Genomic DNA, 107,178 nt, shown 5'->3' with positions numbered 1-107,178 from the left:
TATCCAGTGTCAGTGGACACAACAGAGTGTGTCTTCGGGGGGTGGATGCAGGTTTTGGCCCCTGAGTCCCTGTATGGTTCCCCAGTGCCCCACAGCTCTTCTGACTCAGACCCCCTCCAAGGCCTACAGCACCATGTCCACCACTATGAAATTAGCATTCTCCTACACACCAGGCATGAAGCATAATGTCACACAGAGACTTATATGCTTCACAAATAATTAATAAGCATATATTTTTTAGAGAGGGTGGGAAAAGGGTTGTAAGGACCAGTTATAACACACAATATGGAAACACTACCTGGAGTGGTCTATTACCTTGTCCAGATAACAGCCAGACTTGAAGATGTCTGCGGAGCAGTGTGTAATATCACTTGACCGTTTATCCTTGATAGGCACTGAAAACTTCATAGCACAATGTGTGTGGGTGTTCTCCCTTCTTTTCATAAGCTATTTCACATACAGTACACCAGTCTGTATCTGTAAAGATGTATAAAGTCTGCCATATCAGGACAGCTGAAAAGGTTACCTAATTGTGGATGGGCATCCGAGTTGGATACCCGTCCACAATTGTTCCCTTCAGGGCCCCCCAAGCTCTGGCCCATGGGGACCCCTGAAGGAACATGGAGCCTGCTGGTAAGCAGGTCGTTCAGGTTGGCCAAGAGGGAGACACAGCGTGGCTTATTTGACTGTGCCTCTACACCACCAGTTGACTTCTCTGCTGCCAGTGTTGGGGGCTCATTAAGATGAAGGTGATATCGGTCAAATGTTGATGGGGGGTCACTACTAAGACCGAGAGGTGTCTCAATAGTAGGGGGCGACACAGACAGCCCTGTATCCCCATGCCATGATAAGGACTTCTTCTTGTGGGAGATAACGGGGCTACTTCTAGTAAGGGGATATTGGTCATCACCTGGGAACAGCAGAGAGGGGTCCTGCTGCCTGTTTGAGTCGCTCCCTGGTACTTCATTACTCTTATAGTGTCCTTCATCATCATCATCATGAGAGGACTGCCATATCTGCCTTTATTCCCGCTGCTTTCTGTCTCAGTGCAGTGTCTGTGTGGTGGGCTTAGATAAGGTGATGTCGGGACAGTGTCCCTCCGTAGAGGGGAGGCAGTGCCACCACGACTGACCACATGCACACACATAGAGAGATTTTCTATGAACACAGTTACAGTATATCTCAACTTCCTTCAAAACAACTTCTCTTGTACTTGCTGAATGAAAACTGAAAACTATCAGCAGAAAATATACAAATGTATATTGAACAAAAAAATGTACGCAACATGCAACAATTTCATATAAAGTTAATATAGAGAAATCAGTCAATTGAAATAAATGAATTAGGCCCTAATCTATGGATTTTACTGGGAATACATATATGCATCTGTGGGTCACTGATACCTTAAAAAAAGCAAGGGTGTGGATCAGAAAATCAGTCGGTGTCTGGTGTGATCACCATTTGCCTCATGCAGCGCAGCACATCTCCTTCGCATAGAGTTGATCAGGCTGTTGATTGTGGCATGTGGAATGTAGTCCCGCTCCTCTTCAATGGCTGTGCGAAGTTGCTGGATATTGACGGGAACTGGAACACGGTGTCGTACTTGTCGATTCAGAGCATCCCAAACATGCTCAGTAGGTGACATACTGTATCTGGTGAGTATGCAGAACTGGGACATTTTCAACTTCCAGGAATTGTGTACAGATCCTTGCGACATGGGGCCATGGGTTATCATGCTGAAACATGAGGTGATGGCGGTTGGATGAATGGCACGACAATGGGCCTCAGGATCTCTGTGCTTTGAAATTGCCACTGATAAAATGCCATTGTGCTCATTGCCTGCCCATACCATAACCCCACCGCCACCATGGGGCACTCTGTTCACATCAGCAAACCGCTCGCCCACACAATGCCGTACATGCTGTCTGCCATCTGCCCGGTACAGTTGAAACCGGGATTCATCCATGAAGCTCACATTTCTCCATGGCTCACATTTCTTCGATGGCCAGTGGCCATCGAAGGTGAGCATTTGCCCAATTAAGTCGATTATGACGCCGAACTGCAGTCAGGTCAAGACCCTGGTGAGGACGATGAGCACGCAGATGAGCTTTCCTGAGACGATTTCTGACAGTTTGTGCAGAAATTCTTCCGTTGTGCAAACCCAAGTTTTCATCAGCTGTCCGGGTGGCTGGTCTCAGATGTTCCCGCAGGGGAAGAAGTCGGATGGGGAGGTCCTGGGCTTGCGTGGTTACACGTGGACTGCTGTTGTGGACGTAATGCCAAATTCTCTAAAATGACGTTGGAGGCGGCTTATGGTAGAGAAATTATTTTTTTATTCTCTGGCATCAGCTCTGGTGGACATTCCTGCAGTCAGCATGCCAATTGCACACTCCCTCAAATCTTGAGACATCTGTGGTATTGTGTTGTGTGAAAAAACGGCACATTTTAGAGTGGTCACGGATACCTTTAAAAAAAAGGGGCGTGGATCAGAAAATCAGTCAGTGTCTGGTGTGACACCTCATGCAGCGCGATACATCTCCTTCGCATAAAGTTGATCAGGCTGTTGATTGTGGCATGTGGACTGTTGTCCCACTCCTCCTCTTCAATGGCTGTGCGAAATCACTGGATATTGGCGGGAACTGGAACACGGTGTCATACTTGTTGATCCAGAGCATCCCAAATGCTCAATAGGTGACGTGTCTGGTGAGTATGCAGAACTGGGACATTTTCAACTTCCAGGAAAAGTTGAAACTGCACATTTTAGAGTGGCCCTTTATTTTCCCCAGCACAAGGTGTAACTGTAAAATGATCATGCTGTTTAATCAGCTTTTTGATATGCCACACCTGTCAGGTGGAGGGATGATCTTGGCAAAGGATAAATGCTCAGGGTGTAAACTAATTTGTGCACAAAATTTGAGATGAATAAGCTTTTTGTGTGCATGAAATGTACAGTACACTGTGAAATTTGCATGATGGCATTGTTTGCATTGGTATGTACAGAAGATATATCCTCATCTCCAACATTACAAGGTAATTCGACAGATGAGCAAGCGTCCCTAGCAGTTTCAGTCAGGCATCACCTGGCATCACCTGTAAGCTACTTCTTATGACACCTTCCCATAAAGGTAGATACAATAGAAAGTTATAGAATATATTCATATTACAACCATAGGTATCTCTATTGTGAAGGGGATATTTTCACATGAACACCAACCTTTTTGATATCATGTGAGGCCATATTAGAGTTGGACAGTCAAGTGCTGTTTGAAGGAGGACATTGACTTTGTAGAGCTCCTCAAACAAATACAGAATTTGTCTAATAATAATCTTCTGGATCCATAAACAAACAATATTATCATATTAGAATAATGCAAATAAACAATATATCAATGGGCAGGTCAAGCCTATACAGTATCTACAGTGTCTTCAGAAAGTACTCAGACCCCTTGACTTTTTCCACATTTTGTTACATTAAAGCCTTATTCTAAAATGGATTGAATTGTTTATTTTCCTCATCAATCTATACACAATACCCCATAATGAGAAAGCTAAAACAGGTTTTTAGATATCATTGCTAATATATCATTAAAAAAAACGTAAATATCTGTTACGGTGCCTCCTAATGGAGGAAGGTGCAGGACTCAACAATATCACATTTACATAAGTATTCAGACCCTTTACTCAGTACTTTGTTGAAGCACCTTTGGCAGCGATTACAGCATTGAGTCTTCTTGGGTATGACGCTACAAGCTTGGCACACCTGTATTTGGAGAGTTTCTCCCATTCTTCTCTGCTGATCCTCTCAAGCTCTGTCAGGTTGGACGGGGAGCGTCGCTGCACAGCTATTTTCAGGTCTCTCCAGAGATGGGTTCAAGGCGCTGGCTGGGCCACTCAACGACATTCAGAGACTTGTCCCGAGGCCACTAATGCGTTGTCTTGGCTGTGTGCTTAGGGTAGTTTTCCTGTTGGAAGGTGAACCTTCGCCCCAGTCTGAGGTCCTGAGCACTCTGGAGCAGGTTTTCATCAAGGATCTCTCTGTATTTTGCTCCATTCATCTTTGCCTCGATTCTGGCTAGTCTCCCAGTCCCTGCTACTGAAAAACATCCCCACAGCATGATGCTGCCACCACCATGCTTCACCGTAGGGATGGTGCCAGGTTTCCACCAGACGTGCACTTGGCATTCAGGCCAAAGATTTAAATCTTGGTTTCATCAGACCAGATAATCTTGTTTCTCATGGTCTGAGAGTTTAGGTGCCTTTTGGCAAACTCCAAGCGTGTTGTCATGTGCCTTTTACTGAGGAGTGGCTTCCGTCTGGTCACTCTACTATGAAGGCCTGATTGGTGGAGTGCTACAGAGATGGTTGTCCTTCTGGAAGGTTCTCCCATCTCCACAGAGAAACTCCAGAGCTCTGTCAGAGTGACCATCGGGTTCTTGGTCACCTCCCTGACCAAGGCCCTTCTCCCCCGATTGCTCAGTTTGGCTGAGCGGCCAGCTCTAGGAAGAGTCTTAGTGGTACCAAACTTCTTTAATTTAAGGATGATGGAGGCCACTGTGTTCTTGGGGACCTTCAATGCTGCAGACATTTTTTGGTACCCTTCCCCAGATCTGTGCCTCGACGCAATCCTGTCTCGGAGGTCTACGGACAATTCTTTCAATCTCCTGGCTTGGGTTTTGCTCTGACATGCACTGTCAACTGTGGGACCTTATATAGACAGGTGTGTGCCTTTCCAAATCCTGCCCAATCAATTGAATTTACCACAGGTGGACTCCAATGAAGTTGTAGAAACATCTCAAGGAAAAACAATGGAAACAGGATGCACCTGAGCTCAATTTCAAGTCTCATAGCAAAGGGTCTGAATACTTATGTAAATAAGGTATTTCTGTTTTTGTTTTTTTATACATTTGCAAAAAAAAAAAAAAAAAATGGTTTTCACTTTATTATTATGTGTGTGTAGATTGCTGAGGTTAAAAAAAATATATAATTTAGAATAAGGCTGTAACGAAACAAATTGTGGAAAAAGTCAAGGGGTCTGAATACTTTCCGAAGGCACTGTATACTGAAGTTAAGATACATGTACACCTGCAGCAAGTAGTATTGAAACCATAGGAACAATCACAAATGTGATTATTTCCAGAATCTCTGAAACAATTTAATATTCTATCCAACTGTAAAGTAATCACCATTTTGTATAATCCCAAAACAGAGGACATGGTCGAACGTGAGTCTTTTTGTCATGTGACGTCTAAAATCATACAGCTGTAAAATTGTCAACTTGTTGAGCAAGAAGTGGGTCGGATATCTTTACATCCAACATTTAATGTTGGGGGTCTCATTCTGTTGTTATAAGTGCCCTTATAACCACACGTCAGTGAATGACAAGTTTAGGTAGCTGAGCTCTTTAATATCTTGTTAACAAATTTGCACTGGTCTACTGCTCCAGTTCAGCAGTCCAAGTTAAATTAGGGAGTGAGCTCCTATGTCTTTGTGTAATTAAAGTTTTATCAAAGGTCAAAGGTGTCAGAGTTTACTAGGAGTGGTGGGTTGGAGTCAGGCGCAGAGAGCAGAGGGTTCGGTAAATCGTAATTTATTCTCCGGCACAAAACGGTCACGCCAAAATACAGGGCGCATAAAACAGACCAGCCCAAACACAGGACCAAACAGTCCGGAGAAAACAAACACGAAAACACATCCACATCCACATCCACATCCACATCCACAACCACATCCACAACCACAACCACAACCACATCCACATCCACATCCACATCCACATCCACAACCACATCCACATCCACATCCACAACCACATCCACAACCACATCCACAACCACATCCACATCCACAACCACATCCACATCCACAACCACATCCACATCCACATCCACATCCACAACCACATCTACAACCACATCCACATCCACATCCACATCCACAACCACATCCACAACCACATCCACAACCACAACCACATCCACATCCACATCCACATCCAACAGAGTAACAATCCCGCACAACCCTAGGCGGACCTAACAGGCTTAAATAGACATAAATCAAGAAACGAAACAGGGAACAAGTGCAACCAATAAGACAAAAAGAAAAGGAAAAAGGGATCGGTGGCGGCTAGTAGACCGGCGACGACGACCGCCGAGCGCCGCCCGAACAGGCAGGGGAGCCACCTTCGTTGGGAGTCGTGACAAAAGGCTCAAACTCCAAGTAGTGTCTTAGAACTCCAAGTGGTGTCTTATAATTACTACATATTATGTTTGACCTGAAAAGTGTTATAATACTCATCCCAACATCTCACAAATCTCTGGTGATGTCACGAATCCCGCTTCCTGAGTCTGTTTTTGCCTGTGTTCTGGCCTGGAGTGTTTTTCCCGGTGTCCTGGAACGCACCCTGTCTGGTTGCCGGGCGACGTAGCTAGTTGGAAGATCTCTGAGTACCCGCACCCGTATCCCATCAGCTATCTGCACACCTGGTCCTGATCATCACCCCTCCACTTCATAAGCGCTGACCTGACATCCATTCCCTGCCGGATCGTTAGCCATGAACAGTATGTTGTGCCAGCGTATCAGCCTCCAGTTTGATAGAGTTTGTTTTGTTGTTTTGTACGTCTTGCTTGCCTTGAACTTACCTCCGTTTGTTCTGTCTACAGTAATTCACCCGGAACACTCACCCCATTCCTGCCTGGTCGTCGGTGGCTTCTGTTACTCCCTTGGATCTGCCTATTCACTCCCATCAACTCACCTCCGCTGCCCGCTCCGCCACCTGGATCTTTCTACCTCTACATTTAAACTTGTAAATAAATACTCACCTTCGTCCTACTCTCCTTGTCCTGGTCTGCTTCTGGGTTCTACTTTAGAAAAAGCGTGACAGGTGAGGATTGAGTTATCATTCACAAATGGATTTAACCTAATCCTTATGTAGTAGTCTTGCTTATTAATGCTGAGATCAACAATATTTTTTTTTCAGCTTTTTATTCCTGTTAGGTTCCCCTCGGTTCCCCTTGTCCAGCATGAAGGAGATGTTGTAGAAACCAGCCTTAAGCATATTGAACCAACCTAACAATTGTGTGTCACACCACAATGCAGCTTGAACAGATCGGGGAAGTACGATACTAAAAAAGTAGCATTTTATTTTTCTTGTACTCATGTTCTGCTAATAGTAAAATATGAAGTGAGGGGATGAAACTGACAAAAAAGTGACATGAAGATATGGACTGACTTTTCAGGCGCTGAAAAGAAATAGTAATACTGTCATGAATATTGGGAATAGCAGAATTATAGGCTATTTGTTGAGCTGGGTTCATCTGAAATAGAATCTAACAGGCTTTTACCTGCTCCAGATGGCACCAGAGACGATACATGTATCATAGTCTGACACTCCACCTCACTCACTCTTTTCTTTCTGTTACTGTATGTATCTGAAGGCATCTCTCATTCTCTACCTCTCGTCTCTCTGTCTCTCTTTCACTCTCTCTCTCTATGTGTGTGTACAGCCTCCATAGTGTGATGAGTGATCAGCAAACAGCATCTCTGCTGATGCAAGGTTATTCAAGCGGTCGACTCAGCATTCTCATTGGCAGTGAGCCCCCCCTCTCTCAATTCAATTCAAAGGGCTTTATTGGCATGGGAAACATATGTTTACATTGCCAAAGCCAAGTGAAATAGGTAATAAACAAAAGTTAACAAACCATTCATAATGAACAGTAAACATTACACTCTCTCTCTCTCTCTCTCTATCAACAGGCTAGACTACTAATTTGTAGACTCATTGAACTCTAGGAATTATCATTCAAGATATGATATGAAATGTATGATAAATGTTTTTCTGTAATTGAGTTAGAAGTTGTTATGCAGGCTTATTAATCATTCAAAATCCATAGTCACAATGTTTACTGCATTCCCAATATCTGTTTTGTGTCACTCAGTTTATATGAACTACATATATCACAGATGTAGCCTACGGTACAGACATTCGTGTCATACAAGTAGCTCTAGGTTTTGAAGGGAAACTGTCAGTTTTCTGTAGGCCTATAGTCAGCAGGGGTCGCAAAATCCTAATCTACCAGTATGCAGTTGGCCTGGCTACAGTTCATTGTAGTACAGTGAATTGCGCAGCCGCATGGGAGCGGAGGCAGTCGAAGAGGAAATTCGCGCACCGCTGAAGTCTCTCCCGTAGTTTGTGCCTGGATACAATCGTCGTAGAGCATTTAATTTACAATAAAGGTGAGGCGAATATGGCGACGTTGGGACCAGACCCTCGTCCACATTCCCAGCTCGCATCTGCCTCTATACAAAGTAACATTAGCGGCAATACCGTGCCAACTAACCGCGGCTTGGAAAGAGCGTTGGAAGAAGGAGCGAACTCCGGGTTTTTTAACCTCAGCGCCAGGAAACTCAAAGAATTCCCTAGGACAGCATCTAATTTTGACTTATCAGATACAGTGGAAGCAGGTAAGAATAGAAAACACTGTATAATTTTTCTGAATCTCTTCCGCTCCTGCGCCCAGGGTTCCCGACAAAGTGCATGGATTTGGGGAATTAGGTATTGAGAGGAATGGTGTTGTATTCTGTATAAGCGAAGATAACTTGCTGTGTGGAGTTTGTTTGAATGAACAATATGTTTCCATTCCATTACACAAAAATGAACATGATTGAGAATTTTATAGACGGACAATGGACATGCTGTGCCTGGCGCACGACTGAGTTTTCCCCTCTAGATGCGTAGAATAAGCTTTGGGCCAGATGTTCAGTATTGTGCGTAGAGGCAACGACATAATGGGGCATTATAGATAGCTTGGGCATACCGTTCCAACTATAGGCTACCTCTGGCTGTATGTTAACTACAAACAATAACTGAACATCACGCTGTGTAATTGTGTCCAAAATATGTCGTGGAAATCCCCAAATTATTTCCCAGAACCATACAATCCTGTTTTCGGTTTCACACTGACTGCAGCCTATGCAGGACCTAGGGCGAAATGATGGTGTAGATATTGGGGAGGATGAACAGTAGATGGAGGTCCGGGGAGCTTTATTTTTTTGTCAACTTTTTTATATGGAGGGGTATTTAGAAAACACAGTATAAGGTATAAGTGCAATGTCACCAAAAATATATATGTTAGGAATTTTATTTCTTACTTTTTGGCAAATAACTAACTTCCTGCTTTTTAACACGTTTTTTAACACACACACTTTTTAACACATAGAACATTTGCAGTTTTATAATGCTATTCTTAATATTTTGTCATGAGTCTTAAAGAACATTTAGCAGTTTTAAAGCTAATTTCCTGCAACTCTACACAGTTTGTCATGGGGCAGATAAAAATGTGCTGTTTTATAGCTCATCTCATACTATATTTAATATTTTTCAATGAGGATGCGAGAACGTTTAGCTGTTTTAAGGCAAATTTCCTGCTACTTTACACATTTTGCCATGAGGTTGAGAGAACATTTTGTTGTATTAAAGTAACTTTCCAGGGAAAATCTCACGTTTAAAAGTTCTGTTAACTCATACCCAAATAATGTTGTTGAATCATCCTATACTTGTATTTGTGGCCAAAGCATAAATTGGAGAAAGCACTTTAAAAACCCCACCTCAAACTTGTATCATAAACAGACTGTTTAAAAAATGCTTGCTATTTCCTCAAAGAGGGAGCTGGCCAATCAGTGGTCTACTCGCAATAATATTTTTAATGACCTGTATACACCCACACCATTCTGATGTTGGGGTATGCCCACAACATTCCAACAAAGAAAAGCTGCCTTTAAATATACTTAATTGCCCTTTTTTGGAAATAAAACTATTTCACTCATATTATAATGAATTATAGTTCATATTTCATAGAAATCTGGAAAAACTGGTTAGTCACTTTAAAGGTTGACTTCGGGTAAAAACACAAAAATAACTGATCAATGCACCATCATACCTGGTCATTTAATGTATTTAATAATAAATAAAAAAAATGTACAACCAAATCAATTTTTTTTATGTAAATGGAATGTTATATGCCTAGTTAAATAAAGGTTAAAAAAAATACATAAAAACAAGTTATAGAAGGGTCGAGACAACTTTATTATGATTTCACGTTTCAGAGAAACTTACACCAAACAGCAAATCACTTCGTCATCCTCGTTGTGTACAGTAGTATGGGGGCCCGGAAAAAAACATGAACAAAGGCTCCAAAAACACCCAAATGCATCCTTTTAGAAACAGCAAAGCTCTCAGTATAGTGATGTAGGTCTTTTAGATATTGTACACATGAAATTGTGTAATTCCGAACTTCTGCAGCGTTATATTCAATTTTGTTGCGACTCGAGCGATACCTCTCTGTCTATTTTACAGATAACTACCAAAAATAAAGGAAACACTTGAGTAAATGAGGGATACAAAGTAGAGGTTGACACGGGAACAGTGCTCCCACTGCCTTCATTCCCCAAATCTCGTAATGTGGTTATCAGCTGTGTACAGGTAACTGTCTCCTAAGCGCTGAGCAGCAGGCACAGAGCAGTTGCTATGGCTACTCACACGCGAGTGGCTGTATCGCGTTAGTGGAAACCAGGACTGATCTCAACGTCAATCTTTGACTAGCAGAAGTTACTTTTTGTAGCAGGTTAGGATAATTGACATGGAAGGTTAGGATAATTAGGTTAAGGTTAGGAATAGAGTTAGCTAAAATTGTCCCTAATGCGGCTTGAACATATCTAGCTACAACAAGGCTTGCCCTGAGAACAGTCTTCGTTTCCACGAATGTGATGCTGTTGCAGAGCGGGGACAGACAGACATGCAGCTAGGAGGGAGTTATTTCAGAGATTTGGGCATATAAATGAGCATGGGACGGGACAGAGTTATTTTTATTGGGATGGGACAGGAAAGTTCCGGTGTTACAGAACGGTTGCGGGCTCAGGACAGTACAGGTAAAATAATTGACAGGACAAGACACGACAGGAATGAATAGTCACTCCTGTGTCAATCTTTAATACAAAGTATATTGAAAGCATGGGGTGCTTCCACACCTCTAGAATCTAAGCCAACACGCATTGAAGCTGTTCTGACGCCTCGTGGTGGTTCAACTCCCTATTAAGACATTATACAGTGTGTTGGTGTTTCCTTTATTTTGGCAGTTACCTGTAGCAGCAGGCTGCACGGCAAATGGAACCGCTCGAGAATGCTCGAGTCGCGTAAAAGGGAATATAACATTACGGATAAAGAATGAAAACTGTTTTTGGAGATTCTGTTCATGTTTTTTCAGTTTCTCTAAAACATGTGAAATCACAAAAAAGTTGTTTGGACCCTTCTACAACATGCCATTTACATCAAAATAGAGATTTGGTTGTAACATTTCTCCTTTAAAGCTAATTTCCTGCAATTCTACACATTCTGCCATTGCTTATGACATGTTCATATGCTATCTGGGGGGCCGACCTCCAGTGGGCCCCCAACTCCCCCCAGAAATTATTGGGCGGACGTGTCCCCCCATCCCCCGTGGCAATTTCGCCAATGTCCTGGACAATAAAGTTTGCATTGTGTCAACCAACAGTCACACTATGAACTTCATTATTTTGTACTCTAGATTGGTTGGGCCATGCATGACTGAGCACTGCAGCAATTCACCATTGACCTGTGAGCCATTTCAGTAGCCTATAGCCTAGTATGAGTTTGACAGTAATTCCCTGTCTTTGTGTGACTACCCTGTCTGCATGTTTTTAGGACTGCACACATAATTAGACAGTAACTACTTTATGTGATGCACATCACTATAGAATAGAGAAATTTGATTGTAAAATAAATCATTGCATTAGGCTTAAAGAGTGCCTGGGTTTGGAAGCAGTAGGCGGGGACTTCCAGTCCATCGTACACATTCTGAATTTATGATACTAAATTACAGTTGGCAACATTCCATCATCCTTGTCCCCACAAACACACACCAGAGGCAACAAACAGGCCTTTAGCTACTCTTCTGTCGTCAGTCAATCAGTCAGAAGGAGTGTTTCTTTATATGCACAGCACCACTATAACCAAGTCTGAGGAAGGGATAAGGCTACCTATAGGTGACAGGCTACACTGATGACTGGTCGAGGAAGTATCAAATCCAAAGTGTGCTTTGTTATTTTGCATGGGAATTCCCTTGATTGCGGTTGCACCTTTAACTGTGATGACATCATGAATCGGCTGTAATATTGTACCTAGAGAACGAGTCACTACAGGATAGCACTGTCAGGTATCAAAAGTATACACACTCACACAGTTGTTCTTACTATACTTAGGAAAAGTCCCAAGCGCAGTTTCATATCTGCCTAAAACCAAAAGATTACGTCGACACGGTTCCTACATGTTAGGACCTGTGTACAGACGGATGCTGGTATGCAATACCACATTATGTGGCCTGAATCTGATGTAGGTGCCCTTTTAACCCGCTGCACCCATTTCTCTGGCATTGAGTTCCACTCTGATTGAGATTGATCCGTGGCCCTGGTCGACTGCCACAGCAGGGGGGCCAGAGGACTGCTAGCTATAATTAGAGGTGACAATTGCTCTACTACTGTCTGACTGGGTTCACACACTGATAACATTACTCACAATTAACACACACACACCAGGGCTGTGAATTGCTGGGGACCTCACAATACGATATTATCATGATACTTTGGTGCCGACACAATATGCACTGCGATTCTTACGATTCTATGTGTATTGCGATTCAATGTTCCAAACATATTGCTCACCATGTTTACTCATGGCTTTGATCAGTCATGTAAATAAAAGTGCTGAAAACAAATTGGCTCCCTATTTAAAAAGAAGATGGAGAACAAGCTACACGTATGAAGGAAAAATACTGGAGTTTTGTTGCAGGTATAGCCAACTAGTGCAAAAATAATACTGCTATATTGTCAAAACGATACTATATATTGTCATAAATAATATCCCGATATGTAACTGTGAAGATTTTTCTCTTACACACACAGCTATTGACCCTACTGCTCTGTCCACTCACTGCAAACGTCACTCACAGTTAACACACAGACAAGCACTGGGACACACAAAGTGCTTACAGTTGAATTGAGTGAACATTGTAACAGTAGGCTAGTATCTTCACCCAAACTGGTCTGTTAGGTTTGGTCACTCACTCTGTTGTTTATAGATATCAACGGGTAACGTCAACATTGTTGGGTATATCAACATTGTGAAGTTGCACTGGGATGAAGGAGAAGACTATATTTGGATAAAAAATATAGTTTCTCTAAAATTAGCTTAAGGTAGTTGCCTTCGAAATGTGTTTAACTGTATGAGTGTGTGTACACAGATGGAGATCTTCCTTACTCTTTGATGTTATGAGGGTCCTAAAGGTGTTTAGCCTTAATAGGTCCTATGGGTCGAATCAGATAGACGAAAGTAGAGGAGGACACTTCAACAACATTACCATTCTGTCTTCAGGACCTCAGAGCTCAACTCACCCAGACCAGAGGAGACCTTTTTAGGCTGTCTCTAGAAATAGCCTGATTGATTTCATAATGATTTCCAGGGGAGGTTTTTGAGGAAATGGGAACCATACAGAAATGTAAGAAAGTCATCCGCTTCAGCTAGTGACGAATGTTGCCTGAATGTTTTGGTGATGTTATGTATCTGATGGTAGCATTTTTCTCCTTGGTTATTTATGTTTCAGATTGTAATAGTCAGTTCTAGTGGTTTTATTGGCCTGTTCTGTAGAATGGGCAAGAAATGAAACTGCACTGCAGCCTCCCATTCTATTCTAAACAGCAGAGAAGGGCATTTCTGGCATCGTTTCAAGGCATCCATACATACACATTCTGTAATTACATCATATAGCCAGACTCTCCCTCAGTGTGTGTGTATGATAAGTGGAGGCTCCTCAGAGGAGGAAGGGCAGGACCATAGTGAATTTCTTTTTTTTTTTAAATAGTGAAACATATAAATAAAAATGTTGATTTTAAATCTATACAAAATATATTCACGTCACCAAATTATTGATTAAAACACCACGTTTTGCAATGAAGGTCTACAGTGGCCTCAGCAGCACTCTGTAGGATAGCAATAGTACTGAAAGCATAAGCTACAGCTAGCTAGCACTGCAGTGACTAAAATGTGGTGTGTAGTTGACTCAAAGAAAGAGAAAGACAATATTTGAACAGTTTTTAACAAATACATTTCTTCAAATATGAAGGAGAAGCATGAGAGAGAGGGAGAGTTAGCGATGTTTGGCCTACTCAAACACCCAGCTCAAACAGAGAGGGAAGCTATGTTAGCTAGCTGGCTATGGCTATCCAAATTTGGAGCTCTTCCAAGTCAAGGTAAGCTTTTGGTTTTATTAATTTATTACCACCGGGGTCGTCGGTGTAACTGCTAAAGTGCTTGCTCTGCTGACTACTCTACTGCATGCTTGTAGCAGGTTTACTAATGCGTTAGTTCTATTAGCTATGTTTACTATGACTTTAGATAATATGGTGACAATGATGCAGGCTGTGTGTAGCGGTTAGCGGTTATAATATGAAGGTTTGGCTTGGAAAGGTTTTTTACCTTGTCACAGACAGCGGATGTGTTGTTAACTGAAGTCCACAAGCGAAGGGAAACGGTGAGAGAGGAGGAGAGCGCTTAGATGCGAGAAGGAATTACAAGGGGCAAAGTGATCATGTGGCTGCTATGAAAGTGAACTGTGTTTGCGTGTGATCAGGTGTGTATAAATTCAGCCAATTCTGTTGAAAACCGTTTCTTAAACCGTAGCAAACGGAACGAAACAGGTATAAACATACCTGCATTTGTCCAATAGAAACTCTTGTTTGCACTGTTGGACTAATGAGTACACCCTAGAGCAGCTATAGTTGCAGGCAAGAGTGTGCAAGGCAGTATTGAATGTGTTACTGTCACCTTGATTACAAAAAATTCTCTCAACCTATGCACTTACGTTGTAAACTGTCATTCATAGGCTAGGTGATGGGTATAGGGAAATTCAAGTATCATGTAGTAGCCTATGTTACATTGAGCTGGGTGAATAGAATATGAATGACAGTCATCCAATATACTGTAACAGAAATAAGGCCATACTCATAAAATACATTTGCGTACTCCCTCATCTTAAATGATACCGACCGCCACTGGTGATGTGCTGTGATGTCAGAGATCCGGTTCCCTTGTTCCTAAAGAGCCACCTCCCTCCCAGTGTGTGTGATCCTATGTTTACGACCCTCAGTCCCAGACCAGCCCCACCACTGTTCTTTCCCTGCCAGGATCTGACTGCCAGGATCCACTCTTGTACCTACTTCAATTTCTCTCTCTGTCCCCTCCCTGGGATGTCCTGTCAGACACACGCACGCACGCACACACACACACACACACACACACACACACACACACACACACACACACACACACACACACACACACACACACACACACACACACACACACACACACACACACACACACACACACTCCCAGGAATGCAGCCAGGGATGGGGTGTTGGAGGGAGAGTCTGTCCTGTATGTGTACGGACCACACCTGAGAACTGTCAAATACCACAGCAGAGAACTGTCAAAAACCACAGCAGAGAACTGTCATAAACCACAGCAGAGAACTGTCATAAACCACAGCAGAGAACTGTCAAAACCCCAGCAGAGAACTGTCATAAACCACAGCAGAGAACTGTCATAAACCACAGCAGAGAACTGTCATAAACCACAGCAGAGAACTGTCATAAACCACAGCAGAGAACTGTCAAAAACCACAGCAGAGACCTGTCAAAAACCACAGCAGAGAACTGTCAAAAACCACAGCAGAGAACTGTCATAAACCACAGCAGAGAACTGTCATAAACCACAGCAGAGAACTGTCAAAAACCACAGCAGAGAACTGTCAAAAACCACAGCAGAGACCTGTCATAAACCACAGCAGAGAACTGTCAAAAACCACAGCAGAGAACTGTCAAAAACCACAGCAGAGAACTGTCAAAAACCACAGCAGAGAACTGTCAAAAACCACAGCTGACACACTCACAAATCTTCTCTCCCCCTCTCTCTGTTCCTCTTTCTCTGCGTCTATTTCTCTCACTCTCACTCACACACACACGTTTGTTTTACTATACTATTTGTGGCGACCAAACAATTGATTCCCCTTCCTATTTAGCCTAAACCGAACCCTAACCTTTACCCCAAATCAAATCAAATGTTATTTGTCACATGCTTCGTAAACAACAGGTGTAGACTAACAGTGAAATGCTTACTTACAGGCCCTACCCAACAATGCAGAGAGAAAGATAATAACACAAGGAATAAATACACAATAAGAAACCATACCATGGCTATATACACGGAGTACCAGTACTGAGTTGATGTGCAGGGGTACGATGTAATTGAGGTAGATATGTACATACAGGTAGGGATAAAGTGACTAGGCAACAGGATAGATAATAAGCAGTAGCAGCAGCGTATGTGATGAGTCAAAAGTGTTAGTGCAAAGAGGGGTCAACGCAGATAGTCCAGGTAGGTGTTTGGTTAACTATTTAGCAGTCTTATGGCTTGGGGGTAGAAGCTATTCAGGGTCCTGTTGTTTCCAGACTTGGTGCATCGGTACAACTTACCATGAGGCGGCCCGTCAGGAAGTCCAGGATCCAGTTGTAGAGGTGGGAGGTGTTCAGTCCCCGTGTCCTGAGCTTAGTGATGAGCTTGGAGGGCAATATGGTGTTGAACACTAAGCTGTAGTCAATGCACAACGTTCTCACAGGTGTTCCTCTTATCCAGGTGGGAGAGGGCAGTGTGGAGTGCAATGGAGATTGCATTTTCTGGGATCTGTTGGGGCGGAATGCAAATTCGAGTGGGTCCAGGGTGTCTGGGATGATGGTGTTGATGTGAGCCATGACCAGCCTTTCAAAGTATTTCATGTTTACAGATGTGAGTGCTACGTGGCGAGTGCTACGTAGTCATTTAGACGGGTTACCTTGGCGTTCTTGGGCACAGGGTCTGCTTGAAACCTGTAGGTAATACAGACAGGGTCAGAGAGAGGTTAAAAATGTCAGTGAAGACACTTGCCAGCTGATCAGCGCATGAGTACACATCTTGGTAATCCATCTGGCGCCGGGGCATTGTGAATGTTAACCTGTTTAAAGGTCTTGCTCACATCGGCCAAGGAGAGCGAGATCACACAGTTGTCCGGAATAGCTGGTGCTCTCATGCATGGTTCAGTGTTTCTTGCCTCAAACCGAGCATAAAAGGCATTTAGCTCGTCTGGTAGGCTCGTGTCACTGGGCAGCTCGCGGCTGTGTTTACCTTTTTGTAATCCGTGATAGTTTGCAAGCCCTGCCACATCTGACGTACATCAGAGCCGGCGTAGTAGGATTTGATCTTAGTCCTGTATTGCCTGTTTGATGGCTCATTGAAGGTCTTAGCGGGATTTCTTATAAGCGTCCGGATTAGGTTCCCGCTCCTTGAAAGCATCAGCTCTAGTCTTTAGCTGAGTGCGGATGTTGCCTGTAATCCATGGCTTCTGGTTGGGATATGCACTGTACGTATGGTCACTGGGGACGATGTTGTTGATGCACTTATTAATGAACCCAGTGACTGATGTGGGAAACTCCTCAATATTATCAGATGAATCCCAGAACATATTTAAATCTGTCCTAGCTCAAGAGTCCAGTAGCTAAACCCTTACCTTAACCCCTAAACCTAACCATCATTCTAACCCCTAAGCCTAAAATAGCCTTTTCCTGTGGAGACAGGCGAAATGTCCCGCTAATTTTCATTTTACTACCCTTGTGAGTAAGGACAAAGATAGGAAAACCAAAAACACACACACTCACTGCCTCTATCACTAGTCTCCATCTTTCCATTTCTTGCTCCAATTCTGACTCTGTCTCCCTCACACACAGATAATCCATGTTAAATCCTATCCTGGTGAGGATAATATGAATCTTAGGCAGACATCATCGCCTCCACATAGGTAAACTAGCTTCAAAGGTTCACTGTGTATCTTGTGTGTAGCCTTAGCATGTCTTTCTCTCTCTCTCTTTCTCTCTCTCAAACACCCCCCCCCCCCCCCTCTCCCTCATTCTAGAATCTAATCATAACAGCTCCCTATGTCTCTAGCTCCCGTCTAGATCTCAGACAAGACACCGTGGGCTAGCTCCCGCGACGGTAACCACGGTGATGGGATAAACACCCGACGGCGGGTGCTATGGTGGAGGATAGTATAGGCAGTGGGGATTGGAGATAATGAGCTAATGGATTGTTAATGGAGCTTTTCATGGCCCTCTTCAGAGGAGGTGTCGCCCTGATAGACCAGGCCAGAGACAGGCCAGATCAGAAAGAGATTGGGTTACACTACATCATGACTCGTTAAATTAGGGTTTACTGTGGAGAGATGCAGGGTATAAACTCTATAGGGCCTACAGAATGTGGACAGATTCAGCAGTGATGTGCTGGATGGCAATGAAAGACTACTTTACTTGGCAATTTATTATTGACTTATTACTTCTAACGACCTATTAGGTCAGTAAAGTTATTTGAATTGAAAGGAATGCAATTTAATTAAATGTAATCATCTTCAACCTAACCACTAAAGCATGAAACCCACAAAAATCTCACTATCGATAGACTGCCGATAGGTACTTGGTCACATATATTTAGCAGATGTTATTGCGGGTGTAGTGAAATGCTTGTGTTCCTAGCTCCAGCAGTGCAGTAGTATCTAACAAGTCACAACAATACACACAAATCTAAAAGTAAAAGAATGGAATTAAGAAATATATAAATATTAGGATGAGCAATGTCGGAGTGGCTTTGACTAAAATACAGTAGAATAGAATACGGTATATACATATGAAATGAGTAAAGCAGTATGTAAGCAATATTAAAGTGACCAGTGATTCCATGTCTATGTATATAGGGCAGCAGCCTCTAAGGTACAGGATTGAGTAACCGGATGGTAGCTGGCTAGTGATGGCTATTTAACAGTCTGATGGCCTTGAGATAGAAGCTGTTTTTCAGTCTCTCGGTCCCAGCTTTGATGTACCTGTACTGACCTCGCCTTCTGGATGGTAGCGGGGTCAGCAGGCCGTGGCTCGGGTGGTTGCTGTCCTTGATGATCTTTTTGGCCCTCCTGTGACATTGGGTGTTGTAGGTGTCCTGGAGGGATTGGAGATAATGCATTGTTAATGGAGCTTTTCATGGCCCTGTTCAGAGAAGGTGTCGTCCCTTATCACAGCGGGAGGCCGTACCTCTTCCTAGAACAAAAGCGGTACCTGCTGCATGCCAACCCGGTAGCGACAAACATACCGATTCTACTGGAAGAATCACATTACTCGTCCGTGGCCAACAACTTGACTTTTAGCCAATCAGAGAGCACAAGCCCCCATGTGGAGGAGCCAATGAAAAAAAGAAACGAGAGCATTTTCTTTGTACATCCCTTGATGAGCCAGTCACACTTCATATACAATGAAGGCTATGGGATGGTAGCTAGCTAGCTAAGTGCATAGATGCAATGCACACGACACAAAATACTTCCACCAAGCTAGCTAACCACTGTAGCTAGTATTGACATTATAATTAAATCACAATGGATTAGCTAGTTTCCATGAAACAGCTGCCTGTGTTAGCTGCCGAGTTAGTGCAGTCAAATCAAATCACATGTATTTATAAAGCTGTTCTTACATCAACTGATGTCACAGTGCTGTACAGAAACCCAGCCTAAAACCCCAAACAGCAAGCAATGCAGGTGTAGAAGGACGGTGGCTAGGAAAAACTCCCTAGAAAGGCCAGAACCTAGGAAGAAACCTAGAGAGGAACAAGGCTATGAGGGGTGGCCAGTCCTCTTCTGGCTGTGCCGGGTGGAGATTATAACAGAACATGGCCAAGATGTTCAAATGTTCATAGATGACCAGCAGGGTCAAATAATGATAATCACAGTGGTTGTAGAGGGTGCAACAGGTCAGCACCTCAGGAGTAAATGTCAGTTGGCTTTTCATAGCCGATCATTCATCTTATCTCTACCGCTCCTGCTGTCTCTAGAGAGTTCAAAACAGCAGGTCTGGGACAGGTAGCACGTCCGGTGAACAGGTCAGGGTTCCATAGCCGCAGGCAGAACAGTTGAAACTGGAGCAGCAGCACGACCAGGTAGACTGGGGACAGCAAGGAGTCATCAGGCCAGGTAGTCCTGAGGCATGGTCCTAGGGTTCAGGTCCACCGAGAGAGAAGAAGGAGAGAAAGAAAGAGAGAAAAAGAAAGAGAATTAGAGAGCGCATACTTAAATTCACACAGGACACCGGATAAGACAGGAGAAATACTCCAGATATAACAGACTGACCCTAGCCCCCCGACACATAAAGCATAAATACTGGAGGCTGAGACAGGAGGGGTCGGGAGACACTGTGGCCCCGTCCAACGATACCCCCGGACAGGGCCAAGCAGGCAGGATATAACCCCACCTACTTTGCCAAAGCACAGCCCCCACACCACTAGAGTGATATCTTCAACCACCAATTTACCATCCTGAGACATGGCCGAGTATAGCCCACGAAGATCTTCGCCACGGCACAACCCAGTGTCCTTAGCTAGCTATATTGTGCTAAATAGCAAATATGCTAAGGATAGCTAGCTAGCTAAACATTTCCATTTGTCATTTAGAAGACGCTCTTATCCAGAGCAATTTACAGTAGTGAGTGGAAACATTTTCGTATTGGTCTCCCATGGGAATCAAACAACCCTGGCGTTGCATGCGCCATGCTCTACCAACTGAGCCACACGGGACCATTTGGCTGTACATTTGGTTATGGACTGGCACTGGCAGTATGGGATTATGGAGAGTGAATTAAATTGTTTCTTCGTCATCTTTCTAGGTAGTTATCTAGCTGTGGCCATCTCGCTAGTATCAACAAGGGCTTTCTACAAAATAGCAACATTAGCGCAGATAGCTTGGAATCTCCACCATAGGCATTACGCACAGATATGCATTGCCAAACAACGCTACTTCCACTTTCTGGTTTGGAGTATTTTAACAAGGTTGAATGACTGATGATTTCCAAGGTCTTTGCTGTGTGAACACAAAAGAGATTGACTGCTGACACTGTTCAGAAGTGCAAAATACTGTCAGCAGGCAAACGTTTGACAATCCTACCGGTGCGTCTGAACTTTAAAATAGCCTGGGGATTACATTTGGTGCCTCTACCCTTTGTCTTCCTTTTGTTGGCATTGATTTATAGATCCTCAATCTAGTGTTATCGTGTTTTGTAGTATAAGCCTCAGTGTATGAGTGTGGGTGGGTGGTTGTTTTTGTAAACACGTCTGATTTTAAATTTGGGGGCTGGTGTAGGAGTCTGGAGCATATGGAACAAGTAACATAGACTATGGAACAAGTAACACACACACACACACACACACACACACACACACACACACACACACACACACACACACACACACACACACACACACACACACACAAACACACACTGCTCTAGAGATGTTTTGCTGTGACCCAGTGAGCGGCAGACAATCGGGGATTAGGACTGGAGATTATGTGGGGGTGGTGGTAATCCCTCCCTCCGCCTCTGGCCTGTCAGTCCCTGGTAGCTACTGCTGTACTGGTACCATCAGACAGACACCTATAGATCTACACAGACACACTGTGACATTGTCTGACTGACTGGGTTTAATTGTATGTGTGTGATGCTTGGTGTGTTTGTGGGGGCTGGGGTGATAATGTTCTATTCCAGACTGCTCAAATGAGGATGATATAATTTTTGTAGTAGGTACATCTGTGTTTTCCATGTTTATCTTTGTATGTGAGCAATCCAGGGAAATTTGCAAATTATAGTAATAAAGAGGGAGAGAGCGAGAGAAAGTGAGCTAGGAAGGTAGAGAGGAATAGGTGGTATTAACTCAATTAGAGGGTTAATTACCTCTGGCTGTGATGTCCCACCGTTTTGCGGGCACCCCCCGTCATGGTTCAACTGTGGCACAAGCACACACACACACAATACCTTCTCACACATACAAAATACTCACACACACCCTCCTACAACCACTGATCCGTGTCTTATCCCGCTCCCCTGCCTCTGTATTAGTGCCCTGCTCTGCTCTCTCTCTGCCACTGGCTGGGATATGCTGTAGGGGGATGCTGACACACTAACTTCACCCCCGCGTCCTCATCACCGCACCCCTCGCTTATACACGGGGGGTTACTGCGGAGGTTCTAGTATGTGGGGGTGGATGAGAAGGGCTGAAAAGTTGGGTTCTTTTCAGGAGCTTTACATTATACACCCACCCACAGCCTTGAGCAAGTGCCAAATACTATCTAAGGTACTTTTAACACTATGAATGTTGAAATAGTCTTTGGGGCTGTTTGAGGCTCAATAACATGTTTGTTGCTATATAGAACTCTGTTTTGGGGAGGGTTCCTAAATGTGCGTGTGGCATGTGAATGGCTTCAGTAAATGTACAATATGCACATCATGGATTCTATGAAATCAAAGGACTGAAAGAAAATCACAAGTTATTTGAGTTATCCTGGGTAATGGTTCAAGCCAGAGCATGACCCAAAACCATGCTGCAACCCCGTCGTAACAACACTCAGGTAACGTTGATTTTTCCAATGCAGCGTTTCCCAAACTTGGTCCTGGGGACTCTAAGGGGTGCATGTTTTTCCCCCCTCGTATTGCACAGCAGATTCAAATAATCAAAATAATGATGAGTTGATTATTTGAATCAGCTGTGTAGTGCTAGGGCAAAAAACAAAACTTGAAGGAGATGTCAGAGGGAAATGGAAGGAGAGTGACAGATGGAGATCAGTAGAAAGATGGATGGTGAGAGGTGGAGGTTCTCGTCTGGCGGCTATGAGTGTCTGTTTTTGTGTTTCACGCTCCACAGGCTGGGTTCAAACCTCTGTTCTATGGAGGCATGAGGGAAGATGAGTACAGCAGATAGCACCTTCATAAAATAGCTATTTTAGCCTGGTACACACAAACAGTATCACCTCTTGGTCAGTACTGTAGTGGCTCTGGAGTAGTGCCCTCCGATAAAGATCCATGAACTGGGGGAGTTACGCACACAGACACAGACAGAACATAACACAGTCCTCTCCTTCAGCAACTGGTGTAAGGTGTCACCTGAAACCCACTTTGAAGGGTCAGTTACTGTATCTCCTATTGTTCTTCGAGTCACATGTCCTCTTAAGTCGATGCAGGGAGGGAGGGATGACAAATTGCAGTAAGGGAAGGGAGGATTAGGGTGCTGTAGGGTTGGGTGTATGGGGGTTGGGTTGTAGGGGGGATGCAGGGGGAAGTGTCACTGTGTTTCCCAGTCAGGAAATGGCTTTAGCTGCTGATCTTCCACACAATGAGCCAGGCGGGGAGGGGCTGGGATGGCTTCTGGCCTCTGTAAGGTACAGACCTGCCTGTGTGCCACATCCCTCAGACACAATACGTCACACAGACAGTAACACCATGTTCCAGACCAGCACTGACCAGTGCAGAGCAGTAGGAGAGGAGCTGTGTGCGTGTGAGAGCCAGGCTAAGATGTGTGGCCGGTGTTTTCCCCCCGCTGCTCTGAGGCTGTCACGGCTCTACAGGTAGCAGCAGACTCTGCTGGGCCTCACATGTGGTGACCTCATCATCACTCGACAGCATCAGTATGGAATAGGTAGGCAGAGAGGAGGGCATTACGCCTCAACATCTATTTATGTCAGTTTAATTATTTGGATAGGAAGGGCCCGTAAGTAAGCATTTCACTGTTAGTCTACACATGTTGTTTGTGAAGCATGTGTCAAATATATGTGTATGTGTGTATATATATGTATTTAAGTGTGGTTTGAGCTACTGTGGTCGCCATCTTAGATAGTCTATATTTTTTGCAGATTTGTCACTAGTGTTAGTGTTCCTGCTGGTTTTAATAGAATAGTCTGAAGATTTGTCACTGTTGGTAAGTAACATCAGTAACCAGTAACATCACTGGTGGTGTTATAGAAACATTTGTTTTGTTTAAACTATTACTAATAAAAAATGAAGTAAAAAATAACTTGAGTGGGACACTAACCCGGATGGCTATAAAAAATCCTGCAACGCCCTCCAACGAGCCAACCAATAGGCAAAGCGTCAATACAGAACTAAGATCAAATTATACTACACCGGCTCCGACGCTCATTGGATATGGCAGGACTTGCAAATTATCACGAATTACAAAGGGAAACCCAGCTGTGAGTTGCCCAGTTACGCGAGCCTACCAGATGAGCTAAATGCCGTCTATTCTCACTTCGAGGCAGCAACACTGTTCTCCTAGAGTCAGCTCGATGAGTTGAAACAGGAGAATAGCAGGATGACAGCAATCTGTAAGGCATTGAGAGAGGACTTCAGTTCTGTATGTGAATCCATGATAACAATGAAATCAGATTATCTTGAGGGACAATCAAGTCGAAACAACATTGTTGTGGAAGGAATTGCAGAATCTCCACATGAGATCTGGACGGAGTCTGAGGACATAGTGAGGGAAATGATCACTGAGAAACTGAAGATGGACCACAGGAAAATTGAGGTGGGGCACGCACACAGGACTGGAAAACCCACAACCGGCCCAGGTGACAGGCCCAAGCCGATAGTGGTCAAGTTCCTGAGGTTCAAGGACAAGGTAGCTGTTCTGTAAAGAGCCAAGAACTTGAACGGATCTTACATCTTCCTCAATGAGGACTATCCTGAAGCTGTGCGCCAGAAGAGGAAAGAACTTATCCCAGCCATGAAAGCTGCCAGAGCACGTGAGGACATTGTTTACATCCGCTATGCCAGGATCATTGTCCACCCTCCCTCCCAAAGCCTGGAAGGGATGAGAGAGCCGAGCCTGTGGGTTCGTAGCTTCAACCCCTCAGCACACACATACTTACACACACTAACTGAGTGATGCTGAGTAATGTTTTTTCTTGCTTTGATTGTTCTTTTCCATATTATGTCTATCTCTGATAAACTACCCAGGAAAGGGCTAAAAATAGCCCATATTAATATATGTAGCCTTAAAAAGAAGGTTCATGAAATCAATAACATAACATTCATATATAAGCCATTTCTGAGACTCACTTAGATAATTCCTTTGATGATACAGCAGTAGCAATACAAGGATATAGCATCTACAGAAGAGACAGGAATGCCGATGGGGATGTTGTTGTCATATATATTCAGAGCCATATCCCTGTAATGCTTACAGAAGATCTCATGTCAAGTGTTATTGAAGTGTTGTGGTTGCAGGTTCACCTGCCTCATCTAAAGTCTAATCTTTTAGGGTGTTGCTATAGGCCACAAAATGCTAACAGTCAGTATCTAGATAATCTGTGTGAAATGCTTGATAGTGTTTGTGATGTAAACAGATGCACAAATATCATACCCCCCCCCCCCCCAAAAAATGCTAGCCTCCCCTGTTATTGTAATGGTGAGAGGTTAGCATGTCTTGGGGGTATGATATTTGTGTGTCTAACTTTCTCACTCATCATTATTCACAATTCATTCAGGATTATACGTATTCATGGTAGCATCCACATTAATGTAGAAGTGTTTAGAAACATATTCTATTCTTATTTACAATAAAAGTGACTCCAAAATGACATTACATTATTTACCATTAATTTCTATTGGGCACAAAATAATCTGAAACAACCAAAACAAACAGCAAATGCATCTAACACATTTGTAAAGTCACAAGCTTGATGTAGTCATTGTGTGCTATGAATATGGGACCAAATACTTAACTTTTTACTACTTTAATACCCTAAAACGGGGTAATTTTGTGCTGTAATGTGCTGTAATTTCTAAACGGTTGACCCGCTATGGATGAACATACCCTCAAATTAAATGAACATACCCTTTAACCTAGTATAATTTCAAATCCAAAGTGCTGGAGTACAGAGCCAAAACAACAAAAATGTGTCACTGTCCCAATACTTTTAGAGCTCACTGTATCTAATAGAACACAGAGGGTTTTCTTTAATGGACGCTTCTTTAATGTTAATCATGTGTGGTGTATCACAGGGCAGCTCTCTTGGCCCTCTACTTTATTCCATTATTTTACCAATGACCTGCCACTGGCATTAAACAAAGCCTGTGTGTCCATGTATGCTGATGACTCAACCCTATACACGACAGCAACCACAGCTAGAGAAATCACTGCAACCCTAAACAAAGAGTTGCAGTCAGTTTTAGAATGGGTGGCCAGTAATAAACTGGTCCTGAAAATATCTAAAACTAAGAGCATTGTATTTGGTACAAATCATTCTCTAAGTTCTAGACCTCAGCTGAATCTGGTAATGAATGGTGTGGCTGTTGAGTCCTGCAGGCTCTAGTTTAATCTTATCTTGATGATTGTCCAGTCATATGGTCAAGTGCTGCAAATAAAGAGCTAGTTAAGCTGCAGCTGACCCAGAACAGAGTGACATGTTTTGCTCTTCATTATAATCAGAGGGCTAATATCAATAATATGCATGCCAGTCTGTCTTGGCTGAGAGTTGAGGAAAGACTGCATCACTTTTTGTTTTTATAATAAACATTAATGTGTTGGATATTCCAAATTGTTTGCATACTCAACTTACACAAAGTACTGACACACATACTTGCCCCACCAGACATGCTACCTGGGGTCCAGAACAAATTCATGAAAATATACAGAGCCATGAGTGCATGGAATTCCCTTCCATCTTATAAAGCACAAGTGAACAGCAAACCTGGTTTAAAAAACAAATAAAGCAACACCTCACAGCACAAAGCCTCTCTCCCATGTGACCTACTTGTTGTATGTACTGACATGTATTTGTAACTGATAGATAGAAACACAAACTACATATTAATGTTTTTTAAATGTTTGTAAATTGTGAAGTATTTTGTTTGTAATGTATTTTTCAGAGCAGCTGGCAAATGTCTTCACTGACATTTTTAACCTCTCCCAGACCTAGTCAGTAATACCTACATGTTTCAAGTAGACCACCGTAGTCCCTTTGCCCAAGAACGCCTAGATATCCTGTCAAAATGACAATGTCCCGTAGCACTCCCATCTATAGCCATGAAGTGCTTTGAAAGGCTGGTCATGGCTCACATCAACACCATCATCCCAGACACCCTGGACCCACTCTAATTCACATACCACCCCCAACAGATCCACTGATGATGCAATCACTATTGCACTCCACACTGCCCTTTCCCACTTGATCAAAAGAAACAACTATGTCAAACGTTCATTGACTAGAGCTCAGTGTTCAACACCATAGTGCCCTCCAAACTCATCAGTAAACCAAGGACCCTGGAACTGAACACCGTCCTCTGCAACTGGATCCTGTACTTCCCGAATGGACACCCCCCAGGTGGTGAGGGTAGGCAACAACACATCCACCACTCTGACACTCAACACGTGGGCCCATCAAGGGTGAGTACTGTTATCCCTGTTCACCCACGACTGCATGGCCGCACACGCCTCCAACACCACCATTAAGTTTGGCGGTGACACGACGGTGGAAGGCCTGATCACTGACGACAATGAGACAATCTATAGGGAGAGGGTCAGAAACCTGGCAGTATGGTGTCAGGACAACAACCTCTCCCTCAACGTCAGCAAGACAAAGGAACTGATCGTGGACAACTTGGCGGGGCTGTAGTGGAGCGGGTCAAGCTCTTCAAGTTCCTTGGTGTCCACATCACTGGGGATCAAATCAAATCAAAAATTGTCTAAACACATCAATACAGTCGTGAAGAGAGACGACAATGCCTCACGTTCTGCAATGTGTGACTCCTCCACCAGCCTAGATTCTTACTGCTGGCTGTCCTGTGTATCAGAGACTGACCCAGATACGGTAGCCCAGATAAACACCCTCCTGGTCTGTAGTAAATCAGCTGTGAGGCTGGGTGTACCTTTAGGGACCTGGCCTACGTGATTCTCTTTGAAGAGGCTAGAGTCAGATATTATTTCTGGGTTCTGCCCTAGTTTACTACACTGGGATAGGAAACCAGGACACCTTCAGTGGATGACTTATTAGAGCACCCACATGTTCTGTGTGTTTAGAAAGGCCAGTGCCACCATAGTCCAAACTGAGCTGTGTTGTTTACTATTGAATCAAAATCTTCGCACAAATCTCTCACTGACATCAATGTAGGACGTGAAAGTTAGTTCCACACGCAAATTGGATTCAGCCCTGTCTATATGAGTTTTGAGGTGAACAGAAGACTGATGAGGTTATTTCACATACTGTAATACAGGTAGAAATGAGAAGAGAATGTCTTGAAAAGTTAATGTGATCTGTGTTGTGATGTAGAATAAAGTGGCCAACAATACAGTGGGGTGCGAAATTATTGACACCCTTGATAAAGATGAGCAAAAATTACTGTATAAAATAAATAATCCAAATACTGAGCTATATTGTACGCTCCAAAGAATTGGGAAATTATGTTATTTTGTACTGATGCAATTGCTCAGAGAAAGAGATTTTATTGAAAGCATGTGGTTTGAATTGAAGAGGGCAGTCCATAAGTGCAGACGAAGGATATTAAGGATCTGGAAGGATTCTGTATGGAGGAATGCTCTAAGAGCCCTCCCAGTGTGTTCTCCAACTAAAAAAAAACATTTTAGAAAAAGGCTCAGTGCCATTTATCCTCTCAAGGTTAGGTAATGAAATGTATTGAAAACAGGGGTGTCAATACTTTGACCCCTACCTTGTTTTAAGAAAAAAAAGTGTTACTTGTTAAACAAAATACACTACATGATCAGAAGTATGTGGACACCTGCTCATCGAACATCTCATTCCAAAATCATGGGCTTTAATATGGAGTTGGTGCTCCCTTTGCTGCTATAATAGCCTCCACTCCTCTGGGAAGTCTTCACACAAAAGCATTAGTGAGGTTGGGCACTGATGTTGGGCGATTAGGCCTGGCTCGCAGTCGGCGTTCCAATTCATCCCAAAGGTGTTCGATGGGGTTGAGGTCAGGGCTCTACAGGCCAGTCAAGTTCTTCCACACCGATCTCAACAAACCATTTCTGTATGGACCTCGCTTTGTGCACAGGGGCATTGTCATGCTGAAACAGGAAAGGGCCTTCCCAAACTGTTGCCACAAAGTTGGAAGCACAGAATTGTCTAGAATGTCATTATATGCTGTAGCGTTAAAGTTTCCCTTCACTGGAACTAAGGGGCCTAGCCCGAACCATGAAAAACAGCCACAGATCATTATTCCTCCTCCACCAAACTTTACAGTTAGCACTATGCATTGGGGCAGGTAGTGTTCTCCTGGCATCCGCCAAACCTATTTGTCCTTTGGACTGCCAGATGGTGAAACGTGATTCATCACTCCAGAGTATATGTTTCCACTGCGCCAGAGTCCAATGGTGGTGAGCTTTACACCACTCCAGCCGATGCTTGTTATTGCTCATGGTGATCTTAGGCTTGTGCGCGGCTGCATTGCCATGGAAACCCATTTCATGAAGCTCCCGACAAATAGTTATTGTGCTGATGTTGCTGATGTCCAGGAGCAGTTTGGAACTCAGTAGTAAATATTGCAACCGAGGACAGGCGATTTTGACGCACTACATGCTTCAGCACTCGGCGGCCCCGTCCTGTGAGCTTGTGTGGCTTACCACTTCGCGGCTGAGCCGTTGTTGCTCCTAAATTTCCCAATTTTTTGGGAGTGTACATATAGCTCAGTATTTTTATTATTTATTTGATAGTCATTTTTGCTCATCTTTTTCAACGGTGTCAATAATTTCGGACCCCACTGTATATGTATAGTTTACGAGAGAGTGTGTGGGAGCCTGCATGTGTGGGTGTTCTAACATTGCTCTGTTACATAACATGGTCACCTCCTAGCATGCTGCTATCATAGTGGTATGAGAGAGTGATTGTGTGAGAGAGAGAATGAGAGCGAGAAAGAGGGTGTGTTTTGAGTTACAGTATGGGGTGTTTTTAGAAGAGATGCAGCAGATGGACCGTGGCTGGCAATCAGGTCATTTAGAATTCTTGTGGGAGTACGACTCATTCTTCTGGGCATCCGCTATGGGTTACAGCTACAGGGAGTACGCACACGCACGCATACACGTACGGTTGAATGCATGGATGCATATTTGTTGATGATAACAGGAGCACGTCCACCCACACAGTTCTACCACTGTACACAGTGTTTCAATCAATCCTTTTCTCACTCTGTAGCTCTTTCTCTCTCTCCTTTCCCATAAGCTGTGTCACACCATCTATATATTTTACCCATATAGGGCCTCATGCACAAATACAGTACACCTACATATCATAAGGGTCGTTCCATGAAAATAGTACATGTTGGGTGGTGTAACTTGGTCAAAAAAACTATTAATTTCACCTAATTTTAATATTCTGTCATAAAGAGCACGTGGTCAACTTCATAAAAAGCATGTTTTCTCATCTCAAGGGGTAAAAAAGATTGTACTAAGTACCATTTAAAGTAACAGGGTTGACATAACAGGGTTGACATAACAGGGTTGAGGTTTTCATCTTAAATCAGCCATCCTCTTGTCACAGGGGGAATGGAAGCTTGTGTGCAACAGAGAGGGGCTATTGAATGCAAGCTTCACCAAACTTGTTTAATTAAAAAAATTCTAGACTATTTATCTATGAGTAACAGTAGAACCAGCTCACCTGGCTTTACACTATGGAAGGTGCACAGTACTAAATAGAGCCATGACTACATGGAACTCTATTCACATCAAGTAATTTGGTTTAAAAAACAGATTTTAAAAAACACCTTATGGAACAGCGGGTGTCACGCCTGCTCCCGCTCTCTCCCCCCAGGCTGCCACCATCATTACGCATACCTGCTTCCCTCGTCACGCGCATCAGCGCTGCTGCATTAATTGTTGTATGACCTTATGTTACCCGGTGCTGACGCTGTTCCTGTCCTGTTCTATGTCCGTTCCTAATTAAATGTTGACTCCCTGTACCTGCTTCTCATCTCCAGCGTTGGTTCTTACACGGAGACTGTGAAGCAACACGAACATGTTAAGCAACACGAACATAGGCACAGACACATGCATACACACACACACACACACGATAGCATACGCACTATACACACACGATAGCAAACGCACTATACACACACGTACACATGGATTTTGTACTGTATATATGTGGTAGTGGTGGAGTAGGGACCTGACGGCACACGGTCTGTGAATGTATTGTAATGTTTTTAAAATTGTATTAACTGCCTTAATTTTGCTGGACCCCAGGGAGAGTAATGGGGGATCCATAATAAATACAAATACACTGTGGTTTTACTATTATGTTCAAAGTTTCTTTTGAGAAAATTATTTAAAAAAGAACAGTTTTACCATATTAAAATGAGAGTTCAGTTCAGGTAACAGGGTTGACCTTAAAATGAGGGACCAAAGTAAGTTAATCACAGGAAATAAATCACAATCTTCAGAAATGACTTAACTAGGGCTTTACAATGATGGTGAAAGCATAAATACATTTTGGGGTTAAGTGGGTTAAAATCTTCCTAGAAGCCTTTAAAAAATTACGACGTACATTAGGAAGCATTTTAGAAAATAATTGAATTTTCCATGTGGTCTATATCGAATGAAACTTATATAACAGGTTTTTAAAATATTGGTGCACAATTTCTACTTAAAATATCTTAAGGTACGCTAAATGTACCATGAATGCCTATACACAGGATTGCACACAAGGAGTCATGTAATGTACACTCACCAGACAGGTTATCCGGCACACCCATCTAGTACCGGGTCGGACCACCCTTTGCCTCCAGAACGGCTAAGATTATTCAGGGCATGGATTCTACAAGGTATCGGAAACGTTTGTTGCTCAATTGGTATCAAGGGACCTAACATTTGCCAGGAAAACCTTCCCCACACCAGTAAACCACCACCACCAGCCTGTACTGTTGACACCAGTCAGGATGGGTCTATGGACTCATGCTGCTTACGCCAAATCCTGACTCTGCCAACATGACACAATAGCATTTGTCAGGCCAGTTGTCCAGTGTTGGTGATCACGTGCCCACTGGAGACGCTTCTTCTTGTTTTTAGCTGATAGGAGTAGAATCCGGTGTGGTCATCTGCTGCAATAGCCATCCGTGACAAGGACCGACGAGTTGTGTGTTCCGAAATTCCGTTCTGCACACCACTCTTGTACTGCGCCGTTATTTGTCTGTTTGTGGCCCGCCTGTTAGCTTGCACGATTCTTGCCATTCTCCTTCGACCTCTCATCAACAAGCTGTTTTCCCCCACAGGACTGCCGCTGACTGGATGTTTTTTGTTTGTTGCACCGTTCTCAGTAAACCCTAGACACTGTCGTGCGTGAAAGCCCGACAATCATTCTGACATTCAATCAAACAGTAACTGAATGCCTCGATGCCTTTCTGCCTGCTTTATATACAAGCCATGGCCATCTGACTCACTGTCTGTAGGAGCGATCCATTTTCGTGAATGGGATGGTGTACCTAATAAATTGATTGGTGAGTGTATATTCTGATTTAATCACATCTATTCATACTTAACAGACAAGAGACCACCACTGCACAATAGGCATCCTATGTTGTAACTGACGTCACACTAATCATATCATCTTACCAGTTTCTAGCAGCTCTATCCTCACACCTCTTTGATGTTTGTACTACAAAGTGAGCTAGTGATGAGGTAATGGTCTAGCCTTCCCCCTGTGCAGTACAGTTCACTGAACCCTATCCCATATCCTGCTGCTGGCTCATTCCAGACTCATACTGGCCTGTTTTTGTCCCAGGCAGGCAGTCTTTCAGCTGCTTTCAGTAAAAACCACTTGGTGTGAAATGAAACATAGCGCGGTCGCTCTGTCGGTCGTCTGGGTGCTTTCAGCCACGGTGCCTGTGGGGCGTTCATTTAGGGTCACAGTCACATACAGGAGCAAGCCTTTTAATCCTTCTTCACTCATTAACATACAGTATATTCTCTCCCTCTCTTTCTTCCCATCTTGGCCTGGTAGTGTAGTTTCCATAGGTCGGTCACACTGATGATAAACCAAACCAGTAAGTCAGCCCTAGACCCTGGGTTCCCTAGAGAAAAGTGTTGTGTTGTTGTTTGACGAGGAGATGTTGGTGTGGCCACTGGTTTTGATGGGACCGCTAAGGCTGTGGAGATTGGCTAAGGCTTCTTGAACTAAGCTGTCTTACAGTTCAGTGAGTTAGAACTCTACTTCTCCGGTAATTTCATAATGAGATGGTTCCCTCAGACTGTACTGCTGCATGCAGTGTACTGTGTGGCTACACTGGTTCTCAGGATAGGCTTTTTATATCACTGTGGTGTGTGTATTTGTGAACATTGTTTGTGAACCTAAAGTATGTGTGTTAGTGCCTCCATGCATGTGTGTCTGTGCGTGCGTGTGTGTGTGGCACAGACCCTGTCATTAGAGCTAGAGGGAGAGGCCTCTTCCTGCAGGGCCTGAGGATGCAGCTGGAACAGAACAGTTAAACAGAACAACAGTACAGGGAGTGTTAGAGCTGGGTCTTACTGGATGGCCCTGATGGGAGTAGTCCTACACATTGGTACATACCCATTGGCACAGATGTCAATTCAATGTATATTCCATGTTGGTTCAATGTAATTTCATTGAAATTACGTGGAAACAACGTTGATTTAACAAGTGTGTGCCCAGTGGATACTGTTAACGATAGCTGTATTATTCTATATTACAGAAACGGTGTGTTTTTGTAGACACATTATGTGACTGTGTGTTTACGAATGTTATCAGGTTAGTGGGAATAGCTATGTTCATGAATGCAGTGTTTGTGTATACTGTGTCTATCTGAGTGTGTGTCTGAGCTGCTGATTCTCCAGATTCCTCAGTCCAGTATGAGGGCCACAGTGTGCCCACGGTGGAGATAATGTTAACCTTTGTGGCGACCTCAATGACCAGCCTGTGCCTCTACCATACTAGAGTGGGACTCACATGAACATGCCCTGATGTGTGTGTGTGTGTGTGTATGTATGTGTGTATGTGTGTGTGTGTGTGTGTGTGTATGTGTGTGTGTGTGTGTGTGTGTGTGTGTGTGTGTGTGTGTGTGTGTGTGTGTGTGTGTGTGTGTGTGTGTGTGTGTGTGTGTGTGTGTGTGTGTGTGTGTGTGTGTGTGTGTGTGTGTGAAAGAGAGAGACAGGAGAAACAGAAAACAGTGTGTGTAAGTGGGTAGGCCCTCAAGCAGAGGAATGTGATATCAAATTGTATTTGTCGCATGGGATGAATACAACAGGTGTAGTAGACCTTACAGTGAAATGCTTACTTATAAGCCCTTAACCAATAATGCAGTTTAAAGAATAAAAAAATATAAGAATAAGAAATGACAGTAACAAATAATTAAAGAGCAGCTGTAAAATAACGAGGCTAAATACAGGGGTTACCGGTACAGAGTCCATGTGCGGGGGCAACGTTTATCAGCAGGGATTTAGAGTGCTGTGAAATCTGTGGATATAGATGCTAACACTCTTAAGATGAAGCATTTGATTAAGCATTTGATTGACAATGATAATTATACAAATCAACAACAATCAGCAGAATAACCACTAGAAATCATTAGATTACAGTCCTGGCAGAAGACAGGCATTTTTTGGGGCTGTTTCTTTGGAGCAGAGGTCAGTGTTGACACTGATGGATGGACACGTCCCATGTGTCTTCCTGTTTCAGTCAAACACTGTCAGGTGATTGGTCTGAGGTCACACTCATGTCATGTGGTAGAGAGTTGATGTGGATACTTTATATGACACAGGAAGTTGCAGGGTAACGGGTATTTTTGTGTGTGTTTTGTGAGTGCGTGGGGTCTACTAGTGAACAGATTAACAGTTTTTCTCTCATTCCCCAGTCCTCTTAAATTTCCCTGTGGTTTGATGAAAGTATCATGTTTCAGGAAGTGTTCATTTGGCGGGATCAGTTCCCAGAGGTGACAGCAGGAACGCTGTAGAGTTTCCTTGGAAGCTGGCCTCAGGATGGGAAAACCCTGGGAGGTCTGTCCAACAGGACACACTGTAGGAGGAGACCCATGGGTCTGGATACAGGCAGAGAGACAGAGGGGATAGGCAGAGGCACGTCCTGATTTCTTCAAGTGGTACACGTTCCACAAGAGGATGTAGGATTGACTCACTCATATGACAGTCCAAGGCCAACACAGACATAACAGAGAGGGAGGAAGGTTGAGGGAGAGAGAGTGTGTGGGAGAGGAAGTAGGAGGAAACAGAGATAGACTGTGTGAGGGAGAGGAAGATCTAGCCAAGGTCACATCATGTCTCGTTTATGTCTTTGTGTGTTCCTATCTGTACCTGTCTGGGTGGCTAACCTGCCTTTGAGAGATGTCCTGAGTGCGTACCGGAACTGATAATGAACTCATACCTCTCTATGAAGACAGAGCCAAGTCAGAGAGGAGGAGGAGGAAGATCCTGTCTTATCCATAACTTCTCAGAACTCCTCTGTAACTTTCCGTAACCAACATCAGTCCTTGACAAACATTCTCAGGAATAACCCTTATCAGGAACCAGGAATCATAAACGTCGTAGGCCTCAGCCCTTTCTGCTGCCATGACAACCAGCTCAATGCTAATGTACCTTTGTTTACCAGCGAGCTGTTAGCTAACCTGTGCCCCTGTGCCGCCACTAGTCCAGACAAGTGGACTGGCACCACATGTAACGTAAACTCACTTTCTCTGCCTGTTAAGACACTGGGAGCCAGCTGACAGGCCTATTTAAGGCATCTAGGCTCTAGACGTTGTTTGATGTCTATGGCGGTCATTTTGTCTCCGTAACAGAAAGTGGTGGAACTGATGTGAGGGGAAGCGTATGCTATTAACGGTTTACATTTTCAGTAGAGTAGGGGGACCGTTACTCGGTCCTAAGCCTTCTAAGAGAGTGTAAACAGATTTTGAGACCTGGGGAAATATAAAGGTTGGAGGTGAGAGATGTGTGTAAGTGGTTGAGGCTTGTCACACTGTGTTGGGGTGGTAGGCCCTCAGGGTGCCGTCGTAATGTTAGTAGGTTGTAGTAGTGTTGAGGAGTTTGGAGAATATTTTAGGTACTGTAGGTGGAATGCTATGTTTATGATTGAGGTTGGTTGACACAAGCAGAGTAGTCAGTGACATCATGAATTCTGCCCTTGTCATGCTGTTCATTCCACAGGTCATGTAAACTCAGCAAAAAATGAAATGTCCCTTTTTCAGGACCCTGTCTTTCAAAGATAATTCGTAAAAATGCAAATAACTTCACAGATCTTCATTGTAAAGGGTTTAAACACTGTTTCCCATGCTTGTTCAATGAACCATAAACAATTAATGAACATGCACCTGTGGAATGGTCGTTAAGACACTAACAGCTTACAGACGGTAGGCAATTAAGGTCACAGTTATGAAAACTTAGGACACTAAAGAGGCCTTTCTACTGACTCTGAAAAACACCAAACGAAAGATGCTCAGGGTCCCTGCTCATCTGTGTGAACGTGCCTTAGGCATGCTGCAAGGAGGCATGAGGAATGAGCGTTACACCGAGGCCTGTACTCTGGAGTGGGATCGATTTGGAGGTGGAGGGTCCGTCATGGTCTGGGGCGGTGTGTCACAGCGTCATCGGACTGAGCTTGTTGTCATTGCAGACAATCTCAACGCAGTGCGTTACAGGGAAGACATCCTCCTCCCTCATGTGGTACCCTTCCTGAAGGCTCATCCTGACATGACCCTCCAGCATGACAATGCCACCAGCCATACTGCTCGTTCTGTGTGTGATTTCCTGCAAGACAGGAATGTCAGTGTTCTGCCATGGCCAGCGAAGAGCCCGGATCTCAATCCCATTAAGCACGTCTGGGACCTGTTGGATTGGAGGGTGAAGGCTAGGGCCATTCCCCCCAGAAATGTCCGGGAACTTGCAGGTGCCTTGGTGGAAGAGTGGGGTAACATCTCACAGCAAGAACTGGCAAATCTGGTGCAGTCCATGAGGAGGAGATGCACTGCAGTACTTAATGCAGCTGGTGGTCACACCAGATACTGATGGTTACTTTTGATTTTGCCCCCCCCCCCCCCGCCCCTTTGTTCAGGGACACATTATTCCATTTATGTCTCAGTTGTTTAATCTTATGTTCATACAAATATTTACACATGTTAAGTTTGCTGAAAATAAACGCAGTTGACAGTGAGAAGACATTTCTTTTTTTGCTGAGTTTATATGAGACAAACTATTTCATGTATTATGTGAAGTCACACCAAATATGTATGTAAATATATGTGCTCACTACTGTAAGTCGCTCTGAATAATAGCATCTGCTAAATGACTAAAATGTAAATACATGGTTGTGCCTGAATGACGAGTTGGCCCGTCATTGTATGTCTGGGGCCGGGGTTGTAAACACGGTCCATATTAAAGGGTCTCACACCATACATCAAGAGAGTTCCCCTGTGTCTAACCCTTTATCAGAAATAGACACACACATGCATGCACACAGTCACACAAACACAAAGATAAAGACGCACGCACGCACACACATACAGCACCGTGCCGCAGCAACAGCAGTTGCGGCTCCGTCAATATAATGTGTGCCAGGGATTACAATGATAAGCCATGCCATCTGGGCTACCTTCATATCCATTTTCTGTGAATGCGTGCGTGCGTGCGTGCATGCGTGCGTGCGCTCGCGAAACTGTATCTATCCAACAATAAAGAGCCATACTCTATTCAGCAATGCTGGGGTCTGTGTCTGTTGGCTGTCAGTTGAACAATTCAGCTGGTGGTGTTTGGATAAAAGGAAGCGGGAAAGAGGGATAACAAATAAATATTGACGTCAAGAGCTCATAGAAAGAGAGAATCAAATCAAATGTTCTTTGTCACCTTCGCCGAAAAAAACTGGTGTCGACTTTACCGTGAAATGCTCCTTATGAGCCCTTCCCAACAATGCAGAGTTTAAAAATAAAATACTGCCAATGTACTGCCATTCTACTGCCAATGTTTGTCCATGGAGATTGCATGGTTGTGTGCTCGATTTAATACAACTGTCAGCAATGGGTTTGGCTGAAATAGCTGAATCCACTAATTTGAAGGGTGTCCACATACTTTTGTATTTATAATGTAAATTTGACTATGGATATGGTGAAATGTGATGCGCTGCCTTCCTGCCTTCCTGTTTGAGATGCTGTAGCAGCAGTGTGTAATGATAAATAAGATAGGCCTACATAATGAATATACTGTACAAACGCGCCAATTTAATTCCACTAAATTATGCAAATTAACCTATAGACCAATAAGCATGACCAGTCAAACGTTTTTACATCGACTGGTATTTCCATCAATTCCATCAGCATTATTTCACAATGGGAGTTTTTCTTCTTCTCCCAGACAATTGGCAAGCGGAAATTTTATTCATCAGCTTTTCAATTTTTTGATCGGCCAAATGCTGGCTAACACCGGCTAACGGGAATCCTGTTGTGTGTGTGGGGGAGGAGGGTATATTTAGGTCACGGGTGTCAGACTAGGAGACCACCTTGAGGCACAGTGATTCACCTCTCTCTCTCTCTCTCTCTCTCTCTCTCTCTCTCTCTCTCTCTCTCTCTCTCTCTCTCTAGATGGAGCCTGTGGTTCTTTAGACACAGATACTGTAGCATACAGCAGTCAGCCCGCTGTCGTCTTTCTTTTCTCTCTTCCCCTCTTACCGTCTTCTCTCCTCTCCTCTCCCACACAAAGATGTGTATCACTAGCCACTTTAAACAATGCCACTTTATATAATGTTTACATACCCTACATTACTCATTTGATATGTATATACTGTACTCTATACCATCTACTGCATCTTGCCTATGCAGTTCGGACATCACTCATTCATATATTTTCATTTTTTCATTTTCATTCATTTATTCATTCCTTTACACTTGTAAGGTAGTACAGAACTATAAGGTAGTTGTTGTGGAATTGTTAGGTCAGATTACTTGTTAGATATTACTGCATGGTCGGAACTAGAAGCACAAGCATTTCTCTACACTCGCATTAACATCTGCTAACCATGTGTATGTGACAAATACAATTTGATTTGATTTGATTTTGTTCCATGCCTATGAGTGTGCTGGATAACACAGAATCACACACACAAGTACAGACTCTCTCTCTTCTCTCTCATTCAATTCACATTATATTTAAGAGGCTTTATTGGCATGGGAAACATATGTTTACATTGCCAAAGCAAGTGAAATAGATAATAAACAAAAGTGAAATAATGAACAGTTAACATTACACTCACAAAAGTTCCAAAATATTAATATGTACAGTGTTGTAATGATGTGCAAATAGTTAAAGTACAAAAGGGAAAATAAATAAACATAAATATAGGTTGTATTTACAATGGTGTTGGTCTTCACTAGTTGCCCTTTTCTTGTGGCAACAGGTCACAAATCTTGCTGCTGTGATTGCACACTGTGGTATTTCACCCAATAGATATGGGAGTTAATCGAAAATGGATTTGTTTTCAAATTTTTTGTTGGTCTGTGTAATCTGAGGGAAATATGTTTCTCTATGGTCATACATTGGGCAGGAGGTTAAGAAGTGCAGCTCAGTTTCCACCTCATTTTGTGGGCAGTGTGCACATAGCCTGTCTTCTCTTGAGAACCAGGTCTGCCTTCGGCAGACTTTCTCAATAGCAAGGATATGCTCACTGAGTTTGTACATAGTCAAAGATTTCCTTAATTTTGGGTCAGTCACAGTGGTCAGGTATTCTGGCACTGTGTACTCTCTGTTTAGGGCTAAATAGCATTCTAGTTTGCTCTGTTTTTTTGTAAATGCTTTCCAATGTGACAAGGAATTATCTTTTTGTTTTCTCATGATCTGGTTGGGTCTAATTGTGTTGCTGTCCTGGGGCTCTGTGGGGTTTGTTTGTGTTTGTGAACAGAGCCCCAGGACCAGCTTGCTTAGGGGGCTCTTCTCCAGGTAAATTTCTCTGTCGGTAATGACTTTGTTATGGAAGGTTTGGGAATCACTTCCTTTTAGGTGGTTATAGAATTTAACTTCTCTTTTCTGGATTTGATAATTAGCGGGTATCGGCCTAATTCTTCTCTGCATGCATTATTTTGTGTTTTACGTTGTACACGGATTATATTTTTGCAGCATTCTGCATGCAGAGTCTCAATTTGGTTTTTGTCCCATTTTGTGATTTCTTGGATGGTGAGCAGACCCCAGACCTCACAACCATGAAGGGCAAAGGGTTCTATAACTGATTCACATATTTTTTTGCCAGATCCTAATTGGGATGTCCAATTTTATGTTCCTTTTGATGGCATAGAAGGCCCTTCTTGCCTTGTCTCTCAAATCGTTCACAGCTTTGTGAAGGTACCTGTGGCGCTGATGTTTAGGCCGAGGTATGTATAGTTTTTGTGTGTGCCCTAGGGCAATGGTGTCTTGGCAACTGGACCTTTTTTGGAACACCATTATTTTAGTCTTACTGAGATTTACTGTCAGGACCCAGGTCTGACAATCTGTGCAGAAGATCTAGGTGCTGCTGTAGGCCCTCCTTGGTTGGGGACAGAAGCGCCAGATCATTGGCAAACAGTAGACATTTGACTTCAGATTCTAATAGGGTGAGCCCGGGTGCTGCAGACTGTTCTAGTGCCCTCGCCAATTCGTTGATCTACAGCTCTGGAAAAAATTGAGAGACCGCTGAAAAATGTTTGACTATTTATAGGTATGTGTTTGGGTAAAATTAACATTTGTGTTTTATTCTATAAACTACTGACAACATTTCTCCCAAATTCCCCCCCCAAATATTGTCATTTAGAGCATTTATTTGCAGAAAATGACAACTGATCAAAATAACTAAAAAGATGCAGTGTTGTCAGACCTCAAATAATGCAAAGAAAATAAGTTCATATTCATTTTTAAACAACACAATACTAATGTTTTAACTTAGGAAGAGTTCACAAATCAATATTGGGTGGAATAACCCTGATTTTTAATCACAGCTTTCATGCGTCTTGGCATGCTCTCCACCAGTCTTTCACATTGATGTTGGGTGACTTTATGCCACTTCTGTCGCAAATATTCAAGCAGCTCGGGCTTTGTTTGATGGCTTGTGACCGTCCGTCATCCTCTTGATCACATTCCATAGGTTTTCAATGGGGTTCAGGTCTGGAGGTTGGGCTGGCCATGACAGGGTCTTGATCTTGTGGTCCTCCAGCCACACCTTGATTGACCTGGCTGTGTGGCATGGAGCATTGTCCTGCTGGAAAAAACTATCCTCAGATTTGGAGAACATTGTCAGAGCAGAAGGAAGCAAGTTTTCTTCCAGGACAACCTTGTACACGTGACTTGATTCATGTGTCATTCACAAAGACAAATCTGCCCGATTCCAGCCTTGTGGAAGCACCCCAGATCATCACCGATCCTCCACCAAATTTCATAGTGGGTGCGAGACACTGTGGCTTGTAGGCCTCTCCAGGTCTCGCAGACACTGTGAAATTTTGGTGGAGGATAGCAGACCCTCGTGCCAAATTGAGTTGAAAGCTTTTTTGAAATCAACAAAGCATGAGAAGACTGCCTTTGTGAATACGTGGTCTGTTGTACGGTAGTTTGGTAAGAAGCCAATTTAGGACTTGCTCAGTACATTGTTTTTGCTGAAGAAATGTACTAGTCTGCTGTTAATGATAATGCGAATGATTGTCCCAAGGTTGCTGTTGACGCATATCCCCTGGTAGTTATTGGGGTCAAATTTGTCTCCACTTTTGTGGATTGAGGTGATCAGTCCTTGGTTCCAAATATTGTGGAAGATGCCAGAGCTGAGGATGATGTTAAAGAGTTTAAGTATAGCCAATTGGAATTTGTTTCATTCAGGATACCATCAGGCATTTTTGGGTTGGAGGGTTTGTATTTTATTTTGTAGTTCATTCAATGTAATTAGAGAATCCAGTGGGTTCTGGTAGTCTTTAATAGTTGATTCTAAGATTTACATTTGATCATGTATATGTTTTGGCTGTTTGTTCTTTGTTATAGAGCCAAAAAGATTGGAGAAGTGGTTTATCCATACATCTCCGTTTTGGATAGATAGCGCTTTGTGTTGTTGTTTGTTTAGAGTTTTCCAATTTTCCCAGAAGTGATTAAATTCTATGGATTTTTCAGTTACATTGAGCTGATTTCTGACGTGCTGCTCCTTCTTTTTCCGTAATGTATTTCTGTATTGTTTTTAGTGATTCACCACCATAATGAAGGCGTAGGCTCAGGTTTTCTAGGTCTCTATGTTTTTGGTTGGATAGGTTTCTCAATTTCTTTCTTAGGTTTTTGCATTATACATCAAACAATTTATCATTGTTGTTCATTTTCTTAGGTTGTCTGCTTGAAAGCTTTCCACTGCCAAGTTTACACCTTCACTATTACAGTGAAACCTTTGTCCAGGGAATTGTCTAGAAGGGATTGAATTTGTTGTTGCCTAATGGTTTTTTGGTGGTTTTCCACACTATTTTCCTTCCATCTATAGCATTTCTTAATATTATTCAGTTCCTTTGGCTTTTATGTCTCGTGATTTGAGCATAGCTCTGTTCAATTAGAGTGTGATTTTGCTGTGGTCTGATAGGGGTGTCAGTGGACTGACTGACTGAACGCTCTAAGAGACTCTGGGTTGAGGTCAGTGATAAAGTAGTCTACAGTGCTACTGCCAAGAGATGAGCTATAGGTGTACCTACCATAGGAGCCCCCTCGAAGCCTACCATTGACTATGTACATACCCAGCGTCCGACAGAGCTGCAGGAGTTGTGACACGTTTTTGTTGGTTATGTTGTCGTAGTTGTGTCTAGGGGGGCATATGGGTGAAGGAATGCTGTCACCTCCAGGTAGGTGTTTATCCCGCTGCGGGTGTTGGGTTCTTGTCCAGTTCTGGCATTTAGGTCACCACAGTCTAGTACATGTCCCTGAGCCTGAAAATTGTTGATCTCCCCCTAGGATGGAGAAGCTGTCATCATTTAGATTCTATTGGGGGATATATTTAGCACACATGAGGACATATTTCTCTGTTGAGATCATTTCCTTATTCATTTCTGTAAAATGTTCCTCTTTTGACTAATTTAATAGTGTGTGTTAGGTCTGCTCTATACCAAATTAGCATACCAGTCTCTTCCCTGTTTCACACCTGGTAGTTTGGTGGATGGGACTACCAGCTCTCTGTAACCTAGAGGGCAACCAGTGGGTCTGTCTCCATTATACCATGTTTCTTGTAGGATGACAATGTCTATATTTCCAATTTCTATGATGAAGTCAGAGTTCCGGCTCTTTAGGCCAAAGGCAGATGACCTCAGACCTTGTATATTCCAGGATGAGATAGTAAAAGCTTACTGTTCCATAATGTCTAGTGTTGTTTTTGTGTGGTTTAGGGCCGGACCATCACAGTAGGTGTGAGCAGAGCATGTTGAGCATCTGATACATACCTCTTAGGTCGCAGGATGTGTTTTGGGCGGGTGTAATAGTTGGGGTTGGGTAGGGCTGGGCGATTAAATCAATAACAATAATTATCAAGGTAATTACTTCCCTCAATAACGATATAAAAACGTTTAGATTAATTTTCAATAATGTCGATAGAGAATAATTAGGTACAGCAGTCCATTTCACCTCTGTGACGCAGCAGCAAATCAAATCAAATCAAATTGTATTTGTCACATACACATGGTTAGCAGATGTTAATGCGAGTGTAGCGAAATGCTTGTGCTTCTAGTTCCGACAATGCAGTAATAACCAACGAGTAATCTAACCTAACAATTCCACAACTACTACCTTATACACACAAGTGTAAAGGGATAAAGAATATGTACATAAAGATATATGAATGAGTGATGGTACAGAACGGCATAGGCAAGATGCAGTAGATGGTATAGAGTACAGTATATACATATGAGATGAGTAATGTAGGGTATGTAAACATTATATTAAGTGGCATTGTTTAAAGTGGCTAGTGATACATTTTTACATAAATTTCCATCAATTCCCATTATTAAAATGGCTGGAGTTGAGTCAGTATGTTGGCAGCAGCCACTAAATGTTAGTGGTGGCTGTTTAACAGTCTGATGGCCTTGAGATAGAAGCTGTTTTTCAGTCTCTCTGTCCCTGCTTTGATGCACCTGTACTGACCTCGCCTTCTGGATGATAGCGGGGTGAACAGGCAGTGGCTCGGGTGGTTGTTGTCCTTGATGATCTTTATGGCCTTCCTGTGACATCGGGTGGTGTAGGTGTCCTGGAGGGCAGGTAGTTTGCCCCCGGTGATGCGTTGTGCAGACCTCACTACCCTCTGGAGAGCCTTACGGTTGTAGGCGGAGCAGTTGCCGTACCAGGCGGTGATACAGCCCGACAGGATGCTCTCGATTGTGCATCTGTAGAAGTTTGTGAGTGCTTTTGGTGACAAGCCGAATTTCTTCAGCCTCCTGAGGTTGAAGAGGCGCTGCTGCGCCTTCTTCACAACGCTGTCTGTGTGGGTGGACCAATTCAGTTTGTCCGTGATGTGTACGCCGAGGAACTTAAAACTTACTTCCCTCTCCACTACTGTCCCGTCGATGTGGATAGGGGGGTGCTCCCTCTGCTGTTTCCTGAAGTCCACAATCATCTCCTTTGTTTTGTTGACGTTGAGTGTGAGGTTATTTTCCTGACACCACACTCCGAGGGCCCTCACCTCCTCCCTGTAGGCCGTCTCGTCGTTGTTGGTAATCAAGCCTACCACTGTAGTGCCGTCCGCAAACTTGATGATTGAGTTGCAGGCGTGCATGGCCACGCAGTCGTGGGTGAACAGGGAGTACAGGAGAGGGCTCAGAACGCACCCTTGTGGGGCCCCAGTGTTGAGGATCAGCGGGGTGGAGATGTTGTTATCTACCCTCACCACCTGGGGGCGGCCCGTCAGGAAGTCCAGTACCCAGTTGCACAGGGCGGGGTCGAGACCAAGGGTCTCGAGCTTGATGACGAGTTTGGAGGGTACTATGGTGTTAAATGCTGAGCTGTAGTCGATGAACAGCATTCTCACATAGGTATTCCTCTTGTCCAGATGGGTTAGGGCAATGTGCAGTGTGGTTGCGATTGCGTCGTCAGTGGACCTATTGGGTCGGTAAGCAAATTGGAGTGGGTCTAGGGTGTCAGGTAGGGTGGAGGTGATATGGTCCTTGACTAGTCTCTCAAAGCACTTCATGATGACGGAAGTGAGTGCTACGGGGCGGTAGTCGTTTAGCTCAGTTACCTTAGCTTTCTTGGGAACAGGAACAATGGTGGCCCTCTTGAAGCATGTGGGAACAGCAGACTGGGATAAGGATTAATTGAGTATGTCCGTAAACACACCAGCCAGCTGGTCTGCGCATGCTCTGAGGACGCGGCTGGGAATGCCGTCTGGGCCTGCAGCCTTGCGAGGGATAACCTGTTTGGGCTGCAGGGGGCGTATTGAGTAGCCAGATAAAATGTGCCCATTTCAAACGGCCTCGTACTCAATTCTTGCTCGTACAATATGCATATTATTATTACTATTGGATAGAAAACACTCTCTAGTTTCTAAAACCGTTTGAATTATATCTGTGAGTCAAACAGAACTCATTTGGCACAAACTTCCTGACCAGGAAGTGAAAAGTCTGAAATCGAGGCTCTGCTTTTCTTCCTGCCTATACATGGGCATGAAACGTAAGAGTCTTCGTGCACTTCATAGACCTTCCCCTGGGTGTCAAGAGGCTGTGAGAGAAGAAATTTCGTGTTTATCTTGGTCTGACGTTGAATACAGGCTCTTTGTATGACGTGTCCCTCATTTCCGGTACTCTGAGGAGCGCGCGCTAGACAGTGGGATTGCCTTCTGTTTAGCTGCCGTTATGGACGACCAATATCTCCGGCTTTGATTTTATTTGATACATGTGACCATATCATCGTAAAGTATGTTTTTTCAATATAGTTTAATCAGATTATTGAAATTTTTTCGGGAGTTTTGCCGTGTTCCGTTCTCTGACTTTGTTGACGATGGAGTGATTCGTGCCACCCGGCTAGCGCGCGTGCTAATTCAAGAGGGAAAGAGTCCGTTCTAATTCCAAACAACGACTGTTCTGGACAAAGGACACCTTGTCCAACATTCTGATGAAAGATCAGCAAAAGTAAGAAACATTTTATGATGCTATTTCATATATCTGTCGTGCATGTGAACTAGTCGTGGGCGGCCAACGTTTGGGTACTCTAGCTATACCGAAGCTGCATATCATAATGAAGTTATTTTTTAGAATTCTAACACTGCGATTTCATTAAGAACTAATGGATCTATCATTTCCTATACAACATGTATTTTTTAGTTATGTTTATGAATAGCTATTTGGTCAGAATATGTGTGTCAGAAAAAGTGTCAGGAAAAATCCGGACGTAGTGGGGAAAAGTAGCTAAGTTAGCACACGGTGTAACCATTGATTTCAGCTCTAAATATGCACATTTTCGAACAAAACATAAGTGTATGTATAACCTGATGTTATAGGACTGTCATCTGAGGAAGAAAATCAAGGTTAGTCAAAAATTATATATATTTTGCTTGTTTGTTACGATCGCTTACTTTTGCTACTGGGAAATGGCTTGTCTTTCTGGCTATTGTGCTAAGCTAATATAACGCTATATTGTGTTTTCGCTGTAAAACACTTGATAAATCGGAAATATTGTCTGGAAACACAAGATGCCTGTCTTTCAATTGCTGTACACTATGTATTTTTCAGAAATGTTTTATGATGAGTAATTAGGTATTTGACGTTGGTGTCTGTAATTATTCTGTCTGCTTTCGGTGCAACTTCTGATTGTAGCTGCAATGTAAACTATGATTTATACCTGAAATATGCACATTTTTCGAACAAAACATAGATTTATTGAATAACATGTTATAAGACTGTCATCTGATGAAGTTGTTTCTTGGTTAGTTTGGTTGGTTCTTGGTTAGTTAGATTGGCTTTGTGCATGCTACCTGTGCTGTGAAAAATGTCTGTCCTCTTTTGTATTTGGTGGTGAGCTAACATAAATATACGTGGTGTTTTCGCTGTAAAACATTTTAAAAATCGGACATGTTGGCTGGATTCACAAGATGTGTACCTTTCATATGCTGTATTGGACTTGTTAATGTGTGAAAGTTAAATATTTAAAAAATATATATTTTGAATTTCGCGCCCTCCACTTGAGCTGGCTGTTGTCATAAGTGTACCGACGTCGGGCTGCAGCCATAAGAAGTTAACACGTTTAAATGTTTTACTCACCTCGGCTGCAGTGAAGGAAAGCCCGCAGGTTTTGGTAGCGGGCCGTGTCAGTGGCACTGTATTGTCCTCAAAGCGAGCAAAAAAGTTATTTAGTCTGTCTGGGAGCAAGACATCCTGGTCCGCGACGGGGCTGGTTTTCTTTTTGTATTCCGTGATTGACTGTAGACCCTGCCACTTACCTCTTGTGTCTGAGCTGTTGAATTGCGACTCTACTTTGTCTCTATACTGGCACTTAGCTTGTTTGATTGCCTTGCGGAGGGAATAGCTACACTGTTTGTATTCGGTCATGTTTCCGGTCACCTTGCCCTGGTTAAAAGCAGTGGTTCGCGCTTTCAGTTTCGCGCGAATGCTGCCATCAATCCACGGTTTCTGGTTTGGGAATGTTTTAATCGTTGCTGTGGGTATTACGTTGCTGATGCACTTTCTAATGAACTCGCTCACCGAATCAGCGTATTCGTCAATGTTGTTGTTGGACGCAATGCGGAACATATCCCAATCCACGTGATCGAAGCAGTCTTGAAGCGTGGAATCAGATTGGTCGGACCAGCGTTGAACAGACCTGAGCGCGGGAACGTCTTGTTTTAGTTTCTGTTTGTAGGCTGGAAGCAACAAAATGGAGTCGTGGTCAGCTTTTCCGAAAGGAGGGCGGGGGAGGGCCTTATATGCGTCGCGGAAGTTAGAATAACAATGATCTAGGGTTTTACCAGCCCTGGTAGCACAATCGATATGCTGATAGAATTTAGGGAGTTTTGTTTTCAGATTAGCCTTGTTAAAATCCCCAGCTACGATGAATGCAGCCTCAGGGTGTGTGGTTTCCAGTTTACATAGAGTCAACATGCAGAGAAATGACAATATGTATGTGGAGAGGTATACGCCCACTAAAAACCACTTACCACCTCGAGTGATGGAGTAGCCACTATTATCCACGAAAAATTTGGGATTTTAGGCGAAAACAGTGGCAGTGATAGTGTCGTGTCTTTGGCTATGCCAGATTAATTGCTATGACATGCTATTCTATAAAATAGTTTCTCCGTAATTAATGATTGAACAAATCATGTAAATATAATTAACTAGAGAGGGACACCACGAAATAATATTTATACATTTACATTTACATTTAAGTCATTTAGCAGACGCTCTTATCCAGAGCGACTTACAAATTGGTGCATTCACCTTATGATATCCAGTGGAACAACCACTTTACAATAGTGCATCTAACTCTTTAAGGGGGGGGGGGGGGGGGGGGGGGTTAGAAGGATTGCTTTATCCTATCCTAGGTATTCCTTGAAGAGGTGGGGTTTCAGGTGTCTCCGGAAGGTGGTGATTGACTCCGCTGACCTGGCGTCGTGAGGGAGTTTGTTCCACCATTGGGGTGCCAGAGCAGCGAACAGTTTTGACTGGGCTGAGCGGGAACTGTACTTCCTCAGAGGTAGGGAGGCGAGCAGGCCAGAGGTGGATGAACGCAGTGCCCTTGTTTGGGTGTAGGGCCTGATCAGAGCCTGAAGGTACGGAGGTGCCGTTCCCCTCACAGCTCCGTAGGCAAGCACCATGGTCTTGTAGCGGATGCGAGCTTCAACTGGAAGCCAGTGGAGAGAGCGGAGGAGCGGGGTGACGTGAGAGAACTTGGGAAGGTTGAACACCAGACGGGCTGCGGCGTTCTGGATGAGTTGTAGGGGTTTAATGGCACAGGCAGGGAGCCCAGCCAACAGCGAGTTGCAGTAATCCAGACGGGAGATGACAAGTGCCTGGATTAGGACCTGCGCCGCTTCCTGTGTGAGGCAGGGTCGTACTCTGCGAATGTTGTAGAGCATGAACCTACAGGAACGGGTCACCGCCTTGATGTTGGTTGAGAACGACAGGGTGTTGTCCAGGATCACGCCAAGGTTCTTAGCACTCTGGGAGGAGGACACAATGGAGTTGTCAACCGTGATGGCGAGATCATGGAACGGGCAGTCCTTCCCCGGGAGGAAGAGCAGCTCCATCTTGCCGAGGTTCAGCTTGAGGTGGTGATCCGTCATCCACACTGATATGTCTGCCAGACATGCAGAGATGCGATTCGCCACCTGGTTATCAGAGGGGGGAAAGGAGAAGATTAATTGTGTGTCGTCTGCATAGCAATGATAGGAGAGACCATGTGAGGATATGACAGAGCCAAGTGACTTGGTGTATAGCGAGAATAGGAGAGGGCCTAGAACAGAGCCCTGGGGGACACCAGTGGTGAGAGCACGTGGTGCGGAGACAGATTCTCGCCACGCCACCTGGTAGGAGCGACCTGTCAGGTAGGACGCAATCCAAGCGTGAGCCGCGCCGGAGATGCCCAGCTCGGAGAGGGTGGAGAGGAGGATCTGATGGTTCACAGTGTCAAAGGCAGCCGATAGGTCTAGAAGGATGAGAGCAGAGGAGAGAGAGTTAGCTTTAGCAGTGCGGAGCGCCTCCGTGACACAGAGAAGAGCAGTCTCAGTTGAATGACTAGTCTTGAAACCTGACTGATTTGGATCAAGAAGGTCATTCTGAGAGAGATAGCAGGAGAGCTGGCCAAGGACGGCACGTTCAAGAGTTTTGGAGAGAAAAGAAAGAAGGGATACTGGTCTGTAGTTGTTGACATCGGAGGGATCGAGTGTAGGTTTTTTCAGAAGGGGTGCAACTCTCGCTCTCTTGAAGACGGAAGGGACGTAGCCAGCGGTCAAGGATGAGTTGATGAGCGAGGTGAGGTAAGGGTGAAGGTCTCCGGAAATGGTCTGGAGAAGAGAGGAGGGGATAGGGTCAAGCGGGCAGGTTGTTGGGCGGCCGGCCGTCACAAGACGCGAGATTTCATCTGGAGAGAGAGGGGAGAAAGAGGTCAAAGCACAGGGTAGGGCAGTGTGAGCAGAACCAGCGGTGTCGTTTGACTTAGCAAACGAGGATCGGATGTCGTCGACCTTCTTTTCAAAATGGTTGACGAAGTCATCCGCAGAGAGGGAGGAGGGGGGAGGAGGGGGAGGAGGATTCAGGAGGGAGGAGAAGGTGGCAAAGAGCTTCCTAGGGTTAGAGGCAGATGCTTGGAATTTAGAGTGGTAGAAAGTGGCTTTAGCAGCAGAGACAGAAGAGGAGAATGTAGAGAGGAGGGAGTGAAAGGATGCCAGGTCCGCAGGGAGGCGAGTTTTCCTCCATTTCCGCTCGGCTGCCCGGAGCCCTGTTCTGTGAGCTCGCAATGAGTCGTCGAGCCACGGAGCAGGAGGGGAGGACCGAGCCGGCCTGGAGGATAGGGGACATAGAGAGTCAAAGGATGCAGAAAGGGAGGAGAGGAGGGTTGAGGAGGCAGAATCAGGAGATAGGTTGGAGAAGGTTTGAGCAGAGGGAAGAGATGATAGGATGGAAGAGGAGAGAGTAGCGGGGGAGAGAGAGCGAAGGTTGGGACGGCGCGATACCATCCGAGTAGGGGCAGTGTGGGAAGTGTTGGATGAGAGCGAGAGGGAAAAGGATACAAGGTAGTGGTCGGAGACTTGGAGGGGAGTTGCAATGAGATTAGTGGAAGAACAGCATCTAGTAAAGATGAGGTCAAGCGTATTGCCTGCCTTGTGAGTAGGGGGGGAAGGTGAGAGGGTGAGGTCAAAAGAGGAGAGGAGTGGAAAGAAGGAGGCAGAGAGGAATGAGTCAAAGGTAGACGTGGGGAGGTTAAAGTCACCCAGAACTGTGAGAGGTGAGCCATCCTCAGGAAAGGAACTTATCAGGGCGTCAAGCTCATTGATGAACTCTCCAAGGGAACCTGGAGGGCGATAAATGATAAGGATGTTAAGCTTGAAAGGGCTGGTAACTGTGACAGCATGGAATTCAAAGGAGGCGATAGACAGATGGGTCAGGGGAGAAAGAGAGAATGTCCACTTGGGAGAGATGAGGATCCCAGTGCCACCACCCCGCTGACCAGAAGCTCTCGGGGTGTGCGAGAACACGTGGGCAGACGAGGAGAGAGCAGTAGGAGTAGCAGTGTTATCAGTGGTAATCCATGTTTCCGTCAGTGCCAAGAAGTCGAGGGACTGGAGGGAAGCATAGGCTGAGATGAACTCTGCCTTGTTGGCCGCAGATCGGCAGTTCCAGAGGCTGCCGGAGACCTGGAACTCCACGTGGGTCGTGCGCGCTGGGACCACCAGGTTAGAGTAGCAGCGGCCACGCGGTGTGAAGCGTTTGTATGGTCTGTGCAGAGAGGAGAGAAGAGGGATAGACATACACATAGTTGACAGGCTACAGAAGAGGCTACGCTATTGCAAAGGAGATTGGAATGACAATCTCGAAACTACACGTCTCAATATTCGAAACTACACGTCTCGAATGTTCAGAAAGTTAAGCTTACGTTGCAAAAAATCTTATTGACTAAAATGATATAGTACTGCTGGCTGGTGAAATAGGCTAGCTAGCAGTGGCTGCGTTGTTGACTTTGTTTGAAAGTGTAGCTGGCTAGGTAACCTCTAACTGGCTAGGTAACCTCGACAATTACTCTAGACTACACAATTATCTTGGATACAAAGACAGCAAAGACAACTATGTAGCTAGCTAACACTACGCTAATCAAGTCGTTCCGTTGTAATGTAATAGTTTCTACAGTGTTGCTATTCGGTAGGAGTTGGCTAGCTAGCAGTGTTAGCTAGCAGTGTTGACTAGGTAGGGGAACGGCAGCGCGGCGGACGAAAATAGCTGGCTAGCTAACCGATAATTACTCTAAACTACACAATTATCTTAGATACAAAGACAGCAAAGACAACTATGTAGCTAGCTAACACTACACTAATCAAGTCGTTCCGTTGTAATGTAATAGTTTATACAGTGCTACTATTCGGTGGCTAGCTGGCTAGCTGGCTAGCTAGCAGTGTTGACTACGTTGCGTTAGAAGGACGAAAATAGCTGGCTAGCGAACCTCAATAATTACTCTAAACTACACAATTATCTTTGATACAAAGACGGCTATGTAGCTAGCTAAGATCAAACAGATCAAACCGTTGTACTGTAATGAAATGAAATGTAATACTACCTGTGGAGCGAAGCGGAATGCGGAATGCGACTACTCGCTCCAACCCGGAAGCTCCGAAGCTGTTATCTTCCGAATAAACTCTTAAAGATTTAGTAATATTTTACATCCATAGCAGTCACATTAATCGTCATTTTATTCAGTCTCATCTGAAAGTGGTAAATCCTTGGTTATCTGCAAGAATCCTGGCTAACAAGTTGAATCAGCAATACAAAATTGGGTTTAATTATTTATTTACTAAATACCTAACTAATCACACAGAATCACACACAAACAATTAAATCATAACTTGATCACACATTGCCGTCATAAAGGCAAACGTCCCTAGCGGGCGGAACAGATATGACAGCTTGTTACACAAAGGGAAGGGGCGGGATTTTAGTGAAAGAGCGGGAGACTGGAACATAGGCGAGCTGTGCTATCGTAAATACAGTATCTTATGCATTCTAAATTACCGCCCATTTGAAAAAGGAAAATGCAATAAATATTTACTCTGAGCTGCGCTTCAGTAGGTTGGTGGTAGATGGAAGACCGTATCGCCAACCCGAGTCCTCTGTCCTTTGAAGAATGTCTCTGGTGGTCACTGGATACGTTGGAGTAACGTCGTGTGTAGTAGACGGGATACTCTGACTGTCCTTCCTAACCTACGTTTGTAGCGGCTGTTGCTAACTCAACGGCTAGGAGGTATCACTTCTGTAGTGAATACGAGTTCAAAGTTCATACCATTTACAACCAAAGTCCATGCTGATGTTGGCTTAGTTCTGTAGTTATTATCTGAACCATTCTGACATCGGATCTTCATCCTAAATGTACCCGGAACAGGAAGTTATATTTTTGTCAATGGCTTTTATAGTGGAGGGAGAGGGGTGTGTCTGAAAAGTTTATAACCCATGTCTCTTCACAGGGGCGGGCCCCTGGTTGAGCAGAAGCCAAGCTTATGAAAACCCAAATCTCTCATTTGGAAGCTAAAATTACATTTAATCTATTCACAAATAATTTCATATTCAAACATTTGAATTAAACAACAATTCCATGTGAATCCGATACCTCTGACGTTTAGACTTTCCACAGTAGAGTTTATGTCATTCTATCATTGATGAGAATGTGTCAGAGGGCAACCGAACTGACATAATATACCTTAAGTACCACCGCATATGTTCAGTTGGTCGGATTACCAGAATATAGTTCATTTCCCCCCCAACTTCTGACGTTCTCAGAATCTCTATGTTAACCAATGGGTTTTCTTATGTCACATCAGTTATAGTAGGGAGAGAGAAAAAGGGGGAAAGAGGTATTTATGACTGTCATAAACCTACCCCCAGGCCAACGTCATGACAATAGCCATGGAGAAGGATCAGCTTCCAACGAAGAAATGATTGATAAAAAGGGTTCAACTGAAGCTATAGCAGAGGGGATCATTGACGCTCTCGCCTCCTGGGGACTCAGTCAAGACAGACAGGTCTGCATAACAAAGGATAGTGGTGTGAACGTGGTGAAGGCCGCTCAAATCAACAAATATACCCGACTACAATGTTTTGGACATTGTCTGCATTTGGCCATTGGTAAGTAACCTTGTCAATTGTGTATATTGAAGTGATTGGTTAGATTAAACTAAATGTGATTTATTTTTTCATCAACTGATTAAGTTAGATATTACATTTGTACATAACTAAAGGGATTATTGTGATTCATTTTTAAATTAAAATCTCTTGATTTCTCTTAGAGAGAGTGGGTAGAGACAAATGGGTTGATCGAGCATTTGGAGTATGTAAGAAAGGGGTAGGTGCCTTTTCCTATTCATGGAAAAAGAAGAGATACAGGGTGGTTGCTCAAAAACAACACAACCTACCCCAGCACAAGTTGGTGACAGAGTCGCCTACCAGGTGGGGATCACGTCAAAAGATGGTGCAAAGAGTACTAGAGCAAGAGAAAGCCATTTCACAGGTCTTGTCCAGTAAGACCCGGCACTTAGCTCCCACTTATACAGATATAGATGTTCTTGAGTCCATCAACCAGGCATTGACCCCACTCCTAGAATTCACAGATGCTCTGTCTGGTGAGTCTTATGTCAGTGTGTCTTACCTAAAGCTAGTACTACACCTGTTCAATACAGAGGTCATGAAACCTGATGATGGTGAAACAGAGCTCACCCAAACCATCAAAACGATAGTCATGGACTATCTGAATGAGAAATATGATGACCTAGCCACAGATGACCTCCTGGACATAGCCTCGTTGGTCGACCCTCGGTTTTAAACACATTACATCAAAGAGGAGAAGGTGGGCCACATAAAAGCGAGAGCTGTCTAAGAGATGGCCAATGAGGAACATGAAAACCCAAGCCCAGCACAGGGAGACGTTGCTGCTGCTTCACCACAACTGCCAGCTAAAAAGAGAAAGTCAATGGGCAGTTTTTTCAAAAAGCCATGCTCCACCACCACAGGTCTTACTGAAATCCAGCTGGTAGAAAAGGAACTCAGCTGCTACCTTCAGTCTCCTGATGCTGACAGTGAAACCAATCCACTGGACTGGTGGAAGATCCACCCCAAAAACTTTCCCAAAGTCAGCCACATGGCAAAGCACTACCTGTGCATTCCTGCGACCAGCTCCCCCTCAGAGTGTTTTTAACACAGGTGGCAACATAGTGACCTGCCATAGGGCAGCTTTAAAGCCAGAGACCGTAGACAGACTTGTCTTTCTTGCTTGTAACTTGTAAGACAACAACTACCCCAACTTCAACTGTGATTTTATTTCTTGCTCATGACTTGTAAGGGTTTACAGTTTAAACAAAAGTGGAGTTAAAATGTTATTTGTGAGTTCTTCTACTTCTGACAATAAATAAGAAATAATAAAGCCTTCGGTTTGTTTAGGCAGGCTTGAATCTGAAGCAGATATGCACCTTTTAAAAAAAAATTTATCCCATTTTCTCCCCAATTTTCGTGGTATCCAATCGCTAGTAATTACTATCTTGTCTCATCGCTACAACTCCCGTACGGGCTCGGGAGAGACGAAGGTCGAAAGCCATGCGTCCTCCGAAGCACAACCCAACCAAGCCGCACTGCTTCTTTAACACAGCGCGCCTCCAACCCGGAAGCCAGCCGCACCAATGTGTCGGAGGAAACACCGTGTACCTGGCCCCCTTGGTTAGTGCGCACTGCGCCCGGCCCGCCACAGGAGTCGCTGGAGCGCGATGAGACAAGGATATCCCTACCGGCCAAACCCTCCCTAACCCGGACGACGCTATGCCAATTGTGCGTCGCCCCACGGACCTCCCGGTCGCGGCCGGCTGCGACAGAGCCTGGGCGCGAACCCAGAGACTCTGGTGGCGCAGCTAGCACTGCGATGCAGTGCCCTAGACCACTGCGCCACCCGGGAGGCCCAGATATGCACCTTTTAAACATTTTCTGCTTAATATCGTGATAAATATCGTTATCGATCGTAAAAAAAATATATACAGATTGGAGTCATTAAAACTAGTTTTTCAACCACTCACAAATTTCTTGTGATATTATACAAAAGTGAAATAAACAAAAATGATCAGTAAACATTACACTCACAGAAGTTCCAAAAGAATAAAGACATTAGAAATGTCTCACATAAAGGAGGAGTGTAAATGATGTAAAGCAACATGTTTCTGAATGCTCTCTGTAGGGAGATGTCTGCTCTCTGATAACTTATAATGACACTGTTTACTGCCTACACACACACGGCTTCCTCTCCATCACATACCTTGTATTATACCTTTTATAGAGTCACATAGTTATAGGCCACTCCCTGCGTGGGTTTGTGTAGGCTACATGTATATGTGTCTGCCCATCTGATTGTATAGCTATGGTGTTAAGGGTGAATCCATCCCATGGGGATTATTGTTCACTTCATTTCCTGTACTGGTTCTGGGGGAGTTTTCAGCATGCTGTGTATTGACTGATTGGCTCCTGTGTGTTTCAGACATTACACACACACTTTCAAAACACATTTGTGTTTGAGTGTGTCTGTCTGCGTAAGTAAGTATATACTGTAGGTCTAAAACTAACTAGGCCCCTATGTGTGCCTATGTATTTAAACTATGTGCTGACTGAGTGTGTGAGGGTTGATGGCTAACTCTGCAGGGAGAGATGGAGAGAGGGAAAATGAGGGAGAGCTTGTGAAAGCAATGGATAGCAAGAAAGAGGGAGGAGAGAGTGGGAGGTAGGAAATGAGGAGGTATGGTGGAGGGGTTGTTAGATCTCTGTTTCACCGGGAGATGCGGTTCAGCGGAAATATGAGAGAGAGAGAGAGAGAGAGAGAGAGAGGTCTGCTTTTACACTTCAGTCTGGGGATTGACCCTGGGGGGCCCTAGGCCATGTTATCATCAGTGTTGCATCACATGACCGTTGTAAAGCCCATAATGCCTGCCCTGCAAACACACACGTCCCCACACCCTAATATGTGTCTCAGTTTGAGCCTTAATTTGTCTGTCATGCCATACCAAGCCACCCTCAGGTAACATCCATGGTGTGAATGTTGTTGTAGCGTAACAGGAGCTGTCTCTCATTAGATGTGTAGTATAGTATGAGGTGATCGTAATGTGATGCTAGATTTGTCTTTATAAATACACACCACAGGAGGTTGGTGGCACCTTCATTGGGGAAAACGGGCTCGTGTTAATGACTGGAACAGAATCAGTGGAATGGTATCAAATACATCAAACTCTGTTTCCAGGTGTTTGATGCCATTCCATTTGCTCCGTTCCAACCATTATTATGAGCCGTCCTCCCCTCAGCAGCCTCCTGTGATACACAGATAATACACATATAAGAACACATGCACACTCACACACATTGTGATGTTATTTTCAGGCCTCAGTCCTCATTATTTCCATTCAGCGCTACTTGTGCTAGCAGGACTTTGAGTCACACTGAAGCTGTTTTGCTTGAACGGAAGATCAACTATGGGTAGCATTTTGATTCTGAGTGTTGCTGTTTTTAACTGAACTTCCTTCCATTGTGGTGTCCATGACGTCATACAGGCTTCCATATAGACGTGAGCGTTTTAGGACATCACAGTTGAATTCACTAAATCACCGTGGAACAATGGGCAGCAGTGGAGTGGAGCTAATCTGAACAGTGAACATAGTAGCTAACTGATATCACTGTTATTCGCTGTTGTGAGACCGTAGCCAAGAATACAGGAAGTCTTGTGCTAACCTGTACCCTTGGACAGCGTAGCTCAGTCCCCCTCTAAGGCTATTCTCTCCCTGTTGGTAAACTGGGTTGTATGGAGGTACTGAGCTTGGGAGAGAGACACCTAGTGGCACTAGTATACAACTGCAGGTGATATCTGTCTCTTCTTCCTATTTCTTTCTCTCTCTCCCTCTCGTCAGACCTGTCAAGGAATCGTTTGGCGGAGGTCCCCTTGGAGGTGTGTCACCTGGTCGCCTTGGAATCGCTGAACCTCTATCACAACTGTATCAAAACTATTCCTGACACCATCATCAACCTACAGTCACTCACCTCCTTAAACCTCAGGTAAGACTTGAACCTACTCTTAACAGCTTGTTAAGACCCAGGTGTTTGGTGCCAACTGTTCCCCAGGGCCGACATGCTTGTTAGCCTTCACGCATCACGACACCTCTCAACGGGCTGATGTCACCACTTCCATTCTCATGGCAGGACCACAAGGCAACAACACATCCTGTCTGTCTGTGTTTGTGTAATACGCTATGATGTCATACCCAGGTCACTCTAACTGTTTTAGTCTATCTTTCTCCAGTGTCCACTCCTTCTTTATCTAGCTATCGACAGAGACCAACAGAGAGAGAGAGTGAGCGAGAGAGAAAGAAGGGCAGAGGGAGAGAGAGAGACAGATATGTAGGGAGAAGGAGAGAGAGACATAAAGGGAGAGAGAGGGAGAGAGAAAGAGTCATCATATCAGTGCTAACCTGTTTTTTTACTGCCGGCTGTATGCATCATCAACCTGAGACAAGCTCAGTAGTCTCTGTACTTCATGTCTCTAATCTCTTCATTCATGCTCACACCACCGTGTAACTGAGGCAGGCAGGCAGGCAGGCAGGCAGGCAGGCAGGCAGGCAGGCAGGCAGGCAGGCAGGCAGGCAGGCAGGCAGGCAGGCAGGCAGGCAGGCAGGCAGGCAGGCAGGCAGGCAGGCAGGCAGGCAGGCAGGCAGGCAGGCAGGCAGGCAGGCAGGCAGGCAGGCAGGCAGGCAGGCAGGCAGGCAGGCAGGCAGGCAGGCAGGCAGACAGACAGACAGACAGACAGACAGACAGACAGACAGACAGACAGACAGACAGACAGACAGACAGACAGACAGATGCATGAATATACGCATGTTGTGTTGCGGTCATAACACTCAGGTTAAGTTAATTAGTAATTTAATAAGTGATTAATTTAATTAGTTATCTAAATGCAACATCTGAAGGGAGAGGATGTCTAGTTTATCTTCTCATCACTGAGCCTCAGTTGGCGTTAGCTGATGTAGTGTAACGTGCATGCGCGTGTGTGTCTGAGTATAATGTGATGTGAGTGCCCCGGTGACAGCACCAGGGGATGTGTTTTACACCACTAGACAGGAATGTTATTGGATGCCATGGAGACACCGACAGATAGTCTCATTTAAATGTGTAGCTTTTCATATCGCAGTCAAAACAGGAAATAGAGAACGCTCTCCATGTCTGCACCAGGAACACGTAAAAATGACTGCTTTATTTTTAGGATCGTCCTGTTACTGGCCTGTATCATGGTGGAAAGAGAATGAAAGCTCTTTGTTGTCTAGATCAGTGTTTCCCAACCAGGGGTACTAGGACAACCAGGGATACTAGGACCACTAGGGGTACTAGGACAACCAGGGGTACTAGGACCACTAGGGGTACTAGGACAACCAGGGGTACTAGGACCACTAGGGGTACTAGGACCACCAGGGGTACTAGGACAACCAGGGGTACTAGGACAACCAGGGGTACTAGGACCACTAGGGGTACTTGGACAACCAGGGGTACTAGGACCACTAGGGGTACTTGGACAACCAGGGGTACTAGGACAACCAGGGGTACTAGGACCACTATGGGCACTAGGACCTTTATGGGTACTAGGACCACTATGGGTACTAGGACCACCAGGGGTACTAGGGCAACCAGGGGTACTAGGACAACCAGGGGTACTAGGACCACTAGGGGTGCTTGGACCACTAGGGGTACTAGGACCACCAGGGGTACTTGGACCACCAGGGGTACTAGGACCACTATGGGTACTAGGGCAACCAGGGGTACTAGGGCAACCAGGGGTACTAGGACCACTAGGGGTACTTGGACCACTAGGGGTACTTGAACCACCAGGGGTACTTGGACCACCAGGGGTACTAGGGCAACCAGGGGTACTAGGACCACTAGGGGTACTTGGACCACCAGGGGTACTAGGACCACTAGGGGTATTTGGACCACCAGGGGTACTTGGACCACCAGGGGTACTTGCCCTATCCACACAGGATACGTGAGAAGACTCAAGAGACCATAGGTCTACTTCAGGGATATCCCCCGGGAAGAGCAAAGTTCAGTTGGTGGTACAGTAACTACAGTATCTAGACCACTAGTGTAGATAGAGCTTTGGCACATGTGAAAAAACAGCAACCTTATTTTGAAGTTGTCTAGGAAATGAGATGAAGGCTGTTTGGAGCTGCCAGCTGTTGTTATCATGTTGTGTCATGGAGTTTGCTGATTTCTATTGCTGCGTTTTAGAGTGACGTTCTTTCATCCTGTTAGCTTTTATTTAGGCAGTCAGGTTTTACTGTGAACTATTGTAATGCTAGCTTGTTGCTCTATTGTGTTAGCTTGTGCTGTTGTGCAAGCTGCAGTGCAGTGTAGTGGGAGTGTAGTGTGTGCTCCTTATGATTGTGTTTTTGCCTAGTGATGTGATGTGATTCTTGTGTGGTCCTAGCTGACAGCTCCTAGCTCCTCTCTCTTGGCCTGTGTGTTGTTATGTTACTACTCCACAGGGGGTTCCATTCCGCTAACACAGTTAGCTAACGCTAGCTAATGCTGTTTTGAATGAAAACGATTTTTACCTACACACTGAAGAAGGCTGCAAAGTTGAAACGTCACTATGTACACTATGAAGTAAGCTTTATCTTTTTGAGTGCAGACCCATCACACTTAGCTAACATTATTGGATTCAGCCAGTGTTGTCTATACATTCTCATTCCGTCTGTAATCTCTTGGATCAGAGACGGAGACAGTGTTTGACATCTCTGGCTTTGTGGAGCCTTTGGCAAGCCCCTGGACTGCACAGTGATACAGCTAGATCTGATGCAACACTACAACACATGCATGCGAACTTGAAATCATGCAGGCACACACGCAAACATACACACACAGGAACCCACAGCAAACACACACACACACACACACACACACACACACACACACACACACACACACACACACACACACACACACACACACACACACACACACACACACACACACACACACACACACACACACACACACACACACAGGAACCCACTGTGTGTGTGGGAACAGCTGGATAAACACAATTTGATTTCATTTCCGTAATATTCCTGCCAGTGCTGAGTCAGAGGAGTTTCGCAGCCTCATGGTTTTGCATCTGTGTGTATGTGTCAATGGGTTGGTTCTTCTATCCTTGTGGGGACCTACAGTTTAGGGTTAGGTTAGGGTTAGGGTTTAGGGAAAGTAGGATTCTGTAGGATTCTGAATGTAAATCAATTTTTGGTCTCCACGAGGATAGAAAAACAAAGCGCATGTTTGTGTGTGTACCGATGGGTCATTTCCAGGATCATTTGTAGCCTTTGTTGTGGAGTGGAGAACTTATTTTCTCTGGGGTCATCTGTAAACCACTCTGCTCATACTCTGCTCTGTCAATGTTAAAAGGCCTCTCTCCCAGCCACTGACCCCCTGCCGTGTGCTGGCTAACTGTAGCTGTAAGCCGGAGACAGAACACCAGAAGCCTGTTTTATGAGAGGTTTAAACTGTTTGGAGGTGTTCTGCTCTGTTTATGAAAGGATTTGGATTGTTTTAAAGCATTTTGGCTAACTGCTAGTGTAAGCCAGGGAGGGAACACCACAATCCTGTTTTTATTAAGGGTTTTTGGAGGGTTTGGGGGCTGTTTTGTCATCCTGGACTGAACTAGATTGAGATTCAGGTTGTGTGTGTTTATGTTTTGCATAAGTACAGTACAGTGCTGGGAGAGGACGTGTTTATGGGAAAGCTAATGAGTAGTTTGTCCCCATAGGGCATTCTGTTTCTTACACTACACTAGACACAAACAGTCATAAACACTGACTCACTGACTCGTGTAATGTAAATATGAATACCATTATGCAACACATTGTTACAATGCAGATAGTGCTCTTTGCCTTCTCCCTCTTAAGTTGAATTGGTTTATAAAATATTAAAATGTCTATTTTCCTATGTAAACAAAAGCTGCTTAACAAGTCTTCCTCCCATTGGATATATCCATGAATAAGGTCCAACACACATCTCATCTGACACCTTTATTGAAGTTTCCATCCACATGGATCTTTGTCAGCTCTAGATGGGTGACACTCTCGACATCCCATTCATCTCTCTCTGATCTGCATCTCTCAGTGTCAGTCGTCATGCTGTCCCAGGCTGTGTGTAATAATATATAGCTGTGTGTATTCACAGTCGGAACCAGCTGTGTGCTCTGCCAGCCTGCCTGTGTGGGTTGCCCCTACGAGTCCTCAATGCCAGCAACAACAAGCTGGTGTGTATACCTGAGGCCATCGGTCAGCTCAGGAGCCTCATGGAGCTGGTAAGACTTTCTCTCTCTCTCCCTCTAAATGCCAGTGTCAGACTCAGCTCTTAGTTTCCTGTGTGAGTTCCTGGCCAAGCTTAGCCTTACGTAACTGTACTGTTCTTCACTGAGGGGTGAAATGAACGGAACCAGCCCTAATGGAGCAAGCGCTGCCTGCAAACAGGAAACAGGGGAGGAGTGGAGACTTTGTTTGACTCCATGTGAGGAGACAGGCTAGACCAGTGGAATAGGAAGCAGTGTGGCTGTAATAGGGATGTGTCATGAGCCACATAAACCCCTTACCATAGCTTCTGTACACCAGGGGTGACCAATCATCCTCCTGGAGAGCTACTGGGTTTACAGACCAGACCTTCTCTAACACACCTGATTCTACTAATCTGCTGCTCATCATTACCTTGATTAGTTACCAAAATCCTGCACACGCACCAGAAAGTGATATATGTGTTTGAGTTAACGCTGTGCGTTGTGCCCCCTACAGGATGTGAGCTGTAATGAGATCACTGCTCTGCCCCGTCACATCGGCCGACTCAAGGCCCTCCGAGAACTCAACGTCCGCAGGAACCTGCTCTGTGTCCTTCCTGAAGGTGAGGTTAACCTCTTGTGAACAGGAAAACTTCCACAGGTGCGTCTAGAAAATATCAATCTACTCCATGCTGTATTGCAAGCCCAGCCAAATAAGAGCCAGACAGATCTACAATAACTGTGTCTGTGTCTAAGACAGATTTATGGTGTCTATGATCCAGTCTCCAGGTATGTCTCATGGCCCAGGGGTATTGAGCAGTACTAATCTTTGTGAGTTGAGATGTCTAGCAGAGCAGTGTTTCTCAACTCCAGTCCTTAAGTACCTCCAACAGCACACATTTTTGTTGTAGCCCTCAGAAAATGTGTGCTCATTGAGGGCTTGATGATAGGTTGACAAGTTGAATCAGGTGTGCCTGTCCGGGGCTACAACAAAAAGGTGTGCTGTTGGGGGTACTGAAGGACTGGAGTTGGGAAACACTGCTATAGAATAAAATACATATGTGACAGGAGAGCTCTCTAAGTCCCAGAGATGCCGCCCATCGTCTGTCAGAACCTGGCAACCTCTCGTTGTCTGAATGGTGGACGAGTATTATTCTGAACATTCTTCCTACATATTTTCCCCGGCTGCGTCTCTGTTGTAGATTTACAGTCTGTGATTTCTGATCATGCTGCAGATGCTCCATCTATCCTCTCTGGGTTTGATTGATGAGCTTGGATCTGGCCAGGCGGCTCGACTCCCATGGGTGGAGGACAGGAGTGGAGACAGGGCATTGGACGAGAGCCCTGGGGAGGATGGGGGATGTTGGGAAATATAGTTTTAGATTGTTTGTTGAACTTTTGGGGCATCACTCCTTAAATGTATTTTGGAGAGACCCCCTTCCTGGGCCATCAAAGCACAAAATTATTGTAGTTGACCTGCCAAAAAGTGTTTCTTTGTTGTTTTTTTGTTGTTACCTATACAGTAGGTGATATGGATGATGAAAATATTGTTGAGATTTCCCCCTTGTTATACTGAATGATGGTAAAAAAAAATCCCTCATAGAAGTTATTCTAAGGGGTGACTTTGAGGGAAGAGGACGTAAGAGACTTTCTCATTTCAGCTAATTAAGAGAAGTAGTGTACTCTGCTGGTTGGCTTTAAAAATAATATTTGGGGCTCTCCTTCATGGCCTCCCAGCTAAGATTATCTCTGTCGTCTCAGAGGGATTTTAATTTGAAAAGGTTGTCAGAGAGATAAAGTCATAATTGTTTTGCTTGAATTACGACCTCTTGGGGAATGTGTTGCTGGCACAGAATTGCTGAGACTCTCTCGCTCTGTCTTTGTTACTATTTCTCTGTTACTCTCTCTCACTCTTTCTCACTCTCTGTCATTGACCTCTCACTGTCTATTTTCTCTATCTATCTGATTTCAGGAATACTTTGTCCCATTTTTCCCATAAAATGCATGTGATACGACAAAGCTACACCAGTTACACCCAGCCTAATAGCTGCTATTTATTTTATCAGTATTTTCCAATGTAAGTCTGTGGTTTTCTTCTGTTTCCTAACATTGTCTCTTCTCTCATATTGACTGGGTCATAGTGGTTTGTGCTGAGCTTAGCGCCTAGGATACGTTCCTCCAGTTTATTTGTAACTTTTGGCAAGGTCCACGTTAGCTGAACTTTGGCATTGAGGGAGTCTTGAAGTATCAGGGCTGCCTCTGCTGGGCTCTGTGGGTTTTTAGTGGGGAAAAGTTCTGTCTGATGATCCCAGTGCACAAACAAACACACACACACACACACACACACACATACACACACACACACACACACACACACACACACACACACACACACACACACACACACACACACACACACACACACACACACACACACACACACACACACACACACACACACACACACACACACACACACACACACACACACACACACACACACACAACAACAATTACTCCTCTAACTCTAGGGACTGTGTGTTCGTCCCTCAGACTTGGCGGAGCTTCCCCTGGTGAAGTTTGACTTTTCCTGTAACAAGGTGTCTACCATCCCAGTGAGCTACAGGAAGATGGCCCAGCTCCAGAACCTACAGCTGGAGAACAACCCCCTACAGAGCCCCCCTGCACAGGTCGGTCTGGGGCTACGGCTGTCTCCACAGCTTGGCATGACATATGGAGCAATGGAATATAGCATTCATCATAGGGCATGTCTCTGTGTTCTGCTATTTGTGTACCTTCTACTTTTGTATCTGTCATCTACTTGCTCTAATTCACCCACTGATGATCTGTTTTCTAGATCTGCATGAAAGGCAAAGTTCACATATTTAAGTACCTGAGCATCGAGGCATGTCGAAGTGACAAGATGCCTGATTCTCTCTACCTGCCTGTCATGGAGCGCCTCAGCCTATCACGACCCGCCACCGGCAGGTGAGTTGCTATGCCAACCCTAACGGAGGCAACTGTTAGTGCTGGGCTGGTTCAAAAGCCTGCACACACTTTGGCTCTCCAGGACCACTGATTTACCACTGTGTATTGTGCCAGATTCAGATATATTTTATTTGAAAAGACAGGTAGTTGAACATTAAAATGTATTTGGAAATGCACTTTGAAAGCATATTGAAATACTCAAATACACTGACGCATATACACTCCCATGCATTTAACCCAGGTGTTTGAAAATAGTATTTGAAATAAGTATTTGAAGATTCTGTCAAATACAATTTGTCAGACTATTTGGTTTTTACAAATAACCATTCAACTAACCATGAACTAATACACCAAATAAAACTTAGTTTTTCAATTTAAATGATTATACAAAAGTCTTGCAACTAATATAATGTTATATATATGGGGGATACAACCATCCCAGTTCTGCAGGTTTTGTTGCGAAGAAACAGAATCATTAGATCATTTGTTTTGGTACTGTCCATATGTAGCTTGTTTTTGGTCGCAGGTTCAAGAATGGCAGAAGAATTGCAACATTTACCCGGAGCTAACTCTGCAAATAGCACTGCTGGGTGATTTAAAAAGTCATAGTCATTCGATTAATAATATAATAATACTCTTAGCAAAAAAATGTATCTTTAATTTACAATATGTAGAATCTATGAGATAGAAAGGTTCAGAACTTTTGTGAAACATCACAGCACAGTTGAAAAAGATATGGCAAATAGAAATCAAAACTCGATGGTCTTCAGAGATAGATGGGAGGGGTTGAGTGGAGCTGAAGGATGGGACTACAAACAAACAAAAGATAACAATTGTAAACTATACTGTGTCAGTAAAATGTATATAGTATGTAAAAGCTGGAAGTAGAAGATTAGATGACTAAGAGTTGTTGTGCATTAGTTTACTCCAATTAGGGGATGGATGGTAGGGTTAGGGGTAAATAATAAAGGAAAATATATATAAAAAATGTACAGCACCAGTCAAAAGTTTGGACACGGCATCTCATTACAGGGTTTCTCTTTATTTTTTACTATTTTCTACATTGTAGAATAATAGTGAAGACATCAACACATATGGAATCATGTAGTAACCAAAAAAGTGTAAAACAAATCAAAATATATTGTATATTTGAGATTCTTCATAGTAGCCATCCTTTGCCTTGATGACAGCTTTGCACACTCTTGGCATTCTCTCAACCAGCTTCACCTGGAACGCTTTTCCAACAGTCTTGAAGGAGTTCCCACATATGCTGAGCACTTCTTGGCTGCTTTTCCTTCACTCTGCAGTCCAACTCATCCTAAACTATCTCAATTGGATTGAGTTCGGGTGATTGGGGAGGCCAGGTCATCTGATGCAGCACTCCATCACTCTCCTTCTTGGTCAAATAGCCCTTACACAGCTTGTAGGTGTATTGGGTCATTGTCCTGTTGAAAAACAAATGATAGTCCCACTAAGAGAAAACAAGATGGGATGGCGTATCGCTGCAGAATGCTGTGGTAGCGATACTGGTTAAGTGTGCCTTCAATTCTAAATAAATGAAGGCCTGATTCACACAGTCTCCTCTGAACAGCTAATTTTGAGATGTGTCTGTTACTTGAACTCTGTGAAGCATTTATTTTGGCTGCAATCTGAGGTACGGTTAACTCTAATGAACTTATTCTCTGCAGCAGAGGTAACTCTGGGTCTTCCTTTCCTGTCGTGGCCCTCATGAGAGCTAGTTTCATCGTAGCGATTGATGGTTTTTGCGATCTTGTCTCATCTCCCCAACGGGCTCGGGAGGCGAAGGTCGAGTCATGCCTCTTTCGAAACATGATCCGCCAAACCGCGCTTCTTAACACCCGTCCACTTAACCCGGAAGCCAGCCGCACCAATGTGTCGGAGGAAACACTGAGTTCACCTGGCAGGCGCCCGGCCTACCACAAGGAGTCGCTAGAGCGCGATGAGCCAAGTTAAGCCCCCCCCAGCAAAACCCTCCCCTAACCTGGTCGATGCTGGGCCAATTGTGCGCCGCCCTATGGGTCTCCGAATCACGGCCAGGTTTTGATACAGTCCGGGATCGAACCCGGTTGTGTAGTGACGTCTCAGACCGCTGCGCTACTCGGGAGGCCCCGAAGGTTTATATATATTTTTTTAACTGAAATTTCACATTTACATAAGTATTCAGACCCTTTACTCAGAACTTTGTTGAAGCACCTTTGGCAGCGATTACAGCCTCGAGTCCTCTTGGGTATGACGCTACAAGCTTGGCACACCTGTATTTGGGGAGTTTCACCCATTCTTCTCTGCAGATCCTCTCAAGCTCTGTCAGGTTGGATGGGGAGCATCGCTGCACAGCTAATTTCAGGTCTCTCTAGAGATGTTTGATCGGGTTCAGGTCCGGGCTCTGGCTGGGCCACTCAAGGACATTCAGAGACTTGTCCTAAAGCCACTCCTGCATTGTCTTGGCTGTGTGCTTAGGGTCATTGTCCTGTTGGAAGTTCAACCTTCACCCCAGTCTGAGGTCCTGAGCACACTGGAGCAGGTTTTCATCAAGGATCTCTCTGTACTTTGCTCCGTTATTCTTTCCCTCGATCCTGACCAGTCTCCCAGTCCCTGCCACTGAAAAACATCCCCACAGCATGATGCTGCCACCACTATGCTTCACCGTGGGGATGGTGCCAGGTTTCCTCCAGACGTGACACTTGGCATTCAGGCCAAAGAGTTCTTAGTTTCAATCTTGGTTTCATCAGACCAGAGAATCTTGTTTTTCATGGTCTGAGAGTCATTAGGTGCCCTTTGGCAAACTCCAAGCGGGCTGTCATGGGCCTTTTTACTGAGGAGTGCCTGAGGAGTGCCTTTTACACACTATCATAAAGGCCTGATTGGTGGAGTGCTGCGGAGATGGCTGTCCTTCTGGAAGGTTCTCCCATCTCCACAGAGGAACTCTGGAGCTCATTCAGAGTGACCATCGGGAGCTTGGTCACCTCCCTGACCAAGGCCCTTCTCCCCCGATTGGTCAGTTTGGCCGGTGGTTCCAAACTTCTTCCATTTAAGAATTATGGAGGCCAATGTGTTCTTGGGGACCTTCAATGGTGCAGATATTTTTTGGTACCCTTCCCCAGGTCTGTGCCTCGACACAATCCTGTCTCGGAACACTATGGACAATTCCTTTGACCTCATGGCTTGGTTTTTGCTCTGACATGCACTGTGAACTGTGGGACCGTATATAGACAGGTGTGTGCCTTTCCAAATTATGTCCAATGAGTTGAATTTACCACAGGTGGACTCCAATCAATTTGTAGAAACATTTCAAGGATGATCAATGAAAACACAATGCAACTGAGCTCAATTTTGAGTCTCATAGGAAAGGGTCTGAATACTTATGTAAATAAGTTTACATTTTTAAAAACCTGTTTTTGCTTTGTTATTATGGGGTATTGTGTGTAGATTGATGAAGAAAAAGTTATTTCATCAATTTTAGAATAAGGCTGTAATGTAACAAAATGTGGAAAAAAGGGAGGTGGTCTGAATACTTTCCGAATGCATTGTATATTTTATATATATGGTATATATTTACAAAAAATATATGGGGGATTGGAAATGATGCAGACAATTACATTGATGGAAGCTGATCTGCCCCCTAAAAAATACAAAATAATAAAAAAAAATAAACAAAACATAATAATAATTACCATTCAAATACTCAAATAAAAGTACTTGTTTTGGGCTTTGTATTTGAAAATACTCCAATACACAGAAAAAGTTCTTTAAATACCAGATACCCAAATACAAATGTATTTGAACCCAGGTGTAACGATTGTCCTCCTCCTCTTCTTCCGAAGAGGAGGAGTAGGGATTGGACCAAAGCGCAGCGTTGTGATATGACATGATATTTATTAAACAAGACGAAAACTAAACACACTTGAGAATTTACAAAATAATAAACGAAGTCAACAGACCTGAACAAACGAACTTACATATACACGAAGAACGCATGAACAGGTACAGACGACACAAACGAACGAACAAACGAAACAGTCCCGTGTGGTGCACAGACACAGACACGGAAGACAATCACCCACAAACAAACAGTGTGAACAGCCTACCTATATATGGTTCTCAATCAGAGGAAACGTCAAACACCTGTCCCTGATTGAGAACCATATAAGGCTAATTACCAATGACCTGAACATAGAAACACAAAACATAGAATGCCCACCCCAACTCACGCCCTGACCAACTAAACACATACAAAAACAAGAGAAAACAGGTCAGGAACGTGACACCAGGTCTGTTTTCCATTTTAGTGCTGTGGCTGAGCCTTCCTCTCTGTGTGTATGAGAGTGTTTTGCAGGGAGGGAGGATCTTATGTTCTGTAATGTGTCTACTGAGGTATACAGTACTGCCTTCAAGATGCCTGACCGTTGTTTTCAAGGTAATCTTCTCATGTTCACATACGCTGATTTATGGACGTCTATATCTGGGTTGCATCCGGTTTACACGGACCAACATCACATGCGCACTAGCATTCAGCGTGCAAAGGGAGCAGCTTGAGCAGCGACGACGACATCACATCATCCAAATGCATGGCAGACATGGGATGAATATAAAATGTTAATATCTTCGGCTGTGAGTGATGGAAATGTTTTTTGCCTCATGACAATTATTTGAATAATTCAATGGATGGTTTGTGTACAAAGGTGATTATTACAAAGGTCTTATTAGGAATTTTCATATCTCCCTTCTCTTTGTGGCCATCAATGGAAGTTGTCTTTCTGGGCTGGGCATCAGTTAAATTGCAGTACCGAAAGCAAGACTGTAGGAGCAGTCGAAACCGTGCCTCTAGACTGGAAACCTGGGCCCTTGAATGTGCCCTTTTAATGCCAGCCCCCACCCCTATAACCCACCCCACTGCAACGCGTGGGCAGGAAAATGGTTCCTTTTGTCCGGGAGAGCTTAGAGACCCACATTCACATCCCTCTCACATACACACACTGGCAATAGAGGAAAAGAGCAGTGGAACTATTTATAATACAGCCATAGAGAGACCCACAGTACTGGAACCCAACAGACTTGTCCAGTGTTCCAGTAGAACTACATTCACATGGACTCTCTTATGACTGTTATATTGAATGATGATAATGATTGAGAAGGTGTGAGGCCAGAATGGGATAGATATGAATGAAGATAAGGACAGATATGCCATATGCTTCACAGTGATCAGTGAGCATGCTCCCTAGGGATGCAAATGTAGGTGGCCTAGAAACAACGAGACGTGTGTGTGTGTGTGTGTGTGTGTGCGTGCGTGCATCTGTGTGTGTGAGAAGTGTATCTCAGACCACATCACCGTTCATTTGTCTGGAGACTCCGTTAGTAGATCACTTCCCTTGAAGGTAGCTTCTGTGTGTGTGTGTGTGTGTGTGTGAGAGAGAGTTTATGAGAGCATCTGAGTGTGTGTGAGAGAGAGCGAGAGAAAAAGAGAGAGTGACAGTCCTGCTTTGTCTGTGTGATCGGAGCGATTAGACGCTGCTATCTGTCATTTTCTCCTCTTTCCTCTCTTCTCCGCGTGCCTTTTTACCTCCTGACCCTGACCATCCCATAATCCTTCTCTCTCACCCTCACCCCTCTCTTCTCAGCACGGAGGACATTGACCAGAATAAGAAACAGGACACTGACTCAGGAGTTGGCAGCGACAACGGGGACAAGAGACTGTCTGCCACCGAGGTAGGATGAAGGGGGTGTTTGTGTGTGTGTGTTCACTTGCATGCATGCACACGCTTACACTCATGCATGCACATACTGTATGTGTGTAACATATGCATTGTGTATTCTATAGTATGCATTAACAAAAACAAAAAAACATTTTGTTTTGTTTTGCGTCATAAGTTGAACGTTTAGAAATGTACATTAATGTAAGGTTATGCAAGAAAGAACACATCTGCCTGGTGATGTTGAATAGTCACCAGCTCTTCAAAGCCGCTCTGGACTCAGTTGAGCACACAGCCACAGCCTGATATCTTTCTATCATTTGTTTGTTCTTTTTTTTTCTTACTTTCATATACACTTGTTCACCATGACATCACCGTGTTTTGTGGTGATCAAAGTAATGAATAAGATGGATATTGTCAGGTATGACACGACAGTTCTCTAGAACGACGCGTTGTTGAAGAGAACCCAATTATGAGTATCTGTTCAGCAGTATGTTGAAATCTTTTTTTTGTAGCTGAAACATTTGGCTTATTCTGACTGAAATACATACGGTTACGTTGTAGCAGTTGTAGAGATGCTTTGATTTGGTTTCTGGAACAGAAATGTTTGCTAGTGTTTCTGGTAACTGAGCTGTGTGGATGTTTCAGCCTTCAGATGAGGACAGCTTGAGTCTCAATGTCCCCATGTCCCACATCACAGAGGAGGAGGGGCTAAGCAAAGACGACTCCAGCGAACACATCAGCGCTCTAACAGGTAAACCCCCCCAAACACACACACACACACACACACACACACACACACACACACACACACACACACACACAGACACACACACACACACACACACACACACACACACACACACACACACACACACACACACACACACACACACACACACACACACACACACATACAAACACACACTTTTTTGACACCACACTCCACAAAGCAAGTCCTGCAAGCTCTAGTTTTATCTTATCTTGATTATTGTCCAGTCATATGGTCAAGTGCTGCAACGAAAGAGCTAGTTAAGCTGCAGCTGGCCCAGAGGGCTAATATGGCTGAAAGTTGAGGAAAGACTTGACTGCGTCACTTTTTGTTTTTATAATAAACAGTAATGTGTTGGATATTCCAAATTGTTTGCATACTCAACTTACACAAAGTACTGACACACATACTTGCCCCACCAGACATGCTACCTGGGGTCCAGAACAAATTCATGAAAATGTACAGTAATATACAGAGCCATGAGTGCATGGAATTCCCTTCCATCTTATAAAGCACAAGTGAACAGCAAACCTGGTTTAAAAAACAAATAAAGCAACACCTCACAGCACAAAGCCTCTCTCCCATGTGACCTACTTGTTGTATGTACTGACATGTATTTGTAACTGATAGATGTGCACAAAATGAAAGTAACCAAGTAACCACTGAATGATTCCTAGTCCAACATATGACTAGACACTCAGTGTGGATATCTCAACCCCAGTTTGTCAATGAGTAACCGTCCAGCCCTGATAACAGCCCCACCTGAATGGGAGAAGGGGACAGCCAGCAGGGCTGCCTGTGTGTGAGGCACAATTTCTGTCTCTCCGGATGCCAGACATTGTCAGGTTGGGATAACACAGTAACACAGCCCAGACAGATACTGTAGAGACGCCTCTGGTTTATGTCCCTATTTGCCACCAGAGGAAACAGAGGATAGAAACATTGTCACTGTTGTGCTAAAGGGAGGAAATGGGATAAAAGAGATGTTTCCGGATCCTTCATGGTGTCTCTCTATGTGGCTCAGTGGGTCGTTTTTCCTAATTGTTGTTTTTGAGAGGGATGGAGGGAGCTCTGGGGGAGTGTTGACTCTGGCTAAACTCTGATGAGTGTGTGTGGTGGGGACAGGGAATAAAGATATACACCAGTAAGGCTATGTCAGCACAACCAGGGAGTAGTCTGGGAGTGGGTCACTGATAGGCTGGCGGGCCTCAGACTGGGTGGGAATGGCGTTGAAAGTGAAGGTGGAGTGTGTCGTAAGAATTTCACAATGTGTGTGTTAAACGGCAGGCTAAATCAGACTGACTTAGATAAGAAGAGTTGGGGTTCGTCCCCTTTTAGTCCCTAAATCCTCTAATGGATTGGAAGACAAGGGCCTGATACAAAAAGGTTGTATTCATCCATACTGTAAAATAAAGTAGCGGACAGCAGAATACAGCTACCTCTATCCAGAGTTGTCAGAGTATCTGGGCTGTTATATTAGCAGAGCTCTGATGGATTCTCTGTAGACCTTCACTCCCGGACCAGAAGACTGGTTATTAATAGACCACCTTGAACTCTCTCAATCATGTCAGAGAGAGGCAGGCAGAGAGAGGCAGGTAGAGAGAGGCAGGCAGGTAGAGAGAGGCAGGCAGGCAGAGAGAGGCAGGCAGGCAGGCAGAGAGAGGCAGGCAGGCAGGCAGAGAGAGGCAGGCAGGCAGAGAGAGTGAGGCAGGCAGAGTGGCAGGCAGAGTGGCAGGCAGAGTGGCAGGCAGAGAGTGAGAGGGAGAGTGGCAGGCAGAGAGTGAGAGGGAGAGTGGCAGGCAGAGAGTGAGAGGCAGAGTGGCAGGCAGAGAGTGAGAGGCAGAGTGGCAGGCAGAGAGTGAGAGGCAGAGTGGCAGAGAGTGAGAGGCAGAGAGAGAGAGAGGCAGGCAGAAAATAGAGGGAAAGGTTTCTAGACCATGAGTTAAATCCTACAGCAGAACTCTGATAAACCCAAATGATAAAAAAGACCAAAAAAACGATATACAGTACCAGTCAAAAGTTTGGACACACCTACTCATTCCAGGGTTTTTCTTTATTTTTTACAATTTTCTACATTGTAGAATAATAGTGAAGACATCAAAACTATGAAATAACAATAATATGGAATCATGTAGTAACCAAACAAGTGTTAAACTGTTCCTAGGCCGTCATTGTAAATAAGAATTTGTTCTTAACTGACTTGCCCAGTTAAATAAAGGTTAAATAAATAAAATAAACAAATCAAAATATATTTTATATTTGAGATTCTTCAAAGTAGCCACCCTTTGCCTTGATGACAACTTTGCACAATCTTGGCATTCTCTCAACCAGCTTCATGAGGTAGTCACCTGGAATGCATTTCAATTAACAGGTGTGCCTTGATAAAAGTTAATTTGTGGAATTTCTTTCCTTCTTGATGCTTTTGAGCCAATCAGTTGTGTTGTGACAAGATAAAGGTGGTATACAGAAGATAGCCCTATTTGGTAAAATACCAAATCCATATTATGGAAAGAACAGCTCAAATAAAGAACCTTGAGGGTTTTGTGGTATATGACCAATATATACAGAAGTATGTGGACACCTCTTCAAATTAGTGGATTCGGCTATTTCAGCCACACCCGTTGCTGACAGGTGTATAAAATCGAGCACACAGCCATGCATTCTCAATAGACAAACATTGGCAGTAGAATGGCCTTACTGAAGAGCTCAGTGACTTTCAACATGACACCGTCATAGGATGCACCTTTCAAATGCACCTTTCAAAAGGTGAATGCACCAATTTGTAAGTCGCTCTGGATAAGAGCGTCTGCTAAATGACTTAAATGTAAATGTAAATGTAAACAAGTCAGTTCGTCAAGTTTCTGCCCTGCTAGAGCTGCCCCGTTCAACTGTAAGTGCTGTTATTGTGAATTGGAAACATCTCGGAGCAACAACGGCTCAGCCACGAAGTGACAGGCTACACAAGCTCACAGAACGGGACTGGTGAGTGCTGAAGCGCGTATCGCGTAAACATTGTCTGTCCTCGGTTGCAACACTCACTACTGAGTTCCAGTCTGCCTCTGGAAGCAACGTCAGCACAAGAACTGAAGCTTCATGAAATGGGTTTCCGTGGTCGAGCAGTCGCACACAATCCTAAGATAGATCACCATGTGGAATGCCAAGCGTCGGCTGGAGTGGTGTAAAGCTCACCGCCATTGGACTCTGGAGCAGTGGAAATGCATTCTCTGGAGTGATGAATCGTGCTTCACCATCTGGCAGTCCGACGGACGAATCTGGGTTTGGCGGAAAACGCTACCTGCCCGAATGCATAGTGCCAATAGTAAAGTTTGGTGGAGGAGGAATAATGGTCTGGGGCTGTTTTTCATGGTTCGGGCTAGGCCCCTTAGTTCCAGTGAAGGGATATCTATAGGGATATCTATATCAATGACATTCTAGACGATTCTGTGTTTCTAACTTTGTGGCAACAGTTTGGGGAAGGCTCTTTCCGTTTCAGCATGACAATGCCCTCGTGGGATGAATTGGAATGTCAACTGTGAGCCAGGCCTAATCGCCCAACATCAGGGCCCGACCTCACTAATGCTCTTGTGGCTGAATGGAAGCAAGTCCCCGCAGCAATGTTCCAACATGTAGTGGAAAGCCTTCCCAGAAGAGTGGAGACTGTTATAGCAGCAAAGAGGGGACCAACTCCATATAAATGACCATGATTTTGAAATTAGATGTTCAACGAGCAGGTGTCCACATACTTTTGGGCATGTAGTGGACCATGGCTACGGGCTGTTCTTATGCATGGCGCAACATGGAGTAGCCGTGCACCACAAACCCCCAAGGTGCGTTATTTCTATTATAAACTGGTTAGCAACGTAATTAGAGCAGTAAAAAAAAAAATGTTTTTTTGTCATACCCATGGTATTCCACGGCTTTCAGCCAATCAGCATTCAGGTCTTGAACCAGCCAGTTTATAATTTTATATAGAGTACAGATAGAGTACAGTTGTAATGTTGTTCTAACCAAATCCCATAAACAAGCGATCAAACACAATATTGGAATTGGTCATCGTATATATGCGACTGTGTCTCCATACAGTAAATGCCTTTGAAATGTGACATTCTCTGACCTGACCTCTAACTTCTGACCTTAATGTCTGCCCCCCTGTAGCGGACCCCCACGGGGACGGGGTGCAACTGATAGAGGAGAGCCCAACAGAGGCCCTGAAAGACCTGAAGGAACAGTTAGGCTACAGAGACTCCTCTTCGGCTCTCAGCAACCGCTTCCGCAGCTACATCAAGGCAAGGGCCTCTCTCTCTGTCGCTCTGTCTCTCTGTCTCACTCACTCACTGAAATACTTGGTTTAAAGTGACTTAGGCGAGCAACGTGCTGAATTCACCCATTTTGACATTTAGGGTTAACTCTGCCTTTAATAACTGATATTTATGAGCTGAAGCCATTATGAGCTGCACTCTTAGAAAAAAGGGTTCCAAAAAGGTTATTTGGCTGTCCTCAAAGGATGGTTCCAGGTACAACTCTATTTGCTTCCATGTGGAACCCTCTGTGGTAAGGGTTCGAGATGGAACGCAAAAGAGTTCTACCTGGAACCAAAAAGGGTTCTTCAAATGTTCTCCTATGGGGACATCTGAAGAACCCTTTTAGGTTCTAGATAGCACCTTTTTCCCCAAGAGTGTAGCTGTCTCTCGGCTGACTCTGGAGCTGTTACTAAGCGAATAATGCACCCTGTTATACACTACAGTATGACGTCCATTAAGGCTGTCTGTATTGTGAAAGATTCATAGGGAAATGGCTGTGCTGTAAATAATGAAAGAGTTTGTGTTTTTAACAAAAGGAAAAGGGCAATTCCACGCCAGGGTAACCCATTCTCCCTCTTTTATTCTCTGTCTGTCTATCAATTCAATTTAATTCAAAGGGATTTATTGGTATGGGAAACATATGTTTACATTTGCCAAATGAAGTGAAATAGATAATAAACAAATGTTAAATAAACAATCAGAAATTAACAGTAAACATTACACTCCCAAAAGTTCCAAAAGAATAAAGACATTTCAAATGTCATATTATGTCTATATACAGTGTTGTACTGATGTGTAGATAGTTAAAGTACAAAACGGAAAATAATAAACATAAATATGGGTTGTATTTACAATGGTTTTCTTCACTGGTTTCCCTTTTCTTGTGGCAACAGGTCACAAATATTGCTGCTGTGATGGCACGCTGGTATTTCACCTAATACAGTAGATATGGGAGTTTATCAAAATTGGATTTGTTCTCAAATTCTTTGTAATCTGAGGGAAATATGTTTCTCTATGGTCATACATTTGGCAGGAGATTAGGAAGTGCAGCTCAGTTTCTACCTCAATTTGTGAGGAGTGTGCACATAGCCTGTCTTCTCTTGAGAACCAGGTCTGCCTACGGCGGCCTCTCTCAATAGCAAGACTAATTTCACTAAGTCTGTACATAGTCAAGGCGTTCCTTAGTTTTGGGTCAGTCACAGTGGTCAGGTATTCTGCCACTGTGTACTCTCTGTTTAGGGCCAAATAGCATTCTAGTTTGCTCAGTTTTTAGGGTGAATTCTTTCCAATGTGTCAAGTAATTATCTTTTTGTTTTCTCATGATTTGGTTGGGTCTAATTGTGTTGCTGTTCAGGGCTATGTGGAGTCTGTTTTTGTTTGTTAACAGAGCCCCAGGACCAGCTTGCTTAGGGGACTCTTCTCCAGGTTCATCTCTCTGTAGGTGATGGCTTTGTTATGGAAGGGTTGATAATTACTGGGTATTCTGCTCTACATGCATTATTTGGTGTTTTGCACAGAGGGTTTTTGTTACAGAGTTCTGCATTCACAGTCTCAGTTTGGTATTTGTCCCATTTTGGGAATTTTTGGTTGGTGAGTGGACTCCAGACCTCACAACCATAAAGGGCAATGGGTTCTATAACTGATTCAAGTATTTTTAGCCAGATCCTAATTGGGATGTAAAAGTGTATGTCCCTTTTGATGGCGTAGAAGGCCCTTCTTGCCTTGTCTCAGATCGGTCACAGCTTGTGGAAGTTACCTGTGGTGTTTATGTTTAGGCCTATCCCTCTCTAGCTATCCCTGTCTCTCTTTCTCTCTCCCCCTCTCCCTCCCCTGCTGTCCCATGTGTGTGTGACAGTGAAAGGCAGGGTGGTATAATATCCAACCCCATGTGGAGTGTGTCAGCAGATCTTTAAGGGAGGGAGGGAGGAAGGAAGGGAGGCACACTGGCCTGCTTATACACTCTCACTCACTAGAAAAAATGTAAGTGAACCGCAGCCAATCGCTGGCTTGTTCTCTGGATCATGTGACTTGACTGCAGCTGGTGCTGATGTCGCGCACGCATGCGTGTGTGTAACTCGGTGTGTGTATGTGTGTGTTCCTGCTCGTGCAGGGACGGACGCCAGACTACGACGAGCCCCTCAGGATAGAGGAAGACACACACTGGGCCTCTGAACAGACGTGAGTATCCCTCCATCCATCTGTCTTTCATCTGTCGTTTTCCCCTCCCTCTCTCTGTCCACAGTAGTGGGTGTGTCTCTGTGTGTCAGTCTGTTTCTGTCCCCTCTATCAGTCTCTATCGCTCTCTGTGCTATACGATGTTTTTCCTCTTTATACTGTATGCTTCTATGGGCAGTACTCTTTGCCCATCTGTATTAAAGTTGATTGATGTACACTGTCAGCTCTTTACTGTTGGCTAGATTAGAAACGTCTTTGGTGACTTTTGAGAAGCTGTGCTCCTCCTAAGTTGTTCTTGGCTCTTCTATACTGTGGTTGTTGTTTTCTTAGGTGAAAGATAGAGACCCACACACTGTCGAACATGAGAATGTGGCCCAAAAAGAGGCTTGGGATTTAGAAATATGCTCTTTATTTAAACAAACTATCGCCATACTATTTTCTTGCCACAGCAAAGCTATGTGTGTTCTGCTACATATCACACCACGCATATTGTTTGTGCCTTTATCTATACCAGGGCGACATTAGGTTAGCATTACATTTTTTTTTAATGCATGACGTATTCAAAAGCATTTTTTATTGATGAAACACAGTTCTGAATTGTAAACAAGATGACTCACTTCCTGTTCCTTTCCCGTAGGTCAAAGGTCACAGAAGGAACGCACATTGCCATGATCAACCAGCTGAAGGAGGCTGTGGACCTACTACAAGACCCTAACAGGTGGGCTCTATTACGATTCTGTTATTTACATTTTACATTTACATTTACATTTTAGTCATTTAGCAGACGCTCTTATCCAGAGCGACTTACAGTAGAGTGCATACATTTTATTACATTTTTACATACTGAGACAAGGATATCCCTACCGGCCAAACTCTCCCTAACCCGGACGACGCTATGCCAATTGTGCGTCGCCCCACGGACCTCCCGGTTGCGGCCGGCTGCGACAGAGCCTGGGCGCGAACCCAGCCCAGCCTGGGCGCGAACCCAGAGACTCTGGTGGCGCAGCTAGCACTGCGATGCAGTGCCCTAGACCACTGCGCCACCCGGGAGTCAATGCTGGTTATTTCTGGTTATAGCTGGTTATAATACTATTACACCTTTCTCACTTTTACTATCATGCTGGCCTATCATGCTGGCCTTATTTAATAATCATTGTTACCAGCATGTTCAGGATAATTTTCAAGGTGAAATTGGTCATTGCCATGATCATCTTAAGGATTGATATCGTCATAAGCAGATCTCTATATGAAGTAACATTGGAAAGTTGCATTGTAAACTTTGGAGTACTGTTATCCTTAATGAGTCAGAGGTTACATTTCTGACCTAAACAAGTACATCCCCAAACCCAACAGATGGCTCATTGTCATATTATGCAGAGAGAGGCAGTCAAAATCTCCCACACAGCCCAACACTAACTCTGCAGAATATATTATCAACCATGCATCATCTAACCATATTTCAGGTCAATGTTGTGAGGAATTGTGGGTGAAATGTCCCACTTGGCCATATCAGAATGTTGTCATTGTAGCTACCACGATGTATTTGTTTTTTGAGTCAGAGCCCACTCATTGTCACACACACTGTACCGCATGCTGCTCCGTCCTGCTCTGCAACATGTATATGTTAGCAATAATAAGGCATTTGGCTGTCTTACCTGGTTCTGTGAACATATAGTTCAGTACAGGGACTGGAATGACTCCAGGGCTGGCTCACTGGAGGTAAAAGACACTCATTGGGCATTGAGCTGTGAGGATCTGTGTAGTTGTCTGACCTTCCTACTCTCTGTCTGCCTCTTTCTCTCTCACTCTTTCTACTCTCTGCTCTCAGAGTGAGTATGGAAACAGAGGACCTATCTGGAGTTCAGCTTTACCCTGTTGAGATGGTCATGGTGGAAGACTCTCTCAAGTAAGACTGTGTGTCTGTGTGTCTGTGTGTATGTGCGCGTTGCGTGCACACATGCATTATTTCTTACTCTCTCTCTGTCCCTCTCTCTCTCACTACAGTGGCCAAGACAGTGACGGCAGTGAAGAACAAACCACACCCAAGGTGAGACTCACATATTTGGTTTTACTGCATAATGTACACACCTTCAGTGCATTTGGAAAGTATTCAGAACCCTTGACTTTTTCCACATTTTGTTATGTTACATCCTTATTTTGAAATGGATTAAATCATTTTTTCCCCCTCATCAATCTACACACAATACCCCATAATGACAAAACAAAAACAAGTTTTTAGAAATTTTTGCAAATGTAGTAAAAAATAAAAAACATAAATATCACATTTACATAGGTATTCAGACCTTTTACTCTGTACTTCGTTTAAGCACCTTTGGCAGCGATTACAATCTTGAGTCTTCTTGGGTATGACGTAACAAGCTTGGCACACCTGTATTTGGGGAGTTTCTCCCATTGCTCTCTGCAGATCCTGTCAAGCTCTGTCAGTTTGGATGGGGAGCGTCGCTGCACAGCTATTTTCAGGTCTCCCCAGAGATGTTAGATTGGATTCATGTCCGGACTCTGGCTGGGCCACTCAAGGACATTCAGAGACTTGTCTCGAAGCCACTCCTACGTTGTCTTGGCTGTGTGTTTAGGGTCATTGTCCTGTTGAAAGGTGAACCTTTGGCCCAGTCTGAGGTCCTGAGCGCTCTCAAGGATCTCTCTGTACTTTGCTCTGTTAATCTTTCTCTCGATCCTGACTAGTCTCCCAGTCCCTTCCGCTGAAAAACATCCCCACAGCATGATGCTGCCACCACCATGCTTCACCGTAGGGATGGTGCCAGGTTTCCTCCAGACGTGGCGCTTGGCCAAAGAGTTCAATCTTGGTTTCATCAGACCAGATAATTTTGCCACTCATGGTCTGAGAGTCCTTTTACTGAGGAGTGGCTTCCGTATGGCCACACTACCATAAAGGCCTGATTGGTGGAGTGCTGCAGAGATGGTTGTCCTTCTGGAAGGTTCTCCCATCTCCACAGAGGAACTCTGGAGCTCTGTCAGAGAGACCATCGGGTTTTTGGTCAACTCCCTGACCAAGGCCCTTCTCCCCCAATTGCTCAGTTTGGCCGGGTGGCCAGCTCTAGGAAGAGTCTTGGTGGTTCCAAACTTCTTCCATTTAAGAATGATGGAGGCCCCTGTGTTTTTGGTGCAGACATTTTTTGGTACCCTTCCCCAGATCTGTGCCTCGACACAATCCTGTCTCGGAACTTTACGGACAATTCCTTCGACCTCATGGCTTGGTTTTTGCTCTGACATGCACTGTCAACTGTGGGACCTTTTATATAGAAAGGTGTGTGCCTTTCCAAATCCAGTCCATTTACCACAGGTGGACTCTAATGAAGTTGTAGAAACATCTCAAGGATGATCAATGGAAACAGGATGCACCTGAGCTCAATTTTGAGTCTCATAGCAACGTGTCTGAATACTTATGTAAATAAGGTATTTCTGTTTATTTTATTTTATTTGCAATAATTTCTTCTGTATTCACTTTGTCATTATTGTGTATTGTGTGTAGCTTGATGAGGATTCTTTAAAAAAAATCAATTTTAGAATAAGGCTGAAACTTAACAAAATGTGGAAAAAGTCAAGGGGCCTGAATACTTTCCGAATGCAATGTACGAGCACCCTTTGAGCACCTATACTGCATGACCTCTGACTATGACCATTGTGTGAGTATGTGCCCCAAATGGGTGTGTCTGACGGTGTCAAACTAAAATATATCAGCATCTGTGTTACAGACTAAGACCCCTCTCCTGAGATGGTGTGTGTTTAGTCTCCCTCCCTGAGCAAGCAGCAATGCACTTCTTATTCCTGTCTGATGTAATATAGCTCTGCTGCTCATTGGTAGTTGGGTATTCTTAAGATGACTTGTTTGTAGTATAACTTATTTGAGTTGTGGTGAATGTTGTTTTGGAGCTGTATTAGAGTGTAAGCTTGTCTCCTTTGTAGAGTATAATTCTTTCTGGAAGTAAAGATTGAATTGGTGTGGTAGATGATACAAATAAGATACAAATAAGTTCCACCGGTTGGTGTGTTCTATCTAGTGGGACACTCCCGATGGAGGCTTTGAGTTCCAGAAGAAACGAGAGTTGATTCTAGAGAGGGCCAGGCTGGAGGCCCAGCTTGCATACCAACAATATGAGACACATATGTCCAACCAGGTAACCCTAGTAACAAGCCATGGGTGGCCACGCCCCCTCAGGCTTACCAGCCAATCCCTTCCTCTGACTCCCCTCATCTAGTGTCGGTGTGTGTGTGTGTGTGTGTGTGTGTGTGTTTGTGTGTGGTCACTTCATGCCCTTGACCACTGGTCCCAAGTCAGTTTTTGTGTGAAGTGTTACAGTTCCAAAGAGGGCTACAGTAGGGGCAAGCTCATCCTAGATATGTGGTTAAGTGCATTAGAGGTTGAATCCGAACTCAAGATCCGTGCGTAATTGAGTTTCTGCAAAAATCTGCCATTGACTTCAATGCAAGATTGCGTGAACGTTTACTTGGATCTCAAGTTAGGATTCAGCACTATGTGACCAGTAGGTGTGTTTGCTGGTGTGACCTCTATCCTGTTACCTAGCTAGCCAACCCATTACCTATTAGACCTGTGTGTCGGTCTGCTGTTTTGCATATCTGTAACTTTGATCGTACCTTTGTTTACGCTTCTAGAGGTACAGTAGATGAAGGGAATTATTTGAAGTAGGTGCTTGTATGTGTTGTGTTGATGTTTTTGTTGTGTCTGTGTGAGATTTTGTTTTGTGATGTATGTAGCATGTTTCTATAGTTTGCAGTATGTGAAGTTGACCAATAGTTTACAACAAACACCCCGACCCAGTCTGGGTCAATACCATTGAAGCTGTGGCACAGATACAGTCTCCGGCTAATGATTGGTCCTGAGCTTCAGAGCAAGACAGGGATTGGCTCACACTTTATAGGCCTAACCAAATGCTTTTGAACTTTAAAAGTTGGTTTAATTCCTCTAAAAAGCTCTAGCCGGAGGGTTGAAACCCCTATAGTGGAAACACACCAGGACCAAGGAAGAAGGAACAACAGCATAGCACATAACAAGGAGAAGACATTAGCTGTGTTTGAATACTCATACTAACCATACTACTTGTGACGTAAATTGAGTATGTAGTATGCTTATTGGTCATATTATGGATATAGTTAGTATGCCAAAAGTTCCCAAAATACGACTTGTACAAGCAGTGGACACTATTTCTGTGCTTTTAGGGCCCATAATGCAATTATTCAGAAAATGGGCGTGGCTTCATAACTTTTCAGATTTGAAGAAAATGGCGGAAAATATCCAGCCGAAGTCTAACGAGCTGATACAAATTCATTGCTTTAACTAATAATGACAAATGTTAAGAAAATGTTAAGCAATGAAATAAAGTAATGACTTTTAAAATAAGTTACGTTACACGTTATTTTGGCTGACAATTTGTTAGCTACGTTAGCCTTACGAACCACATAGCATATCATTACAGCAGTTGCTTCTATGTACCGGTATGTTAGCTAACTACCTAATGTTAGTTGGCTACTAATACATCAAACTTGCCAGTATATGGACTATATGCTATCTAACTAACTGCCCAACGTTTATTGACTTGATTATTCATGTAATTCTTAGCTTAGCTAAGTGGTAGAGTTGTTGTGCGTTCTCAATGGACATTGTTAATGAAGTCGTAAGATGTCTAGCTAGTAATTTGTTATGCTAACAAGCTAGCAAGATGTTGCATAGCAATAACATCAACTTGTGGTAGACAGGCGAAGCGCTAGTACGCTCAACTGAAAGGATACCGTTTGTTTACAGTATACTAAAATTAACTTATAGTATTGTAATGAAACAGGCAGGGAGCAGGTCTCGAACCCTCGACCTTCTAGCCCGAGGTCCGGCGCGCTATCGACTGTGCCGCAAAAGCATGCTCAAGCGGCAGAGTCGATTTCCGCGCTTATAAACCCAGGGTCGTTACACTACTCCCTCCTTTCAAAGAGCGCGTCCTCGCACTAGCTTGCGACTTTACGTCTTACAGGAACGCGCTCACCGGCCAAGCACACGCACTGTCGTGGATGCGAGGTCCGATCACTTCCGACACCAATGTAATGAAACAGGCAGGGAGCAGGTCTCGAACCCTCGACCTCCTAGCCCGAGGTCCGGCGCGCTATCGACTGTGCCGCAAAAGCATGCTCGAGCGGCAGAGTCGATTTCCGCGCTTATAAACACAGGGTCGTTACAGTATATTGTATATGCTCATTAAGTTTGTAGTATACAGTATGTTAGGGCGGCAGGTAGCCTAGTGGTTAGAGCGTTGGACTAGTAACTGAAAGGTTGCAAGATTGAATCCCCGAGCTGACAAGGTAAAAATCTGTCGTTCTGCCCCTGAACAAAGCAGTTAACCCACTGTTCCTAGGCCGTCATTGAAAATAAAAATGTGTTCTTAACTGACTTGCCTAGTTAAATAAAGGTACAAATAATAATAATATGTTAGTATGGGTATTCGAACACAGCTATTGTCTGGCAATTCTTTCAAAATCTTCAACAATGCTCTAGCGTTGTCACACACACACACACACACACAGAGAGAGACAAGGCTCACTATTGGGGACAGGACACACATCCAACACTGACCACTTGAAGAGAGCACTGTTACCACATAGCAACACCATATCCAATACCAGCTACATGGCCATAGAAACAGTGACCTCAGCACAATCAAGCTAGAGGACAACTGGCCATACCAGTCAATCTGGGTGAAAATGGGACAGGGTGAGTTATGATCTAGTTAAGCCATCTCAGAGGTCATCTGTAGTGTTATATAGTCATAGTATAGGACGCCAAGCACCAATCTAAATCCTGCACACACATGTTCGTCATACACACATACACAGTGCACACACAGAGCTCACACACATACTACCAGCTGTCTTGTCCCCAATTCCCCCAGTAGACCTGGATAATGTGTGTGTTGTTTAAGTGTACTCTCAGGAGAAAAGGGTCCCTAACCTTTATGTGTGTACTCCCTTTGACTCTCTACCAGGGAGAAGACAGAATTCCAGGCAGCGGTCCCACGTTTACCACTCCTCCCACCCCTCCCTTCGGGTTGAAGCCCCGCTCGGGTGAGTGCAGGGTGGGCATGGCACACTATAGGGGTGGGTGATGGCGGGTACCCCTCTATAGTCTCCATAATCAATACATTACACACATCTCAGTCAGATAGGTGCACAATACCTCCGACTGTCTACACAGACTATAGTCCCTGATAGAGTCCTTTCATGCGTCCATCCTTTCTCTCCAAAATGAAGACATGGACGCCCTCAATCCCCTCCGCTCTGCTTCTCCCCCAAACCCCAAATCCTTCCACACCCCGATACAACTTTTATTGGGTTATACCATTATCCCAAAGTAAAAAAGACCTGGGTTCAGTTCCTACAATAGTCAAGAGTCAATCCCCCCCCCAAAAGTCACAATCCCCCCCCAAAAGTCACAACTTCTAATGAGGCACATACTATCTCATTAACACCCTCTGTCCCCAAAAGCAGCAGCAGCAGCAGTTGGGTCATGCTGTAGAGGCTACCGACCCAGTCCTGACTAACATGCAATGCTCCCACAATGTTTCTGTAATGCTGTGTGAACATGGCCCAGAGAGAAAGTGATGTGTGTTTGCTGAGAATACGTGGGTGTGAGTACTCTGCACCCAATCCCAAAGAGTGGCTATGGAGGAAGAGGATACAAACACACATACAGTCTCTTCCTTCTTTGAGTTAAATAACTGACGGACTGGTTAGCTACATCCTATGGAATAGGGCCGGTCCACAGACTCTGGGTTGAGAAAAACAATGTCTTTCAATGTCTACAATCCTTTCCGAATCCTGTCTGGTACTCCTCATGGTCAGAGGGCTTTGGGTGCAGGTTCACTGAAATGACTCTAGCGTCTGATGTTCACTGCTTGTAGAAATAGAGTTAGCATCCATCCAGCTAGTTACTACGTACATTACGTTACTACTGTAGTGTGTGAAATGTAGCTTTACCTGCTAACATTAACAGCATGTCATGAAATCTGTATTGTGAAACGGCACTAATATTGATTTATTTTTTATCTTTGTTTTGTGTTTTTTTTTTCTTCTCTCATTTCATTTGTTTCTTCCTTTCCTCCCCCTCACCTTCACTCCCTTTCTATCTTTCTACCAACTGCTGCATGACCTCTCACACCAATTCTCACTCCAATCACATCCCTTTATCTAACCCAATCTGCCTTTGCATGCGATTATCAACTGCCGCTGCCTGTTTCGTTCCCTTCTCTTTTAAAATTCAAACCAATTTTTTGGGAACTTTTTCTGGTGTCTCGTGTTTTTGGGGTGTGGTCTTGGAATGGACCTGTCTTGTTCTACTTGGCCCCTCCCCCCTGCACCACACCCCTCCCCCTCTACCTCTAGCCCCTGCCTCACTGCCCTGCTTGCCCCAGCCCTGTCTCCGCCCCCTCCTCACACAGGCCCTGTCCGTCGATAAAGACACTCCCCCTAGACCAGGCGATGGAGTCATGCACAGCAGTGGTAGGTCATTCCTTTCGACTATTCGGCCAATCGGAGGCCTCGAAAACAAAACAACTCGACAGAGTCTCAGATGTTTGCAAACAATGTGCATTTGTGTGACTCAAATTTCTCTCCCTCTTTCTCTCACTGTTTCCTTTTTTTATTTTTCCACCTGTTTTTCCTCTCTCTCTTTCTATCTATCACGCACTCGCTGTGATCTTTCTTCTCTAATCTGTCTATACCTCGTTCCAAGCCATGGGGGTGTGTGTGATGAAAGTGTGCAGTGTACTTTTGCGGTCACATCTGTGCCTTGGACCACATGTTTGGGTTGTTTCGATGACTCCGCTCCCTGACTGTGTTTTACACCATGCCCAAACCGGATGCGTGCGATCGTGCGCAAATTGATTTTGTCCCCCGACACCAAACGCGATTATGACATGCAGGTTGAAATATCAAAACAAACTGAAGCAATTATATTAATTTGGGGACAGGTCGAAAAGCAGTTGCTAGCTAATTTGTCCTGGGATATAAACATTGAGTTGTTATTTTACCTGAAATCACAAAGTCCTCTACTCTGAAAATTAATCCACGCATAAAACGGTCAACCAAATCATTTCTAGTCATCTCACCTCCTTCCAGGCTTCTTTTTCTTCTTTGGACTTTATATGGCGATTGGCAACTAACTTTCATAATAAGGTGCATTACCACAGCCGACCTCAGTTCATCTTTCAATCACCCACGTGGGTATATGTTCCTAAAAACCAATGAGAAGATGGCAGGTGGGTATATGCTTCTAAAAACCAATGAGGAGATGGGAGAGGCAGGACTTGCAACGTGTTCTGCGACACAAATAGAATCAACTTCTATTTTAGCGCCTGGCAATGCAGACGCTCGTTGGCGCGAGCGAGCAGTGTGGGTACAATGATAGAATAACATGTATTTGTAAATTTATTTTGCAATGCTCACACACGCGATACGACTGGTGTGGTCAGCATGTTAGGCTTCGGCAAAATACCGTTTGTACCGTATACCGGGGTATAGTGAAATACCAACGATATGATTTTGAATACCGTTAAAACAGCAGCAGCTCGCGGGGGTGCGTGCTACACCACTGCTTATAACTACTATAAGTTATTTATAAATATAACAAATCTAACACAAATGATATCCAGCTATGCATTTGGTTTGCTAACTTGCTATCTAAGTGGCTAGATGTCATGACCATCTGATCAACCAAGCTTATTGGTTACAGCAGAGACATTCAATCCCCTCCTGGATCAAGATCCCTGTTGCCTAAATTGTTTTGTGCATCCACATTTTTTTTTGTCATTGCGCCCCTTGTGTGCACTTCCGGCAATACTGTATACCCCGGTATGATACAGAAACGGTATGACAGTATGAAAATCTAGATACCACCCAACCCTAGTGTGGGGGGGGGGGGGGGGACTCTGCCACTCATGTGGAGGGTGAGGGCACACTCCTACAATTATGGGCTGATTTTTTTAATTTTAGGCTCAAAAGAAGAGCATCGTCCTCTTATATCTGGTAGACTAGCTGGAGAGAAGGGGAGGAAGAGAGTATATTTAGATCCCTGATGTCCTGTAGCCCATCCCAGCCTTGTGCAGGTCTACAATTTTATCCCTGATGTCCTTACACAGCTCTCTGGTCTTAGCCATTGTGGAGAGGTTGGAGTCTGTTTGATTGAGTGTGTGGACAGGTGTCTTTTATACAGGTAACGAGTTCAAACAGTTGCAGTTAATACAGGTAATGAGTGGAGAACAGGAGGGCTTCTTAAAGAAAAACTAACAGGTCTGTGAGAGCCGGAATTCTTACTGGTTGGTAGGTGATCAAATACTTATGTCATGCAATAAAATGCAAATTAATTACTTAAAAATCATACAATGTGATTTTCTGGATTTTTGTTTTAGATTCTGTCTCTCACAGTCGAAGTGTACCTATGATAAAAATTACAGACCTCTACATGCTTTGTAAGTAGGAAAACCTGCAAAATCGGCAGTGTATCAAATACTTGTTCTCCCCACTGTATATGTACATATCTACCTCAATTCCCTCGTACCCCTGCACATCGACTCGGTACTGGTACCCCATGTACAGTATATAGCCAAGTTATCACTACTCATTGTGTAGTTATTCCTCGTGTATTTATATGTTTTTTCTCTCTGCATTGTTGGTAAGCATTTCACTGTTAGTCTACACCTGTTGTTTACGAAGCATGTGACAAATACGATTTGATTTGACATACAGCTTCATACTGGTCTATCATCTGTTGCTCTACTCCGGCTTCCCTTCTATAGCACAGGGTATTTATGTTTTTATATTTGAACTGTTAGATAATGGTCTCACTGGGGATATCCCTCTTCCATCAGGAGGAAAACGGAAGCTGCCAGCAGCCATTTCCCTCCCAGGGCGACTCATGTTACAGGATTGTTTAACATGTTCTAAGGGTGCGTTTTTATGACATCAGCATGGAGTCAAAGTCAACATGAGCATTTTATTACTCTCCCGTTGCTAATGATAACAATTTTATTTATATATCACTTTTCATTTACTACCATTTTCAAAGGGTTTTACAATGCATGTGTAAGAGTAAACCGCCAATAGCAGGGTAAAAGACCAATCGGTATTATAATAACATAGACATGAAGAAAGAATGACCCGAAGAAAGAAAATAAAAATGTTCAAAGGAGCAGTAATGTTGAAAAGGAATGTTGAATATGGAATATCCTAGTAGTGAGAACAGTGTTGATAGCTCCATATTTGTTTTCAATAAAGAGCCAATCATAGCCACGCACCAATAAACAGGTCAGGCCTCAGGGAGGTGACATCACCAGTAACCAATAGGAGTTTAGATCACGAGTGTCTGACCTCATTAACAGCCAATCAGGTCCCAGAACCCGAGCTAAGGGCACCATTCCAAATCAAAGTGTGTCTAGGGTCACACCACCAGCAGTAGTTGTTGGTAACATGGTTAGCCTGTTTGTGTGTGGATGTCTGAGGGCAGAACTACGACGCAGAATGACTGTACTGATACTGATGACCGTGTGGTGTAGTAGCTGTTATTGACCTTTGACTTCATAAACAACACCAGCTGCCAAGAGATTTTACTATCCTCTGAGTGGGTGATGTCACACAGTAACAGCATTGACTGACTAGAAAGGAACCAGGATTGGAATCTTCCTCTGTGATACAGGATTTCCTTTTGGGGTAGAACACCACTGGGTGGCCATTAGACAGTGTTAAACTGGGTTTGTTGTTGAAAGCAAGACACACATAGAGATGCAATCCTCTATCTTTCTCTCTCTTGTCTCTCTTGCTCTTTCTCTGACCCCATCACCAATCAGTGTGTGCCCTCAGAGGCTCTATCAATGTGTATAACACTGGAACAAATAAACGCCCTGCCATTACATACACAGTAACCTATTTTAGAGGAGATGCTATCTATTGCTCTGGAAGGCTGGGAGGGAGAATAGTTTCACTGGAGAGAGGGGGATGGAGAGAAAGCATCTCTACTCCACTGAAGCTAAATGGACCTTGGGAGAGTTAGCTTTGCCCCTGAGAGCTTGGTGGAGGAATGCTGCCCTGCACTCAACCCTCCACCTGACCCCTTTTACCCTCTCTTTTACCCTCACCCCTTTACCCTCTCCCCCTGACCCTTGCCTCCTCCTTCTCCAGCTGGGCTTTGTGGCCAGGGGTCTTCCTTGGCAGTGCCCAGCCTGGCTTGGTACAGGGCAGGCCAGGGTCCAACATGCCAGTCTAGCCTTCTGGAAGAGAAGACAGGGGAAATGTCAACAAGCATGCCCCAGAGCTTTGTTGCACTGCCAAGACACAGTCAAGACCTGACAGGACATCTATTACACAAATCTCTCTTTTTCATATTCCTTTCTCTAACAGTAATGGAGTGAGTTGTTTTTATACTGGAGCCAGAGAGGGGTAGGACCAATGTTCTAACTTCCTGTTTTCTGACTATTGCCTTTGTTTACTGAAACACATTTGTTTACACAAGGAAGTTCACCTTGGATTACATTTTCCTCTCTATTCTCTCCCTCCCTCTCCCTCTCTGAGCCAATGCAGTCCTGTCAGCAGGATGAGGAATGTTCTCAGTCTCCAGAATGTATTTCATTTGTCAGAACACTTTATGGCTGAATGTTGACCCTGTTCAACTGAAAGGCTACATCCTAAATCTCCTAGAGAGAGAGAGAGAAATAAATAAAAGAGGAGGGACATAGAGAGAAATGTAGACACAGAGGGAGAGAAACAGAGAGGATGAAAACAAAATGTAGACAGAGCGGACAGCAGACGCAGGGAAAGGAGAGGGAACTGGAATGTGATAACAATAGGGGTGTGAGGTGAATTCAGACTCCTAGACTGCCCAGTCTGCCTGGGTATGAATGGTGTACACAGCATGCAGTAAATGGTGACCGGGTCACAGCTTCTGCCTGTTTTGATTTAGTATCCATCCACCATCCATGGCACCACAAGTTATTTAGACTGGACTGAGCAGGGCTGAACTGTGCCAGTTTACTGAGAGAAATACATGCTGAGGCTGGCTGGCTCACTGACATTAACTTCTTTGAGACGATGTCAAAAAGCGCTTTATAACTGCAGTCCATTATCATAATTTTTTATGAAGGACCAGCTACAGAGACTGTATACGTTTTTAACTTTATGACTGTCCTCTCCATGACTACACTGTCTGGACCAATGACAGGGTCTTGCTGTGTCATCGCTTTGGGACCAATTTGTTTGGTGAAGAAATATCCGGAAGCGTTGTTTGGTGCTAAAACTGTCCAGATGGTCTGCTTGCCTGAGCATGAGAGGGAAGGAGAGAGAAAGAGGGAGATGTCGCCCTGTAGGATACATTCATGCTGTGCCCTTCCAGAATGTTCTGAGAGTCTGTGCTGTGTCCTTCCAGAATGTTCTGAGAGTCTGTGCTGTGTCCTTCCAGAATGTTCTGAGAGTCTGTGCTGTGTCCATCCAGAATATTCTGAGAGTCTGTGCTGTGTCCTTCCAGAATGTTCTGAGAGTCTGTGCTGTGTCCTTCCAGAATGTTCTGAGAGTCTGTGCTGTGTCCATCCAGAATATTCTGAGAGTCTGTGCTGTGTCCTTCCAGAATGTTCTGAGAGTCTGTGCTGTGCCTGTGTGTGAGCCCAGAGTGTTAAGTTCTGAAATGAGCTAAGAGGAGGCAGTGGCTCCTTTTCTACGCTTTCCCAATCTCTCCCTCTTTCTCTCTCTGCTGTTCATTCACTCCCTTTAGGATGCCCAGGAGACCCCACACCACTCAGGATTAGCCTCCGATTACAACAAAATGCACAACTATAAAATCAAACTATTTGTCACATGCGCCGAATACAACAGACCGTGAAATGCTTACTTACGAGCCCTTAACCAACAAGCAGTTCAAGAAATAGAGTTAAGAAAATATTTTCGAAATAACATTAAAAATAAAATAAAAGTAGCACAATAAAATAACAATAACAAGGCTATATACAGGGGGTACCGAGTCATTGTGCTGGGGTACAGGTTAGTCGAGGTAATTTGTACATGTAGGTAGGGGTAAAGTGACTAGGCATAGATAATAAACAGCGAGTAGCAGCAGTGTAAACACAAAGGGGGTCAATGTAAATAGTCCGGGTGGCCATTTGATTAATTGTTCAGCAGTCTTATGACTTGAGGGTAGAAGCCTTTTGGACCTAGACTTGGCGCTCCGATACCGCTTGCCGTGCGGTAGCAGAGAGAACAGTCTATGACTTGGGTGACTGGATTCTTTGACCATTTTTTGGGCCTTCCTCTGACACCGCCTAGTTATAGTTCCTAGATGGCAGGTAGCTTGGCCCCTGTGATGTACTGGGCCGTACGCACTACCCTCTGTAGCGCCTTACGGTCGGATGCCGAGCAGTTGCCATACCAGCCGGTGATGCAACCGGTCAGGATGCTCTCGATGGTGCAGCTGTATAACTTTTTGAGAATCTGGGGACCCATACCAAATCTTTTCAGTCTCCTGATGGGGAAAAGGTGTTGCCGTGCCCTCTTCATGCCTGTCTTTGTGTGTTTGGACCATTTTTTATTTATTCATTTTTATACCCTTTTTCTCCCCAATTTTCGTGATATCCAATTAGTAGTTACATTCTTGTCCCATCGCTGCAACTCCCGTACGGACTCGGGAGAGGCAAAGGTCGAGAGCCATGCATCCTCTGAAACACGACCCTGCCAAGCCGCACTGCTTCTTTACAGATTGCTCGCTTAACCCGGAAGCCAGCCGCACCATTGTGTCAGAGGAAACACCGTACAACTGGCGACCGTGTCAGCATGCATCAAATAAAATGTTATTAGTCACATGCGCCGAATACAACAGGTGTAGTAGACCTTACCGTGAAATGCTTACTTACGAGCCCCAACCAACAGTGCAGTTTAAAAAAATACAGATAAGAATAAGAGATAAAAGTAACAAGTAATTAAAGAGCAGCAGTGAAATAACAATAGCGAGACTATATACAGGGGGGTACCGATACAGAATCAATGTGCGGGGGCACCGGTTATTTGAGGTAGTATGTACATGTAGGTAGAGTTATTAAAGTGACTATGCATAGATGACAATAGAGAGTAGCAGTGGTATAAAGAGGGGGTGGGGGGGGGGGGGGGGGTCACTGCAGATAGTCTGGGTAGCCATTTGACTAGTTGTTCAGGAGTCTTATGACTTGAAGGTAGAAGCTGTTTAGAAGCCTCTTGGATCTAGACTTGGCGCTCCGGTACCGCTTGCCGTGCGGTAGCAGAGAGAACAGTCTATGACTAGGGTGGCTGGAGTCTTTGACAATTTTTAGGACCTTCCTCTGACATTGCCTGGTATAGATTTCCTAGATGGCTGGAAGCTTGGCCCCAGTGATGTACTGGGCCATTCGCACTACCCTCTGCCTTGCAGTCGGAGGCCGAGCATTTGCCATACCAGGCAGTGATGCAACCAGTAAGGATGCTCTCGATGGTGCAGCTGTAGAACCTTTTGAGGATCTGAGGACCCATGCCAAATCTTTTCAGTCTCCTGAGGGGGAATAGGTTTTGTCATGCCCTCTTCACGACTGTCTTGGTGTGCTTGGACCATGTTAGTTTGTTGGTGATGTGGACACCAAGGAACTTGAAGCTCTCAACCTGCTCCACTGCAGCCCCGTCGATGAGAATGGGGGCGTGCTTGGTCCTCTTTTTCCTGTAGTCCAAGATCAGCTCTTTTTGTCTTGCTCACGTTGAGGGAGAGGTTGTTGTCTTGGCACCACACTGACAGATCTCTGACCTCCTCCCTATAGGCTGTCTCATCATGGATGGTGATCAGGCCTATCACTGTTGTGTTGTCAGCAAACTTAATGATGGTGTTGGAGTCGTGGGTGAACAGGGAGTACAGATGGGGACTGAGCATGCACCCCTGAGGGGTCCGCATCATGGGCGCTCGCATGTGTGTCAGGGTTGTTCTCAATTCAGAATTTAATTGAGTATGCCTCATACATTTTTTTTTAATTATTTTATTTATTTATTTAACCTTAATTTAACCAGGTAAGCTAGTTTAGAACAAGTTCTCATTTACAACTGCGACCTGGCCAAGATAAAGCAAAGCAGTGCGACACTAACAACAACACAGAGTTACACATGGAATAAACAAGCGTACAGTCAATAACACAATAGGGGGAAAAAAGTATACAAACAGTGTGTGCAAATGGCGTGAGGAGGTAAGGCAATAAATAGGCCATAGTAGCGAAGTAATTACAATTTAGCAAATTAACACTGGAGTGACAGATGAGCAGTTGGTGATGTGCAAGTAGAAATACTGGTGTGCAAAAGAGCAGAAACGTAAATAAAAACAATATGGGGATGAGGTAGGTAGATTGGGTGGGCTATTTACAGATGGGCTATGTACAGCTGCAGCGATCGGTTAGCTGCTCAGATAGCTGATGTTTAAAGTTAGTGAGGGAAATATGTCTCCAGCTTCAGCTATTTTTGCAATTCGTTCCAGTCATTGGCATCAGAGAACTGGAAGGAAAGGCGGCCAAAGCAGGTGTTGGCTTTGGGGATGACCAGTGAGATGTACCTGCTGGAGCGCGTGCTACGGGTGGGTGTTGTTATCGTGACCAGTGAGCTGAGATAACGCGGAGCTTTACCTAGCATAGACTTATAGATGACCTGGAGCCAGTGGGTCTGGCGACGAATATGTAGCGAGGGCCAGCTGACTAGAGCATACAGGTCGCAGGGGTGGGTGGTATAAGGGGCTTTGGTGACAAAACGGATGGCACTGTGATAGACTGAATTCAGTTTGCTGAGTAGAGTATTGGAAGCTATTTTGTAAATGACATCGCTGAAGTCGAGTATCGGTAGGATAGTCAGTTTTACGAGGGTATGTTTGGAGGCGTGAGTGAAGGAGGCTTTGTTGCGAAATAGGAAGCCGATTCTAGATTTAATTTTGGATTGGAGATGTTTAATATGAGTCTGGAAGGAGAGTTCTTGAATTTGAACTGAGGTAGTAAACAGGATACAGAATTGCAAATTTGAATTAAAGGAAATGTTATTGTATTCGGTGAAATTCTACTACCTCTTCTATTCTATATTAGGTGTAGTCTATGTACACCCGAGTGGCGCAGCTGTCTAAGGCACTGCATCTCAGTGCTAGATGCGTCACTACAGACCCTGGTTCGATTCCAGGCTGTATCACAACCGGCCGTGATTGGGAGTCCCATAGGGCGCCGCACAATTGGCCCAGCATCGTTAAGGTTTGGCCGGAGTAGGCCGTCATTGTAAATATCAATTTGTTCTTAAATGACTTGCCTAGTTAAAGAAATATACACTGAGCACCCCCTTTTGCCCTCAGAACAGCCTCAATTTGTCGGGGCATGGACTCTACAAGGTGTCAAAACCGTTCCTCAGGGATGCTGGCCTATGTTGACTTCAATGCTCCCCACAGTTATGTCAAGTTGGCTGGATGTCCTTTGGGTTGTGGACCATTCTTGATACACATGGGAAACTGTTGAGCATGAAAAACCCAGCAGTGTTTCGGTTCTTGACAAACCAGCGTCTCAGTTGTCTGAAGGCTTAAAAGTCCTTCTTTAACCTGTCTCATCCCCTTCATCTACAGTGATTGAAGGGGATTTAACAAGTGACATCAATAATGTGTCGTAGCTTTCACCTGGTCAGTTTGTCATGGACAGAGCAGGTGTTCTTAATGTTTTGTACATCTTTTACATAAAACATGAAACATGTAATTATATTGAATTGCACTGAATTACATTCTACTTCCTGTTACTCAATTTCGCATTGATTCAATTCGATTTTCAACTCATCAGTTGAATGGGAGTCAATTCCCAGATTCAGAATTGAGCACAATCCTGGTGTGTGTGGTGCGTGAGTTGTTGATGGGGTAGTCAATGAATGCCAGGCAGTTTCTGTTTCTCCATCTGTGTAAAAGTGACTGACAGCCTGTCAGTATGGGCCTCTAAGGACCAAACATTATCAGAGAGAGGAGGGAAGGAAAGACGGGGAGAAAGGGGGAGGAGCTTATCATATCCTAATTAATTAACTCCGGCGTTTTATCACCACGTGACCAGCTTTAAGATGAGTGACCAGCTTTAAGATGAGTCCCTGATGTCATAAACCGTTATTGTTATTGTCAGGGTCAGGAGCAGCCCAGCCACAGTGAAGGAGGGTTGAGTTAAATCATTCCCGCATGCTATATTGTGACTGGCTGTATCTACGAACCCCCTCGTCTGGCCAATGTTGTGCTGCCCTAGTATGAGACCTCTGTGTGTTTACAATAATTGACATATCTGTGCTTCCTCTCTACATGGTCACGTCTCATTCTGTTATTGAATGTTCCCCTCCCTAACCACATTCACACCCTCTATAATAGTCAACATCCTGTTCTCTCTATGGCGATGGAGGAGTGATCGCCCCTCTCTACTCTATATCAGCCAGTCATGCTTCTGGATGAGGCCTGTGTGTGTGTTTATCTCTAACTTCCTACTGGGATAGCCCCTCAAGGAGCCATTGCCCCTGTAAGAGACGGTCAGATAGGGCCAACGTTATTAAAGTCTAGTGTGAATACTGTAGAAATGCATTCTCCTTTCCTTTTCCCCAAGCGTGGGTTGAAGTGTCCAGTGACTCTTGGGCTCCCCCATGTGGTGTGACTTTGTACCACAAGGCAGAGCTACAAGGGAGATTTATGACTAGAATATAGGCCACAGACTTAGTAAATGATTCACTCCTATGTTGTAGAACGATAGCTGTAACATGTGATCAGAGGCCAAGCCTGTTTCTCTCTTACACACACACACACACTCCTCTGAATACATTTCCTCCTCCCACACTTTAAAAAAAATGCTTAATTTCCTCTAATGCGTTTTCTTTGTTATATGTATGCTTACCAGTTAAAAAAGTGGTTTGATTAATATATGACAATCAGAGAAGACTTCTGAGTACAATAACACAAAACAAATAAATATGCTTAATTGTCAAGCCTCTTCAAATCTCCTGTCAGTTGCTGTGGGTCCTGGAGGGGTCATGCTATCTGTTGGTATGCAGGATTGACTAAGTGGGACGTCTTTAGGAAAACCAATTTTCCACATTCAATCTTCCTGCAGATGACTGCTTTCATGACAATGAAGGCAGCCCAGAGCCCAGCACTGTAGAGTGCATCTGGATATGAATAAGGGGTTATGCAAGCATGCAGTAACAGTAGCTACATATCCGTTTGTAAGAGAAAGTGTGATTTCGGTGTCAGTGAATATTGCAGTATGCATTTACACTACATGACCAAAAGTCTCATTCCAAAATCATGTGCATTAATATGGAGTTGGTTCCCACTTTGCCGCTATAACAGCCTCCACTCTTCTGGGAAGGCTTTCCACTAGATTCTGGAGCATTGCTGCGGGGACTTGCTTCCATTCAGCCCCAAGAGCATTAGTGAGGTCAGGCACTGATGTTGGGTGATTAAGCATGGCTCGCAGTCAGCTTTCCAATTCATCCCAAAGGTGTTCAATGGGGTTGAGGTGCAGGCCAGTCAAGTTTTTCCACACCGATCTCAACAAACCATTTCTTTATGGACCTCGCTTTGTGCACAGGAACATTGTCCTGCTGAAACAGGAAAGGGCCTTCCCCAAACTGTTGCCACAAGTTGGAAGCACATAATCGTCTAGGATGTCATTTTATGCTGTAGCTTTAAGATTTCCCTTCACTGGAACTAAGGGACCTAGCCCGAACCATGAAAAACAGCCCCAGACCATTATTCCTCCTCCACCAAACTTTACAGTTGGCACTATGTATTCGGGCAGGTAGCGTTCTCCTGGCATCCGCCAAACCCAGATTAATCTGTCGGACTGCCAGATGGTGAAGCGTAATTCATCACCCCAGAAAACGTGCTTCCACTGCTCCAGAGTCCAACGGCGGCGAGCTTTACACCACTCAAGCTGAAGCTAGGCATTGCGCATGGTGATCTTAGGCTTGTGTGCTGCTGCTCGGCCATGGAAACCCATTTCATGAAGCTCCCGACGAACAGTTCTGGTGCTGACGTTGCTTCCAGATGCAGTTTGGTACTCGGTAGTGAGTGTTGCAGCCGAGGACAGACAATTTGTACGTGCTTCAGCACTCGGCGGTCCCCTTCTGTGAGCTTGTGTGGCCAACCACTTTCGCAGCTGAGCCGTTGTTGCTTCAGTAAGGCCATTCTACAGCCAATGTTTGTCTATGGAGATTGCATGGCTGTGTGCTTGATTTTATACACCTGTCAACAACGGGTTTGGCTGAAATAGCCGAATCCACTCATTTGAAGGGGTGTCCACATACTTTTGTATATACAGTATAGTGTATTTAGGCTACAGTATGTGTGCTTTTATGGGTGTGAAATGCATGCTGGCATGTGTGTGTGAATGGGTCTGAATGTATGTGTACAGTACAGTATGTGTAAGTGTTAGTTGCTGAGCACCCTGTCTAACGGCTGACCTGTTGTTCTCTCCTCCGGCCTGTTGGGGGTAGTGTTCCTGAGGACCCATAAGAGTCTGGAGTCTGTGGATCCTCAGTTCACCATGAGGAGGAAGATGGAACAGCTGAGAGAAGAGCTGGAGCTGATGGAACAACTCAGAGAGGTGAGAGCTTCTCTGTCAATTTCTTTCTCTCCCTCACTCTCGTCTGGAAGTCAACTCCCCATCCAGGAGCATTATGTCCTCGGTTTGTGCATGTGTTAAGGTGTATGTTTTGACCCCTCTTACCCCTCCTGTCTCCCCTCAGAGTATAGAGAGCAGACTGAAGGTGGCTCTTCCTGAAGACCTCGGCTCCTCCCTCATGGACGGGGTGGTGCTCTGCCATCTGGCCAATCACATTCGCCCACGCTCCGTGGCCAGCATCCATGTGCCCTCGTCCGCTGTGGTACGTCTGGGGGTCAATGAGGGGTTGACGAGGGATAAGTAGGAATGGGTGATTCTTTGTGTTATAGACAGTTATAGTCTGTGTTGAGCTATGTGTTCTATGTGTGACCCCATAGCCCAAACTCAGCATGGCCAAGTGTCGGAGGAACGTGGAGAACTTCCTGGATGCCTGTAGGAAGATGGGCGTTCCCGAGGTAAGGCACTCCTGTCTGTTAGATGGTGGCACCTCATTGATCCTGAATCAGCCACTCTATTTCAGATTCACCTGTTAGAGTTGGGATTTGACTGAAGGAAACTGATCCTTGATCTGTTAAGTTTGAATAAATGCTACAGTGCATCATTGGGGTTGGAATCTAGTTGTGGGTGGGCTGATTAGGGATCAGTGAAGCAAACAGCCTGTAGAGGACACAGATACTATGCACACTAGAATGGAGCGTCAGAAAGGGCTAGTGCTGGGATGAAACTAGACCATTTGACAAGTCTACAACTTCTTTAGTTTATACAGTAATACAGTTAGTTCTAGGAATATGTATTTGACATTGGGACCAAACCCCTTTTATAATCATCACCTTAAAACAATCTTCCCAGTCAGAGCACAGAGTTTGATCCCAGAACTGGCACATCTAGCCTATCACCTTCCCACCTCCCACTACCTCCTCTGAAAGAGAGAGAGAAAGTTATGACACAAGCATTAGAGCTGCATCATCATCATCATCATCATTACACTGGACTATACTGTCATCATCACGGCTTTGGGCTTCCTCAATGCTGTACCAAATGACCAGTGGTACACTTTTAAACTTTGACCCGGCTCTTGCCTGTTTCTGACCCCAGCGTGTGCCAAAGACAAAAATGAGTTTAACAGGAGCTGGTGTGCTCTCATGTCATTTACTTGACTAAAACATTTTGTGTGTGTATGGGTTGGTAACATAGGACTTGGCGACTGCACTTCCTGATTTGGATCATTAAGAAATGCTAGCGGCCATGACTGAATTCAAACGTGAATTGGTTTCGGGGTGTGGTTTGATTCTGAATGATTCTGAATCAAACCACACCCCAAAACCAATTCACGTTTGAATTCAGTCATGGTCGCTAGCGTTTCTTAATGAGTGTTCACAGGTGTGAAGAGTTAGCCAAATTATTTTGCCAATTAGCTTCAGCCAGCTGGTGTGCAACCGTGGCAAAGTTGGTTTGACTTTGGATAGCCTATCTCTAGGGATAGTTAGGGACCATCAATAATTACACAATGCAAATGGGGCAATATTTTCATGTTGGACATCTTTTAGTTGTCTCATCGAATGCTTTCAATATTTATATACCACTTTTTACAATTTATAGTTGGTTTGAGGTTTAAGTCATTGAAATGGAGCTACCTTTTAAAATATTGTCCCAAGTACATTGTGTAATTTACTGATGGTCCCTAAGTAGCCCCATAGGGATATTGAATGTCAAACCAAATTGACCATCAGGGCATTAAGATCGGTCTTGTGCAGCTGCGCTCCAAATTGATGATTATTTGGGTGCTGTGGGAATGTGGGTAGGATTAAAATAAACCCAACCCACGGACAACTGTTACAGTACCCTTCATTCCGTGACATACGATTGTTTCCTATCATTTTTATGACCAACATTATCCTTTTTACACTTTGTAGTCAATTTTGACACTATAATATCGATGCCACATAGGCCATTTTCAAAACGATAAGTTTCTTTTTAGGGGCAATCGCTCTTTAATAAGTGTGCTTGTGTGTGAGTATCAAATTGGCCCAGTGACCCTGGCTCCTCGTTGCTATTTGATTGCTCCTTTTAGTAAATATATTCAGTAATTATGACCATTATTTCTGTCACCCAGTGACTACACATACAGTAGCATTGGGACTCATTATTTGGTCATACCCTAGTATAGTAAGCACAGCTGTGATTGTGTTTAAAGGATTCTCTCTTCACTCAATGAGCCTGGTCGAAACCTCACACTACAAAAGTTGCTTTTCAGTCACTGTGTTTGAGTAGCCTGATGGGACTGTACATTAGAATGCAAAGTATCACCATTACCAACAGTGAGACTGTCTGAGACCTCTTGGCTGCTTCCTTAGACCTCCTGCTTGCTTGCTGTTGCTAGTCTGGTTTTACTTGTGTAACCTGGCCCTAGCCAACTTGTAATCCTACTGCTTGCTGGCTGAAATGTCGCTGCCTCACTGAAACAGGTGCTTTATGCTGGATTGAAAGCTAATGCTAGCAAACGCAAGTGAAGGTGTAGCTGGCAAACACCGACCGCACCCTCATTGCTCCTAACGCTCCACACCACAGCATGGCCTGCTTTCTGAAAGAGAGACAGAGTTCAGTCTCAGTTTGATAAAATTAGTAAGTCACATACTCTCTCTCAAAAAGCAGCCCTGCACATTGCCCCGGTAACCCACGCCTGCGCAGCCCTGCACAAAAAACACACACCTTGACCCCTGACCTCGGTTCCCACTGGTTAACATCCTGCTTTGTTTCTCTGTTCTGTTTTCCTGTCGGACCACCCTCTATCTTCCTTCTCTTCTTCTCCCCTGAATCCCCTCCCCTTATTTCTCTTTTCCTGGCACTCCCTTCCCATTTTCTTCCTCTTCTTTGTTCTGGTATTTTTTCTCCTATGTGTTGTTCTTCCCCTCATTATTCTCATCCACTTCTATCTGGCTGTATTTCTCTTCTTCATCCACAAAATTCTTTGATGTTCCTATGTGAGCCCCTTCCTTTCTATCTGTATCATTCTCTTCCCCCCATTCTCCATTCATCCCTTCAACTTATTTTCCTTTTTTCCAATCCTTCTCCCTTCACCTTCATTTACATGTATGTTACCTCCTCCGCTCCTCTTTGGGGCCTCAGTCGTCCCTCTGCTCAGCATATGACATCATCCAGTGTCACCTGCGGCCGATCCGTGTCACCGTGTGCGCCCTGGTCGCCATGGAGACCCCCACAGAGGGGAGGAACTCTGACAGACAGGGGGAGGACCCGAGTCCAAACCCAAGCCCTGCCCCAGAGGTGTCTACACAGGTCGCCTTGGCTCCGTCTCCCGCCTGGCAGCCCTGGGACCTGATTGGCTCGAGCCTAGTACATGTCTTCTGTCTCCTCCTGCTGTTTGTGGCCTATAGCTGGAGCGAGCTGACGTAATGCCACCTGTCAATCTCCTGTCAAAGCCCCCCCTCCCGCATGTGCCAACACATCTCCGTCCGCAATCCTCCTCCTCTTTTTCTTCAACCTCGTTTCTGTCCAGAAAAAACTGCTGACTCACACACATAGTGTGTCTCTCATACACACTTTTATTCATGCACACATTGCAGATGCGCACCAATAAACTCCAATAAATACCAACTCACAACCTCACACACATACTGTCCCCATCAATACTGCACATTCCAACTGTTGAAAGAATCCTGGAGCTTGTACACAAGGGGTTTACCGGAAGACTCTCTACAACTCTTTGACCAATGTGTCAAATCAAGCCTATCATGTTGGACTCTTGGCTTTATTAATGCCCTCTGGGGTCACAGACCTGTCTCTTGGTTCCATACAGCCTGTCTAGTTTGGGTCCAGGTAAGCACAGAGCATTAATAGGGTTCCTCTATCAAGCTGGATCTTGGCGCTTTTTTGTCGCATTGGTCTGTCTCTTCGAGACACATCAAATACAGGTAAAATACTGTCTGCTCAAAGGAAATAGTAAAGCTCAATAGTGATGCCAACTATGACACAAAGACACAACAAACAGTTTATAGGTTTGGACCTAATAAACACACCACTTATGACTAGACTGTAAAATGTCACTACAGAACACTGTCACTAAATAAAGTTCAATAATCACGTCACTACTGCACATCTTTACCACCCGACCATCTACAGGTAACTGCCAAAATAATGGAAACGCTTGAGTAAATGATGGATACAAAATATATTGAACGCAGATGCTTCCACACAGGTGTGGTTCCTGAGTTAATTAAGCAATTAACATCCCATAGGGTCATGTATAAAAAGGCAGGCCATTATTTTGGCTACTATGGCGATGTCCCCATAGGATGACAGGGCACGAGTGATCACTGAGTGGTTTGATGAGCATGAAAACGATGTAAACCATATGTCATGGCCATCTCACTCCCCAGATCTCAATCCAATTTAACACGTATGGGAGATTCTGGAGCGGCGCCTGAGACAGCGTTTTCCACCACCATCAAAACACCAAATTGTGAAGTTTTTTGTGGAAGAATGGTGACGCATCCCTCCAATAGAGTTCCAGACAGTTGTAGAATCTATGCCAAGGTGCATTGAAGTTGTTCTGGCTCGTGATGGCCCAACACCCTATTAAGACCCTTTATGTTGGCGTTTCCTTTATTTTGGAAGTTACCTGTACATAACTTTCATATTGCTATAGTTGATTTACCCTGGGGGAGTTACATGACTACAGTATGTAGAAGTTTTGGGCCGACTATTGTATTACTTACTTTAAAACCTCATGAAGATACATTGGATGGAAGTTTATTTTACCCAGCGACTGCAATTGGTATGCCATTATACTATTAGTTATGTGTGTTTTAACTCAGCCATTGCTGTGAGGCTTTATAATGACTTGTATATCTGATGGTGTGAATGGAACTGGTAATAAATGTATAGTTACCACCTCACCTATTTTGTGTTGCTGTTCTCTGAAGAATGATGATGCTGTTCAGATTCTTCATAATGGTTATTCAACATACTCCTACACACACCTGTACTGTCTATGTCCCCTCATCACCATCGTTGCATTGGGAGGTCTTGATTTACTTATGTTTTGTCTGTCTCCCTATTTCTGTTCCACTCATTCCCGAACCCCCCCCCCCCACTCCCCACTCTCTGTTTGTCTCCTTTCTCTTTCTTCTCTGTGGAACCTCCACAGGATAAGCTGTGTCTGCCTCATCACATACTAGAGGAGAAGGGTATGATAAAGGTGAGCATGACAGTTCAGGCGCTGGTGGATGAGTCTTCAACCAAGCAGGCTCTCTTCACGTGAGAGGGAAGAAGACCAACACACCAACATAGACACACCACTTTGTCAAAGTGAACCAACACAAGTTGCCATTATGCCTTTTCCAAAGGACTGTAGCCTATATCTCAGTCTTCCTTTCGTGATTCTTACAACCAGAGTTTGAAGTTACACATTGATGCGTGGGGTGCCCTGACATTCAAAGCTGACAGGGATGTCCGCATTGATGTTTTTTAATTCTTACGAGAGCATCCAGCAGCCTTGGACACTCCTGTAGCTTGAACCCTGCCTACAACAGCTTCTAGAATGCTGCACCGTGTATGTTTGACTATGCATTTCACCCCTCTATTCCTAAGGCCAGGTATATCACCCTCAGTATTGAGAATTGTATTGAGAATAGACACTCCAGCATAGCGGTCTCTCTGCTACAGCTTCCCTATTTCAGGATATTTACAATGAACGTGACTGAGAGTGTACATTGAAAAGAATCCCCCAAATATTTCACTAATAGGTAATATATTTTAGGTTTAGTTCTGTATATTGTATTATGTTTTACTTTAAATGGATCTCTCACCACCTCTGTAGGGGTTGAAGTATTGTCTTAACATTATGGGAACATTGTGTTTTGGTTGTTGAATCAGGAGTGGTTGTGGGTATGTAACTCAGGGTAGGTGTGGGCTTACTTGCTTCATTCCGTAGCCTGCTTCTCGGTCTATGGTATTACTCTAACATTGTGTGTGTGCCTGACTGCATGCGTGTGTGTCAAAGAGAGTGACACGAGTCATAGTTAGCCAGAATGAAAAAGAGGGTTTGCATTCCCTAGTACATTGTATACCTCTAAATAACCTCTAGAAGCGTGGGGTGATGCTGACCATGCTAGGTGGTCATGTAGGACCTACAATGTTAGCGTTTAAAAGTAACTGATACATTCACTGATTTAGAGACTGTTAGCAGTATCTGAAGAGTTGATGCTTGAGCGCCCAATATCCCACTACTACACAAAACAGCAGAACACTCCAAAATAAGAATACTAAGTGTGTGTGAGTGAGCAATGGTGTTGGGTTTTTTATTGTACAGATATGCATTTTATACAGCTTGGTATCCAAAGCATAAGCTTTAGCAGTAAAAACAAACAAATGTTTCACTGGATAGATTTGACAGTTGCCAAAACTAAACTGTTTTTTCAGAGCACTTATGAGACAGCAATTCATTAAAGCTAGAATCCTTAATTGAAACAATGACAGAGGCCATCCCGACTTTGTTTTGGTAAAAAGCTGAGGGATGGGCCTGAATAAATGTAACCACTCTCAAATTCATAGACAGCTATGAATGCAAGGTTTGACCAGCCATGATATAAAAATTTGTTTTAACCATGTTTTGAACCTATACTGTGTTTGTTTACATTGACATTGTTTACAAACATTGGGAGTAAAACAAGTTTTTATTCTGGGTTCCAATGGGGTACGACAGTTTAACTAAGCTTGTGAGGCATTTATAAGTTATATTCAAGAATCAAATGGGTATATCATTAATTTATAAGTCCAAAAATGGATGTAGCAACTAATGATTCCAGCTTTAATGTTTTTGAATATATGGTTTGTACTATTCCAGTGATCTAAATGTCTTTAGACGTATGGTAAATTTTATGAGAAGTAGTGACGTGAAGTGTCAATGTGATGGTTCGTGCGAGTGGGTTTTGTATTTAGAAAGTATTGTAGTAGTATATTTCTTACTTTATGGGGCGACCAAATTCACATAGAAATGTGAGGTATAGCTCTGTTATTCTCATTGAAAGGTAGATCTGTTCCATCTACGCTATTTCTATGCATCCCGTTCTTATATCTTTACCTTTCGGTTTTGTACACCAGCTTCAAACAGCTGAAAATACAATCGGTATGGAAAATATTTCACAGCGGTTTAGAAGGTACAATGATTGTCTACTCTATACTTGCTTGTTTTTTCACAAACTGAAATCTGACGAACTATTCAAATTTTTGCAACCAGGAAATGGCGGAGCAATTTCTGCATAGTGAATCTAAGAGCAATTTGAATATTTTAAGTCACCACCACACTCCTCAGGCAAAGTGAACAATCTCTTAGCAATGAGATCACTCCAGTTCCTGATTCTAATGTAGAATTCAAAGAACAATTACAACACTACTATTTATGTATATAATGTAGCTAATATTTAATATATATTTTTAAAAAATTCTGCACAGTAATCCTACTTTAATACTCAGTCATTTCCTTTCCACCAAGCTAAATAGAACTACTCAGGTGATAACATTTGACTACCAGTATCCCTTCTTCCAGTCCTAACATTTCGATGATAGAAAAGAGATGTGTAAACTAAAAGGGAAATATGACATTTGCTTAGTAGGAGAAAGTGACTGTAGCTTATCGTTTCCTTATGGAGGTTTGGGCCGTGTGCTGCAAACCTGACAGTTTAGAAACATAAAGAGGGGACTTAACATTTAAATTGTCATTACTTTTAGTTCATTGATTAGTCACGTCAATCCCTTGGGCCTTTAGGTGTGGCTGACTACGGGCCTGAAATTATCTGCACTTTAAAGAGACTGTTTTGGCAACTGACAAATCTCAGAGCTCCATTTTAAATTAGAAATGTGTGTATGACATCTTTTGAACTATACAAATCTGCTAAATGTTTTTACCACAGTGTGACTGCTGAGTTGAGCAGTTTTGCCCTTTTCTACCTTTCTCTGTTTATAGTCCTGAAAGCTTGTACTCAGTTTTGTACTTTGATTGGGAGGAAATGTTTTTTTTATGTTTAGGTTTCTTAAAATTGAGATACCATTTTGTACCTCTTGTCATATTGGTGTACAGCAATTTTGATTTTATTGCATGAAACACCCCTTTAATGTTGCCTTAACTGCTGTGAATAATGTATATATTTCATCACTATCAGTAAAAACCTTCTGTAAAAAGCACATTGTCTTATGTTCTATAGTCTACCTACATGTATTTTGTATTGATCTCAGATGTCAACGTGTATAAGCCTAAGGTCATAAAATGGAATCAAAAGTAAAAACTGAACCTTTATTTCAGAAATACAGTTGGAGTGACCACATGATTTGCAAGCAAGCTCCTCTTAATACCAAACATCCTGGCCCCACTATTGTCTGTTCTGAGTTTGACTCAACATAGCAAGTGTATTCATATCAGGTTAATTTTAGCTCGGCCTCTCTGGATGGGACAGGTGGACAATACCCGGTGCACAGTTGGGGTAGAAGGCACAGAAGAGGGTTCTAGTCCAGCAGTCAGTCTTAAGCGTTGAGGAACTTGGCGTGGTGCTTGATGTGGTCGGTGATGAAGGAATAGATGAAGAAGTAGCTGTGGTCGTAG

At 44.1% G+C, this 107,178-nt stretch overlaps 2 protein-coding genes across 2 annotated transcripts in view; one reads left to right on the top strand and one right to left on the bottom strand.

Moving 5' to 3' along the window:
* The first annotated feature begins 8,156 nt into the window (after positions 1 to 8,156).
* On the top strand, positions 8,157 to 103,833 carry LOC120064283 (leucine-rich repeat and calponin homology domain-containing protein 1-like). The gene is made up of 19 exons (XM_039014739.1): positions 8,157 to 8,460; positions 57,555 to 57,699; positions 61,870 to 61,996; positions 62,478 to 62,583; positions 64,514 to 64,650; positions 64,818 to 64,948; positions 70,585 to 70,672; positions 71,305 to 71,410; positions 75,584 to 75,714; positions 77,840 to 77,907; positions 78,542 to 78,622; positions 79,733 to 79,810; positions 79,909 to 79,951; positions 84,930 to 85,008; positions 86,326 to 86,442; positions 98,437 to 98,546; positions 98,689 to 98,826; positions 98,942 to 99,019; positions 101,691 to 103,833. The coding sequence occupies exons 1-19, from the start codon at positions 8,244 to 8,246 to the stop codon at positions 101,973 to 101,975; spliced, it is 2,265 nt and encodes a 754-aa protein (XP_038870667.1). The 5' UTR covers positions 8,157 to 8,243; the 3' UTR covers positions 101,976 to 103,833.
* A 3,018-nt stretch (positions 103,834 to 106,851) lies between these two features.
* LOC120064284 (S-formylglutathione hydrolase-like) overlaps positions 106,852 to 107,178 on the bottom strand; it is a 7,512-nt gene continuing 7,185 nt past the window's right edge. Inside the window, exon 9 of the mRNA XM_039014740.1 lies at positions 106,852 to 107,178. This exon is cut by the window's right edge and continues 2 nt beyond it. Within this exon, the coding sequence (XP_038870668.1) occupies positions 107,100 to 107,178 (79 nt within the window). The 3' untranslated portion in view covers positions 106,852 to 107,099.

This window comes from Salvelinus namaycush, chromosome 19 (assembly GCF_016432855.1).
Source record: "Salvelinus namaycush isolate Seneca chromosome 19, SaNama_1.0, whole genome shotgun sequence".
In the NCBI taxonomy this organism is placed as follows: domain Eukaryota; kingdom Metazoa; phylum Chordata; class Actinopteri; order Salmoniformes; family Salmonidae; genus Salvelinus; species Salvelinus namaycush.
Note: the sequence above shows the minus strand (reverse complement) of the source record. Positions and strands in the feature narration are given on the sequence as shown.

Coding starts and splice junctions, on each gene's coding strand:
- LOC120064283 (XM_039014739.1), top strand. CDS start 8,244: ATGGCGACGTTGGGACCAGACCCTCGTCCACATTCCCAGCTCGCATCT. Junction 62,584..64,513: donor GCTCTGTGTCCTTCCTGAAG/GTGAGGTTAACC, acceptor TTCGTCCCTCAG/ACTTGGCGGAGCTTCCCCTG. Junction 71,411..75,583: donor ACACATCAGCGCTCTAACAG/GTAAACCCCCCC, acceptor GCCCCCCTGTAG/CGGACCCCCACGGGGACGGG.